Source organism: Mytilus galloprovincialis, chromosome 1 (genome assembly GCF_965363235.1).
Source record: "Mytilus galloprovincialis chromosome 1, xbMytGall1.hap1.1, whole genome shotgun sequence".
Classification (NCBI taxonomy): domain Eukaryota; kingdom Metazoa; phylum Mollusca; class Bivalvia; order Mytilida; family Mytilidae; genus Mytilus; species Mytilus galloprovincialis.
The window spans coordinates 128,862,161-129,006,339 of NC_134838.1; the positions used below are offsets into that span (position 1 = coordinate 128,862,161).

Sequence of the window (144,179 nt, forward strand, 5' to 3'; positions counted from 1 at the left end):
TTTTCTTACATTTATATCTTTTACTATATTTGAAGTATATTATATATCCAAACAGAAAACAAAACATCTTGAACCTTTTAAAATGTTGTGAAGTAGACATGCACGGTCGAATGAATTATAGATGTAAGATAGTAACAAATCCGACTTCTAGAGTCGTAGAGAAGACATGCATATAAATATGTCCATTTTCAGGGAAATGAACTTGTACGGAACAAATTCAGATACATCTGGCAGCAGGAAATTATTCCGTTTGACTTAATTCCACAAACAGGAAGACAAAAGTTGTTGATAAATTGTATGAACAAAAAAGTACGAGATGATTGGTTTTTACCACAAGGAATAAATAGCAGTCGATAGCCAAACACAGCACGAAAAGACAAATAAGCTCTGTAAATGCCAGTTTTATCTATTAGAAATTGAATAACAATCAACGTATATAGCTTTGGTCTTTCTGACTTTTGTTTTTGATCATACTTGGTTAAACTTATTCAAGAAACACTTAAAGATATCGCATGTACTGTTGATTTTGCCATCTGATTAGGGACTTTCCGATTGAATTTTCCTCGGAGTTCAGTATTATTTTTTTTTACTTTTAATCAAATCTAGTATTCAACGAAATACATTTAAAATCATGGTATTGTATAAAGGCGACAAGACTCAAGAAAATAAATATTGAGAAAATAAATAAAGAGAAAAAAGAGAGATAACCTCATGTGCGTCCGATTGTTATTATGGTTTAACCGTAGCCAAAACGATGACGGTATTATGGTTACTATATTTGGAACAAATTCGTAGTCGCCTTTGACGAGCTTTTAGCGTAATGATCAGCAAAATCAAGATGGATGGTCTGAACCTTTGTTTCACATCCATGTTGAAATTATTCTTTCCCATGCTTTTATTTTTCACTTATTTGGTAAAAAAATAAAACACATCAAAGATAATTGTGTAAACGCGTATTTTGTTTACAAAATAATGTTATTGACGCGCGAATTAAAGACTAAAAACAAGACAGATAAATTGCAAATATAAGAGTAGTCAAATACAAAAATCAGAAAGTTTTGCCAAATACAGTTAAGATTATCTATCAATTGGGTAGAAAATCCTTAGTATAACTAGCAATTCAAAAATGTGCAAACAGTTTATTTATAGATATGACCATCAATGATCTTCGTGTCAACACAGAAGCTCGAACACAAAAGTGCTGTATTCTGAGCTGGTGAACTGAGTAACGTCAATTATTTTAATTAACAACAAATTGTATATATCTAAAGTATAGTGACAGTTTGTTTTTATATATTTCTGATCGAATGAATGTTGGTTTAAAGTCAACAAGACAGAAGAAATTAATCTTCATAGAATAAAAGTTTGAATACATTTATGTATTTGCTTTTGGATCAAAACAGGTTTTGAAATATTTCAGCAGAATGTATCGAAAAGAGGTATCGTTATCAAATTCGTGTATTTGGTTTTGATGTTATATTTGTTATTCTCATCGGATTTTGTATAATGCTTAGTCCGTTTCTGTGTGTGTTACATTTTAATGTCGTGTCGTTGTTCTCCTCTTATATTTAATGCGTTACCCTCAGTTTTAGTTTGTTACCCCAATTTTGTTTTTTGTCCATAGATTTACGAGTTTTGAACAGCGGTATACTACTGTTGCCGTTATTTAACTACCTTATAAATGGTGTCCAGGAAACTGCCATGGTGTCTGGAAGGTAAGGGTTAGTGATGTCAACAATGGCTATGTCAACTGCCGAGAATTCCAACTTCTCACCAAGTTTTTTTATTTCATTTATTGCTTTTCGACAATGTCCGCAACCTGAAAAGAATGGTAATTGATTTTTTTAAAACATCAATGAAGTTCATTCCAGTGTTATAATCCTATTTTTTGGTTGACAGAGAACGGCTACGTCAGTGTTCGATATCTCGCTGCTCATTATATACTGTTATAGGCATGTTAATATGCTACAGAAAAGTGTAACAAACGTTACATGATCATGGAACTTTTAATATGTTCCTCCTCATTGTGCTATTTACAAAGACATGTGTTGGTACATTACTCAAAACTTCATGTAAAGTTACACGTAAGGAGTCAAAACGTTCAGACAATGAATTTAGAGTGTACACAAAAGACCATAAAGTGAAACCGAATGTCAAGTTAATTTAAAATTGAGAATGGAAATGGGGAATGTGTCAAAGAGACAACAACCCGACCAAATTAAAAACAACAGCAGAAGGTCTCCAACAGGTCTGCAATGTAGCGAGAAATTCCCGCACCCGGAGGCGTCCTTCAGTTGGCCCCTAAACAAACATATAAATAAAGGCAACAGTAGTATACCGCTGTTCAAAACTCATAAATCCATGGACAAAAAACAAAATCGGGGTAACAAACCAAAACCGAGCGAAACGCATTAAATATAAGAGGAGAACAACGACACAACATCGAAACGCAACACACACAGAAACAGACCAATCATCAGACAAAACACCACGAGAATAACAAATGTAACAAGAAAACCAAATACATGAATTTGGGATAGACAAGTACCGTGCCACGTCTTATCTCAATATCTCAAAAATAAGAGAAAACACAAACGACTCAACGTTAAAATGCAACACAAAGAGAAACGAACAATATATAACAATGACCATCTTCCTGACTTGGTACAGGACACTTTTAAAGGGGAATAAAAGTGGTGGGTTGAACCTGGTTTTAAGGCATGCCAAACCTCGCACTTTAATGGCAAAGTTAAATATAACATTGAAATGACAACATAATATTACAGGACTACAATACAAATAAATAGGAGAACATATTAGACACAGAAAAACATGATTAATAGATAACAAAAAGCATCAGGTTTAAAATTCAATACGCCAAAAACGCGCCTTGCCCACACAAGACTCACCAGTGACGCCCAGATATAAAAGATCGAAAGTGAAAAAAGTACAAAGTTGTACAGCACTGAAGATCAAAAGTTGAAAAGGTTTCGCAAAATACGGCATTGTGTTTATGCCCGGGATAAGAACATTCTTATTATATAGAACAATTCATGCTATTGCAAACAGTAAATTTTATCAAATGAATATGAAAGAGATATACACAAAGAAACTAAAGTATTAACTAATTACAGAAAACTAAACCTGTTATTTTGTTATTTTTGGTAATAATGCGCAAAAATGCGGCTAAAAAATATACTAGTCCAGTGATAATGAACGCCATATTAATTTCCAAATTGTACACAAGAAACTAAAATTAAAATAATACAAGACTAACAAAGGCCCGAGGCTCCTGACTTGGGACAGGCGCAAAAATGCGGCGGGGTTAAACATGTTTGTACCTTTTCTGCAAAATAACCCTAAAACTGCATTGTCAGTCTTTAATAAGTATTTGTTTATCCTTGTTTCATCATCTTCGAATCGTAAATGAATATCTGAAAAATAAGCAAACGTCAAACATTAATAAACCTTCCTGTCACATATCATAAACTAGTGCAATAAGATAAAAAAAAATATGAACTAAAGACGGAGATGAAAAGAATCTTTAAAAGAAATTATTTTTTTCGATCAGTAATGAAAGTGTCATAGTGAATTAATAATTAGTCTTTAGCAGCCAGTATGGTTCAACATTGGTAAAATAAGCTCAAAAACATCGAGGACGAATTACTAACTTCTATTTTACTCAATATTCATAAATGGATTACGCATGAATTATACGTGTTCAGTTATCAAAAGAATACGAATGTCAACATTTAAGGTGAAACAAAGGTAAAACACTTGACTGATTGATAGGATTCACAAAAACGCATTCTTATACAGGTAAAAGGGTTGTCTAACCAGTTTAAAAAGAACATTCTATTTCAGATATTAATAAATATAATTATTATTATTTTAAATTTTATTAATTGGTAAAAAAATAACAAAATCTTTGTGTCGGAAAATAATGTTGGCACTTAATGAAGAAATTTGGATAGGACAAATATGAAATTATTATAAGAGCATATGATTTACTTTTATCATGGTTTATTCATCAGCTTTTTCTGGAATACAACTTACATGTCCTCTTAACCGATTTGTTTTCTTTCTTGTGTTTTGTTGGAATCTGCATTGCCTCCTGCTGTTGAATGTCAGTTACCATTTCATCAAAACTATAAGTTTAAATTTGACACTAAGGTTTTAATTTTTCAATTTCTTTCTTTGTTTTACTGATAGAAAATTTATGATGCGATTATGGATGTTCGCTTTTTATGTTTTGATATTTTTGTCAGAGTTTCGAAATACTCTTGTTTTATCCATTTGAAACCCTTAAAAATTTGCCCATTGACCCCCATTTTTCTTTTTATAAATCTGACATGTATATCTATAAGCCATTTGTAAAAGTCTTATAAAAGCCTCTGGCCTCTGGCCTTTGTCAGTCTTGTATTATTTTAATTTTAGTTTCTTGTGTACAATTTGGAAATTAGTATGGCGTTCATTATCACTGAACTAGTATATATTTGTTTAGGGGCCAGCTGAAGGACGCCTCCGGGTGCGGGAATTTCTCGCTACATTGAAGACCTGTTGGTGACCTTCTGCTGTTGTTTTTTTATTTGGTCGGGTTGTTGTCTCTTTGACACATTCCCCATTTCCATTCTCAATTTTATTATAAAATATTATTATTTTTTTAACAGTTTTTATAGAATTATAACTTGTAAATGATAAAGCAATTATAAATCAAGAGAGAACATTTTCCCGCCAAAATTTCGATCGTTTAAATCTCAGAAACAAGCACATTGGCATCTATATTTTTTTTTTGATTTTTTTTGTTCTTTAACTTATACCTTATCAATATATTCTAGTGTGTATAGAAAGCTATTTTTTTTTAAACTGAGTACCAATTTCCTTAAGATGTACATAGATTTCTTGCTTCAACATATTTGATTTTGTTATATGTATATAAAAAAGTGTTCCATTCAATATGTAGAAGAAAAATGTACAAACAATAGTTTAATATTAATGTAAAATACCTTTTGCTAACTTTTTCGGATTTTTGAAATGGATCATCCTGTGTATTTTTCTCAGCCTTCGAATAAATATTTAGGTCTTCGTTTGGCAAAGTACAATCGTGTGAATCACAGAATTTTGTAAATTGCTTTTCTTTGGGATCATACTCTGCATCTTCATGTTTATTATCCTCTGTGTTCTCACTTGGTATTCCATTACTTGGATGTTGTCCTGCAGGAAGTGATTGCGAGGCCACTGTATTGTCATTAGAAGTAGGAGGACGCGGGTTACTGGTTGTATGTGAGGTAGGCTGTTTCTGCTGTGGACAGGTCCAAGTACTTACTTCTAATGATTCTATGATATCTTTGTAAAGCCCAGGTAGACGGACACAAATCTACAGATGTTAAGATAACATCAATCAATAATAAGGAAATGAAAGGAATGCGTACTACGATTTGTCTATCTAAATTGTGTAAAACACACAACATTCTCAATAATAACTAAAGATAAACTAGCTGTAGCAAATGGGGAAAATCATGAATATACAAATTGGTGAGTTCAAATAATGAAGATCAGTTGTTGTCGTTAGTTCATGTCTGCAATTTGTTTTTTGTAAATTGAGTTGTAATAAATCATGCTGTTAGTTTTTTCAATTGATTTGTTTTCAAATATTCCATGTTGATGACTTTTATAGCTAACTATACGGTATTTGGTTTTTTTTCATTGTTGAAGACCGCCGTATGGTTGACTTTAACTGCTTACATCCACTTCATCTGTGCATTGGGGATATTTGATTCAATGGCAATCATAGCACATATACTTATCGTTCAATTGAACATCAACAAGTTACATCAGAAAAATAGAAAATATGAGGAAAATGTAAAAGAAACGAAATTGTATATTTTTACATCTGCCAATGCCATGAAAAAGGGGTGTTGCATGATAGTTCATGTTTGAAATATCTTACAGTAACTATTATCTATACAATGTCTATCGTTTAAATTGTTTGAACCTCTCAATTTCCAATATTGAAAATCAAATGCCAACTAAAATACATATATTTTAATTTTTATAAGAGATTTAAATCGAAACTACAAGTAATCTGTACAAGACAAACCATGATTGCAACTGTCTCTGTGCTGGCAGATATATCTTGTCCAAAGCATGTAATGCCAGAAGCAGGTGAATCCGTATCATCTGATAACACAAACATAGAATTACTTGTCTTCCCTGAGTTATCAAATGAGGTTTGTTCGAGTACACCAAACTCGTATAAATGTTGAGACTGCGCATTGTAGCAAAATGATCTGGAACGTTTGATCATCCCACGTGGTCTTGTAAAGACAGTTATTTCAGTTCCAGTCTCCACAGAGTATTTGAACAAACAGTGTTCTTGTGTCTCATTCAGTGTGGCATACATGCAATTCTGTAAACATTAACCAAACTGTAAATTGTGAACGTTAATACTTTTTTCTATAATGAAATACTTTACTGTTATGAAGATATTTTTGCCTTGTCCTTTGATATATGTCGGATAGTTTTCTCATTGGCAATCACAACAGATCATCGCATCATTCTACATTATTTTTGTTATGTTTTATTTTGATTATCTCCATCTTCATCTTTATGTTTTTACTATATTTACAAATAGTTGAAATGAAAAAAACAATAGACCCATTTACTATCTACCTGTACAAAAATTTCCTCATTTCAGTTTTTCAAATCTTTGTGAACGCATGATATTCAGTATCTGTGTTTGAAAAGCATTGAATGTTTATTCAATATAATTCATGTATATGCTTCCTAAACCAGTCTTACCATAAATAGGTTTGCAGACGCGTGCAAGCTAAAGGATGAATTAAGTGGTCGTACGTCTTGTAGGTATGCTTTCATGAATGCATTTTCATTTATTTTTTGATTGAACACAAATGGGTTCCCAGCCAATATTTTCCCAAATATACTTTGAACATCTTTGTTGCTATCTGTAAAAAAAATACCATCCATCATTTAATGAATTAGTAAAATTTGTAATTGAGTTTTGGGTATATACTGCTTATAATACACATAAAAAACAAAATGAAGCGCAAGATGAAAGTGAAATTTCAAAATTCGCGTCTTGATTCAAATTTATTAAATCAAGTCGTTTGACTTAACGTTTTAAAACAAAAATGTCTAGAACTAGATGAGATTGTTATTTATCTCCTATAAACGGTTGAATTCAGTCAATTTTCATAAGAATTTTAATGGAAACATTAATAAATATATATAGATTAATAAGATGTATCTACAATATAGATGGCTATACATTAGCATGAATCAAATTAGGAGATCTTATTTCTACAGAGCAGTTACTACTAAAATAGAAAATGTCTTCCCCATACATGCCATGATAAGGAACACTTCCTCATAATAATAGTACACTTCCCCAAATTAAAAAGGATACATGACAACGAGATATTGTAAACATCTTACCCGCTGATAGTCTAACTAATACAAATATATACAGAAATTCTATCCCCTTTTTAATGAAATTTTTCCACATGATATTTAGACATCTATAATACTGATAATAAGACATCATACCTGCTGATATACAAACATAAAACAAATATATTCCACTGTCTCCAATAGTAGACGATATCCATTGTCTCGATTCTGGTGAAACTAAATTACTATCTTTTGTTGGTGGGAAAAGAAGATTATTGCTTAGTAACCAGGTACCAGATTCCCATGAGTTATCTGTGGCAAACATACCCTATAAGAAATACATGTGTATGTATTTGAGGAAAAAATTTCATGTGTATGGTATAACAGTTGAAATGGTCCCTTTATAAGTTTTTTTTTTATTATAAACATAATGTCAAAAATGAACAAAGAATCAGAGGAATACATATGGGATTAAAATATTTTTAACATTTAGAGCATGAAATTTCAATAAAATGATATCCATATTTCCATAATTCCATCAGGTAACAAGCTGCAGAATGCACCGTAACTTAATCCTATACATAGAATGAAATAAATATTATTTGACTTTATAAAAGTGTTGGTATGATAATTATACAGTTACCTAAAGTACGTGCAAAAACAAGTAACAAATAGAAAACAAATATATTCAATCTAAGAAAATATACGTACATGCATCCATTGTGATCTCATTGGAATCTGCTTGATATCTGCGATATTTTTTGCGTTAAGAAAATCGCTGAAATAAACCATATACTCTGCAGACTCATTGTTGATGATGGACAGTATCACACGCGATAAAACACTGTCCGATTTTTCTGGAAAATGAACCTGACAAAACATTATTATGTTGTGTTTATTTTTTTTTTATAATAATAGTATATTATTAAGACATTAAATAAAGACAATTTCTTCCTTTACGAATACATTTGACAGATTGAAGCAATAGGAATTCGGACTGAACTAATTGATTGGTCACTAAGTTTCAAATCAAGCTTAATCTTTGATCTAAAATGATAGCATATCAATTTAACTTTCCCTCTACATTATCATAATTGAATTATCATGCCCTATCTAGAAATAATAATAATGGTTGGTTCTCTGTGGATGTCCATACCTAACTTCTATATAAAAAAAAATCAAATCGTATACATAGATGTTGACAATATAAACTCACCGTAATGTTCTCATTGTTAGTACTATCGACATAGTAATGTATGAAAGGTTTATCTTTCTGTTGGTATAGGATCCACCATGGCACTGAACCACCAGTTATACCTGGACAGTATTGTATAGTCGATACAAGAACATTCAGAAACACGAAAACTAAAGAAAGGTACGCGCCTGTTCCTACCATTGTCACCTATTACAAACAAATAGGTAATACAAAATTTACTACTGGTATCTATGATGAGTTTATTTAATAACAACGATGAATATGATATTTGTTACCAAAAAGAAATTTTGATTTCATGTTTATATTTGTTTCAAGATTACCAAATGTGCCGCCGTAAACAACTTTACCATTTTGTTCTTCTTTTTTCCCATTTAATGTAGTTTCATTCGTTGGTTTGCTTTGAAACATCATGTACATGGAAAATATATTATGACTTCTTCAATATTAACTCGCAGCAGCAGGGGCATCAATAAGCATTGATTTGATTGAAATGCTAATCTGAATGTGACATTTTGACTGCATTGATCCTTTTGAAGGGATATGATCTCAATCATGAACAAATTAATTTGAGGGGGTGACATTCTTGGGAAAAGGGATATTTTGTAAAGTAAAATATAGTCGTCATGAAGAATTGTATATATATATATATAGGGTAGGACCTCAGTCGTTTGCAGAGTAACTTAAACGATAGATTTAAGGAGAGGAGATGACTCTCTATGGGAGTTAGTATGATATCGATAAACATTTTGTAGGGAATAATAATAATATAGATTCGCGTTCAAAAAAATTTTTATAAACGAAAAACCTTTCAATAGCTTTTGCAAATATTTGATGGAAATACGTAAATGTAATTATTGTGTGTACCGTATGTATAGTTAGCTTATTTCATCCATCTGGTAGAGTGGCATTGGCTGATGTTTTCCTTTTTAAAAAGAGGTAAGTTATGTATTGATGTATTGTACTTACATTATATCCAAAGCTTTTAACAGATGTGTAATCCCAATATTGTTTGACAATACCATATCCTGAGATCTATTTTAAGTCTCAAGGTAGTATAAAGTCGGGGTATTTCAATTGTAAAACACATATGTAATATTTCCTTGTCATTGTTCAGTGACCTCATCATTTAAATAATTTCAATAAAATCACGGGGTATATTTATTCCTATACACTGAAACAACCTACAAGCCAAATTCGTTTTAAATTTCTAATGTTTTCAATATTATAGGTTTCAAGGTAAATAGTGGTATTCACAATTAAAAGTATTAGGCAACAACGTTTAGGTTAAATTCATTTAAAAAGATTGAAAATAAGGTTAAATTGTTTTATTCTAATCAAGTACAAATTCGGATGAAAAACTTGGTTAAATTCAGGCTGACTTAATAAAGGCAACAGTAGTATACCGATGGTTTATAGTGCACAAACCGATCGAGAGTGCAACAAAAATGCAAACGACAAGGCACAGAATCGCACTATAAAATAACAATTGTCATTTTCCTGCCTTGGTACCGGACATTTAAGAAACAAATGGCGGGTTGATTCTGGTTATGTGGCTAGCAAACCTCCCGCTTTTATGGCAATGTTACATATAAAAACAAAAATGACAACATTACATGACTACAATGCAAATAAATAAAAGAACATTCAGGACAGAGTATTACACAAATGAAGAATGCAATAGAATATTACGACAAGCTAATATTTGTTACAGATACGATATTGACTCATTTGCTAATCACATCTGTAAGATTGGTTATTAATGTTTTATGAAAATAATTAGTTTCCCCAGCCTTATCTTAATCATTTTTTCCTAGTAAAAGACTTTTTCGTTCCCCTTATAAACGTCCATTCTAATGTTTGGGGTAAGGTTATGGTGTTTAAGGACGTATAAAAAAGAAGATGTGGTATGATTGCCAATGAGACAACTCTTCACACGAGACCAAACTAAACTCATTGAAAATATCATATAGAAAAGAATAACTATTCCTAATCATCCTACACTGATATCAAGAATTTTTTTCCATCTGGTGAGTTTTTCAACTGAATTTTATAATTCGTTCTCATGTTGTACTGTTACTCCGCTGTCCCAGGTTAGTGGAGGGTTTGGATCCCACTAACATGTTTAACCCTGACCATATTTTGTATGTATGTGTTTGTCCCAATTGGGGAACCTATAATTTTAGCTGTTGTACATTTTTGTTTTTCTGTCATTTTTTGTCGTTTACTAATGTGTAACGTTTTTGTTTTTCATTCATTTGTTCATTTTTGTGCATAAATTAGGCCATTAGTTTCCTTGTTTAATTTGTTTTACATTGTCATTTCGAGGCCTTTTATAGCTGATCATGCGTTGGAGAGTTGTATCATTGACAAACATACCACATCTTATTTTTTATATTGTCTAGATTTGCGATCAAAATAAATCATAATTTCTTACTATAATGTTATGTATAGTATGGCAGTTGTTATCAAATAGTCCACTTCTTTGTTTGTTGGCGTTTATTTTTACTGCAGTTCAGTGTTCCATTGTTTTTCTTGTACGGTCGATGTGTTTCCCTCTGTTTTAGTTTGTGAACCAGATTTGTTTTTAATTAATCGATTTATCACTTTTGAACAGTCATATACTTCTGTTGCCTTTAGTTGAGAAAAAAAGTTGACACACAAAATATTGAGAACAGGTAAACTAAAATAATTAGTGCAAAAAGATCTACTCAATTATCTTCTATCACATTTGTTACAAATAAAGGCAACAGTAGTATACCGCTGTTCAAAACTCGTAAATCTATGGACAAAAAACAAATCGGGGTAACAAACTAAAACTGAGGGAAAGTTTGGCTTTAGCAAAATTGTTGAGATTTCTAATTCCTATATCACTATTAACTAACTCAACGCTTAGCTACATCGGCTCAATAATTGGTACTATTTGTACCCCATAAACTGAAAATTACATATAATTTGCTTGTTGTAGATCCTGAGCAATGTCAAATTGTGATAATGAGTCAAACAAATACACCAGGACGATATCATCATAATGATAGACCTTTATAATGTAAACTCATTTTGGATGGTTGTTTTTAATAAAATTGAGAAAGGAAATGGTGAATATGTCAAAGCGACAACCACCCGACCATAGAGCAAACAACAGCCGAAGGCAACCAATGGGTCTTCAATGTAGCGAGAATTCCCGCACCCGTAGGTGTCCTTCAGCTGGCCCCTAAAATATGCATAATAGTACAGTGATAATGGACGTCATACTAAACTCCGAATTATACACAAGAAACTAAAATTTAAAATCATACAAGACTAACAAAGGCCAGAGGCTCCTGACTTGGGACAGGCGCAAAATTGCGGCGGGGTTAAACATGTTTATGAGATCTCAACCCTCCCCCTATACCTCTAGCCAATGTAGAAAAGTAAAAGAATAACAATACGCACATTAAAATTCAGTTCAAGAGAAGTCCGAGTCTGATGTCAAAAGATGTAACAAAAGAAAATAAATAAAATGACAATAATACATAAATAACAACAGACTACTAGCAGTTAACTGACATGCCAGCTCCAGACCTCAATTAAACTGATTGAAAGATTATGTCTTCATCATATGAATATCAGGTACAATCCCTCCCGTTGGGGGTTTAGTATCATACTATCATAAAATATATGAGAAGAACATAACCCGTGTCATGCCAACAACTGTTTTTTTAGAAATAAATGTGTTTAGTTCCGATGCAAAGACCCTATCAGTGAATCAATGTTAAAGCCAAAATATGCAATCTTTAATGACCTGACAACAGTATCGTAACTATATCCCCTTTTAATAAGTCTATTTAAAGGTTTTGTTAGTTTCTGAGGAGAATACTGACATTTTTGTGCTTTATAAAGAATATTTCCATAAAATTTTGGATGTGAAATACCTGAACGTATAAGATGTCTGCATGTTGAGTTATATTTACGAATTATTTCCTTATACCGGTGATAAAATTTAGTAAATGTTTTGACCAGTTTGTGATATCGAAAACCCTGGTGTAATAATTTTTCAGTAATACATAAATTTCTCTCGCTAAAATCTAATACATTGTTACATACACGAGCGAATCGTACAAGTTGAGATATATAAACACCATAAGATGGTGACAAGGGAACGTCACCATCTAAAAATGGATAATTAACAATAGGAAATGAAAAATCATCTCTTTTATCATAAATTTTTGTATTAAGCTTCCCGTTTATGATATAGATATCAAGATCGAGGAAAGGGCAGTGGTCATTGTTATCATTAGCTTTATTTAAAGTAAGTTCTACAGGATAAATTTCTTTAGTATACATACTGAAGTCGTCATTATTTAGAGCCAATATATCATCCAAATATCTAAAAGTATTGTTAAATTTTTGTATCAAATGTTGTTTTGATGGGTCTTTGCTAATTTTAGTCATAAATTGTAACTCATAACAATACAAAAACAGGTCCGCAATAAGTGGTGCACAGTTAGTCCCCATTGGAATTCCAATAACTTGACGATATACGGAATCTCCAAAGCGAACAAAAATGTTATCAAGTAAAAATTCAAGTGCATAAATAGTATCAAAGCATGTCCAATTGACATAGTTCTTTTGTTTATTGCTACTAAAAAATGATCTAAAAGAGTTTGAACATATGTACTCGCATTCCGACTTTTTAAATGCCCAGTTAATTAGGGATGTGAATTTTTTCTTAATAAGAATATGAGGCAAAGTGGTATATAGGGTAGAAAAATCAAAACTTTGAACAGATTCAAAATCACCAATATATGCATGCAATTTATCAAGTACTTCCAACGAGTTTTTGACACTCCAAAAGTAATTAATTCCACTATTTTCAAAGGCCTTATTTGAACAATTTATTATCAGGTTTTTTATTGTACCAAGTGTACTAGTAAGTAAAACAGACAATTTAGTAGTTGAACAATGGCTGGAAGATGAAATAAATCTATATTTGTAAGGTTTTTTGTGCAGCTTCGGAAGCCAATACATAGTTGGGACTTTCATTGTGTTTGGTTCTGCTTGTAAAGAAGTAGCTAAAAGTTTATGTTTGTTACAGATGTCGTTTTCTGAAAATGAAGTCAGTTGGAATGTTGGTGAATTCGTGATTTCCTTTTGCAGAACCTCTATATAAAATTTACGTCAAACAATAATGATATTATTAGCAGCTTTATCAGCCGGGACAAAAACAAATTCCTTGGCTAGTTCTGTTAGTTTATTTTTGATACGCGAAATAGGGTTTTTATAGTTTTTGTTGAGGGTAAAATGTTCTTTAAAATGTTGTATTCGAATATCAACTATCTTCATTACTGAATTAATAAAAGAGTCCAAAGATTTTTTGTCAGCTTTTTCCCGTTTTACCCATTTCAAACAGTAGGCGCGGAGTGAGTCGTTGATGATATTACGACACTCATTCCAGTTAATAGTTGACGGGGGACGATATTTAGGTCCTTTACTGAGGAATGATTTTAACTCTCGGTCGCGAACGATGTTAAGGTCTCCTGTTATAACATGGGAAATTGGTCCATAGGTGTATTCTGAATTACTGCAATTACACGACATAGGTGTATTTTCAGTGATATTTACATCTTTACACAGTTGGCTATAATTAAACACATATTTTCGGGTAGATTTCTTGTAAAGATAACAAATGAGAGGGAGTTCAGTATTATCAAAATATCCAGGAATTTGGTCTTTAACAGAATGGTCGTTAAAAATACCGGCAATATTTACAAAATCAAAACCTTTATTGAAATACTTTATTTTAATAAAATGTTTTTTATGATCTTCAGGGCGATCAATTTTTGGAAACAGTTTAGAATAACAATATGCCATTATAATTTGGACAATTTCATACTTAGGACTGTAATATGAAATTGTGTTGCAATCCTCTAAAATTTTATTTAATTTATTTATAGGTAAAGAACAAAGCTTGGTTAACAGATAATGTCTGCCGTTGTTTTTTGAAATGGAAATTAGGTCCGAAATATTTGTATGGTTGGTCCGAAATTTTCTTTGATTACGATTTTTTCTGCGTCCATGAGAACGATTTTTACGAACAGTTTTAGAAACTATATCCAAAATGTTAACAGAATCGGTTCTTGATATATTGCCAATTCCCATGATATTATCATTAAGACCGAGAGGGTAGACTGTCTGTAATTTTTTAATCCAATTTAATTCATTTATTTTTCGTGATTGTACAAACTTGGAATGAGATTCACCAGGCTGCTTATTTACTACTTCTAAAGGTTGAACTGTTAAATATTTAATAGGATGACTGTGCTTCTTAAGATGTTGATAAATGATACTTTTGAATTTATTGGGTCTTTTAAAACGATACAGGTGTTCTTGCGTGCGTTTAGATAAATATCGCCCAGTTTCACCTACGTACTGAATACCGCATCCCGGTTTGTTTCATGTGAGTAAATAAATAATACTGTTTGTTTTTCAAGTAATATCAGTTTCAAAATTTAGAGAAAATGTGCGACCATTAAATGTGGACCTTACTGTATTGTTGGTGGAAAGACGGGGACACGTAAGTCATTTTTTGGCATGACACTTATCGATAGAAGGGTAACCACGATTTTTATTGTTAAAAACGTTAGCTATGGTAGTATTTTTAGATAAGCGATTCTGAAGATTGAGACGTGTAGATACCCTTTGAACGAGTTTAGTATTTAAAATTTTTCCATTTCTAAGCTTCATATTTGTTTTTTGGTATGTAGATTTATTACAAAGGAGCAAAGACTGGCGTCCAGAATATGAACCATCACACAGTAGATTAAATTGTGTAAAAATGATAAAACTGTTCGGCTCAAGACGTCAAATGCTTATTGTCATAAGTTACCCGACAAATTTAAAAAAAGAAAGGGTATATCAAGGTAGCGACTGACGTCTGACTAAATAGATGAATGGGGCTGAAAACAAAAAATCGTATTCTGGTGGGTTCTGGTTATGCAACTCCTCTTGGTCCACTTGTTTGGTTTACTCATATGGAGCATAGTTTAAAAAAGGTTAGGGGATTTGACATATTAATTTATGTTAAAAAAACTTAAAACTTAACACTGAACTTAAAATTTGATGGTGCCCATGACAAAAGTATAATTGGTATGTTTTGCTTTCACAACAAAATTACCTGAGCAATACCTTCACACAGACATACTTTTTATTTAAACCACATTGTTTCCCTCAATACATTCAAATTCAAATTATTCAAATCATATGATGTCATAGCAATTAATAAACAACAATGTATTTGTTGTAAATACTTTTAATAGATTTCAACAATATATAAAACAAATATATTTCACATGTCTGTATAACAACTAACTTAATTTCAAATATAAAGAAAACAAAGAGGATTTCTTTTGATCAATAAGGGTTAAAGACAAAAATACTTATATGAGAAAAAACAAAGTTCAGAGATAACATGACTCAAGTATAACAAAAAACGGGATTTCTTAATTTTATATGTATCAGGACATAATTTTGAAAATAGATATTAAACAAATATAAAAACAGAAGATGTGGTATGATTGACAATGAGACAACTCTCCACAGGTTTATTAAAATTCATAAGAAATTTATGTAGAGACATGAAAACCAAAATACACATGCATATTATGTAGAAAAAAAAATATATTGCTTTTTATTTCATTGCAAATAATGATTTATCTTTAATCACCGTACCTAGTTAACAACACCATAGGTTCTTGACTTATTTCTCCTGTATAAACATAAAGGCAAATGGTCATCTTTGTATAGAACTTTGTGAATTTTGGTTACTTTATTCTCTTTAACTTAATTACAGTGTATAAAACACGCAAATCAATCCCAGCAGTATATAAAAAACTTAAAATTTAAGTATTTAGAGTAAAATTGAGAACTGAAGTATTGATACTCCTTTTTAATATTTTATTAGAAATCCTTGTTGAACAATTACTGGCCAATACAAAAACTAAACTTGTTCCTTGATATAAATTGTATGTTGTAAATTCAGCATAGAAAAAATCTTTCTTGTGTAGACAATATATATGAAGAAACTGATAAAAAAAAGTTATGTATATTATTCAGGTTTCAGACAAAATATATTGCATTATAAAAAGACATAACAAACTTTCATTTTTTAAACACAATGAAATGGGACTATGTTTAACATTAAGAGTATTACACACTATAAACAGATTATAAAATCCCCAAAAGTTGGCTTAGTTATTACAAATTTACAGAAAACTTTTAGATTGATATTATTTACACATCAATAATTGAATGAATGTCTTTGTAATATAAAAATACTCCCATTCTATAGTATCCAAACTAATATTTAAATCAAAACAAAGAAAAGTCTTGAACTGAAAAATGTATTGCAATCATATTCCTCTGCTTTCTGTGTTTTAATGCAAACATTTTTCAATTCCATTATTTAATTTTTAACAGCAAAATTTAGGAAATCGATTTTCTTAAGCACATATTGTGTGATGATTTATGAAGAAGTATTTCAATAATTTTGCTTTTAAATATTAATAAAATCTGTTTGGACTAAATGGAAGCAGAAATCATTTAACAATAAATCTTAAAAATATTCTTTCTGTGTTACAAAATGTCTAAACAAAAAGTTTTAAATCTATCACAGTATATTTGTTCAAATCTCATTACCATGATTGCATTCAAAGAAAATGTCACCATCAATTGTAAAATAAATAGAAAACAATAAACAATTGCAAAAAAAATGTTGTAGATAAGACTACAAAAAAATAATATTCAGAACTCTTTTTAAATAGCTCAAGCTCTGTTATACAAACAATGAAAATGATATAAAAACTGACAACCAATTAACAAATTGATATGAGCATAAATTATCAAAATTTACAATAGGTTATATGGAAAAACAATTTTTTTTATAAAAATAAAATGGCCATGACAATAATGAAAATTTTTATTGATATTTAATGAGGGCTTAATGGCATTTTGTAAATTGCACAGAGAAAAATAGAGGATGCACCAATGAGACATATAGATTATTACATTGAGACAAGTGGATTATTGAATTTATCCAATCGAGATAGTTAAATTATCAATTTTATAGTCTGAGCCTCGCCAAGGACTTTAAAATTTATAATTTAACTATCAAGATTGAATAAATCCGATAATCCACGCTTTACTATGTAATAATCTGTTTCTCTAATGAGTAAAAGATAAATTTTTCTTTTTTCTTAAATAAAATCCCCTTCGAGTGCCTTCCACTTTCCACGAAGTTGTCAATTTCATTAACACCTGTTAGAACATTTTGGTCATTTCAGGGAGCTGAGAAAGGTCATGACCCTTTGACTCAGCCAATCATCTTCTGAGATCACCAGCAACCACAAGTTGATTAAATTTTTTTATACAATGGGTTTCAGAAAGGGATATTTTTCCATAGAATTAGAGAAAAATTATTATCATTTACCAAAGAGTGAGGATCTCTCTCCTTGTTTTTACTCTCCATCACTGAGAATGCCTATCTCTATAATTTCATTATCCTATCCATTGAAAATTTTTCAAATCACAACTAGATATGTAAATGATAATTTCTACAGATGTGTTTGAGCAAAATTTCAGACTCTAGAAATAATGCATAAACAGAAGTATGCTAAAGTATTTCAGATTATCTCTCTGTTGTTGGTCTACATCTTGATTTTTAGTACATATTAGGGAAATATATCATAAATAGAGAATAATACATGGCAAAATCTGTATCATATGTCGTATCATCCCGAGACATCAATATCAGCCCAAGAGCTATGTATTATACGCTTTATCATATATTTCATCAGAAGAGTATTTTATTATATGAACTGTTTTCTGATCCATAGCACTGGGTTACCTTCAGTTCTACTTTTGTTTTGTTTCAAAGGCCTTAAAAGAACTGCTCAATTACTTATCCGAAGCACCTTACAATTTGTGTGCTGTTGTTTTATAAAAATATTTTGTTTATTATTGTATTTATTTGTGTGTTTTGTACTTTTTATAGTTGCATTTAGTGTGCCAAAAATATGAAAACTTGACATACTGACATACGTGACGTCACTCACCAAACAATGACGTCATTCAAAAAATTGACATATTTTGAGGAAAATTTTTCTTGGACAAAATCAAAAATAAAACTGACTTCATGTAATAAAAAAAAAAAAAAAAAAAAAAAGTAGGGGTGTTATAAAGGGAAGGGGTGCGATAAAGGGTAGGTGTGTGATAAAGGGTATGCGATAAAGGGTGCCCATCAAAGGAGCGCATTTCATTTGCGCCAATTTTTAAAAAATCAAAACCTTTCATTTGCGCCACAAGGTTATATATCATTTGCGCCAAAAAAACACCTTCATTTGTGCCATTTTACAGGTATGACAGGTAATATAACGGAAAAGTTAAAGATTATTTACGATTTATTTTGTTTTTTGTTTGTACATAACTCCCCCTGGATACATGTGTGAGTTCATACTCATTTCTAATACAAAACTGAGAGTCACTAAGGTAATAATTATATATATAGTGCTCATATGACCAGTCCAGTGTGAGGTGTCAAGATGGACATAGTCAAATCTGAGACAAACTGAGGAAATAATTCTGTTAATATTTGATGACCACATATATAGGTTATCAAATGTTTTAAAAAATGGAGACAAATCCTTCAGGTGTACCAAAAAAATCTGTAAAGCCAGGATTACGACTGATACGGACAGTAAAACAATTTTTAGCATTACTTGTATGATTTTATCGAGGTTTTAGCATAACTTATATGATTTTATTGAGGTTTTAGCATAACTTGTATGATTTTATCAAGGTTTTAGCATTACTTATATGATTTTATCGAGGTTTTAGCATAGCTTATATGATCTTATTGAGGTTTAAGCATAACTTGTATGATTTTATGATAACTGATTTCTGAGGAATAAGTTTAAAACTTTCTTTTTATTAAAAGACTTTTTAAAAAATTTAATTTTTTATACTATTATTAACTATTATTACCTGTATTTACCTGTAATATTGGGGCAAATGAAAGATTTAGTTTTTGGCTCAAATGAAATATGGTTTGTGGCGCAAATGAAATATTTTTTTGCCGCAAATGAAATGCCAATTGGCGCAAAAGCAAAGCACCGCATCAAAGTTGCGCGATATGGATTAAACAGCAGGCTATTTATCACATATGCAAAACTACAGTATTTACTACTAAACATATGATAAAATATGAATACAACCAATGATAGTAACAGTAAAACAAATAAATTGTAAAATATTTCACATTACAATAAGCACTTGTAAAAACCACAACCTTTCCCTTGAAAAAAATTGAATAGCAAAAAATATGTAAAACAAAACTGATTAAACTGTTAATTGTAATTTGTGTAAATATATTTGTAAAACATGTTTTAACTTTTCAGAAAACAACCTTTATAGTTTGAGTGATATGTAATTAAATGATAAGTAAATATAACAAAAATAAGTACAAATTATAAATTTATAAATATAGACTTGTTGAAGCAACTACTCCTCAATTCCTGTTGGTAGAGTTCCCTTGATACCTAAAGGTATGCAGGATTGTCTGTGATAATTAAATAAGCAAGTAAAATATGTAATTTCAGTTTTTGATTGTTTCAATATATACCTTTGACAAAAGAAAATTGGTAAACACAAACATCTATGATCATAGGTCAAGAACATGTGTTTTAATCATTATATTAAAAGAAGGTTAACAGAGAAGACTTTAAATTGTCAGAATTTTTAAAGAATAAGATCTTTGCTTTTTAAAAAAAAGAAGCTATCAAAGTGACAGCAGTCCATGATAAATAATTTAATAGTAAAAAGTGAAATCACAAAAACAGAAAGTACTTCCTCAAATGGCAAAATCAAACGATAAAACACATCACATGAGAGGACAACAACTTTCATATTCCTGACTTGGTACAGCAATTAAAGGAACTCCTTAACAACCAAAAGCCAAAAACCATCAACATCAAACTTCACATCATTTTTTCAGTAACAACATATCAAAATGGGAAAAGCATTAGCTAAAAGGTTCATAAATTTAAGTGCACAGAAAAGACAAAAAGAGTCATTTTCAAATAGATCAAGGACCAGAAATCTTTAACAGAAAATTGAAAATGGTCACTATCAAACCTGACCGCCATCTTGTCATCAATAAAAACATTTCTAAAATATAAAAAAAATATAATATGAACCGTTCATAGATTATTGCACATACAGGAAGGAGAGTTAGTCCCATTTAAATTTGATCAAATTGATCCAATACCATATCTTCATAACAGCAAAATGGCACAATCATCAGTATCAAACTTAACCTACAAATACGAACTAGATTACTGTCTAATTTAAACCTTAATCAATATCTGGATTTGCACCCAAATAAAAACATGGTTGCAAAATCATATAAATCAAATGTATAAATATAAACAGTTAATATAATGCAACAGGAAAGATATTCTAAATACAATTTCTTTGCAAATACAGAGAATTAAGTTACAAAAATGATGCAGGACAGTCCAATAATATAAAATAATCTTTTTGAGAAAGTTGTATCAATAAGATATAGTTTCTACAGCATGGTAACATTCCACAACAATTATATTCGTCAGGTTTCTCTGTAATCTATTATGTACTTTGATGTAAATCTGTTTTATATACAGTAAAACAACGTAAACATCTAAAACAGTGAGCCTTCATCCCAGATATTATAGATCTGAAAAGATAAATAAATAACATTAAAAATTTATTTGTGTCCAAGTTTATCCCTGTTTTATATTGTATCTACTTTAAGTACATTTCAAGAACATTTCTCTTTTTCAACACAAATGAGCATTATAACAGCACATACTTACATCAACTGAACAATCAGAATATGTTTTTAACAAACAAATGAACTTCTTATCAGTACCATATCTGTTTCTTCATGTAAACCAGATAACTTTATCAAAAGGATATTACAAGTTAAAGATGTTTTAATAAAGTAACCAGAGAACTATAGTTTTAGAGTTGGTTATTTAACAGAGGCAAGTGCAGTTGATCTGGCAAAACATAGACAATATTATTCTGTTATGTGTCAGATTCAAATTTGGATAAATTTTCATCAATGGCATATTCAAGATAGGTGTTGTTTTATTTTTCAATTATATCATTCAAATATTTGTGGATTCCAATAATTCAAAATGGATTGCCAATCCATAAAATTGTTACATAAAGATCGCATTAGAATAAAATATAGTTTCAGTATTTAATGAAATGATATACTTCTAAAATATATAATACTATGAACCAAACACTGTGAAATCGGTTCTGTAATTAGTACTTATAACTAACGAGCATTGTTAGAAATGGAGATTAAGTGAATATTTCATTAAAACAAATTAGCAATTTTGCAGTGCAGAAGCAAAGAAATGGAGAACATGTCCATAAATAAACTCATCATAGATAACAGGATTTGTTGACCAGACACGTGTTTCATCTACAAAAGACTCATCAGTGAAGCTTGAATCAAAAAAGTTAAAAAGGTCAACTAAGGTAAGAAGTTAAAGGGCATTGATGACCTATTATTCCTAAAAGTTGTGCCAAATACATCTAAGATAATATATTCCTAGGGTAGACATGATTTAGTATTGCTAAATTCTAAGTTTGTAGACAGTTAATTTATAATTATGACCCTATCAATGGAAATTGATGAAGCAGTTTATGAAGCAATACAGAGAAATGCTGACTACTAAGCTAGAGATACCCTGGGAGGGGAATAGTTATCAAAGGTACCAGGATTATAATTTAGTACGCCAGAAAACTCCACCAGCAATTGCATCAACCCACTGGTTGTAAATAAACTCATCATAAAAACTGTGTATTATAAAGGGACATTATTGAGATCGCCAAAATTCAAACTTAATCAAAGTTTCATGGTAATAAGCATTGCGTATAAGTTTCATAACATTTGGTTGAGGCAAACTGGTAAGAAAATGGAAAGGAATAAAATCAGCCATTTTTCCAATTGTAAGTGTAAAAATTCAACAGTAAAAGGTGGCGCCACCTAGATTCAAACTTGTTCTGTGTTTTGTCCTTATCTAATTCTAAAATGAAAGTCATTAAGATTTAATTCAATAACCAACCGTGCAAAACCTTTGAGTCTATTTTTTATATTAGTATTAGTTAATTATGTGATTAATATCATATCACTTAGTTAATTTATAAGCAAGCATTTTATCTGAAGCAAGCTTACCAACAACATTGACAATCAGAACAACATGGAAAGCTGTACAAATACAGAAAATAAAGTTTAAATAAAATATGCTTTTAAACCCCGAGACGTAACGGTTGCAGTTTGATTATACATGAAGTGACAGATCTAGTAATCACTTACATGCTACAACTCAACATTATAAATTTCTTGACAAAAATGTCTTTCAGAAATGTCAAATAGATAAACAAATGGACATACCAACCAATGCTGTATGAAAACTGTGATTTTAGTGTACCACCCACTCTTTAAGTAGTTGTATATCAAAATGCTGTTTATTCATAATGACTTTATAATGAAAATTTTATGCAAGATATAAGCATACAAATTAAAAAATATCCTCTCTTCCATTTATTTCATCCAATTTTAATCTCTGATGCTACATATTATTGAATAGAATATGATGATACAAGCACCTGTTCTATTACAATTCACCATTTCTAATCCCACACCCCTACTATTTACCATTCCTAATCCCTCACCCCTACTATTTACCATTTCTAATCCCACACCCCTACTATTTACCATTCCTAATCCCTCACCCCTACTATTTACCATTCCTAATCCCTCACCCCTACTATTTACCATTTCTAATCCCTCACCCCTACTATTTACCATTCCTAATCCCTCACCCCTACTATTTACCATTCCTAATCCCTCACCCCTACTATTTACCATTTCTAATCCCTCACCCCTACTATTTACCATTTCTAATCCCTCACCCCTACTATTTACCATTCCTAATCCCTCACCCCTACTATTTACCATTCCTAATCCCTCACCCCTACTATTTACCATTTCTAATCCCTCACCCCTACTATTTACCATTTCTAATCCCACACCCTTACTATTTACCATCATTAGATTTACTCCAACAGAGTTATATCAAGATCAGTGCTACTGTACATTATAGAAAAATAGAATCACACATTACAAAACAAAATTATATCTTCATTAACTGTTTGCAAACTAAATAAAATTTTAACAACTTTATACTTGGAAAGCAATTTTTAAAGGCAATATGATCTGAATTTGATCTAAGATTCAAACTAACATATTGTAAGAGGGCCATGATTTCTTCACAATGAAGGATATTCTTTTCTTCATCATATCTAATACACCTTTTCTACAGTTCATATGGTCATACGTATTTTTTCTTAAATGTTTATCAATTTATTATTCAAATTTAGAAAATGTGTATATAAAACTTAAGAGAAATGCATACCTTCACAATTTGGAATTAACCACTAGAACACTTGTGACACATCAGTAATTTGTTTGTAGTGTTTTAACATTAATCTAAAGTCATACCTTTTATTCATTTCTTCTGAGATCTGTTCCAATGATTTGCCTTTAGTCTCTGGTATAGTGGTGAATATGAATATAACTGATACTACACATACAGAACTGAAGAAAAAGAATGTTCCTGACACTCCAAATCCATCTATAATGACAAAAATAATATATTATCACACTTGTAAAATTGTTTCTAATAAGGGTTCATCTGTTTTAAAGACATAAAAGATTCCTCCCGCAAATAATAACTTGCCACAGTTTAAGTTGATGATTAGCATAGTGATAACTGTACTGTATTTGAAGTTTGGCCTAAACATAAAACTTGGTTTCAATGTCCTTATTATCCATTTACCAATTTTGCTGCATGACACTAGGTTATTTGCAACGGTAAAACCCATATTTAAAGTGGACCAAGCTTCAAATACAAAACAGATATCTCTAAGTTCACATATTCAAGTTCCACCATAGAAAACAAGAAATATTGTTTTTTATTGATGATTTCTTGTATTGTTAAAACATTATTACACTTATACATTTTTTTTAGAATAACATTCTATATGTCTTTCGAAGATTTGTTTGTGCTACTTGGTTGATGGCTGGTTGAAGTCTAACAAACATTTTCTTTTCATTGAAATCTTAGCTATAATCTTATATTTTAAATTCTTAAAATTTCAAACATTTATCTTACTTATCATATCTAGGAACACAGCAGATATAACTAAGTTGGTCCCCCAATTGAGAGTTGTTGTCAAGGCTATTGCACGTCCTCTAATGGCAGAAGGGAAGATCTCACTTAGTACCAACCAACTAACTGTCAACAAAAAAAACCATGTATTATATAAATGATGTTCTTAATAAAATCATTAAATGTATAAATATCAAATTCATAAAACTTTACTTACTGTTACTAAGCCTTTTCTTAAATTTTTTCAGTACAATGGATTGGTGAATTTTTTCAATTATATGAAGCTACTTCAAAGCAATTGAGAATGTTTGTTGCTGTATATCATATTTGAATTTTGTTCATTATTTTTTACATAAATCAGGCCATAACTAGTTTTCTTGTTTAATTTGTTTTCATTTGTAATTTAGGGGCCTTTTAAAGCTGACTATGTGGTCTGGGCTTGGCTCATTGTTGAAGGCCGTATAGTGACCTATAATTGTGAACATCTAGGTCATTTAAAGCTGTTAATGGCAATTATTCCAAATCTTCTTATCTTTATATTGAAACTATTATATTCTAATTTTAGGAATATAATCTTGTAAATATAATTGTGTGTTAACTCAAACCCTCTTTATTTATACACATATTTCCCATATTATGAATACTAAAAATGCTTACTTGGACCAAAACTAAATCCATAAGCAGCAACAAATGTAAGGAGAGCTGTGAAGGCCATAACTCTACCAGCATCATCTCCGTGTAATTTAAATGGTAAAATGGGATAAACTGTTGTGTTGGCAGTAAAGTTCGATATCACAGTAACTTCTCTCACATGGGTCTGGATTTCTAACGATGAATTTAACAATACTGACGATGAATTAAAACTCTGACAAAACATATCATCTTGACAAGGATTAGTGATTGACTCTCCTGAGTCATAATGAGTCACTAATCCTAAAACTAGTAATGATATCCCCATCAATGTAGCTCCTACTAATAAGAACTTTCTACGTCCCCATCTATCTACACAAAGTAATGCTACTATTGTCATAAGAACCTTCAAAAAAAATAAATGGAATCTTTATTGCAAACATACTCTTAGCCAGGGGGGTTCGGTTCGTGAACCCCTCCTTGAAAACAAATAAGCACTGTTAAAGTCAACGTTCTGTTTGAATTGTGACTGTTAAAGTCAAGTTCATGAGTCCAAATAACCCAAATACCCCCCCTTGAAAATTCCTGGCTACCGGCCTGGCAAATAATTTAATCTTATTTCATCATATTTTAATTAAGTGTTAAAGTGTTTACAGAAAAATGTAAATTTAAGCCTTATCAAATTGCATCAATACAATTATATTTATATTCAAGTGATATGTCTGCACATTAGTTCACATAAGATAACATTAATTCAACATATCCACAATTACTGAATGAAACAACAGAAGTACAATCTTCAAATCTTGACAATAACAGGAATGTTTATTTTCCTTACCTTTACACCACCTAATCCAACTGTGGCTAGAGTGGCGGCAGAATCCGTATGGAATCCTACAGCTTGTAATATGGTGGAGGCGTAGTATAAAACGTTGGGTTGTCCAGTAAACTGAAATAAAACAGAGGCATAGTATAAAACGTTGGGTTGTCCAGTAAACTGAAATAAAACAGAGGCATAGTATAAAGTATGGTTTTATAATTTGTACTTTTGTTTCACTGTTATACCCCCTGTCCAAGGTAAGGGGAGGGTTTTGTATCCCTGCATCCTCCTTGGATGACTGTTATACCCCCTGTCCAAGGTAAGGGGAGGGTTTTGTATCCCTGCATCCTCCTTGGATGACTGTTATACCCCTGTCCAAGGTAAGGGGAGGGTTTTGTATCCCTGTATCCTCCTTGGATGGACAAAGTCATATGCAGGTTATTTCTGACTAATTAATGTTGGCTTCTATGATTTTGATATTTACATAGATAAGTTAATTAATACATTTTAATGATTTCAAATTCAGGCATCTTCTATCTTTGAGAAGTTTAACAGCAAAAGTTAAACAGTGTGCTTTTTATTTGACAGCAAGAGTAATGATTATAACCCTTTGTGTTTGAAAGACTGGTCATATTCAAATATCAGTCTCCTTTTAATGTTTTCAAATAGACAGTCTCTTTTTCATGCCACTAACATCACATGTCTCTCTTTTATGGTAAACATCTAAACTGTTGGAAAAAGATAAGACCTGCTCTAATAAACAGTACCCAAAATCTCATTTCATAAACCCTACCTGTTGAAAAAACACAAGGCCAGCTCCAATAAACAATCTCCCTCTCATGTTATTAGATTTAGAAAATATATCACAGCAATGAGTATTCTACAAATAAATATCAATGTATAAATAAAAGTTTAAATTACAGGATATACATAGACAAAACTCCATTGAAAAGGTGAAAAACAGAATAAAATTGAGAATGGAAAGCACTGTTGATGCTGTGATCAACCTCATCTGACTATATTTTGCAACAAGCATCATAAACATACTAGAAAATTATCAAATTCAATTATTTCTTTACAAATGTTTTATTTGAATAAGTGATTCGAATCTCTCTTTTAAAGTATTCAAAGAAATGATCATGTGACTTGGTTAATAAATCTCTTACATCATTTAAAGATGCATAATCAACAGTTAAGTTATCTTGAAACATATCAACGATTTACAATTCTAACATGATGTCCTTCAAATGCTTTGAGTACAGATCGTATTCCCAAGCCATATGCTGTTTTATGAATGAGGTGCCCGACATCATAGAACGATGACGTAAGAATATAAGCATTTTACGGGAAAATATACGCTTGTGAAACTAAAAATCATCACAACAAGGAAACGTAAACAAACAATGCTAAAATGTGGTATAAATGTGATATAAGCTAAAAAAAAATTATACATATAAGACAGATAGTAAATTATAATTTAAATTCATCCAAAACTATCGAAATATGTTATGGTAAATAGTTTAAGGTAGCACAATACAAAGAATGTTCATCCCAATCAGACACCTTTAAACTGATGTAATTCCACTCATCTTTCTTTAAATTTTATAAATGAGATACCAAAAGAAAGAAGAAGGATTAATCTTTCAAATTGTGATAATATCATTATGACATAATTATTACATAATTAATTGTTATGTAATAAGTTGCCATATTGCGATGTCCATACTTGAATGAATTTAACTTCTTTGTTATTCATAGCATCCCAAAATATTTTATAGATTCTTGCACAACACAGTTTGACCTCCAAAACTGTGTCTCAGATTTTTCCTATTGTATTTCATTCTCTCATAAATCTTCAATGAAGTTTGCAAAATCAATTCATAAGAGACCACCAAATTCAATTGGGTATAAAATTTGTTCTATTGATGTTTTTGGAAATCTGAGACACAATTTTGGAGGTCAAGCTGTGTTGTACAAGAATCTATAAAATATTTTGGGATGCTATGAAGAACAAAGACGCTAAATTCATTCAAGTGTGGACATCACAATATAGCAACTAATTACATAATAATTAATTACGTAATAATTATGTCATAATGAAATTATCACAATTTGAAAGATTATTCTTTCTTCTCTCTTTTGGTACCTCATTTATAAAATATAAAGAAGGATGAAATGAATTACATCAGTTTAAAGTTGTCTGATTGGGAGTGAACAAATCTTTGTATTGTGCTACCTTAAGCATGTCACTAATTTAGTTTGCTCCTTCCTTTTACGCCTATTTGATAATGCATTTATTTATGGGAACGGCAAATATTTGCCTCCACCTAGAATGCTTCAATACAAAATAACTGCCGTATTTGTCACATTAGAATCGAAATAATTCATGGGGGCTTGAATATATTATGATTTTACCACAGGTTGTCCCTTTATGCCGATATTCAACCCCTTGCTATTGCTCAGGGTAAAATATTTGTCATAAAGGGCCCACCCGTGGTAAATCACGATATATTCAAGCCCACATGAATTATTTCTTAATTATTCATAACTGAGCTAGAATTGTCTCCCTTTGTACACTGTCTAAACAACCCTGGCAAAAAATGTTTGGACTTAATAGTATCTAATATCTGGTTCGGTGACAGACAAAGAAAATGTATCTGTTGCTTTTCATAAAACTGTTTCAAAAAAAAAAAACCAGGTCCTTAAGTAATACAATGGGGTCCATCCATGTACAAATAGACAAATATTGAGGTGTTTAAATTGACTAGTCTTGCGATCACCATGTACTTTATACAATAAAATTTTTTGGGAGGAATTATTTTTGGTGACTCTTGACAGAATGTATATTAGTCTAGAGAGATTTGACTGTAACGTGTTTTTTTATGGTACCTTTTCATGATAAACAGCTGTTCTGATGTTGTCAATTTCCTTCTCCACATTACATCCTCCTCTCAGCTTCAGTAATACAGCTTCAGCCTTAAATAAAGAGCCTGGTTTAAAAGTATATTGAAAAAAATGTATACCATCTTACCTTACAAGAGTTACAATGAACAAGGTTTTTACCAAACTCTTTATCACTTCATACCTTTTTTTTTGGTCATTGGTTAAATAAAGGGGGAAAATGCAGTTTTCTAACCTTTTTGAAATCCATTTCCTTCGTATTCACATTTAAACAATTCAAAATTAACTGTCATAAATTATCTCCCTGAAAAAGGATGACAATGATAACAATAACAAAGAAATTACATCCTACCTTAGATTCTTGTTTATGTAACATCAGGAATCTTGGACTGGGTGGTAAAAATATCATCCCAATACCTTGTATAACAGCTGGGATCACAGAAATAACAAACATATATCTCCTGAAATAACAGAAAATGTCATCTCAATACCTTGTATAACAGCTGGGATCACAGAAATAACAAACATATATCTCCTGAAATAACAGAAAATATCATCCCAATCCCATGAATAACAGCTGGGATCACAGAAATAACAAACATATATCTCCTGAAATAACAGAAAATATCATCCCAATCCCATGAATAACAGCTGGGATCACAGAAATAACAAACATATATCTCCTGAAATAACAGAAAATATTATCCCAATCCCATGAATAACAGCTGGGATCACAGAAATAACAAACCTATATCTTCTGAAATAACAGAAAATATCATCCCAATACCCTATATAACACATATTGCTGTGAGGTAACAAAGTATACCTTCTATAATGGCAAATAACTATATTTTTTTTTACCTATGGTAAAATATAACTAACAATATATCTGACAAAACAGAATTTGCTTTTATCATGAAGTAAAAACACCCCAAATATCAAATTTGTTAATAACTGAGTGAAAATCACTTAATATAAAAAAAAAGGATGTATCTGAGGACACTAATGCTCACTCTCAAGCTTTGTAATTTTCTATGTTTAAAATGGGCATAACTCATGACATTGCCTTAATTCTACCTCTGTCTGTGTGTTGTGCATTGTGTACGAGTTTCATATAATTTTGATGAGGAAAACTTAAGTTAAGAGTACGGAAAAGAAAATGGGACAGACAGAAGAATGGACAGACAACACTAAATATTTTGAATTTTTCAGTTTCAAAGGGAATACTTTGAAAAAGATAATACAAACCATCCGTTTTCAATATCTATGCATGCATAGTTAACTAAGTAAGCAATCAGTAATCCACATGTTATTCCAAGTTCATTTAACGACACCAATAAACCTCGTCTTTTCTAAAAAAAAATATAAAAATTTCAGTGAGAAATATGAGAGTACATTAAATATCAAATTATTACTTTTCATTCTTAATCCTGGATATTTATGAAATATTTGCCCCTGGTCATTATAAAACAAATAATATCAAATCAGTTCTTATAGTTATAGTAGCTTTGAATTTGTCGTGATGGGAAAGTTTCTGTTATAGGTTAAATCTTATCTTTAATATTTTGATTGTTAAAACCATACAATCTTTTAGGATGCTATTAAATTTAAATGTCAACATCTTTTTTTGAGTGTTACTAGTGTTAATATGTGTAACCTTTTCTGTATTTTTTGTTACCTGTTTGTTGAATATTTCTTCCTCTTCAAGCCAAGGTCATTTATGTTAACCTTGACCTGACTTTTCTGACTGCACTATCATAGTTATCTCCCCATCTTATGTATGAAAGAATGTACATTCATCTGAATATGTATTTTCTGATAACAGATTTACACAATAGATAAAAAAGATGTGGTATGAGTGCCAATGAGACAACTCTCTATTAAAGTCATAATTCATAAAAGTGAACCATTATAATTTATAGATCAAGGTACAGTCTTCAAAAAGGAGCCTTGGTTCACATCCAACAAGCTATAAAGGGCCCCAAAAAATTACTAGTGTAACACCAATCAAACAGGAAAACCAACGATCTAATATATATATACATAAAAAAAAAATGTTTATTTAAACAATTATAATGCATATATTTTTCACTTACAGCTGGTGCAATTTCTGAGATATAAATACATTCTGCAATGGCTGACACAGAAACAGCAAATCCTAATACAACACGACCAATTACCTGTAAGGAAAAAGAATGTTTAATCTGAAAATGACATTGAAGAATTTATAAGAAATTTCAACAAGGACAAGACAAAAGTATTCTTTAACAGATATAATAATTAATAACTTCCCTGAGTGCAGCTATATACAACGGTAGAGGTCCAACCCTGAACAGTTGGGGCAAAAACAGACACAATATTCATGCTTGATACAGGTCTGAATTTGGATTGTAATTAAATATTTGACACATAATAGGTTTCTGAAACAGAATAGCTGTAGTCAAAGAACTTAGAACTGGATATATAATTAAATTTATATTCCATTTTTGCTTTTGTGCAATACACCATGCTGTTGCAATTTGACCCCCCCCTTTTTTTGAGTGCAATACACCATGCTGTTGCATAATTACCCATTTCAATACATCCTAAAAGTCTTAAAATAGAACATGACAAAAATAATAATGGTGAAAATTAATATACCTTAATCAGCATTTTTAAAACAGAAAGTTCTAAAAATAAATTGACAGCTAATCACCTCAAGACAATACAACAATTCTTTATACATAATATAAAAGCAGCGTAAGGGAGGTAATTCAAACACAACATTGTACTGAACTAATTGTCAATTAACCAGGAAATACTTGTTTTTACCCCCTTTTTTGCCACTAATTCCTAAACGGTTTGAGCCATAACCCCTAAAAGCCAATCCTAACCATCCCTTTCTGGTATGGAAATTTATGGTATAATTTTAGAGAGATCCATACAACTTTCCACAAGTTATTGTCTGGAAACTAGAAAGATGTTAATTTGGGCCCCTTTTTGGTCCCTAATTCCTTAACTGTTGGGACCATAACCTCCAAAGTCAATCACAACCTTTCTTTTGTGGTTCTAAACCTTGTGTTTAAATTTCATAGATTTCTATTTTACTTATACCAAAGTTATTGTCTGGAAATCATATGTTTTCGGACGATGGTGACGATGACAACGAAGACATGATACCAATATATTTTTTGCGGTCGCATAAAAACAGGAAACATCCCTTTTAATTCCTCTTGGTTTCTTCTGCTTATCTTAAAAAAGTATGAAATATTTATTATATTAACCCATTAATAATCAATCCCCATAGTTTTTTTTGTAGAGCAATATCAATATCTATATACCACAACATAGAACACAGGTGCCCCAGCAGCTATAACAGCTCCAATGGTAAATATACCAGCATTTACTATAATGGTAAAACGTCTTCCAAACCAGTCTATTATCATACCTAAAGAGAAAACTATCTATGTTAGCACAAAAAAAATCAATCAAAAAACAAAATGTTGATGTCACTAACAAGATTTTACAAATGTCAGAAAATAAGTTGGACAAATACTTGTAGAAAATATGGTTACTGTGTTTACATGTAAATAGCTAGTTTAACCAAAAGTGTTATCTAAAAGTTGATTTCCAGGATATTTTTAAAGTATTATTATGAATTCTCTGCCTCTAGATTCACTTCTGTTATTTCATAGGAGCAATTCCATTGTTGGTGATTTGACAGAGGGTCAGTATTAACCCTACATTTTAAAACATATCTCAGCACCGGCCAAGACATCTATTTAGAACGATATGGGTCAATGGCTCAAACACAATGTTGACTGCTGTATTTTTGACATTTTTACCTATTATGTCTGTATGTTTTGTTCATGCGTCGAAGTCAATATAATGGAATTTGATGCGACTGTCATACAAGTGAGAGGTTTAGCTAGCTATAATATAAAACCAGGTTCAATCCAACATTTTCTACATAAGAAAATGCCTGTACCAAGTCAGGAATATGACAGTTGTTATTCAATTGTTTGACGTGTTTGAGCTTTTGATTTTGCCATTTGTTTGGGACATTTTGAATTTTCCTCTGAGTTCAGTATTTTTGTGATTTTACCTTTTTTGAGTAGCATAAATTTTTTATAAACTTTGTTATCTATTTCCCTCATGAAGAGATATTCCTCAAATCTCATTAAACAAACTGTGTTAAGAACGATAGTAAGTTATTTTATAGAAATAAGACCCCCCCCCCAATACACATATCTAATTTGTCGGATAGTAACTCTCCAATGTACTTATTTTTATTCTTTAAAACTTTTTTTTATGAATATCCTACATCAATTAGCATACAATGAAATGTTCAATATATATTTATTTCAAAAGGGCCGTCATTCCTCTAAGCTAATTTATCTCTGAACTGATATTGAAATTGTAAAAGACATAACTGATAGAAATCTTTGATATAAATTTCATTAAAATCTTGATAGAAATGAAGGCTTGATAGCACTAATTGCAATTTTCTATATAATTTATATTTTTAAGGGACATAATGACTAAAAAATATTGTGAGTGCTCATTCAACCGCACAAAGTGAGTTTATCATAGCAGAGATTTTTAACAACTTACGAGAACACATTCCCTTTATTAAAAAAAATGTTAGATACTATCTAAATGCATTGTGGACAGTGACTTGTGTACATGTCGATCAGATAGATGATAGATAAAACTGAAAAATGCCAGTGGGCAAAAGTTGTAAAATGGTTTAATTACTACAATATAATTTTTTTTCTCCGTTGAATTTCGGGAATTGAGAAAAAAAATAAGTGTCATAATGTGAAAGAATGGATTAATATCAAAATTATCCAGTATATAACACTTACCGGTGTAATCATACCACATCTTCTTTTTTATATGTCTAAAAAATCACCCACAATTCACAAAATCGTTAGACAGATTTCAGTCATAAAATCCTGTCAAAAATTTAATAACATTCACAGTACCAGGATACATAACTGACACATGTATCTACATTTTCTAAAATGACTAATGATATACTGACCTCCAAAACAAGATCCAAGTAAAGCTCCAAATAACATAGAGCTCACAACTAACTCTTGATCAAAACACGACAAGCAGAACTTAATGGCTAATGATATATACTGACCTCCAAAACAAGATCCAAGTAAAGCTCCAAATAACATAGAGCTCACAACTAACTCTTGATCAAAACACGACAGACAGAACTTAAAGACTAATGATATACTGACCTCCAAAACAAGATCCAAGTAAAGCTCCAAATAACATAGAGCTTACAACTAACTCTTGATCAAAACACGACAGACAGAACTTAATGGCTAATGATATACTGACCTCCAAAACAAGATCCAAGTAAAGCTCCAAATAACATAGAGCTTACAACTAACTCTTGATCAAAACACGACAGACAGAACTTAATGGCTAATGATATACTGACCTCCAAAACAAGATCCAAGTAAAGCTCCAAATAACATAGAGCTGACAACTAACTCTTGATCAAAACACGACAGACAGAACTTAATGACTAATGATATATACTGACCTCCAAAACAAGATCCAAGTAAAGCTCCAAATAACATAGAGCTGACAACTAACTCTTGATTAAAACATGACAGACAGAACTTAAAGACTAATGATATATACTGACCTCCAAAACAAGATCCAAGTAAAGCTCCAAATAACATAGAGCTGACAACTAACTCTTGATCGAAACATGACAGACAGAACTTAAAGACTAATGATATACTGACCTCCAAAACAAGATCCAAGTAAAGCTCCAAATAACATAGAGCTTACGACTAACTCTTGATCGAAACATGACAGACAGAACTTAATGGCTAATGATATACTGACCTCCAAAACAAGATCCAAGTAAAGCTCCAAATAACATAGAGCTTACGACTAACTCTTGATCGAAACATGACAAGCAGAACTTAATGACTAATGATATATACTGACCTCCAAAACAAGATCCAAGTAAAGCTCCAAATAACATAGAGCTTACGACTAACTCTTGATCGAAACATGACAGACAGAACTTAATGGCTAATGATATACTGACCTCCAAAACAAGATCCAAGTAAAGCTCCAAATAACATAGAGCTTACGACTAACTCTTGATCGAAACACGACAAGCAGAACTTAATGGCTAATGATATACTGACCTCCAAAACAAGATCCAAGTAAAGCTCCAAATAACATAGAGCTTACGACTAACTCTTGATCGAAACACGACAAGCAGAACTTCTCCTTTAGTTGTAATATAGCACCAGATATAATACCTGTTAAATATAAACAGTAATATAGCACCAGATATAATACCTGTTAAATATAAACAGTAATATAGCACCAGATATAATACCTGTAAAATATAAACAGTAATATAGCACCAGATATAATACCTGTAAAATATAAACAGTAATATAGCACCAGATATAATACCTGTAAAATATAAACAGTAATATAGCACCAGATATAATACCTGTAAAATATAAACAGTAATATAGCACCAGATATAATACCTGTTAAATATAAACAGTAATATAGCACCAGATATAATACCTGTTAAATATAAACAGTAATATAGCACCAGATATAATACCTGTAAAATATAAACAGTAATATAGCACCAGATATAATACCTGTAAAATATAAACAGTAATATAGCACCAGATATAATACCTGTTAAATATAAACAGTAATATAGCACCAGATATAATACCTGTTAAATATAAACACAGTAGAAATTCTTCTTTAATTGAAATATTTGTCACACTCTATCTATATAAGGAAAAGTAGTTCTTCAAGAAGTTCTATTAAAAAAAATTCTTGAGTATCATGCTTATGAAAATTTTCAAATATTTTCTTGGTATTTACAAATGATCTGAATGTTTTATCCTATAGAAAGATATACTTTGGACATAATTTACATTCTCAAAATATTCTACAATTGCCAAAACCACAATCCCGTTCTTTTTTCCTCGAATGTTACATCATGGAATGAATAATCTCTGCAAATGTCACATGTAGCTTATATCTGCTTTCAGAGCATCTGAGATCATCCCCGCCCCTTGTTTTTGGAGGGGAGTTTGTGTTGCTTAATCTTAGTTTTCTATGTGTGTTTTGCAGACTGTTGTTTTCCTATCTATAATTAATTGGACAATCAAATAATAATCTTGTCAAATTATCAGTATACCAAACATACAAACAACAAACAAACAAATATTTTATTTTTCAATCACAGTAGTGAGTACCCAAAATGATCAGAATAATTACAATATAATTTTCAAACATGATGTAGAGTAAATTAAGAATAGGTTACACAAAGTACATAATATGATTGATTTTGATTTAATTGATTGATATAAAATATTAAAGCAAATGAAGTCAGCAATTTGTCATTATAAAAATATATACCTATATCATATCCAAACAATATTCCACCCAGTGAAGCCATAACAGAGGCAGCCAGGACATACAGTGATCCACATGGTGACCTTGACTTCCTGTGGTCCACGATAAGTTTGGTGCGAGGTGATGTCTCCTTATGAACCGGTGAGTAATGAAAGGGAGATTCATCGCTGTCAGAACTTTTACTGTCATGGTGTTGTAAACAGTACTCCGACAACAGTAACTCTGAAATATTCAAGATACAAGGTGGATTAAATGCCATCATTTTGATATATATTGAAAAAATTTCATAGCTAAAACTTAAAAAAAAAATAATATCAGTGACATGCATCAAAGATAAATACAATAACATTAACAATACCAATTTTTCTCCACCAGATCAGCATTTCGACAATGAGTGTCTCTTCAGTAATGCTCTAAAATATTTGAAAATCAAAAGCTTATATTAAATAGTATGTTTAACCATTGAACAGATTTTATTAATTCTATTTTCATGATTATTTTAAAGTTAAACACACGTTATTAGTTTATTTGACTTTAAGTAGTAATTTCTATTCATTATCATTAAACAGAAATCATAAAGTAACATCTGTGTGTTGAATAAGGAAATTCAATAGTTCAATATTTCAGTACAGATCATTGTCTTATATATTGTACTGGTAATTTTTAATACTTGCACATGCAAACCAAGCCCAGGCATAATACTAAATATATTTGCTAAAACTAATTACTTTGATTTACTCTATATGTTTATCAACTGAATGCAGTATTATTTGTGAAAGACAAAAATTATTTGTTTGGTGGAAAGAGGTTGGTATAAGAGTGAATTCTAATTAAGGAATAAGGTATGGTCCTTAATAAACATTTAGAAAGAATTAAAGAATTATAAATCTTTTCATTTTTGGTGCCAACTTATAGTGCCTATCATTCCTTCTCTATTAGAGAAAGCATTTGTTTTAAACATGTTTTATCCAATTGTTTTTCTTTTACAAACAAATGTATCACCAGTTACTATTATTAAATAATCACAAAAGACTTGAATTATGCAATTTTTAGGTTAGTTAAATAAACCTTGAAAATGTGAGTATGTTAAATAAGAAAAGAGTATGTAACATAAGTTCTATACCTTCCTCAAACTCTTTGTCCTTCATTGTCGTTTAGATATTATCACAGTGAATTTATTCATTATCATTTTTACAGATCTCCTAAATGGATCGTAAACGTGGAAAACAAATTACAGGTATAAGGCTGATTACATTTCATCATCAAGTTTGTTTCCATTGTATTTTATCACAATTTTTGTCATCTTTAAAAACAAGTTTTAGTACCAATTTACACTTGTCAAATGAATATCACCCTATCTACTACCGGTTTTACTTTCAATATAATTTCCCCTCCGATTTAATTTTGGTCTTTATCTTTATTAAACATGATCTAAATGTAAATAGAATAAAATCAATAAGAACCAACAAATAAATCATTCAGGTAAAATTTGGACGAAAAGAATGTTTTATAAGAAAGCTGATATTTTCATAAAGGAAACTTAATCTGACTTAATTCTTCAATGGATACTTCAAGATTCACATGCAATCTAAACCTGTCATACACAAAATTATTAACTTTAATTCATATGAATTGATGTGATATAAAAAAAGAAGATGTGGTATGATTGCCAATAAGACAACTCTCCACAAGAGACCAAGAGATGCATGCATTATTATCTAGCTAATCACATTTTCCTTTATAGGGTTACATTCTATAGAAGATGTTTTTAAAAATAAATGATTCCATCAACAGAAAAAATATGCCAGTAAGCTATTCAGACTGTCATATTGCATATTTCCCACATTAGACAAGACTAGAAACTCTAGTTTTAATATGATTTTAAAAGAACCGATGGGGTAAAGATTTATTTTTTAATTACTAATGTAATTTGTGTGGTAATATATATATAAGCAGATATAATTTTTATCTGCACTTGAAATATAGGATGTATATATTATGTTGGTTTTTGACTGCATTATGGTGCACTAGAAAATTGTCTCTTATATCAATCGGAAATGTCATTTGCTATGCCATGAGAACTCATGGGAAAAAACATGACAACCAAAAATAAAGAATTTTTTAGTCCATTAGGCTATGAAAAATCTTTATTTGGCTTGAGAGGTGTGAATTAAATCTATGTCAACTAATAAGCTGCCAAATAAACTGGTGAACTTAATAAAAGAATATCAATTATAGACATGAGTGAACAAATGATAAACTTTTTAGTAAAGAATTAAAGCTTCGAGTAGTTTCTCTACTGGAGATTTGGCTGATTTAACTGTTGGCCAGACACATCAGATCATTTTTTAGTGAATAACAACAGTCTGGAGTATCTTACAACAATAGTAAAATACTTTCTCTCTAACACTAAATGTACATGCATATGGCCATCTCAGAATTTAAGTTTTGTCTTGTATAAATAATTGCCCTGCAGTATCCAAAGAAAGTTCAAACTTATTAGTTACTGGTCAAGATGAAGAGAAGCTAAGTTAATGTTGAACTTAATTTTATTAAGACAAATTTTCTGATCTGGACTAAGTAAAATATATTGTTCAACAAAATTTATATAAAATTTATATAAACTTATAAAAAGTAAAATTTATATGTTTTAAATCTTTTCAAAAACACTTTTAAAAATCCTTTCTTAAACCTACATGAAAATGTAGAATAAATAAAAAGATGTAGTATGATTGTCAATGAGACAACTTTCCACCAAAGCAATAATGGAGTGGATGTAAGTAATTATAGGTATCTGTACGACCTGAAAAGTTCATGTTAATAAATGAGAGGGGAGACAACTCAAATAAAATAAAGTCTGTCAGGAAATAAACAAGCAGATTGTTGCTATCTTGTCAACCTGTACATGATTAACATCATAAAAAAACATTCAAAATTAAAATATCTAAACCATACCCAAAACAAAATGTACCAAGTTTTTTATCTATGGGCCATATATTTGTATTAGCCATAAAGGGAAGAGCTACCACCAGATGCATATCTTGTAAAGCAGATGTATATTATCAATAATTCTAATTAAATCTTAAAAGTAAACGAGGAACGTAATTACATACCAGTAAACCATACTAAAAATAGTAAACATTCTAAAATACATTTCATTGTTTGTAAAACATTAGTTCAAGTGACAATGGCATGTTCATATTTTATACGACTGAAATGGGTCCTTTTATTGAACACCAAAAAGGTATTGAAACTATACCTTAATTTTTTAATATACATGTATATAAAATTGTTCTGCTTATTGCACATTTCTCTTACATTATTTTTCTCTAAACGTTTTGTAGTTAATTGGAATCCACTGTATTTTATTGCTGTGTTAATAAGATTAATGCTGATTATGCAAAGATGTTCATGCCTAATTTCCTTAGTGTTTGAATACAATTATACACTTATTAGAAAATTGTATTTTAGGTTTTAACAAGAATGTGTCCAAAGTACAGAAAACATAGTGATCCTCTACTATCTTAGGTGGGGCATAAAAACTGTACAGAAAAGAAGTATTGTTATTTTTTTTGGTTATAACATCCTGAACATGTTAATGTGATTAATGGTTAGTCAGTATGTGAGTGCTCATCTTGTACCTATCAATAGATTATCAAGCTTACCTTGTGACTCTTCTGCCATCCTTGATAGAGGTCAAGGACAACCTCTTTTTGTCCTATATCACATTGCCTAAAATATAAACATATTAAACTTATTAAACCCTGATGAAACAAGAATGTGTCCACAGTACACGGATGCCCCACTCGCACTATCATTTTCTATGTTTAGTGGACCGTGAAATTGGAATAAATTCTCTAATTTGGCATTAAAATTAGAATGATCTTATCAAAGGAAACATGTATACTAAGTTTCAAGTTGATTGGACTTCTACTTTATCAAAAACTACCTTGACCAAAAACTTTAACCTGAAGTTTGCACTATCATTTTCTATGTTCAGTGAACCGTAAAATTGGGGTCAAAACTATAACTTGGCATTTAAATTAGAAAGATCATATCATAGGGCACATGTATACTAAGTTCCAAGTTAATTGGACTTCAACTTCATCAAAAACTACCTTGACCAAAAACTTTAACCTGAAATTTGCACTATCATTTTCTATGTTCAGTGAACTGTAAAATTGGGGTCAAAACTATAATTTGGCATTTAAATTAGAAAGATCATATCATAGGGCACATGTATACTAAGTTTCAAGTTGATTGGACTTCAACTTCATCAAAAACTACCTTGACCAAAAACTTTAACCTGAAGCGGGACAGACGGACGAACGGACGAACGGACGAACGAACAGACGGACGAACGGACGCACAGACCAGAAAACATAATGCCCCTCTACTATCGTAGGTGGGGCATAAAAATGAGATTTGGGGTATTAACATAACAACTAAGCAAAAGCCCCATCCATAGATTATGTTTGTGTCAGAAAATAAATTGCAACTGATTTTTATCTCTTTATTCTGAAATCTCCTTCATTTTTCAATTCTATATAGAATTTTTGTTCAGTGACCATGGCAACCAATTTTGTAACTTTACTATCCAAGTATTTGTGTCTTGAATAAATTTCTGGAAATTTTCATAGGGGTAGGATGTAAACTACTGCTCAATGCACTATGTTTTTTGCATCTCAGAAGTAGTGGTGTATCCACGGGGGGGTTACTTCCTATTATTGGGTATACGGGGATGTGCCAAAAATATGGGTCATAATTTTGCGAGATTTTATATAAAAATGACCCTCCTTTTTAATGACATCCTATATTAAAATGCATTTATGTTTGATAACTGTATATTGATTTGGGGTATGATCTACATATCATATATAAATATGCACCAAACGATGTCAATTCATATATAAAAACTTAAGGGTAGCTGGTATATTTATGAATTATGAGTGATGATGAGTTAGTGCTTATATAAGCATGGGTCATATTTTAAATATTGTATATAAGTATAGGTCATTCTTTCTTAAATATTTATATAACTATAGGTACTGAATTTCAGTGAATGTTATATTAAAATGGGTACGTTTTTTGAGGCAAAAAATGGCACATCCCTACCAAAAAAATATCGAAGTTACCCCCCCCCCCCCCCGTGGGTGTATCAGTACAACATATGAATGAACTAAAAAATCAGTTGAAAAAAGCTTTTCTCATCACATAAGGGTTTTGATGGCACAAATTCAATTTTTACTCAAAAAAAAAACCCAAAACAGTCAATAATGACATCTAAAAGGTGCACTGAGTTGGGAATCTTAAGTATCAAAATATTACCTCCCTTGTAAAAATTGAAAACTTTATCTTTTCACCATTTGTTCTGTTTTAGCAAAGACTCTTTCAATAGTAATTTCCAAAAAAGTTCTTGCAAAAAGTTCCAACTAGATGTCATTGAGATGGGAGGCATCTCTGTGGGCCTGCTGTAAATAATGTGTGGTAATTTTTTTTTATCTTTACATTAGGACATAAGGTGTTGGCTAATATACATGTCGAGTATAAAGTATAAAATTATAACAATTCTCTAAATAAAGAAAGGACACAATTTTTTATGGACAGCCTAATTGAAGGACAGATTTATCACTATAGGGTGACCCTCAGGGCCCTAATAAAAATGACTTTAAATAAAAAAAATCCATACAATGTTATCATTTCCCTCCTAGCAAAGACAAGTAAAATTGGTTTAAATGTTGCGCTGCGAATAAATTTCAGGAGTAACATTATTTACAGGTATCAAAATTGTCTAGGGGGCATGGGGAGGGCACACACTTGAAGACATCAATATAGTGGAACTTAAAGTCAGTTAAGAATAATACTAGCACCTTTTCATTCATAGGCCAGTTCCAGGATACGGTTTTCAGACGAATCTGTCATGTAACTTCCATCACCACATGAAAAAAAAGAATGTAGGACAGAAAGTCACAGGACAAAAAGTCATGGACAAAGAGTCACGGACAAAAAGTCACAGGACAAAAAGTCACAATTCATTTTTTCTGATTATTTTCTTTGAATAAAAACCGCTTATTTCTACAAAATTATTTTTGTATTTTTCTTGAACTATTGTATATAAACCAACTTTGTTAACAAAATTTATCAAAAAAATATCAAAGATGATCAAATAATTGTTAAAAAAAACAAAATGTCAAAGTGGTTTGGCACTTAAATGGCTTCATGGTGCCAAGAAATATATCTTTTGCCTGATTAAAATTAAATAAATCTTGATTTTTCAAGTATAATGACACATTTCCTAAACTTTAATATGAATATATGTATGAAAAAGTAAATATTTAAAAATATTTCTCTTATATATTCAAACAATTGTCAACAAATTATTTGTGACTTTTTGTCCTGTGACTTTTTGTCCTATCAAATTTGTGACTTTATGTCCTGTGACTCTCTGTCCGTTTACCGAAAAAATGTATGCATCATCATTTCAAACACATATTGAGCAAACAGGTGAAAAAGTATTTGGGAAATAAAAATCTAATGAGATGGTCACTCTCTCAGGCCTCTTTCAGTCCAACAGTAATCAAAATATCGAACTTTCGGAACATAAATTATTTCTATAATACCCTACAGAAATGACAGAACTTTAGGAAGTGCTTGAAACTTTTGATAGAGCAGGGATACAGGCATGACAGGCACACCTTCTATCTGGTAAATGATGTCATAAAGGTGTGCGAAGTTGACGATTATTTTCAGTGAAAGACACGATTCCAGATATGGCGTTTTGAAAGACTATTTCTTGAATCATGTCTTTTACCAGGAAAAGATCTTCGAATTCCCACCCATTCTAAACATCATTTACCAGATAGAAAGCATACTGTATCCATATCAGTCGACTGGCAAAAATCTCACAATCAGCATAAATACATATCAGTCGACTGGCAAAAATCTCAAATGCTGTTTGTCAGTAACTTCGACATATATTCCCAGTGAAAACAATTTAAATAAACGTTTAATAAACAATAAATCAAAATTAAACTACATGGGGGGTCATTCGGGATATTCCCACTCAGGGGCACCCAAAGGGTATCCTGTCCACAAGTACCTGTGGTGCAGGGTAGTGACTACCCTGCAGAATGACGATTCTGAAAGTGCTTGAAACTTAAATAGAACAGGATACAGTATGCTTTCTATCTGGTAAATGATGTTTAGAATGGGTGGGAATTCGAAGATCTTTTCCTGGTAAAAGACATGATTCAAGAAATAGTCTTTCAATACGCCATATCTGGAATCGTGTCTTTCACTGAAAATAATCGTCAACTTCGCACACCTTTATGACATCATTTACCAGATAGAAGGTGTGCCTGTCATGCCTGTATCCCTGCTCTATCAAAAGTTTCAAGCACTTCCTAAAGTTCTGTCATTTCTGTAGGGTATTATAGAAATAATTTATGTTCCGAAAGTTCGATATTTTGATTACTGTTGGACTGAAAGAGGCCTGAGAGAGTGACCATCTCATTAGATTTTTATTTCCCAAATACTTTTTCACCTGTTTGCTCAATATGTGTTTGAAATGATGATGCATACATTTTTTCGGTAAACGGACAGAGAGTCACAGGACATAAAGTCACAAATTTGATAGGACAAAAAGTCACAGGACAAAAAGTCACAAATAATTTGTTGACAATTGTTTGAATATATAAGAGAAATATTTTTAAATATTTACTTTTTCATACATATATTCATATTAAAGTTTAGGAAATGTGTCATTATACTTGAAAAATCAAGATTTATTTAATTTTAACAAGTAAATGGGTTAACATTGTAAAACAATGCCTGTACCAAGTCAGGAATATGACAGTTCTTGTCCATTCGTTTTTGATGCGTTTTGTTATTTGATTTTGCCATGTGATTATGGACTTTCCGAATTGATTTTCCTCTGAGTTCAGTATTTTTGTGATTTTACTTTTTAATACTTTTAATTTAAAATATCACATAAATAGTATCCAACAAAGAATCTATGACCAGGCTTATCAAATTATGAATTGTTCTATCAATAAATGTGAAAAATTAAATTTCTTTTGTCATACTAAAAGAATTAGAAAAAGGCCCCCATATATTGATATATGTAAATTCAAAACCGACCGATCAGTTTTCAGTAAATTTAAACTAAGTGCGCATTCCCTAGCAATTGAAAGAGGGCGTTATACCAACATTGAAAGAAATAAACGCATTTGCTTATCCTGTAACAGACAAGAAATTGAGGATGAATACCATTTCTTCTCAATCTGTCCATGCTATAAATCATTAAGGGATACCTATATACAAAATATTAATAAAAATCTTAATTTCAATTTTATTAAATTGCAGTCCACTATAACACTAAATCATTTGACTGTACTTTTAAATAGCAGTCTACCAGTCATTATAAAAATCACCATAAAGTATATTAATGATTGTCTTTTATTAAGAACATCTGTGTAACTTTGTTTAATATGCAACCTAATTTTTGTTTGTGTTCTTTTTTATAATTGTTCATGAACATTAACAATGTGTAAACTGTTGATATTTATAGCCTTTTTCTTCTTCGCTGTGAATACCACTGTCACTCTAATATAATTATAATTAATTAACTATTGTCAGTTTATTGTTTTAATTTTGTATGCCATAACCATTTAATGTAAATGTGTTTGTGCGAATAAAATATTGTCTATTGTCTATTGTCTATTGTATGAAGTCTAGACTCATATGAATAAAGGATCAAGTGGCGAAGAAGAACACACTTGATTCCAATAGGTATGAAGATCTGTACTTTGAGAAACAACTGTTTTATGCAAATTTAACGAAATATGTTGTGAATTAAAAAAATCAATCAACCTTTTTGGACATTTTTTGTTGTTGCTTGTATAACTATTAGATTGTTTTGTACAACATATAATAAAATCTTTAAGCTAAAATAAATATACGCATAACAGAAGCAAACTTACCTATTTCGGTTACCTCTTTGACTGCTGTTGTATTTAGAGATACAAATATAGTTTGGGACGTGCAGGACGTTCTGACTCTTCTTTTCGGTCATAGGCAGTATTTTTTTAATTGCGACAATCTTCAAGTTTAAATAATATATAAATAATCAAGCTGTGTTATCTTATTCTATGGTGAATTATTGAATTTTGAAACTTTCTTTTGTATTTATATAAAAAATAGTGTCAATAATTTTCTCTACCACATTTCGATTTTGCGACAATAAAAGTGAAACTAGACTTATGTCCCTTGAAACCAGGCGCCTGGAAAAGTCCTACTAACAAATATTTTCTTTTGGTTGAAAGGTTATTTAGAGGAAAACATGAAAATTCAGACTGGTAGCTACCTTTTTATAACAATATATCCACATTTGCATCATATTCTTTCCAGTCACTTTCTTGCAAAGAAGGGGGCGGGGCAGGTGAAAAGCAAAATGTAACTTCAATAAACTTGTATCAATGATAATGGTCAAGTTGTTACAAGCCATACTATGGAGTGAGATACCTTAAATCTCTATGCAATTATATTTTTTAGTAAGGTATGAGGAAAATTTTAACACGTGTAAATATTCATATAGAATTCCATTGATGTCGAATTTCATGGCTAATAATGAAGTTTCCTATTGAAGAAACCCCCAATTTATTACAACTTATTTCAAAGCAATATCCCACAAACAAATAGTATGATTGCCTGAGTCTGAAAAAAATCACCTAATTGACACTAGAGCAATTTGATTGGGTAGAACGATTCAACAGGTTAGGAATAACCACCAATTGGTGGATTATACCTCAATTGACTATAATCCACCAATTGACATATAATGATATAGAACAATTGGTGTATAATTCTTTGTTTTTCAAAGCAAATTATTCCACCAAAATGGAGCATTGTTTTCTTAAAACCATATTATGGTATGAAAACTTGTCAAACATTCCTAGTTTAGTATAGTCACATAACATATTGCATTTACAGTGACTTGACTGTTAGTGTTGCTATTCACCAATTGCAACTCATTCAAAAGTTTGACCCAATTGCAATTTGTTTTATTAAATCAAATTGTTCAACTGGTCAAAAATTTGAACAAACTGTTCAGCCAAAATGTGAAAGTGCAAAGTGATAAAATAAATCATACTTACAATCCTATAAGTCTGTAACTCCACTGTATTGATGTAATTCCTAAATCAGTCTATCAATCTGTATAGTTATATTACAGCCATTACCATACTAAAGGTGAACTGTTTTATTTGAATTGCTATAAAAATGTCAAAACTAAGCTTTTATAGAGTTATTCTTTCGAAAAGTATTCTATATTTATAAGTATCACACATTATGTGAATAAAAACATTTCATATTCAGTAAAATATGTATGAAATAACAATATGCTTCCTTGGGGAGATAACCTTAAATACTATTCTTTTGAATAAAGACTTTTTGAAACCAAAAAGCGATTATCTCCCCTTCCTACAAACATATTGCAATTTCAAATATTTTACTGAATATGAAATGTTTTTATTCACATAGTGTGTGATTCTTATAAATATAGAATACTTTTCGAAAGAAAAACTCTATAAAAGCTTAGTTTTGACATTTTTATAGCAATTCAAAATAAAACAGTTCACCTTTAGTATGGTAATGGCAATAATATAACTATACAGATTGATAGACTGATCAATACAGTGGAGTTACAGACTCATAGGATTGTAAGTATGATTTATTTTATCACTTTGCACTTTCACATTTTGGCTGAACAGTTTGTTCAAATTTTTGACCAGTTGAACAATTTGATTTAATAAAACAAATTGCAATTGCGTCAAAATTTTGAATGAGTTGCAATTGGTGAATAGCAACACTAACAGTCAAGTCACTGTAATCAATAATTGTATTTGCAGTTTCTTCTATTGTTATCTTGTCAATTCTTGATTGGTAAATTAACCACTAATCACCTGTCAATGGGCATAAATACTGTGTGCAGTCAAGTGATCATGAGTACAACTCCACAGGTGAATGGAGCTCTTTGTTAATACCTGACTTTCATTATCAAAAGTCTATCATGGTCAAGAATACAAATGTTTCAACAAAAGAATTGTTGTACACATGCATTCTCAAGAGATGCAGCAGGCTTTGACAAAACTGAAACTTTTTGAGGACTCAATAAGGGTAATAAAATAGATTGCAAGTTGAAAAATCATGCTCCTATCTCACACTAGCATTTTATTACAAAAAAAACTGCATTATACGTCAATTGGTCTATACCCATATATGTCAATTGGTGGATTATACGTCAATTGAGGTATAATCCACCAATTGGTGGTTATTCCTGACCTGTTCAATGCATCACATGGTTTTGACGCCATTGGGAATTTTAATGTCCACATAAACAGACAGGGTCAGCAGCTTTAGTATGGAACAAAATGGTACATTCAGTGACTGAGAAACAATTGTGAGTAACCAAGCTTGACAATACACGGTAATAAAAAAAAGAAAAAAAATGTCCTTGAGGTGAACCACTAACCACCATTGCAGGATAATATAGTAACTTTTGGCAGTTTGCGATGAGCTCATTCATTTTTGTCGAGCCTGCAACTTTTGTTGCAGAAAGCTCGACAGGGATAGCGATGCGTCGGCGGCGGCGGTGGCGGCGGCGTTAGCTAACTTCTTAAAAGGTGTATATTTTAGAAGGTGAAAGACCTGGATGCTTCATACTTTGTATATAGATGCCTCATGTTACGAAGTTTCCGTCAGTCACATGTCCAATGTCCTTGACCTCATTTTCATGGTTCAGTGACCACTTGAAAAAAAAGTTCAGAATTTTTGTAATGTTGAATTCTGTCTTATTATAAGTAATAGGATAACTATATTTGGTATGTGCGTACCTTGCAAGGTCCTCATGCCCGTCAGACAGTTTTCACTTGACCTCGACCTCATTTCATGGATCAGTGAACAAGGTTAAGTTTTGGTGGTCAAGTCCATATCTCAGATACTATAAGCAATAGGGCTAGTATATTTGGTGTATGGAAGGACTGGAAGGTGTACATGTCCAACTGGCAGGTGTCATCTGACCTTGACCTCATTTTCATGGTTCAGTGGTTATAGTTAAGTTTTTGTGTTTTGGTCTGTTTTTCTCATACTTTATGCAATAGGTCTACTATATTTGTTGTATGGAATGATTGTAAGGTGTACATGTCTAGCGGGCAGATGTCATCTGACCTTGACCTCATTTTCATGGTTCAGTGGTCAAAGTTAAGTTTTTAAGTTTTGGTCTTTTTATCTAATATTATATGCCAAAGGTCAACTATATTTGGTGTATGGAAATATATTATGATCTATATGTCAGTCCCGCAGGTTTTATTTGACCATGACCTCAATTGCACGGTTCATTGCACAGTGTTAAGTTTTTGTGTTTTGGTCTATTTTTCTTAAACTATAAGTAATAGGTCTACTATATTTGTTGTATGGAAGCTTTGTTTGCTGTACATGTCTACCTGGCATGGTTCATCTGACCTTAACCTCATTTTCATGGTTCAGTGGTCTTTGTTTAGCTATCTTGGTTAATGATAAGTTTATGTGACAGTTGTTATAAAGCTTTATACTTAGGACTATCAACACAGTATCAATGATTAGTAAAGAAGGCGAGACATTTCAGTGTGTGCACTCTTGTGTTAATTCAATAATTGTTTTTTTTCCTCCCTAATTTAATCTGTTGTGGCTCATTATTAAAGTAAAGTTATAAGTCTACTGGTGTGGTGTAAGGCGACAATAGAAAGTAGAAATTTATATGCTGAGTATAAACCAATTGTCACAGTAGCATTGATATTTTGTGTCACATGAATTGTTTTTAGATTTTAGTATGTATATGCCACAGTACATTAACTTTTACAATATTGTACATAGATTAGTGCATTATTGTCATAATAACATGTGTTCCTTCAATGGTGTCCAAATGTATATAATATGGTGATGGAACAGTTCCCTGCACGTGTATAATAGTGAATTAGGCATTAGATTATTTCAAAGCTACTTGTACTTTAAATTGAGCATCTAGTTCGGAAAGCATCCTTGGCTAATAATTGGATGAGATTAGATGAGACAAACTGCCGCTGTGATAGATTTTAACTTGGTGGTGGGTAGGCCAGGCATAGTATTGTGGTGTTGCCAAATGAAACTTTTACCAACAGATCAGCCATAAGATTTTTATACGACCGCAAAATTTGAAAAATTTTTCGTCGTATATTGCCTTCACGTTGGCATCGTCGTCGTCGAATACTTTTAGTTTTCGCACTCTAACTTTAGTAAAAGTGAATGGAAATCTATGAAATTTTAACACAAGGTTTATGACCACAAAAGGAAGGTTGGTATTGATTTTGGGAGTTTTGGTCCCAACATTTTAGGAATTAGGGGCCAAAAAGGACCCAAATAAGCATTTTCTTGGTTTTCGCACTATAACTTTAGTTTAAGTTAATAGAAATCTATGAAATTTTGACACAAGGTTTATGACCACAAAAGAACGGTTGGGATTGATTTTGGGAGTTTTGGTTTCAACAGTTTAGGAATTAGGGGCCAAAAAAGGGCCCAAATAAGCATTATTCTTGGTTTTCGCACAATAACTTTAGTTTAAGTAAATAGAAATCAATGAAATTTAAACACAATGTTAATGACTACAAAAGGAAGGTTGGTATTGATTTTGGGAGTTTAGGTCCCAACAGTTTAGGAATTAGGGGCCAAAAAGGGACCCAAATAAGCATTTTTCTTGGTTTTCGCACCATAACGTTAGTATAAGTAAATAGAAATCTATGAAATTTAAACACAAGGTTTATGACCATAAAGGAAGGTTGGTATTGATTTTGGGAGTTTTGGTCCCAACAGAATAAGGGGCCCAAAGGGTCCAAAATTAAACTTTGTTTGATTTCATCCAAATTGAATAATTGGGGTTCTTTGATATGCCGAATCTAACTGTCATGACTGTGTATGTAGATTCTTAACTTTTGGTCCCGTTTTCAAATTGGTCTACATTAAGGTCCAAAGGGTCCAAAATTAAACTTAGTTTGATTTTGACAAAAAATGAATCAGTTAGGTTCTTTGATATGCTGAATCTAAAAATGTACTTAGATTCTTGATTATTGGCCCAGTTTTCAAGTTGGTCCAAATCGGGGTCCAAAATTAAACTTTGTTTGATTTCATCAAAAATTGAATAAATGGGGTTCTTTGATATACCAAATCTAACTGTGTATGTAGATTCTTCATTTTTGGTCCTGTTTTCAAATTGGTCTACACTAAAGTCCAAAGGGTCCAAAATTAAACTTAGTCTGATTTTAACAAAAATTGAAATCTTGGGGTTCTTTGATATGCTGAATCCAAAAATGTACTTAAATTTTTTATTATGGGCCCAGTTTTCAAGTTGGTCCAAATCAGGATCTAAGATTATTATATTAAGTATTGTGCAATAGCAAGTCTTTTCAATTGCACAGTATTGCACAATGGCAAGAAATATCTAATTGCACAATATTGTGAAATAGCAAATTTTTTTTTAATTAGAGTTATCTTTCTTTGTCCAGAATAGTAAGCAAGAAATATCTAATTGCAAAATATTGTGCAATAGCAAGATTTTTTTTTAATTGGAGTTATCTTTCTTTGTCCAGAATCAACTTAAATCTTTGTTATATACAATATACAATGTATATTCACTTTTTACTACCAACTGATAAATTAAAATAATCTTTACCATTCAGTGATAACAAGCAGTTTTTTTACATCTTAATATTTTATGATGTATTTAAATGAGTTAAGTTATTGTTGCAAACTCCATTAGAAATTTTAATTGAGATTAGTTTTGGAATAAGGGAAAGGGGGATGTGATTAAAAAAATTGGGTTCAATTTTTCTCATTTGAAATTTCATAAATAAAAAAGAAAATTTCTTCAAACATTTTTTTGAGAGGATTAATATTCAACAGCATAGTGAATTGCTCTAAGAGAAAACAAAAATTTTAAGTTCATTAGAACACATTCATTCTGTGTCAGAAACCTATGCTGTGTCAACTATTTAATCACAATCCAAATTTAGAGCTGAATCCAGCTTGAATGTTGTGTCCATACTTGCCCCAACCGTTCAGGGTTCAACCTCTGCGGTCGTATAAAGCTACGCCCTGTGGAGCATCTGGTTATAGACCGCAAAAATTTTAATTTTTCGTCGTCTATTGCTATCACGTTGGCGTCGTCGTCGTCCGAATACTTTTAGTTTTCGCACTCTAACTTTAGTAAAAATGAATAGAAATTGATGAAATTTTGACACAAGGTTTATGACCACAAAAGGAAGGTTGGGATTGATTTTGGGAGTTTTGGTCCCAACATTTTAGGAATTAGGGGCCAAAAAGGGCCCAAATAAGGTTTATGACCACAAAAGGAAGGTTGATATTGATTTTGGGAGTTTTGGTTCCAACAGTTTAGGAATTAGGGGCCAAAAAAGGGCCCAAATAAGCATTATTCTTGGTTTTCGCACAATAACTTTAGTATAAGTAAATAGATATCAGTTAAATTTTAACACAAGGTTTATGACCACAAAAGGAAGGTTGGGATTGATTTTGGGAGTTGAGGTCCCAACAGTTTAGGAATTAGGGGCCAAAAAGGGGCCCAAATAAGCATTATTCTTGGTTTTCGCACCATAACTTAAGTATAAGTAAATAGAAATCTATGAAATTTAAACACAAGGTTTATGACCATAAAAGGAAGGTTGTGTTTGATTTTGGGAGTTTTGATCCCAACAGTTTAGGAATAAGGGGCCCAAAGGGTCCAAAATTGAACTTTGTTTAATTTCATCAAAAATTGAATAATTGGGGTTCTTTGATATGCTAAATCTAACTGTGTATGTAGATTCTTAATTTTTGGTCCCGTTTTCAAATTGGTCTACATTAAGGTCCAAAGGGTCCAAAATTAAACTTAGTTTGATTTTAACAAAAATTGAATCCTTGGGGTTCTTTAATATGTTGAATCTAAAAATGAACTTAGATAAAAAGAAAATTTCTTCAAACATTTTTTTGAGAGGATTAATATTCAACAGCATAGTGAATTGCTCAAAGGCAAAAAAAATTTTTTAAGTTCATTAGACCACATTCATTCTGTGTCAGAAACCTATGCTGTGTCAACTATTTAATCACAATCCAAATTTAGAGCTGTATCCAGCTTGAATGCTGTGTCCATACTTGCCCCAACCGTTCAGGGTTCAACCTCTGCGGTCGTATAAAGCTGCGCCCTGCGGAGCATCTGGTTATATATTTTTAACATTAAATGTGCAAAATTGTCAATAGGCATCTTTCATTTATGTTATTTGAAAAGTCTTTAGTTGAATACTTGTACATTAATATTTAAGTACTTCCTATATATTTTGCAAATGACCATCGCATAAACTTAAATGGGATATTAGTTTTTAAGTCTTGTTTGTTTTTATTTTAGTTCTAGGACCAATAGATCCCAGCTCAGCAGGACTGGTTCTTCCACATGAACATCTCTCTATTGCTGCTGGGGTTTTAGGTGTCAAAAATAAAGATGAACGATTTAAGGATTATGAGAATGCAGCTGTTGCCATGGATACTTTGTGGTGGATAAATCAGAATCCGTATGGATATTAAGGTTTCACCCTATTATTAATCAGATGTGAACATGATGAAGGTTAGGGTAATTGGAAATGTAATAATTGCATGAATTAGAAAATGAATGTTTAATGTTTTACTGAAGTTGAAAATATTTACCTGCATTTTTTGTGTATTTTTTTTTCATATATATTTTATGCATTTCAAATTAAATTAGCAAGAATAAACCATATGAAACCACATGCAACAGTAAGACTAATATAAATGTATTATGTTTCTGATCTTCAATGAAAGAGAAAGACTTAAAAGACAGAAAATCTGCACCATAAGAACTTTTGATGAACATAATTTTTTCTGTTATAAATCTACTGCTTTTATCTTCAGTTATTAATTGGCATAATAATCTCTTAACAACCTTCATGGATTCATTTATATGGATGTTTGCTTCTGATGTTGTACAGGTTCTCTAATATTCTGTAACCACTCTACCTAAATCCTAAGCAATAATTAATCAACCTCAATATGTTTAATAATATATTTTAGAAGATTACATTTACCTTTTTTATATATAAGGTTTTGCTGAAAGTTCAGTTATAAAATCGAAAAAAAGAAATGAGGAATTTGTCAAAGAGATAACAACATGACCAAAAGGCAGAAAACAGCTGACCAATGTGTTTTCAACACAGCGAGAAAGATATATTTGGATATTTTCAATAGGATGAATACCAAGGTCAATGTTCACATGTGAAAATGTTTTAAATTTTATATGTCAAATCTTATTGAAACAAAGATAAGAAAATGTTAATGTAATTTATAATTAATTATATATGAGCTTAATAGGGCAAAATATCTCAGAGATTTTTCTTGATTAACATAAGTCATCTGTCTGATTTCTATTGTCCTGCGCCAACTTTTTCCAATACACATTCTATAATTCTATTGCAACTAAATATTCTTAGATAGTCCCAATTTCAAGTGTGCAATATTCATGCAATACAGAGCTGCTGTTGAAAAATGAGGAAAAATGTACACAAATTGGTTGCTTGCATTATATTATATGTTGTGTCTGCATTCTCTCGTGGCCATGGCCATTTAGGAAAGAATGTATGAGTATTGCACAAAAAAAGAAGTCAATGAGTGATGTATGTGAAAACTCATATTAGAATAAGGAATGCTCAAATACACACAGATACCATATTCCATGAAGCTCATATTTGGTGTCCTGAAAAAAATAGCAACAAAAATTTCATTGGTTTGACAAATTAATTTTTGTGATTGATTATACAAGCATGGTAATAAATGCTGGTCCTAATGTCTTGATTTATTTGATGTTTTATAGATACAGTAATATCCCTAATTTACAACAGTGTGAAGAACATGAAGCTGTCATAGAAGAATTAAAGTTTTTTAAGGTAAAGTACAATTACAAGGAAAGGTGGCTGTGTATCATTTCAGCCAATACTAGTCATTCCTGTCTAACAAAAAGAAAACAATAAGAAGATGTGTTAAGAATACCAATTAGACAGCTATCCACCGATGACCAAACAGAGAAAATGGAATTTTATGTCACCTCCTTCCACAATGAGCAACCTTATACAGGAAGGAAGCTAAAAAGGCCCTGGCAAACATTTCTAAAGAGAAAATAAACATCCTCATTTATGCTAAGAAAAATTAGTGTAAACAGCAAAAAACTAGTACCACTGACTTGGGACAATCACAAAAAAAAATAAACAGGTATAAACATATGTGTTATGTTGGAGTTTGCTATAAACATATTTTTCATGTTTGTGTTCACTATAAACATATTTGTCATGTTTGTGTCCGCTTTAAACATATGTGTCATGTTTGTGTCTGCTTTAAACATATGTGTCATGTTTGTGCCCGCTTTTTAAACATATTTGTTATGTTTGTGCCCGCTTTAAACATATTTGTCATGTTTGTGTCCGCTTTAAACATATTTGTCATGTTTGTGCCCGCTTTAAACATATTTGTCATGTTTGTGTCCGCTTTAAACATATTTGTCATGTCTGTGCCCGCTTTAAACATATTTGTCATGTTCGTGTCCGCTTTAAACATATTTGTCATGTTCGTGTCCGCTTTCAGAATATGTGTCATGTTCGTGTCCGCTTTAAACACATGTGTCATGTTCATGTCCGCTTTAAACATATGTGTCATGTTCGTGCCCGCTTTAAACATATGTGTCATGTTTGTGCCCGCTTTAAACATATGTGTCATGTTTGTGTCCGCTTTAAACATATGTGTCATGTTCGTGCCCGCTTTAAACAAATTTGTCATGTTCGTGTCCGCTTTAAACATATTTGTCATGTTTGTGCCCACTTTAAACATATGTGTCATGTTTGTGGTTGCTATAAACATATTTGTCATGTTTGTGCCCGCATTAAACATATTTTTTTGTCTGTGGTTGCTATAAACATATTTGCCATGTTTGTGCCCGCTTTAAACATATTTGTCATGTTTTTGGTCGCTATAAGCATATTTGTGAGTGCTCTATCCTTCCCTCAATTGGGATATTGTTGTATCAGCAGACTATAAGGATAAACTAAAACTAATTTGAAAAGATTTGATTCATCAGATTTGCACAGAGCAAAAAGCACAACTAACAAAATGACAAAACAAACAAAGTAATGATCTAAGAGTACTCACACTTTCTGGAAGACCAAATTTTCTCAGACTTAAATATCAATCGGTACAGATTTTGTATAAAAATGTCATAAACTGAGAAAAGCATGACCTAATGCAATAAAAATCGACAGGTTGCAGGTAATAGCTGTTCATAACTTTATAGCAAGCATACATAGTTATTAAGTTTGATTCATTTGAAACAACCCTCTACCCAATTTTCACTTTTCTATTGCATATTAATAACTGAAAACTGACACAGTTGAGGATGTGTTCAACTTTATTTTGCTACATTGCTGATTGATGAAATGTATTTTATTTTACAGAAGTATGGAGGTGGTACAATGGTAGACAATACTAATCTTGGTATTAGTAGAGATGTAAACTTTCTAAAACTGGCTTCAGAGAAAACAGGTGTCAACATAGTAGCTGGAACAGGTATAGTATTGACAATACTAATCTTGGTATAAGTAGAGGTATAAACTTTCTGAAACAGGCTTCAGAGAAAACAGGTGTCAACATAGTGGCTGGAACAGGTATAGTATTGACAATACTAATCTTGGTAAAAGTAGAGATATAAACTTTCTAAAACAGGCTTCGTAGAAAACAGGAGTCAATTTGGTCTTCAGAAAGTGTGAGTCAACATAGAAGCTGAAACAGGTACACTATTCATAGATAAAAAATAAGTCATTTGGCAATAGACTAATAAGATGTGAAGTTGCTCATTACAAAGCCTATTTAGATTGGTTTTTCAATAGTCCAGAATTTACATTTAAACACAAAGAATACAATATGGCCCAGACTGTCAAGTAAAAATACACTTTCTTGTTTTTAGGGTATTATGTAGAAAGTTCCAGACCAGAAACAGTAAAGTTAACAGTAGAAGAAATGGCAACACATATGAAGAGAGAGTTACAAGATGGTTGTGATGGTTCTAGTATCAAATGTGGGGTGATAGGAGAGGTTGGGTGTAGTTGGCCCCTTTTACGTAAGTTTGATGAATATTTTGTATTGGATTCCTGTATCAATGTCTTAGAGTGATCAAATGTGATTGGTTACTCTTTATAAATAACAGAGAAAAAAATAAGCCTTTAGAATTTACCCTTGATATCAACTTGAATATTGCATGCATTGTGAATAGTTGTACAGATGTGTCAGCTGGTATTTCTAATGCATTGTCCTGTGTTTCTGTTTCTTCCCAATTATGCTGATAATTTAAATAATTAATGGTATTATATAAAGCATTATTATCCAAATCAGCTCATAAATTTACTATCCAAGAAAATACTTTATGATTTTCATTTCAGCGAGTGAGAAACGTGCATTACAAGCAGCAGCACAGGTGAATGTTGATATTGGTTGTCCAGTAATTATACATCCTGGCCGTGATGACAAGGCTCCACAAGAGATTGTTAGAGTGTACCAGGAGGCTGGAGGGAAAGTAGACAAACTTATCATGTCACACCTTGACAGTACGTTCTTATTTACTTATTTAAGTTCATCACAATTTGTACCAGTTGTCAAATTAAGATTTTAAAGATTAAGACTGTTCCAAACAACTGTAAATGATCGGTCAAAAGTATTCAGAATTCTAATGATTGTCTTTCGAACATATACAATGTATCAGTGTTCTCCCCAGACTGTTTTAGCACTATCACAATTTCCCGCTGTTCTATTGCAAATGCGTCGCTATATTTTCTTCATATTTTAATTTCCCGCTTATTTTTCACTTTGGATCACATGATCGACTGGTTTACTATTTCTGAATGAATTATTTCCGTGGTATTAAGTAACTCCTCTGGACCAGTCTAATAAATTTTACAAAATGGTGACTTTGAAAGATCAAAATAAACAGAGATTTCAACATTGACATCTATTTTTCTAATTAAAAGAACTGGAACACACCTGTGATATCGCGGCTCTGTGACTGAATTAAAGTATATAACTATGAGTAAGCCTTATTTTAGTATTGGTATTGTCATCTGATAAAGTCATGCCGATTATAAGATGCACAGTTTTATCTGCTTTCAAAATCTTTCTGTTTGAACCGGTCGACCTGGAACTTATCAATTATTGGTAAAACTAATTATTTTGAAAACAAAAGTTTCTTGAATGTAGTATTTTTTAATCAACAGCATTGTCCTATATTAGTTACAAATAAAGTTGAATACTTTGATTCGCTGTTTTACGTCATGCCCGCTAACAAATAGAAAACTGTACCTATACGCCTTATTTTAAGTCCAGAATTTTAGTATTCGTACTGTCATCTTAGAGAGTCTAACTGATTAAAATATTACAGTAGTGAACAATTTGACAATGATTAAATTTAATAGTGTCAACCCTGTGAATATGACCCGTGTATATAGCAAAATCCGAAATACACCGTTTGGTGGTGTGCCTGTCAGATGCGGAACATACAGATAAGGTAATTTTTAATCTTCACCATTGTTCTATATTGGCTATAAATAAAATTGAATTCTTCGATTTGTCGTTTTTACCCCATGACGGCTGACAAATTGGACCTCGTTATTTTAGTATTATAGATATAAAGAGGCATATATGAATGAAATGAGATGAAATAAAATTACTGCATTTCCCGACGACACTCAAACTTGTTTTAGGAACTTTGAAAACGATGATTTTAAAAACGATCAAACACAGGGGTTTGTTACAATTTGCCAGGTTTACTATCAAGACGAACCCTGAAAATGAGCAAGTCTTTGAAGTATTAATTATCACCTATATATATTCCAACTATTAAATAGTCAGCAATTCTACAGCTATGAATTTTACAATTTGAAAACAATTGAGAGGATATGATTAGAAAAACAAACCCCAAGCTGATACAACTTGAAAAATTCACTTTCTCGATGTCCAGCTTGGATGAAGCCATTTGAATATAATAAAACGTTAAGGTCAGAAAAATGAGAAAAATGTCAATTCCTGTCAAACATTGTAAGGTTAGCAGTACACTGCTACAGTAGGTTACAAAACCAAACACAGAAGCTGACAATGACTTTATTGTTGGTCCTACATGTTCTGCAACATCACCTGTTACTAAATGCTAAGAAATCTTCACATAGGCCCATCATGGAAAAAGACTTCTCCTTGGGTTTTATACACAGATAATATGAGGATTATATGAATTTACAATGGAGAAAAAAAGACTCTTCTTCTATATCCAGACAATAACATTAACAAGCAAAGGGGTAACTTCCATGAGCATGATGAGGACATCATTCATTACAAGAGAAAACATCAATAGCATAATATAAGAAAAAAACATAACATATCAATTACAAACAAACCGTGCTCTGCAACAAAGTTACTGAAAATTGTCGAAAATTATGTGCTTACCACAGAGCTATCCAAAAATCCTAGGGAGAACACTGTAAAACAGTATTGTAAAGATTTGACAAGATTTTCATGCTCAAGAGGTCAAATTATTCTCTATATAGACTAATGGAAAAGAAAGGATATGGGATATCATCCATGACACAAAATTTGAAAAGTTGCTGTATTAGCTATAATATATCAACCTGAATATCAACCAATTCCCTACAATATTTTAGATTTGGTTTAAATTGCACCTTCAGTCTGCATAAGAGTTAATTATTATATGTTGATAGAAAAATGCCTGAATTTTTGAATCACTTTCAAAAAGCTAACCTCTGAGAATAATGAAACAATATCACAAAGAAAATTTATTTGAGTCAGAGCGAATAATTTGGTCATTGCATGGTAATGGTTAAAAGTTATAATATATGTAAATACAAAAAAGATATTGCTTTTTACAAATATTGCTATAATTGCATCATCTGCTTTATCTTTTTCTTTATCTAGGAACTTTTCTGAGTGAAGATAAATTAGTTGAATTTGCAGCTCTTGGTTGTTATTGTGAGTTTGATCTTTTTGGTATTGAGTTAACTCATTATCAACAAAAAGAGTCAGTGGATATGCCTGGTGATGCAATTAGAATCAAGTCAATAAAGTCCCTCATCAATAGCGGTTATGAAGACAAAATTACCATTTCTCAGGACATCCACACAAAGCATAGAATGGTAAGTTATCATTAGACAAAGTAACATTTGGAGTTAGTAGATTATATCATATATAGGGGGTCTCATTGGGGGGTTTTGATCCCGGATCCCGCTTACTGTTTTGTCAGATTCTCGTATCCTGCTTACACTATGTATGTAAGCAATTCTCATTTTTGTCGAGCCTGCAACTTTTGTTGCAGAAAGCTCAACATAGGGATTGTGATCTGGCGGCAGCCGCGGCGGTGTTAGTTAACTTTTTTAAAGCTTTATATTTTAGAAGGTGGAAGACCTGGATGCTTCATACTTTGTATATAGATGCCTCATGTTACGAAGTTTCCGTCAGTCACATGTCAAATGTCCTTGACCTCATTTTCATGGTTAAGTGACCACTTGAAAAAAAAGTTCATATTTTTTGTAATGTTGAATTCTCTCTTATTATAAGTAATAGGATAATTATACCCCCGCTTTAAAAAAGGGGGGTATACTGTTTTACCTCTGTCTGTCAGTCCGTCAGTCCGTCCGTCAGTCCGTCCATCAGTCCGTCCGTCCATCAGTCCGTCAGTCAGTCCGTCCCATGAAACTTTCGTCACATTTTTCTCAGGAACTACACATCCACCCTTTCTTTAATTTGGTATCAACATTTATATATGTTAGCCATACCGTGTGATGCGTTTTCAGATTCATCACTTGACAACTTCCTGTTTACCGAACACTTGTATGATTTTACACATGATAGCCAAGTTGAAAATTTTCGTCACATTTTTCTCAGGAACTACACATCCACCCTTTCTGTAATTTGGTATCAACATTTATATATGTTAGCCATACCGTGTGATGCGTTTTCAGATTCATCACTTGACAACTTCCTGTTTACCGAACACTTGTATGATTTTACACATGATAGCCAAGTTGAAAATTTTCGTCACATTTTTCTCAGCAACTACAATACAAGGATTTCTGAAATTTAATTTCAGGATTTATATAAGTCAGCTATACCATGTGATGCGTTTTCAGATTCATCACTCGACAACTTCCTGTTTACCGAACACTTGTATGATTTTACACTGATAGCAAAGTTGAAAATTTTCGTCACATTTTTCTCAGGAACTACAATACAAGGATTTCTGAAATTTGGTTTCAGGATTTATATAAGTCAGCTATACCGTGTGATGCGTTTTCAGATTCATCACTTGACAACTTCCTGTTTACCGAACACTTGCATATTTTTACACTATTAATATTATCCACTTGCGGCGGGGGTATCATCAGTGAGCAGTAGCTCGCAGTTTCACTTGTTATATTTGGTATGTGCGTACCTTGCAAGGTCCTCATGCCAATCAGACAGTTTTCACTTGACCTCGACCTCATTTCATGGATCAGTGAACAAGGTTAAGTTTTGGTGGTCAAGTCCATATCTCAGATACTATAAGCAATAGGGCTAGTATATTCGGTGTATGGAAGGACTGTAAGGTGTACATGTCCAACTGGCAGGTTTCATCTGACCTTGACCTCATTTTCATGGTTCAGTGGTTATAGTTAAGTTTTTGTGTTTTGGTCTGTTTTTCTCATACTTTATGTAATATATCTACTATATTTGTTGTATGGAATGATTGTAAGGTGTACATGTCCAGCGGTCAGATGTCATCTGACCTTGACCTCATTTTCATGGTTAAGTGGTCAAAGTTAAGTTTTAGAGTTTTGGTCTTTTTAACTAATACTATATGCCATAGGTCAACTATATATGGTGTATGGAAATATTTCATGATCTATATGTCAGTCGCGCAGGTTTTATTTGACATCGACCTCATTTTCACGGTTCATTGCTCAGTGTTAAGTTTTTGTGTTTTGGTCTTTTTTTCTTAAACTATAAGTAATAAGTCAACTATATTTGTTGTATGGAAGCTTTGTTAGCTGTACATGTCCGCCTTGCATGGTTCATCTGACCTTGACCTCATTTTCATAGTTCATTGGTCTTTGTTTAGTTATGTTGGTTAAAGTTAAGTTTATGTGACAGTTTTTAATAAAGCTTTATACTTAGGACTATCAACATAATATCAATGATTAGTAAAGAAGGCGAGACATTTCAGCGCATGCACTCTTGTTTTCTAATTTCCTGTGTCCCGCTAGCCTTCAAATCCCATTTTCATGGCACAATAATTTGACTTTCACGTGTCGCGCTTACAAAAAATCAGCAATCCCGCGTCATGCTTAAACCCCAATGGGACCCACTATATAGGCAAGATAGCATGTAAATCTTAGCTTGAAAATGAAGCAACCTTAATTTAACTTCTTCAAAAGTTATAAAAAATGTCAATGAATATATTGTATCCATTTGTTTGACATAATTACCAACAGCAACATATTTAAAAGTACATGTATTTGAGAAATTATACCAAAGGGGCAATGAAAATCATAAGTACAGAAAACACCATAGCCTAATAGAAAATGATGAAAAGTCATATAGACGTACAACACCAAATGTAAGGGTGTCACTCACTGATTTAGATTTTGTACTAATGGTACTTGTCTTGTAACACATTGCATGCTGAAATATGTAGATAAGTAACATCTGATAATTTCACAACTGAGAAAAAGAGGATGGTAATTCTGACGTAAAGTTTAATTTTCCACCAACCCTTCTCATTCATTACTGTATCACATAAAAATACCATCTACTGCAGATAGTTAATGATTTTTTTATTTTATCTTCTAAATGATATGTAGTATTATTTTATACCTTTTTATACGTAACATGTAGCAGGATTAACTTTCCACAAAAATAACATAGTAATGAGAATTGATTACAATTATAAGAAAAACAAATGCAGTTTTTCATTTACAAATTTTCAAGTTGTTTAATTTGCTCACGTAGTTTTTAATCTTCCTTTCAACCGATGTAGACAACAGAACTTTCATTATTATGGGTTTTTTTTTCAATGAAGATTGCCAAACAGTAAAAATTATATTACAATTAAAAAATTGGGAATATCCTATTAGTGTTATATATACTATATAGTAGCATAGGATTATACATGGAAAAAGATCTATTGTGTGAAGAGAAAACGAAACGATGGATAACATGCCTTCAGGGAATGCATAGAAAATTGAGGTTACCATACTTGTTTTTGTGTTACAAACTTTCTGAATTACCTCCCTTATTATTATAACGTAATGAAATTTGAAGGTGAAAATGTTGCCTTTCAAAATATGTAAACTTTCTGAATTACCTCCCCTATTATTATATAGTAATGAAATTTGAAGGTGAAAAGTAGATAGAGAGAAACTTTGAGTAAAAATAAGTTGAATAAGACAATATTTACAAATAGGTCAACAAGTCAGTCAACTGCTTAAAGGTATTTTTGCCCTTTAATAATGATTTTAGAGTTTAAATAAAAAATTATATGAGATAGAGAGAAGAGGGCCTGGACAGGGTATTGGGAACATGGGAGAGAGGGGGCAGGAGAAGGGAGAGCAGGGGCGGGAGAAGGGAGAGAAGGGGCGGGAGGAAGGAGAAAAGGGGCAGGAGAAAGGAGAAAAGGGTATATAAAGGAGACAAAAATGTGTATTGGAATTATTAAAATTTAGCAAAAAAACAATTATTTAATAAATGAGTGAATCAAAAGATTCAAGAAAGTGGTATTAAAAAGTAAAACAACAAAAAAAAAAAAAACGACTCCGACGAAATCTTAAAGGCACTGGCTACGGTTACATGGAAATGTAACAATAATAAAAATATTATTGTTACATTGGAGACTAATTGCCGAATGCATTGTTGGGTAGGGAACCGATTAATTACGAATGTAACAATAATTATTGAGGCTACGGTTACATGGCGTTATTGTTACATGAAAACAGCAATGTACGATGGGGCTAGTAATATGGACTTATGATAATAAAAGTTAAAGACATTTATTTTATATACAATAATAACATGTAATTTCTTGATTTTTTTTTTATTTACAATGACAGTTTCTACATATCCAGTCATTGAAGTGGTTTTTGGAGCATGTTCAAGTCCGACAAATTTTTGATGAAACAACTCAAAGCAATATTCGTGTATAGGTATATTGGTTAAAAAAAGGGGAAAAATAGGTATATTGGTTAAAAAGGAAAAACATACCTTTGGTTTGGGTGAGCTCCATCTGATTTTGAAACGAAATTACGTCCTCCATGAACGAGATTGAGGATGGATACATCATCGTAACATGAATACAAAAGTTCATAGTATTTAAGTTCACAGTTAGCAAACTTTGCTTTTGATGTATAAATGAATTTGTAGGTTTGTGTCCTGATATTGTTTCAGTTTCGTTTCAAACGCATCAAAAATTTAAATGTTTTCACCCAATACAAAATTGGTAATAGGAATCTCTTCGTCCCGATGATTGTTCAAAGTATAATAATCGACAGTTATAAAAGTAGCTGTGCAGTTAAAGACTTAGAAGGGCACACTTTTCTCAGCCCGAGTTCTCAACAACAAACCATCATGAAGTAACCGGCCACGTCCACTTTTATTTTTTGTCTATCTGATGAGTTAAGCCTTTTTTAACTGATTTTTATAGTTCGTTCTTATGATGTACTTTATACCACTGTCCCAGGTTAGGGGAGGGTTGGGATCCGGCTAACATGTTTAACCCCGCCACATTATTTATGTATGTGCCTGTCCCAAGTCAGGAGCCTGTAATTCAGTGGTTGTTGTTTGTTTATGTGTTACATATTTGTTTTTCGTTCATTTTTTTACATAAATAAGGCCGTTAGTTTTCTCGCTTGAATTGTTTTACATTGTCTTATTGGGGCCTTTTATAGCTGACTATATGCGGTATGGGCTTTGCTCATTGTTGAAGGCCGTATGGTGACCTATAATTGTTAATGTTTGTGTCATTTTGGTCTTTTGTGGATAGTTGTCTCATTGGCAATCATACCATATCTTCTTTTTTATATGAACTATATTTTCCCCCTTTGGCACTACTTATCTGAAGTAGTATATCTTTAAGAACATCAAAACCATCAATACGTAAAACCATTTAAACACCATTTGTTGAATAATGATATTTATTATTTATCATTATAACAAGATTTATTTAGTACATATAAGGCCAATTAAAATTAATTGATAGATTTTCATCCCCGCCCGCCCCTCTGAAATCTTCCCGCCCCGATTTTTTTTATTTTTGATAAAATTACGATTTCCGGATTTTGTTCATTTCCGTTACCGGTAACCGTCGATAATTTCGTTTCATGTAAAATTTCCTGTTTCAAATTTCGGTTTTCGTATTTCATAGAGTATTCTTACTGAATGATTAAGTCAATATATTCTGCTGATCTATGATGACAACATCATTTACCGAGAATAGAGATTGATTACGAGAAGGGCATGAAATATTCGGGTTACGAGTAATACGCTGTGTTCAAGAACGCTAATCACCGCAAGTCACACCTTCGATCTATTTTATTTATACAATGACTTTGTGTCAAGAAATTTGGACTGTGAATGAAACCCAAAAGCGTAAGAATCGTGGAACACATTTGACTGGAATAAAGAAATTGACACGAGCATGAACTTTTTAGATTGGTGACCGTATATTGAGTTCAGAAAATCGACAAACATACGCATTTTTAATTTATCAATTTTAGCAAGCTCTTAGATTAAGAATTAGCCATGTCTTTCGTTTTTTGTAGAAAAAACAGCAAACAATATCTTTCCCAATACCCATGATAGAGTCATTAAACAACTTTATGTTCTACATTGTAACTATATACAATACAATACAATATTTTTATTTTCCAAATTAAAGGGCCCATTAAGAGCATAACATTAATTACAACATGACATAAACATTACAGAGTGATTAAAGAAACATAAAATAATAATTGAAATTCAAATGCATGAAGAAAGGATCAGTGGTCAAGGGGAGATAATTTTGATATATTTTAGAGTATCTAACTAATTTTCTGATTTTCTTAGTTGCAGGCCTTTATCCAGGTATGCACATAAAATAGATAGAAATCTGCTATCTTCATTAATCATGATCCATGAAAAAAGATCATTTATATTTAAACTATCTAAACTGGGGTATTTTTTTATATAATCAGTGATATCTCTTCTGAGGTTATTGTAAATAGGGCATTCCAGAAGAAAGTGCATTTCATTTTCAATACAATTTGTATTACAATATAAACATATCCTCTCATGTCGAGGTAATATTTCATATTTACCACATACATTGGTAATTCGTTCATGTCTGCCAGTTTCTATTCTTAAACAGTGATTGCTAAGTCTGTATTTTGTTAATAAATGTTTTTGTGGGTGCTTTAAATCTAAATAATTTTCATAGTCAAATGACTTTTTGAATGAAAAATAAGTGTCCAATTTGCCTTGATTCTGTAAATAAAAATCTCGCATTTTCTCCCAATCATTTTGAAAATTTGATTTGAGCTGTTTTTTCAATAAGTTTTTAAATTTATTTTTTCCTAGATTTTTACATATATTTAGGTCAATACCCAATTTTTCACTGTAGAAAATGATATTAGAGAGCCATGAATTATTGGAACTGGTTTGACCTTTACTTTCTATCATTTTTAACTCAGCATAAGCATTTTTCAATAAATCAGATGGAGAATTCTCTAGTCTATGCCAATACATAAACATATGTGTTAGCAAATTTATATAAAGAGGATATCTACCCAATTCAGACAGGACTGCTACATTTGTGCACATCTTTGTAACACCAATAATATACTTACAAAATTTTAAATTTAGCTTCTCAAACTCCCAATCTTTAAATATGTCATAAAGGGACAAATTTTTCCTTTTAGAAGTAATGTTAATAACACCCCAATTTTCACAACCATAAGTTACAATTGGCTGTATACAGTGATCAAATAAATGCAAAAGAGTTTTAATAGGAGGATTAGATGATTTCAAATCTTTATAAAGTTTAAAACTGGCCTTTTGACCTTTTTGGAATAATTGTTTCCTGGCTTCATTAAAGTTTCCAGTATTTTGGATGACTATGCCAAGATATTTGTATTGTTCAACACATTCAATAGAATTATTTCCTACATTAAAATTTTCATTAAGGAGTCTACCACTCCTATTGAATATTATAATCTTGGTTTTCTTCTCATTTATTTCCATACACCAATCTTTGCAGAATGTGCACAAAGTATCAAGTCTCTTCTGAAGCCCTTCTTTTGAGTCAGATATTAATACAAGATCATCAGCATAAAGTAGACATGGTATCTTTTCATCATTTAAATTGACATCATCATAATTGTTAGATAATATATCTGGCAAATCATTAATAAACAGTTTAAACAATGTGGGACTCAAAACGTCACCTTGTCGTACACCAACATTATATCTAAAAAAATCAGTTATTTTGTCTTCTACTTTAACACACACTTTGTCGTTACTATACATAGATTTCAAAATGTTATAAAAAATACCATTATTTGTATGCTGTAATAATTTGTATAATATACCAATATGAATAACCTTGTCAAAGGCCTTGCGAAAATCTACAAAACATACATACAATTTACCTTTGCCTCTTTTAACATATTTTTCTATGAGACATTTTAGTACAAAAATGTGATCCGAAGTACGAGCTTTCTTAGAAAAACCAATTTGAGTTTTGTTTATGATATTATTATCAGATAAAAATTTATCAAGTCTGTTATACAGAATGGTATTGAAAAGTTCGCCAAGACTATTATTGATGGCAATACCTCTGTAATTTTCAGGGTTCTGCGGGTTATCAGATTTGAATATAGGAGTAATGTAGCTCTCAGACCAATTACTGGGATAAATGCCAGATAGAAGAATGGCATTAAAAAGTTTTAGTAAGCAATCTTGCATATAACTCTGTGAAACTTTTAACATTTCATTTGTAATAGTGTCTAGACCTGGACTTTTCCCAGATTTTAATTGCCTCAGGGCTTTTTGGAGTTCACCAGGGGTGATTTTAAAGTCAATCTCACTGAATCCAAAGTTTTTCTTTTCTAATAGTTCAAGTTTACTCTATCTCTTTTATCTTGGACTTTATGTGTTCATTTTCAGGAATGGATGACAAGTCAGAGAAATATTTATACCAAATGTCACCATCTATGTTGTTTTTAGTTTCTGAATTATTTTCAAGACGGAGTTGATTGACAAGGTTCCAATAATCCTTTGGATTTTCTGATTCTAGATTGCTTAAACGGTCCAAAATATTTTCTCTAAATTCTCTTTTCTTTTTCCTCCTTAGTTTGGCAAATTGTTTATTAAGTTTAAAAAAAGAGCCACGCACTATCGGATCTTTCGGAAATTTTGACATTAATATAGCTTTATCATTAACATGTTTTTTCAAACTTTTTAAATCTTGGTCAAACCATTTTTTATGATTACATGTTTTTACCCTTTTCTTCTTCTTTTTTAGTGATACTTTGCACACTTTTTCGTATATTGAATGAATACTATATGTGGCATCATTCACATTCTTTTTGTCTAAGATAATTTTGTTATTTAAAAAATATTTTAGCTCATTTTGTATGACAGGATGTGTAAATGATTCCTGGAAATTTTGAATACTTTCTGTGTCCCATTTATACCTCAAAGGAAAGTCTTTCATATGACTTTTATTTTTCTCCAATTGGAAAGATGCTAAAATCTTAAAAGTGATTTTGCAATGGCAATCAGAAAAATTTGCCTTAAAATCTGATACATTAAAATATAAAATTTGCTGGAGTAGGCTTTGAGAAACTAAAGCATAATCAACTACACTGCATCCATTAGGTTTGAAACATGTAAATTTACCCGTGCTATCACCACACATACGCCCATTCAAGATACGTAACTGATTACCTATACAAAATTCTAGCAAGTTTTTCCCTCTGGAATCAGTTATTAAATCTTTACTGACCCTTTCCTCTGTGAAACAGTCTACATCATAATTTTCATCAAATAAAGGAACATGGGAGGTGCTGTCACCATCAATATAGTCTTTTTCTGACCCAGTTCTGGCATTAAGATCCCCTACTAACAGGATGTCCCCCATAGACCCATAACTATCAGTTATATCCTTTTCTATTATCTCCAGTAGGTCTGTTTGGCTTTTGGGAGCATAGTATATCAAGCACAAATATATATCTTTGTTTAAATTGAAAAATTCTCTCTTCAATTTTAGCCATTGGTATTCTGAGGTCCCGTTATTCAAAAAATTTACACCTTTACGAATTTCTTTACGTATGAGAATCCCTAGACCACCAAAATATCTGTTATTTTTAGATTTTGGTCTGCAGAATGGATAGTACAAAAAGTTATCAAATTTCAAATGATTTTCATAACCAACATGGGTCTCAGTTAATAAAACTAAATCATTTTGTGCTAATTCTGATAAAAAATTCTTATCATTTGACTTATCATGATGTTCTGACAGCAACCCCCCAACATTCCAGCTGCATATATTTAGACTAGTTTTCATATTGTATCTTATAATAACGTATATATGTATTTGTATATTTATGTGTACACACTACACTAGCCTTTTTTTTTTAAATCTCTTATATCTGTATTTGGTTATACAATATATTTGAATATCTATTACGTTGTATATCTAGATCTATTTTTAGTTGTACACAAAAAATTGAATTTACTCGATGTGTTATATAAAAAAAAAATAGTACTAAAAAATGTTTATTGAAATAATCTCTCTACCTGAGGATTATTTAGCTGATATAATATTCAAAATAACAACACAGCTCAGTACAATTTGTTTAAAAAGAAGATATCAATGAGGTTTATACTATAGGTAATTTTAACAGTCTATCGGTATCCTCTACGGCCACGTCCATAGCCACGTCTGCCGCCTCTGCCTCCTCTACCTCTATAGGGTCGTCCTCTTCCATATCCAGTTCTTCCCTGTGTACTGCGTGGAGGCAAATTAAGGGCTTTATCGATACAGTCACGGATATTTGCAGCTAGTACAGCAGTTCCATCAGGAGTAAGATGAAATTGGTCCTGAGCTATATATCTATTCATCACTTGTCCTTTGTATGCCAAGTTGCTATTGTCGCATAGGATAACAGAGTCATCTCCCCTGAACTTGGTTTTCATTAGAATTGTTATAAGTTGTCCATCTGAGTTATAATCTTCAGAATCGCTCCTCGGTGTTGGCAAGGAGATCACGATCTTGATATTATTGAAACGTGAACGTATATCATCGCATATCCTAGTCATTCTGTCAACACAGTCATTTGGAGTTTTGTTCATTAACTCGTTCGTTAAGGAGTGTAACACAATAACGTTTGGTTCACTCTCAAGCTTTTGGAGTTCTTTTTCTGTTTCGTCAAGGGTATATGCTGTAACTTTGTGCACATTGTAGTCTGGTGAGATTCTAGGGTCTATGTTTTCAGTATTTGAGGTGCCCATGAGAATAACTGATGGTTTTGATGGTCTAGATATTGGCACAGTTTGGAATTCTCCGTCGCCACTACTGGCATGTATTTTTAAACTAAGAATCTCTTTTTCTTTGTCTTCAATGTCTTTGCGAAAAGCAGTAAATGATGATTCTAATGATTCTATTTTGTTTTTCCTTACCTGCATCTCCTTGTTAATTTCACCAAGTTCCAGGTCTAGTTTATTAATTTTGTCACTTTGTGATTTATTTTTCTGTGTAAGCATCTCACATTTAGTTTCCATTTTGGTTTTCAGTAGTTCTTTTTCAAGTGTAGTTTCATGATTTATATGCTGAATTTTGCATTTTAGTTCTCCATTTTCTCTTTCTAAATTAGCCTTTTTGTTAATCACAGATTCTACTTTGTCCATCATTAAAGTAAACCTTTCTTCATTTTGTTGAATGGTATGTTTATATGCAATGTCCATTGAAGTCATTTTCGAAACCAGCATGTCAGTTTGTTGTTGACATATTTTATCAAGAGCGTTGGTAAAATGTTTTTCCATACATGTCATAAATTTTTCCATGTTATTATTTTGATCCACTGTCTGAGACACTACATTTTTTTCGTGTTGTTCCATTGTTTGGTTCTCATTGTTTTTGTTGGATATTTCTTTAATGCCTGATGGGCTCTTTACGAAGGTGTTATGGTTAATATCTAAGGTAGCCGTATCCGTGATATCTGATTGTAATGTTTGTTTGGCATTTTTAATCTTTGTTGAGTCTTTGTCTTCACTAGTTGACAAATTATGGGCAACAACTTTCTCAACAATTTGGAGTAAGACGGGGAAGTCAATTGTAACGAATGTATCTTTGTGATTTCCTTGTATTTGAATCAGGCCAGTGTTTATGTGTAGCTGTATTTTATACAGTAATGGATTTGGCTGATCTGTCTTTGTTGATAGTTCAATACAGACTGTTTTATTTCCTGTTTTCTCTGACCAGTTGTCAGGTTCATCAAACCAGCTCACTGCATACTGGGTCGATTTACCATAGTGTTCATAATATACGAGATGTAACGCTTTGATCCAAGGGTACAGTTTATCATGGGGAATGCGAAAGGCGACCATGTGAGCAGCTTCCGCGTATAGATTTTGGTCTATGGTTTCAATTAATGTTTGTTTCCCCTTATCAGTTGTTGGCAATTTAAATTTATTTGGCATATGTTCATAAGGATAATCATCATAGATACTTGTCAGGTCTAATGAATGTTCTCTGATAATATTGTCTGTGTTCAAAAATTTTCCGCTGTCCGCCATTTTGTTTATTTTAGTTTTACACGTGGAGTGAAATCACTGCAATTTAATGTATCTGCTGCATTTTTTTAGGCGTGATGTTTCTGTTTTGATAGAAAATCATATGCATCTTGCATACTAGTATTAAGGACCAAGCCTATTATTTCAACACCGTTTGAGTTTTCATTTTATTCTGTACTTATCGTACTAGCATTGCATACCAATGCATTTGCTTCATTTTATTAGGACAACAAAACATTGCTTAGAAAGAAATACATTTGATGTAGATAGTCCAACTGAAGAGAGCATTTCTCCACATTTCTGCTGTGTTCTATAAAATAGGTTTCTAAAGCGGCAATTACATGTAGAACAGTGGTTGCCAAATCATATATATTTATGAATTTCAAAAAGCGGCACCAGCATATGGAGTATATGTGTCTCAATTGATACGTGACTCTAAATCTAGCTCAAAGTACGTTGATTTTTGTTGAACGAGGAATACTGCTTTCTCAAAAGTTGCTAAGACAGGGCTATAAATCAATCAAATTAAGGTCATCACTCAAGCAATTTTATGGTCGCCATCATGAGCTGATAGGCCATTATGACAAAAGTGTGTCAGCAATCATATATATCTCTGTGATATTCTTCCTCAGTCGTAACAACCTTCTATCATTACCGAGCTGAACAAAGAAATAACATGACGGGTGTCGTATACGGTGCAGGTAATGCTTACCCTTCAGGAACATTTGATTTCACTCCAGGAATTTAGTGGAGTTCGTGTTGTTTCCTACTTATTATTTGTAACTGTTGATGTAAATGTCTTTTGGTTTTATGAGTCTCTGGTTACTCCTTGGTTTTGATTGTTATTGTCTTATATAAAATACTTTATGGATGTATTTACATGATATAAGCTTATTATTATACTGCATATATGAATAACACGTGACAAGAAGGTTTCATATGAAATAAAATTTAAAAAATAAAATCCTCCCACCCGCCCCATTTTTTTCAAAAATTTGGATGAAAATCTACTAATTAATTTTAGTTGGCCTAAAAGAATTAAGCAACAAACTATAGAAGATTTTTAAGTTTAATAAATCTAGCGTACATTGCTGTTTTTCATGTAACAATAACACAATGTAACTGTAGCCTCAATAATTATTGTTACATTCGTAATTAATCAGTTCCTTACCCAACTTTGCATTCCGGCAATTAGTCTCCAATGTAACAATAATATTTTAATTATTGTTACATTTCTATGTAACCGTAGCCAGTGCCAATCTTAAAACGGAAAGTCCTTAATCTAACTGCAAAATCAAACAAATGGATAACAACTGTTATATTCCGAATTGGTTCTGCTAGGTTTTTTCTTATGCTGAAAATGATGGATTGGACATGGTTTTATGGGTAGCCAAACCTCTCACTTGTATGACAGTCGCAGAAAATTGTGCATAGTAACGAAAAAAATATTCCGAACCTTTCCACTAATTCATTACAATCTCTTATATATGGAGGAAGAATAAAAAACTAACAATTTCGAGGATTTTATTGTGAGTCAGTGCATGTATAGCGACACATGTCACCATCCTTATTTTTTTTGTTAGACAAATTGCTTCAAAGTTGACCGATATGCATAGAATTTGGCAGAAAAAGGATGACATTACTTAATATAGAGTAACGTGTTTTTTATTTCCCCTGTCTGGTTTCGTAAATTTCCTATTAATTCTGACTGATTTAGTTTTATTTCCAACTAACAGGGTGGAGTCTGAGATTCAGCTTTCAAAATTTCATTGGGTCAACAGTGATTTTCAAGAACAATTTGAATTGATTGATTTGAGGTTGCAAAATGTTCGGTGGCAAATATTTCAGGCATGTTCAGGACCATACGATACATTTTGAAATTGTTCAGTCTTTCGTGAAAAATGATATAATTAAAAAAAATCTGAGAACATACATGCATCATCTATAGGTAAAACACTTGGTGCATTATAAAAGTTCCACCTTGAAATTGTACACTGTAGAAGAAGACAGACTCTGTGCTCTGAATATGCGCACTTTTGGTTCATATATATATATATATATCAAAGATCATAGTTGGGAATCTCAATTGTAAATCATGTCCAACTCAACAACAAAACACACCCATTCCTGTACACCCAAGTGTAAATTAACATGAACCAAACTGATATTAAAATGTTTACGTGTTTTCAGTTTGTTTCTGCATTTGAAGAAATATGTCAAACAAACATCTCTTTTATTTTGTTTTGGCGTTCCGAGCGCTTTTCTGAAAAGCGCTCGGAACGCCAAAACAAAATAAAAGTTCTTGGTTTATTTTCGACAATTATTAAAATAATTAATTAAACGATTATTCGTTTATTGTTGTTTTATTGTTTTTAATGAATTGTGTGATTGTAAATTTCAAGAAATAATTTTTGAAATACTGAATTGAAAGAAAAAATATGTAACGGGGTCTGAGAGATATAATTTTATTTTGTTCCAACAGATGCGCATTAAGTGTTGACATCCCAAAATGACAGGTCTTTGTTAACTTTTTCCTCTTTCTGATGTTGCTGTCCTGTGTAAACTGTATTTATAAGATTACAGTATCGGCAATCTATTTTTTACAAGCTTCCGGAACCATATTTTCTGTACAGTCCAATTATATTCCAAAACTGGTTACACTTGGAACATATAGGAAAAGTTGTGTGCCAAAATAACCAAGTTTCAGGACAATTGTATTATTCTTCTTTGTTAATTCCATTCCAAAAATCATTTTCTGCCTGATTTTCAAAGACTGCTTGTACTATGTATTTTCTACAAATTATATCCGGTTTTATTTTCCAAAAGAATTTTATTTTTCTATTTTGCAAGAAGCTTTTTTTTTTTGGCAACCAATTTATTGGAAAAAAACAAAGTTTTTCCACGGGATTAAAGAAAACAAGGTTTTTACAGGAAAAAACAAAGAAAGAAAATCCCATTTATGAGTCATAGGCAATATAAACGGTATATGCATTTATTAATACTGGTTCAATAGAAATTAAGGGATGTGATAGACTAGTAGCCAATTAATGAGACGAGTTGAACTCTTAATCCAGGTTAATTTCATGTGTTAAAGGTTCACAATTATTTTAAGTCAAACTGAGTACGGCATTCAGCAAGCTATAAAAAGTGGGCACTGAAATGAATCTTTTTTTAAATACTTTTTCATGTCTAGATGATGCAACCTTAGCCTATCAATTACGCTATTTTTTGTGTAGCTGAACTTTATGTGAAATTTTTTTAAACTTATCTCGATTTTTTTTAGAAATGATGGTGAATTAGGGATGTCTCTGTCAGAATCGGCTGAAAATGTTCTATTTTCCTTTGTTTATACATTGTCACAAACATTTTCAGTATTCACCTCAAAAGCTACTTATTAAGAAGAGTAAGTTATGATACTCTTGTCAGTTCACTAAAAATTGTTTATTTTGGCTTTAATATTGATTCACTTGGACAGGGTTCTTTCTTCTCATATATCTTTACCTTTACCTATCCTGTATTTGCCATCTCTGTCAGATGAACCACTGTCATTGTTGTCCTTTGTCAGTGTGAATTAAACTATTTAAAATCCATGAATTGTCACTTCATATTGTATATACATACACGGTCACAATAACAACGGTGCACTAATAAAATCGGTTAGTTAAAAATATATTGAACCAATACTTTGTACACTGTACATATCCCACCAACAATTTATCTACACATATACAGTTCTCATTTCTAATTATCATTTATATTTCCATGTCACAGGCATTTTGTTCACTATTCTAACATTGATGAACGCTTTTGATGTAGGCTAAAGCATAGTCCAGCACTGATTTTCTCAATGTGAACGTGTTGTTGATTTGTTAAGAAATGAAACTTCGAACAGTCAATAATTAATTGTAGCAAGTTGTTATTACTCTGAAATAGTTCATCAAATAGAATTCCACTAGCAATGTCTTTAATATAACATCTTATGATGGTATACTACTAAACCCCTAACGGCAGGGATTGTGCTTGATATTCATATGGTGAAGACAATATCATTAATTAGTTTAATCCAGGTCCCGAGCTCGCAATTTTGCGCCTGTCTCAAGTCGGAAGCCTCTGGCCTTTGTTAGTCTTGTATGATTTTTAGTTTTACTCTTTTTCTTGGGAGATATTGAGGTCCCCGTAATAAAATCATCATAAGGACCATAACTTATATATAACATAAACTTCTACAGTTGAACCATATGTCTTTGACGAAAGATGTGTACAGAAGTCATCACTAGAAACCTCTCAATAAATGTCAATAAGAAATTCTAGCTTTGGATCCATCCAATCAATTTATAATAGAAATTTAATGGAGTAGAATACGGCATCAAATTTTTTTCTAACCCTTACTCTTTTTTTATATACAAGCCTCACGTCAAAAATTATTAAATTAGTGCATTTTAAACTTATTTTATGTTTTTGAGGGGAAAAAGAGGCCCTAAAAAAAATTTGCACCGCTACGCTTGGCAACAAAATATATTATACGTACCACTATGAAAAATCCCCTGTATGCCATGACACACTGAATGGCATCCGACAGAAAATTGGAAGTATAAATTTAAGCCAAGATATTGCACTTGTTGTATCCATTTGGATTGTTGACTTTTTGACACATTTCATGTTTCAAATTCTTTTCTTTTTTTTCTATATTTTGAATTTGACTTTCAAAAAAGTGAGATAACTCAAATTGTTACTAAAAAAATGAAAAGCGAAATTTAAGTGTCAGAATGCAGGATTTTGCACCATTTATCCCAAAACTCTGACCCTTTAGCGGCCCAAACCCCTGTCGAATATCTGCCTAGGGCCTCTTTTTCCTGAATGTTTTATGGATTTTAATGAAATGTATGTCGGAAAAGGTAAGGGAGAGAGAAAAGGGAGGGAGAAGGGCGGGAGAAGGGAGAAGAGGGGCGGGAGCAGGGAGAAACCTACCCCCCTGTCCAGCCCCTCAGAGAAACTGTTCAAGGTGAAAATGATCAGAAATACAAAATCAACAAAAAAGAGACTTTAGTCATGGATTATGTTCTAGTCAATAGTATTGGAGATGTGCAGTGATTCCTGTAACCAACACGTGGCCTTAAGAACCTCTAGTTTAATGAGAATCTATAAAAAGTTTTCTCAACATTTGTTGATTATCTAATAATTCTTATATGTGCTTTGCATATTAGGGAATACATTATTATGATTGGTCGAGAGGACTTCCAGTAGTTGATCTTGACGTTGGTATTTTTTTTAAATAAAAAAAAAACAGAAGACAAGAGGTGAAACATCCTTCAGTGAATAAAATGAAAGCAAACCTTTTCAGGAAAAGCCTCCATAAATTAAATGATTAAATATTTTTGCTAATTTTTTATTTTTCTATTTCAGATGAAATATGGTGGTCATGGATTTTCACACATCCTACTAAACATTATTCCAAAGATGTTAAAGAGAGGCATATCACAAGAACAGATAGATAAAATAACAAAAGTCAACCCACAAAAATGGTTGGCATATTGAGAAAAAAATGAATGGCGAGGAGTACAGTTCATAAGAAATGATTCTATAGTTAGGAGTTTTATATTACATGTAATCAGACATGGAAATAATCAAATAAAGTAATTCAAGTGAAACAAATGAATCATTGTTAAAGTCTGAGTTCTATAAATACTCAAAAATAAATATCACTTCCAGAAACATTTTCTGAAATACAAATGAAAGGTGCTCTACCATAGGAATGACCTTTTTTAGCTCACCTGACCTGAAAGGTCAAGTGAGCTTTTCTCATCACTTGGCGTCCTTCGTCGTTCTTCGTCTGTAAACTTTTACAAAAAACTTCTCCTCTAAAACTACTGGGCAATATCTAACCAAACATGGCCAAAATCATAATTAGGGTATCTAGTTTAAAAATTGTGTCCGGTGACTCGGCCAACCAAACAAGATGGCAGCCATGGCTAAAAATAGAACATAGGGGTAAAATGCAGTTTTTGGCTTATAACTCAAAGCATTTAGAGCAAATCTGACATGGGATTATATCGATAATCAAGTCAAGATCTATGTGTCCTGAAATTTTCTGATGAATAGGACAACCTGTTGTTAGGTTGCTGCCCCTGAATTGGTAATTTTAAGGAAATTTCGCTGTTTTTGGTTATTATCTTGAATATTATTAAAGATAGAGATAAACTGTAAACAGCAAAAATGTTCAGCATAGTAAGATTTTCAAATAAGTCAACAGGACCAAAATGGTCAGTTGACCCCTTTAGGAGTTATTGCCCTTTATAGTCAATTTTTAACCATTTTTCATAAATCTTAGTTATCTTTTACAAAAATCTTCTCCTCTGAAACTACTGGGCTAAATTAAACCAAACTTAATCACAATCATCATTGGGGTATCCAGTTTAAAAATTGTGTCCGGTGACCCAGCCAATCAACCAAGAATGCTGCCATGGCTAAACATAGAACATAGGGGTAAAATGCAGTTTTTGGCTTATTACTCAAAAACCAAAGCATTTAGAGAAAATCTGATAGGGGGTGATATTGTTTATCAGGTCAAGATCTATCTGCTCTAAAATTTTCAGATGATTTGGACAGCCCGTTATTGGGTTGCTGCCCTGAAATTAGTAATTTGAAGGAAATTTTGCCGTTTTTTGTTATTTTGAATATTATTATAGATAGAGATACTGTAAACAGCAATAATTTACAGCAAAGTAAGGCCTTCAAATAAGTCAACATGACCAAAATGGTCAATTGACCTCCAAATGAGTTATTGCCCTTTATAGTCAATTTTTAACAATTTTCATAAAATTTGTAAATTTTTACACATTTTTACTGAAACTACTACTATTATAACATGACGTTACCCAAATTGCACCTATTTGACAGTTTTTTCAACTACTTTTTTTTTTATGATTAAGACAAAAATTTCCATTTTGTGTTTATTTTGTAGCCCTATCGTATCCTTCTTTATTATATAGGTACACCAATTTGATTTTTTAATTCATTTTGAATCATAGAAAAATTGGTCTGAACTTACCTCCAAACCATCAATGATTCTGTAATGAGGAGTACCTAAATTGCATCTATGCTTAAATTTGCATCGTCAAAAGTCGAATAACAGAGCTTTTGTTTATTTTTTTCAAATATTTTGAACAATTGGATATTTGTCCATGCGTACTCTTTTTAATAGATACTTTAAACATATTGTATTTGCTAATTTTAAAAAGATGATGTTTTGATGACGTCGCATAAAAATATTGTGAACATTTTGTGTATATCTAAATATATTTACCTATTTTGAAAGACATGCATAGTATCAAATCATAAAAATACAAATTGTTTAGTCTCTAGGAAATCTTGTAAGATTTCCGCTCATATTTTTGCTAAATAGGTGAAATTTGGGTACTCGTTGCAATTTGGGTACCGTTACGTTAGATAGAGATAATTGTAAGCAGCAAGAATGTTCAGTAAAGTAAGATCTACAAAGACATCACCATCACCAAAACACAATTTTGTCATGAATCCATCTGTGTCCTTTGTTGAATATTCACATAGACCAAGGTGAGCGACACAGGCTCTTTAGAGCCTCTAGTTAAATTTCCTATCATAGAATTCTTTTAGGATTATTTTTCATTCTATTCACATCATTATGTTTTATTTACCTTGATAAACATTTTGATACGACCAAAAAAAAAAAAATTTAATTTTTTTATAATGCTATCATGTCGTTGTTGTCTGCATATTCGTCGTCCGAAGAAGCTTTTGATTTCCGGACAATTTCTTTAGATTTAGTAAATGGATCTCTATAAATTTTTACCAGAAGGTTCAATATCACTAAAGGAAGGTTGGGATTAATTTTGGTGGTTATGGTCCCAAAAGTTAAGTAATTAGGGGCCAAAAAGGGGGCCCAAAATGAGCATTTTTGCAGTTTTCAAACAATAGCTTGTGTTTTTAAAGTGTATGAATCTCTTTGAAATTATTCCACAAGTTTCCATACCATGAAGTGATGGTTAGTATTGACCTAGGGGGATTATGGCTCAAAATGTTTTGGAATTAGGGGCCAAAAAAGGGGTCCAACCTTACACTTCTTGTAAATTATATATAAAGGAATGTCAGGTTTTGGACTAATTGCAAAAAAAGGGGGGTGGTAGTAGTTTTCATATTTTTTCCCCCAAATTTCTCAAATTCCAATTTTTTGAAAAGTTTGAAGAAGAAATCTTTAATTGCACAATATTGCGCAATAGATTTGTAAGATCTTGATATTTGTTTTGTGTCAGAAACTCATATAAGGTCAAAAATTTTATCACAATCCAAATTCAGAGCTGTATCAAGCTTGAATGTTGTGTCCATACTTGACCCATTGTTCAGGGTACAACATCTGCGGTTGTATAAAGCTGCACCCTGCGCAGCACCTGGTTTTATAATTTGACCTAATTGACAACTATTTAATTGTAAAAAGTTTGGATTGCAAATCAATTGTAAAGATATCTTTTGTTATAAAAATGTTAAATACTCTACAAAATAGAATTACACCTAAAAAACATGCTATAATTCTTATTTTTGAAAAAAAAAAATTTTAAAGATGTGAAGAACTCAAACAGTTTAAAAAAAAATGATTGAAATAAAATTGAGAATGGAATGGGGAATGTGTCAAAGAGACAACAACCCGACCAAATAAAAAACAACAGCAGAGGGTCACCAACAGGTCTTCAATGTTGCGAGAAATTCCCGCACCCGGAGGCGTCCTTCAGCTTTTTATGCTGAAAAAGATTAAACTGTTTGTTATATGGGTTTTGTATGAAAATTTGTCTATAAAATTTTCAGAACTATTGAGATAAAATGTTTTGTCAGTTTCTTTATTTATGAATAAAAGGAGATGTTGGTAAATGAGACAGCAACACACTGACAAATAAACAACAGAGATAAGATTTTCCACTTTAGACATATTTCAACACTAAACCTATAAATATTTAACACTAAACTTCTTCATATAGGTGGGACATATTTATAATAAACATGATTAAAAATACTTTGTTATATGAAGAATAAAAAGATGAGGTATTATTGTCAAAGAGACAACACTCTACAAAAAATTAAATGACAAAACAAAATATTATTTACAGCAAAAAATGACAAACAGCAAAAAAATGACAACCACTGAACTAGAGGCTTCTAACCAGGGACAGACACATACATAATGTGGTGGGGTTTAACTATTTTTATGGTGTGCCATCCCTCCTCCTAACATGGGACAGAGGTGCAATAGTACAACATAAGAATAAACTATAAAAATCAGTTGGAAAGGACTTAACTCATTAGATCGAAACAAAGCAGAAATACATGTGACAAAAACATAAAGTGGACGTGACCAGATACTTGTACATCCCTGCAACAACAAAAAAAACAACACTATATGTACAGATCTGAGAGTACTCACAGTTACATACAGCAGGTTGAAGCCAATAACAGGTAATAAAAAAATCCTTCATCTAAGACTAAAATATCAATCAGTAGATATCCAACATCCAATGGATTTAGTGTAAAGATGTCATTAACAGGAAATACTTTGTTATTAACAAGTTTTATCATACAAGCATATTACAGTACCAGTTTAAAGTTGATGTCCATTTAAAAGTAGAAAGAGAATGATGAAAATGACTGTTGTAAGAATATTTTTGAAGGGAGTACATTTTTTAGGCAATATCTAATTGATATTGTATAGACACCATGCATAAGGGTAAACAATATATTATTAAATGTAAGTGAAGAAAATAATCAGAATAAGAGAGGAGAGAGACTGAAAGAGAAAATGAGAATAGCTAATGCCACAAGGAAGCTGTTTTGTAATTACAAAGATCTTGTATGTTGTATTGTTTTTCTGCTGAGAAATTCCGTACTTTTTGGAAAATCTTGATTTCCAAGGGATGTTGCACTGTAGTACCATAGGGGCCATGTAAAGTTGACACTAGAGCATTCTTTCTTCACATTAGTTTATTCCTTGTTACTTCCAAAAACTTGTTAGCTGATATAGACAAATCACTTTGAAACTCAACATATACCCTCACAACACTTATTAAAAAGGAAATCCTAGGTCTGTTATATGTCATTGGAATTTCAACCAAAGATGACGAACTGGATCTTCCATAACTGTATTAGATACATAAACTAAAGTATTCTTACAAACAACGGTATATTGCTGGGTCTTCCAAGTGCTCCACGAATTATTATCATCTATTTTATCAGCTATCAAAGCGGGGCTTCAAAGTTACTGTGAAACTGTTTATCTAGAGGTGGCGTGAATCAGATGTGGATACTAAAAAAATCTAAATATCTTTTAAGAGTACATACAATCTAAGACTCTTTCTTCTTGCAATAGTATTAAAAACATTTGACCTTTCTACACTTTACACAAGTATTCCCCATTCCAAACTAAAAGACAAATTGAAAGAGTTGGTATTGCTTTGTTTCATAAAAAATGAATGGCCAATATACAAGTACCCTGTCTTGGGAATGGTAGGGATAAATCTTACTTTGTAAAGAATACCTCTTATTCAAACAAAAAATTCTCTGAAACTGACATTAGCTAGATGCTTGATATCTTGATTGACAACATATTTGTTACGTTTGGAGGTCGTGTTTCTCAACAAACATTCGGCATTCCTATGGGCACCAATTGTGCCCATCTTCTTGCCGACTTGTTTCTTTTTTATAATGAGGCTGACTTCATACAGGAACTTATTGGGAAGAAATAAAAGAAGTTAGCAATATCCTTTCACTTTACTTTCCGCTAAATAGATAATGTTCTCTCACTAAATAATTCAAAATTTTGTGACAATGATGAACGCATCTATCCCATCGAAATAAAGATAAATGATACAACCAGATACAGCTAAGTTTTCCTCATATCTTGACTTGCATCTAGAAATTTAAAACAATTAGGGTCGGTTGAAAACAAAACTTTACGACAAAAGAGATGATTTCAGCTTTCCATTTATGTAGCAACATACAAGCAACGCCTGCATACGGAGTATATATCTTCCAATTGATACGGTATTCCCGGGCCTATATTTCATATCATGATTTCCTTGATAGAGGGTTGCTGCTCACAAGGAAGCTATAGATAAAACCAAGAGTTTTCAACGGTGGAGTTGAAATCATCCCTGTGTAAATTTTAAGGACGCCATCACGAGTTGGTTGACCGTTTCACAAATGTTATCGGATATGTTTCTTATGTTGTAACTACAATCCCGTTTCCATTTCACGAATGTGACCTACCCAATTATACTATTTACCGGTTTTACATGAGCAACATGACGGGTGCCAGATTTGGAGCTGGATCTGCTTACCCTTCCGGAGCACCTGAGATCCCAGGTTTTGGTGGAGTTTGTGTTGCTTAGTCTTTAGTTTTCTATATTGTGTCTAGTGTACCAATATTTTTTCTGTTTTTCTTTCTTTTAGTCATGACATTCTTAGTTTATTTTCGATTTATGAGTTTCACTGTCCCTCTGGTATCTTTCGCCCCTCTTTCCAAATATCGGAAATAAAATCCCATCCCCTTTCCCCAAAATGTTACCTTTCGAAGTAGACTTATTACCGGGTTTGTACTAACATGAGAGTCACGATTGTGCCACATGTTGAGCAGGATCTGCTTAATTATCTTTCCGGGACACCTGTTATCAGTTTTTGGTGGATCCGAGTGTGTGTTGCCCAGTCTTTAGTTTTCTATGTTGTGTTGTGTTTTGTTTAATATTGTTTGTCCGTTTTTCATAATCTTTTTGGCAATGACGTTGTCAGTTTATTGTTGACGTATGAGTTTGAATGTCCCTTTGGTATCTTTCGCCTCTCTTGTCAGAGTATAAAACACCAAAATTCGTTGTAATGATAGTCGAATGCTTCAGGTCTGTTTATTGTTCTTCTAGAATTGGAAGAATTTACAGCCCATACTGAAGAAATTAACAACACATTATCCTCTATGTAAGTTGATAACACGAACTCAGCGAAGTCTCCTACCTTTATATCACTATGCATATCGAAAATCATATCTTCAGTAAAGCGATTATGGTCCCGAAAACATAGATCTGAATAAAAATAAAAAGAATAGATTACTCTAGATCGCGAATTAAGCTTTTAAAACTTGTCGTGTGTGTTCATGTGACATTATGCCACAGATTATATGTCTGGTATTACAATACACAGATTTTTAAACAGAATTCTAGAGCTTCAAAGAAAGGGAATATTGAAAATTTAATAGTAAATTACTACAGTAAAATAATTTTGAAAAAATTATAACCGAGTATAAAAAAAATATTTTTACTTTATATATATATATAAAGCATAAAAGATCGAGAATTAAAATATCATACATATGCACCACGTTTTCATTAAATAATACAAATAAGACATTTATCAACTAAAATACATAAGTTACCTTTTCGTTGTTGTTGTTGGTGGTGTGTATATGTATTATAATCAAACAGCCACCCGGAAATTTTCAATCTTTAGTAGCTTTTTTTCGTCAAGCTCTTTACTGGAAACCGAAAACAAAAATAAAGGGGCATCATGACGTTTATATGGTTATAACATTTACTCATTTTATATTCTATATTTGAACTGTTTCTTTTGTATTACCTATATATTTTTATCTAATTGTTTAGATATAATGAATTATTTTGCCCATAATGGTTCCTCTACTGGAAATAAAAATAATGTTTCTCTATGTAAGTAAAACTGCTGTTATTGGCATATCATTTGGATTAGCAAGAACACACTTAGTGAAAATAAGTTAAAATATTAAAGAATAGTTGCTTAAAAATTAAAACTCAAAACAAAATATCTAAAAAAGAGATAAGGAATCCGTTGTATCTTTCCGCGTCACTACGGTATAACTGAGGTCATTTCTAGTTATCACATAATCATATATTATAAAAATGCTATATTAAGGTATTTAAGGTATATATAGGAAAGCAAATTTCTGAGACAAGCCGCGGTGTCGGTGGTTGAAACATGAGAAAACTTGAAGAGCTAGTTTAAACACATTTTATTGTTAAAAAGGGACAGTGAAATGGATAAGACTCAAGTTTTATTCAACTTATTAACATCTACTCCAAGAAAAAGAGCTGGTAGGCTATAAAAGAATTCAAACTTTAATCATCAATAAAAATTATGCACTCAAGTTATTATTATGTTTTTGGTTTTCTGTATGGGGTTTTCATGCTAGTGGACTGTTTGTCGTTTTGTCATAATATGAGTTTTCCACATGATAATAATACTTTATTCAGAAGCAATACAGCTTATAGAATATACAATTTTACAATATTTTTTTAATGCATCAGTGAAATATAAATACAATAATTATACACAATACATGTATGGCGGAGAATGAAAATAAATTCATATGATAAATAAATAATACAACTACATATTACGATTTTTTTCAATATTAAACAAAAATTTACCTAAATTATTAAGTTCTTTCACATTGTGAACTGATAACACCTGTATAAGTTTAAAAGTGGATGGATATTGCCAATAATATTTCTTAATGTATAGTTTTCTTACATCACTATATCTATTACATTCTAGAATAACATGGTTTTCATCTTCTACAATATTGTTAGTGCACATAGTACATAATCTATTTTCTCTATCATACATTGTAATATCTGCCTGTTTCTATATTGAGGCTATGGGCGGAGATACAATATTTACATATAAAAGGTTTATATATTTGATTAACAGGTCTATCTAAATAAAATTGCAGTATATCTGTGTCATATATATATCTATAAAGTATATATTTTGATGAAAAAAAAAAGCATTAATTAACATCAGCAATAAAGGTATCTTTCATTCTTTGTTTTAACTCATGTATGAATATATCAACATTATTTACGCTTTGTTTTAGCCATACATCATGAAAACCATAACTACATAAAATATCTTTGACTGAACAAGCCCATATTGATATGGCGTTGTCGGTTTACCCTTCGACATAGCGAATTTTGAATGTCCCGATGATTTTCGTGTATACATATGGTCACAAAGTTCAGAGATAAACGCCTGTGTCACACTGGCGTAGAAGTAAAACACGAATTTCTGTCGATTCAGTTCCGTCATGTATGAAATTTTATTCTAATTGTGCGCATGCGTGTAAAGTTTTTACAGCGGTACATTTGAATGACAGTTGTTTACAAATATTCTGATTGTTATTGTGGAAAAGGGTGCGTATTTGTGTCAGGAATACACTCATGCTTTACAAATGAAGATACATTTATGTCTTCCTTTAAACTGACTGTAGCTTAAAATCAAAAATAGGCTACAATTTCAAGGTTTTACATCTTCTGCAGAATTTTACCCAAAATCTAGATGGCAAAAGTCGTTCATTTGCATTAGACATTACTTCTTTTCTCTTCGAGAGAAGCTCTTCTGTGATTGTCGACTTTGGTATATTTTTACCCCCTTATTGATAGAATTTTAAACTCCTGTGCACCGAGGCATTATCCATTACACTTATATAGTCAATATAGGCAACTCGTACCAAATGCCTTCTTCTTTTAACCTCTCAAATGTTATAAGATCCAGTGGCGGATTACTTTTCTTAAAAAGGGTGCGTTGACTGACCTAAAAGGGGGTGGGGGCTCCAATATGACAGTTGTTATCAATGCGTTTGATGTGTTTTATCATTTGATTTTGCCATTTGATTAGGGATTTTCAGTTTAATTTTTCTTCGGAGTTTAGTCATTTTTGTGATTTTACTTTTTCCCTATATGATCCTATATAATCAAACAAAAGGTCTAGAATCACATATGAGATCTGTTCTTCAGTGTCTTCAAAAGTCAAAACGTGACAGAGCTGTTAATAGACGTAAAGAAACGTAAAAAAAAAGATATTGGCTATTATAAAAAAAAGTCATATATATATGTTTCATGTTGTGTTTAGCACTTTGTAAGATTTTTGATATGATGGAGTAAACCGGTCCGATATTACTCTACCAGAGATCAAAATGATGTAGAAGTCAGCAACTTGGGTCAGCGTACTGCCCTCAACAATGAACAAAACCGCACCTTGAGCAATACTCAAAATGATCAAAGAAGATATCGGTTAATTTCGGTTGAAGGAGTTAAATCGCAAAATGTAAAAATGAATTGGGTACGAAGGTATTCATCCCAAGAAAGAATAATTTATCTTAATTGCATGGCATTGATTGAAAATGAATGACGGTGTGAAATAAGATCATCTCACTCTCAGTCTCTGGTCCACGTTTATTCTCCAATCGTATCAAAATCTTTGTAGCATCGGAAATTTTGAGGGTTTCAAATTGTCAAACAAAGATTTTCTATGTCTATATTTATATCAAAATCCTTTAAATGTTCGTTTAACCTAAGGAAAACTGGATGCTAAATTCAATCTGAACTGAACAGAAAACGTTTGCAGTGAAAAAAGCAAATAGAAAATCGACAAAAAGGCGCTTTTTACTCTGTGAGAATCTGCCAACGAGTTTTATTAATGTGTCGATGTCTACGCATATTAAAGCATAACATATATATTTAAAGTCGGTTATACATATTTATAACTTACTGATGTGCCAAAGCAATCCACCGCTAGCTAAGAAAGGAAATAAATAAAAAAAAAATAAAAAATGCTAAAATTGGTGTGTGCAGCCAGCATTTTAGTCTTTACTAAACAATTTCGCCTTATTTGGTTTCTTTTTATTGCTGCGTGGATATTCATCCATTTAAATTTATCTAACTTATGAATTGAAAGGTGTATGTTCGAAAAAGAATTTAATAAAATCACAAAAACAATTATTCATTAGACGTTATATTTACTTAGGTTGGCAAAGGTTTGGTTAAAACATCTATTCCAGTAAAATCGATGAAGAACTTTATATATTAATAGTAATTATAGCCAATAATTATGACTGCTGAGATTTGATTTGATCGCACTTTATGATCAGGTAATAAGAGCTGTAATGAAATATTACCACTTTTCATCTTTTTTTCCCTGACATAACGACAGAATGGTATAACAAACACATAGGAAATCGGCTTTTTATACCAGATAACATTTCTTTCAAAGAGCTGATAATTACAGAAAGTTAATTATGCCACTTTTAACTTGTTTCTTCAATTGACTGTTCTCAAATTGCTTTTACTGATTTGATGGCTAAATAATGCTTCTTATGTGAACAATCGATAAACAAAAGGACGAGCAATCTGGTCATGAATTGAGGCGTTAATCAATGTACAATTACTTGTACATAAATAATTTCATTGTAGATAGCGTGACCTAACACTATACAATTATCACCCAGCATCATCATCATTGTTATTGTTTGGTTGACAGGTGTACAACATGGCAGGACTAACTGCTCAGGGAAGAGATTTGGGAACTAGGGTCTCTAGTTTATTTGAAATACCCGATAAAAGATTGACAGCCATTGGTTCTAGTATAACTTCTTATGCCTGTGATCCAAGACTCTCGGAGGATACAGGAAGACCCGCGAAGAAGGTATGTATGATTCACATTACTCATTTGATTATAGTCTTCTATATTTGACTGGGAAATAAATACTGTTGGGTAGGATAGTGAAAAAAGGGATTTATGTCTTATAAGTATAACATGCTTGTGGTATTCATAAGACGTCTGTTAATTAATTATTTTTTTTTATCTTTGAAACATATATATTTGATGTAGATCTTCAATTTTCATACACGTGTAAGAACAGGAAAGAAAAATGGCCATTCACTTATTTGAATTATCTTGTAGTCACCGTCTACATTTAAGGAATCACTGCAAAAATCTTAATGTGATGGTTTATTGTCGCCGCTTTGTAGAAATGAGTAACGACATCAACACAAACATGCATATATATATATATATATATATATATATATATAGCAACAAATTGTCGTATACTAACTAACATGTAAATGGGATTAGGTTGTTGCTCATACGTGATTTTCCTAAAAGCCTTGTAAAAAAGGAGATGTGGGGTGAACGTCCATGAGACGACAACCCAACGATAAAAAAAAAAAACCTCCGTCAAAAATATTTTGAACACATACAACAGAGACTTTCAAAAGGTCTGTCAACTACCATATCATCTTTAGGTTAAAAGGTTATAGTAAAGTATACAATATGACAGGAGACAAAACTATGGACTTGGTCAGTGGAATACCAGAAGATGAACTTAGTCTAGTTTTGTTAACACTCGATCAGTGGAATAACAAAGATTGAACTAGTTTTGTGAGCACTCGATCAGTAACAAAGATTGAACTAGTTTTGTGATCACTCGATCAGTGGAATAACAAAGAATGAACTAGTTTTGTGATCACTCGATCAGTGGAATAACAAAGAATAAACTATTTTTGTGAGCACTCGATCAGTGGAATAACAAAGAATGAACTAGTTTTGTGATCACTCAATCAGTGGAGTAACAAAGAATGAACTAGTTTTTGTGATCACTCGATCAGTGGAATAACAAAGAATGAACTAGTTTTGTGATCACTCGATCAGTGGAATAACAAAGAATGAACTAGTTTTGTGATCACTCAATCAGTGGAATAACACAAGGTGAACTAGTTTTGTGGGCACTCAATCAGAAGAATTACATAGTCATAGAATGAACTGGTTTTGTGAGCACTCGATAAGTATAATAACATAGGATGAACTGGTTTTATGAGCATTCAATCAGAAGAAGAATATAGAATGAACTGGTTTTGTGAGCACTCGACAATAACATAAGATGAACTGGTTTTGTGAGCACTCGATCAGTAGAATAACAAAAACCTGAAAAGGTGAACTAGTTTTGTGAGCACTCGATCAGTAGAATAACAAAAAAATGAACTAGTTTTTTGTGAACACTTGAACAGTTTAATCATAAAAGATGAACTAGTTTTTTTAAGCACTCCATCAGTGGAATAACAAAATGTGAACTAGTTTTATGGCCACTCGATCAGAAGAATAACAGAGAATGAACTAGTTTTGTGAGCACTCGATCAGTGGAATAACAAAATGTGAACTAGTTTTGTTAGCACTCGATCAGTGGAATATCAAAAGATGAACTAGTTTTGTTAGCACTCGATCAGTGGAATAAAAAAAGTGATGAACTAGTTTTGTTGGCACTCGATCAGTGGAATTGCAAAACATGGAACTAGTTTTGTGAGGACTTGGTCAGTAGAATATCAAAAAATTAACTAGTATTGTTAGCACTCGATAAGTGGAATAACAAAAGATGAACTTGTGTTCAGCTAGAAAAAAGTAAAATCACAAAAATACTGAACTCAGAGGAAAATCAATTCGGAAAGTCCATAATCACATGGCAAAATCAAATAACAAAACGCATCAAAAACGAATGGACAAGAACTGTCATATTCCTGACTTGGTACAGGCATTTTCAAATGTAGAAAATGGTGGATTGAACCTGGTTTTATAGCTAGCTAAACCTCTCACTTGTATGACAGTCGCAAATTCCATTATATTGTCACCGATGCGTGAACAAAACAAACAGACATAATAGGTAAAAATGTCAAAAATAGGGGTACAGCAGTCAACATTGTGTTATCATCTTAATCACTATCTCAAAGAATTTGCATTAAAATCAGTATAGTAAATGGTACTTGTTAAAAACGTTATAATGTATACCCGTACAGAATGACAATTCATTAGAAAGGTTACATTGTATTCTTAATCCAGACCTTTAAATAAACTTATTGACATTGATGCATTGGTGCAATTATTGAATAGCAGCAATAATATAAACACCAATTAAGTCTGTAAATCCAAAAGCAAATATTTCAAGGAAAGGTCCTTAAGAATAAAATTGCCCTTTTTAAAAGGTTGGTATAAACATATTACTTTTTATAAAGTTCCTGTGAGTGTTATCGTGTTTCCTAATAAGTACATACATTTGTGAAAATATTGAGTTCAAAGTTAAACAATGTAAAAAAAAACCAGCTCTGACACTAACGTAAAATTTGTATTGTCTTTACTGACTGTCCTCCCAAACCCATACATGTTCCTATCAGAGAACAAATCGACAGTATGGTGGAGGCCAATAAACAGTTCATATTAGTTGCTGTCTAGAATACATTTGTATTAGTGTTGTTAGTCATTGGAATGAATCTGAAGCTTTTGAGTTCTTGTTTCAGGTATATTATGAGAATACCTTTAAATTAGAACCAGACTCAAAGTTTAGAGCAGACAAGGTTAAACCTATAATAGACGACATTTTTGCCAAAAATCTAGAAGGTAAGAACTTGAAGTTACTAGTAGGTCAATTATAAATCATAAACACAAGACCAAATAAGTTGTGGGTTAATACTTACTCATATAAACACTATTATAAACACTAGACCAAAATAAGTTATGGGTTAATACTTACACATACAAACACTATTATAAACACTAGACCAAAATAAGTTATGGGTTAATACTTACACATACAAACACTAGACCAAAATAAGTTGTGGGTTAATACTTACACATATAAACACTATTATAAACACTAGACCAAAATAAGTTATGGGTTAATACTTACACATATAAACACTATTATAAACACTAGACCAAAATAAGTTATGGGTTAATACTTACACATACAAACACTAGACCAAAATAAGTTGTGGGTTAATACTTACACATATAAACACTATTATAAACACTAGACCAAAATAAGTTATGGGTTAATACTTACACATATAAACACTATTATAAACACTAGACCAAAATAAGTTATGGGTTAATACTTACACATACAAACACTAGACCAAAATAAGTTGTGGGTTAATACTTACACATATAAACACTATTATAAACACTAGACCAAAATAAGTTATGGGTTAATACTTACACATATAAACACTATTATAAACACTAGACCAAAATAAGTTATGGGTTAATACTTACACATATAAACACTATTATAAACACTAGACCAAAAAAAGTAATTGGGCAATGTTAACATATAAACACAAGACAAAATAAGTAATGGTTCAATTATAGCATATAAACACAAGACAAAATAAGGAATTGTTCAATTATAACACATAAACACACGACCAAATAAGGAATGGTTCAATTATAACATACAAACACAAGAACAAATAAGAAATGGGCCAATAATTATTTTTCAGGAAGGAAATACGATCCAATCGAGTGTTCTATATTGTCCAAGTCACTAGCAGAGGAATTAAAGCTGAAAGTAAAGGAACTCAATTTTAAGAGGTGAGTAAAGATTATGTACTCGCCATTCTGTTTCAACAGTTGACATAATAAAAGAAGATTGCTGCAAAAAAAAATAGATGTAAGGATACAACAGTAAAGGTTGAGGATTATGAATAATTATAATATTGTATATTAGATCTTAATTGATTGGTAAGTGTCATGGCAACCAAAACGTTTATAGAAGTATTTTAAAAACAATGACGCCACACTAGTACTGTAAAATTCGTACACGGGCAAATTAGTTTTGTATAATTGAATCATATTTTTTTTTATCAGGACATAATGTTTGGGCATTGAATGATGATTATGAATAATATAAGCAATATAAATATTTAAGAATTGCTTATGATATCTTATAAACTATTGAAAAGTGGAAATGACCCACAAAATGTATCATAATGATTGTTACTGAAAAATGACGAATTAGTATACCTACATTGGTGGCCTTCGGCTGTTGTCTGCTCTTTGACATATTCCCCATTATTATTCTCAATTTTATGAATGACAAATTTAGAAATGTAAATAGTGCAGTATAATGATACTAAAAACTTTGTCGTGTATTCCCTCCTATGTGAAAACTGGAGAAAATGCTTGTCCGAAGTCAGATATCTGGAAAATTAAGGATTTTGTTGTTCTTTGGGACATTCTTTGGTCTCTGTTGATTTCCCTTTTAGTGGGAGAAATAATTTGTTATGTACAATTGATCTAATTGCAGGTCTTACCCATTACTTAAAGACCTTAAATAGCAGATTTTACAATTATCCTGTATATGTATAGAAAAATAATCACTATTATCAACCAATGTCCAATCCGTGTTGTTCTTTGGGATATTCTTTGGTCTCTGTTGATTTCCCTTTTAGTGGGAGAAATAATTTTTTATGTACAATTGATCTAATTTCAGGTCTTACCCATTACTTAAATAGCAGATTTTACAATTATCCTGTATATGTATAGAAAAAGAATCACTATTATCAACCAATGTCCAATCCGTTTACAACATAATTCAGTCGCAACATCGGCTTTTAAAAAAAAAATTGTATGCCCCACCTAGGGGCAATATTTTTTGTCTGTACGTCTATCATCGTCTCTCACTCCGTCCGTCCTGCTTTTAAAGCTTTTGGTCATGGTAGTTTTTCATGAAGTTGGAAGTCCAATCAACTTGAAACTTAGTATACATGTTCCCTATATATGATATGATCTTTCCAATTCTGGTGCCAAATTAGAGTTTTTATGATAATTTTACGGTCCACGGAAAATAGGAAATGATAATGCGAGTTGGGCATCCGTGTGCTATGGACACATTCTTGTTTGTATATGAAATTATTGCATGGGTCTTAGGAGAATCATTATGTATTTAATTTTGCAATACATTGTCTGGATCATATCTCTGTACATACCGTGGTTATAGAGCTAAAATAAACATCATCCATCATGTTGATCATCCTAATATTGTGACAAACTGTTTGTTTTGATTTCATTTGGAATTGCCAGTTGTTTAGATTGTTTCAATTTCATAGAAATGATATGCGTGTATAAATACCAGCATTTCTAAATAAAACCTATATCGATTAAACATTAGAAGAAAAAAAATTTAATTATGAATTAATATTTTAAGCCGATTGCATTACCGTAATTATTTTGTGTGACGGAGTAGTCTTATCTGTGGAAATCATGCTGCTATCGACGAGACATTGTCGCTACTAAACCTGGGGACATTAATTACCGAACAAATTTTGTATAAGAAACTGTACATTGAATATATTTAAAATCTGTTAACGAACTTTTTTTCTGAAAATAAATCAGTTCCCAAGAAAAACATGTATCGTAGTGAAGTATGTTTAATGTTGCGATGTTCAAACAAAAAAGACAATTATGTCCATTTCTAATAACTACCATATTATATTCACATTGTCTGGAGTGCACTGCATTAAAACTGTGTTGCCTTGATATAAGGGGAGGGTGTAATACTAAAAACAAATCAAATCAATTCAAAACTTTAAAATTCATCGTAACTGCCTTTGATATTTTTATGGCAATGTTGAGGTATAGACGAAACCAGTAACACTTTCGTTCTTTAATCGTGAATAGGGGGGAAAACAGTGTAAAAACACTTCATTTAATTGATTTTTTTATATATATATATTATCATCTTCTCACTGTGTTGAAGAACCATTGATGTCTTTGGGCTGTTTTTACATTTTTTTCGGGTTGTTGTCTCTTTAACAAATTCCCTGTTTCCGTTCTTAATTCTATTTATTGACGACGTGATTTATCTTACAGATATAAAATAATAAGTCTGGTGACCATTGGACAACAGAATGACCAAGGAGTAAGGATTGGGAGTAGATATCTCTGGGACCACGAGAGAGACAGTTTTGCATGCTCTTCATTCCACAACAAATATGTGTATGCTGTAGGCACTGTTTATGCTCTATATTACGAATAGACATTTGTGGAGTCAGCAATTTTCAGCATGGGTTTTATTTTCGTTACATTTATCTTTATTTATTAAGTGACTGATGAAAGTAATAAATGATTAAGAGTTTTTACGTCTATATACGTATAAGGGCCTACTTGACTTACCCACTGTGTATTCACCAGATGTTATCGCTAATATAAACGCATAGGGGCATGGGATGCATTTTTTAAAGACCCCGACCACCCATCATTTTACTCTTACTGTTAATGATTGTGAAAAATTACAAGTCACCGTACGACGTCAACAATTCGCAAAATTGATATTATATTGTAATAAGCTTTAATAGGAACACATGCAGTTAGCACAACGTGAAACAATTTTTACAAATGAACAAACTGGTTGATTATTATTTAAAAAATAAAATAAACGGAAACTAATTATAGCAGACTTCTCGCTCGAATATCTTATGTTTTGTGAACGCTCAATCAGCACTTACTTCGTGTAGTGATGTAATAAAACTATAAGAAAACAAGACTGAACACGCGGAAATGTCTCGCCTGTGTTACTGACCAATAAAATACCTTAGTCATTCCATCCACCAAATTAAATTGCTTATAGTACTTGTAAACCCTTTTCAAAGAACACAAAACACAACATTGAACCAATAATCAGGAAAATGAGGTCAAGGTCAGATGAAACCTACCAGACTGACCATGTTCCCCTTACAATCATTCCATACACCTCATATAGTTTCAGAGAAACGGACTCAATAAAATGACTTTAACCCTGATCACTGATTCATGAAATGAGTCGGGTGAACCCTGTCAGAAAGACATGTAGACATTGCAAGACATACCTAAATACCAAATATAGTTATCGCATAAGTGAGTTTTTCACCTTACACAGTTCAGTTCAGTTTCAGTTTCTTGTATATTCCTCCATTAAATGTGGAGCACTACCCAAAGGGTATAGTTTGAGCAACTATTTACACCTTAAAACATAGGGAAACAATTTATTAAATTATATACAGATGACTGAATTTGGTTATAATGATCACTAAATAATAGATATCATAATTAATTCATAGGATTGTCATCATAAAGTTTTTAAAAATATATAATGATTTATATGTGCTAGGGTGTAGGAAAATGTTAAAAAACAACTGCATATACATGTATTTACAAGAATTAAAATGGTCAAAAGTTTAAAATTACTTATAATCATAGCTGAGGGTGCTATACATATATCAGGAATAATAATGAAAATTTCCTGTAAGACTTATGTAAAGTTGTTGGGGTTTGGACATAAATTTAAGGTATAATATATACAAAAATTTTCTTTACAGTTTCATTTCTATATGGAGATCTTGTCATTACTCTTTTTAAATTATAACTGATATCTTACAATTTTAAAGGGAAGATTTATTTTTAAAAACTTATAAGCCGTAAAATAGTTGGATGGTATACTATTTGTAAGTAACAATTTTAAGAAGTTTACTTATACTGTACTTGTGATCAGGTTTTTTATCCTTTTTGTGCGCAGCAAGTGCATCTCATAACACATATTTCTAGCCAGAGTTTCAATGTTTTCATACACAGTTGGGTAACAGTTTATGTCCTTGCTAGTACAGTCTATTATGAGCTGCAGTAAATTCCCTTGTTGTTTGATCTTCTTGTATTTTGACGTATCAATTTCATCCATTGTCTGTTCGATTTTTGAGCAGTATTTAGATCTTATTTGCTCTAGTTCTTTGCAGTGTAGAATAAAATGTTCTAGATCTTCATTTTCCTGTTCGCAAATTGTACACAAAGGGTTAACTTTTGGATCGAACTTAGCTCTTTTGGCTTGGAATATGTACGTTTGAGTACTTATTCTTGCTTTTATTTCTCCTGCCTTTACATCTTTACTATTGTTTTTTACACTTTTCCATATATTGTGAGCTTCATTTAATGGATTGTTCTGTATCTCTATGTATTTAAGTGATGTTTTTTCCATTTTTTCATTATGACATTCATTTTTCCAGTATTCCTTGATCTTTATTCCTACTAGTCTTTTCCATTCCATTTTATTCAGTGGATTTTCTATGTAGTAGCTACTGGATTTCAAATTGTATTTTTATAGAGTTTTTTCTACTCTGTTGATTAAGTCTTTTCCTCTTTGGTCTGAGAATACTATTTGTCGGCGCAGAATTTCACATTCTATGGTTCCTGGATTTCGAACAATATTCATGAAGAAGGTAAGTACATTTTTGTCTAATGTGATGGCAATAGGTTCTGCTCATACCAGGGTATATACAGCCATATTTGCTGTATTATTTGGAAGTCCTTGAATTTGTCGGAGGATTTTTCTCTCTGCCAGTTCTAGCATATCCTTTTCTTTTGCAAGTAAGTTCATCACCTCAAGTAAACTTACAAACTTACAACCTTACAAAAAACTGTTTTTTCGAAGTCTCGGAGTCATGAAAATGAGGTAAAAGACACACGACAGACAGAAACCCGTAAAATTCGATCCAATCTAATTAAAAACCGATCTCTCATCGCTCCCGTTTTCTGGTATGTCGCGTGGGACCCGACATATCAGAAAACGGGAGCGATGAGACCGGTTTTTAATTAGATTGAAGTCGATCTGCATACAAGAGAAATCCAGGTCTTCGACCTTCTAAAAAACACTTTAAAAACTAATAGTTTATGCCACCGCTGGATATTAACCATAGTTTTAATATGCCAACGCTGGATAGTAACCAATGTCTTGCATCCCCGGGCTTTCGTCACAGGCGAGACGAAAAAGGAACTCTGTAGATTGTTACTGAGGACACACATAAAGGGAATAAACCCTCATTCCTGATCTAAGAATACTCAGTTAATGAAAGCCAATTCATATCTCGATTTCGAATTCTCAACAAAATATTTGTACTTTTGAATGAAATTAATATAGCCGGGTGTTTGAACAATTCATTATTATTTTTTTACGAGTGTTGGTGCGACAATATTTGGTACATATATCAGCATACGATATGCATGTGCGCCAGACATAAGACAAGCTTCCTTTATTTCGACTTTAGTAATCAACGAAGGATAGGCCCGTTTCTCAAATTCTTAAAGCAATTCCATGATTTGAAAGTGTTAATGTCCGTCCAACCTTTATCTCATTTTCTGTCCATTAGCTTTTAGGAAATTGCAAACATTTTATATTCTGAAATTTTTACTAGATATGGAGCTTGTCGATATTTGGTATCTGATAGACATGCAAGTAATCTAGGCAAGCTTGTCAATCTTTTATGCAAAATGTTCAATGTTACCCAACATTTCACCAGTTCATATCATCCGCAAAGTAATGTAGCTTGTGAAAGAACAAATTCTACTCTAGCTCAATCTTTAAGAGCGTATTGCTCTGAACAACAAACAAATTGGCCGCAAGTGTTACCGAGTATTATGATGGCTTTTAGAATGAGTCCGTGTACGCAATCTACGGGTTTTTCACCTTATTATATGATATTTGGAAGGGAAATGCCTTTACCAATAGATATAGCCTTAATTCCTGAAGAATTAATTACTCAATCTCCAGAAAAATATATAGATCAATTAATAAATAAAGTTAAAATTATTCATGATCTAGCTAAAACAAATTTGGAAGATGCTCAACTTAAAAGCAAAACATATTATGATAAATCTACTAAAATACCAAATTTTAAGGTAGGTGATCATGTTTTACTTAAACAAGAAAAAGTCCAAATAGGAAAAAAAAAGAAATTAGAACCTAAATGGACAGGACCATTTTCTATACTTGAAAATCGACATGATTTAATTTATAAACTTCTTAATTTAAAAACCCTTAGGCCAGTTAAATCATTCATTCATGCAAACAGACTTAAAGCTTTTAAAGATCCAAGTGATTTTAGACCACCTCCGAATCTTTTAACAGATAAGGAAGCTTTACCTAATGAGCCTGCTAATATAAATCAACCAAATCCTGATAATTTAAATGAAGATTTAAATCAAGCAGAAAATAAAGAAGACAACTCTCAAAGTGATGTTGATGAATCAACATCAAATAACGGTCAAAACAAAAATGACCAATGGTACGAGGCTATTAAGTTATTAAAATTAAAATGGATATCCGGAAAGAAACATTATTTAGTTCAATGGAAAGATAACTCAAACCCAACATGGGAACCGCAAGAAAATGTTAGTCAAGCTTTAAAGGTAGCATTTCATTCAGAAAAAGCGCACAAAAGATTAAAAAAAAAGACGTTAATAAATACTTAACTATTTTACAAGAGTGGCAAGCAAACGACAATCACATTCTTCTACTTGATTACCTATATCTAAATTGTCCTTCATTTAGACCTCTGAAAAAAAATTTTACCCCAATCTTTTGGATCATCAGAAATCAAATTAATTCCTTTTTTTTTATATATATTGTAGGCATGACAAGATTTGGATTTGTGATTTTGCCGTTTTTGCTTTTTGCCTTACTTTTGTCAACGTCAAAAGCAGATGAACAGAGAATAAATTATGGAGTTATATTCCAAAATCAGCCTAATATTGACTTCGCTACAGATTATTGGACACATATTTATGAAATACCAATGTATTTGAACTTACAACATAAATTGGTCACTAAATGTCCACAGAGAGCAGGTCGTGTATGTCAATCGTATGACAAAATTGTTGCACAAGTAAATTACATGAAAGAATATATGAATGCGCAAATTCAAGACACAAAATCATTAATAGACAAATTGGTACCGAAACTAAATAGGACCGTAATTGGCAAATCTAAAAGAGCACTGATTCCCTTTGTAGGATCGATTATGGGGGGTTTGTTTGGTCTTATAACGGAGGATTCTATGAAAAAAATTGTAACCCATATTAATTCCTTAACATCTGAAAACAATAAAATCTCGAATGCGTTAAAACAATATGGCGGTAGTTTAGCGTCTTTTGTTTCGCAAACAGAGAAAAGACTTGATAATGCTATGCAAGGTATTGAAAATAATTATCAGGGTTTAATATTTTTAAATGCCCTTATTCAAAGAGATTTTAAAAACTTAGAAGACCATTATACAGACTATTTTCAAATTTTAACTAATCAAAGTCAAGACTCTATTACTCTACAGAATTATATAATTGATTTGAAAACAGCTATAATAAATTTAATAGAAGGAAAATTATCTCCTATTCTTCTAAAACCGGATGTAATCCAACAAACTGTATCGGATATTCAAATTATTTTAAATGCTAACTACACAGGATTCAAAATTTTAACTTCAAATCCACATTATTATTATAATTATGCTAAATATATTGTTCTACAAAATAATACGAAATTGTATTTAGTTGTTCAATTCCCTTTGACAACACATGGAAAACTATTTGAAGTATATAAAATAAAATCTTTTCCGGTTGCAGTTACTACTAATAATTCTCATGCAACTCAACTTTTTGATTTACCGAAATATATGTTAATTACACATGATCGGAAATTTTTCACAACTCTTACTTTTGAACAAATGAATATGTGCCAAGGTATAACTCCAAAACATTGTAATTTCAATCCGGTATTTGAATCTTCCAATACTACAGAATGTGCTTTTCATATTTTCAGTAATGACAAACAGAAAATTAAAACCTTTTGCGATTTTAAATTTTTGCCTAATGCCATTTCTCCTCAAATTGTTCAAATATCAGATGATTCAGTTCTAATTTATAAATATGATAATTTAAACTTAATGTGTAATGATAAAAACATAACAGTACTTAGCAGGTTGTTCCTTTTGTATTTTCAAAATCCCTTGTCACTGTATTTTATTTTCTAAACTTTCACACTTTGCAACGAAATTATCACTGTGTGTAAATGGAACAAATGATTTTACTAAACTTCATCCAGTCAATTTAGCAATTTTACAACACTTCTTTGATGATACAAAAATTGCAAATATCCTTGCTAATACAACTTTTCCTAATCCAGTTTCTATCTCTTTACCGAATTTCACGATATACAAAAATAAAATGAGTCATATTTTTGCAAAAGATGAAAAATATCACCTCAATTTAAAAAAATTGGTCACCAGAGTCAAGAAACAGAATACTATATATTCCACTTTAGCCGATTCTATGGTTGATGGACAAATTGATCTAAACTTCGAAAGTTGGCCTACTACAAATGATATACTATCATTAATAGCAATTATTATTACTTCACTGAACACAGTTGTTCTTATCTGGTTATTCTATAAATTCAAAGTCATTGCTGCCGCAATAGCTATATATCAACCTGTTCAATCGTCTGCCACTACGCTCCCAAATTTTAAATTTCAGCCTGCAACAACTCAAGCACCTTCTACTTGGATTAACGTATTAAATTCCAATATAACTTGGGATCATGCTGTTTTTACATTAGCTTTCATTTCCTTTTTAATGACGATCTTTTTGGTAATTAAATCCTTCAAAAGAACAAATATGAATACTAAACTATGCTTAGAAATAACAACAGGGTTCAATTGTGTTTGCATTCCAATTTTTTCAATGCCTTTATGCCCAACATATTGGGATGTTCAATATCCAAACATTATTGACAATTTAACAGTTGTAAATTACTTCCGGCCTAAATTACACATTTCGTATCCAAATTTTACAGTTAGAAACAAAAATACTTCCCAATTCATTTCTGTACCTGAAATCATCGATCTAAACATTTTTCAGGCATGCACACTACGATCAATACTTAAACAACCATTTTCTGCCTATATTATATTACTTCATCAAAATATTAAATGTCCAATTAACAATGTTAACATGCTAGCGACAAATAGTGATACCTCAGAACAAACAAACAAACGCAAGACTATTGTATACCCTTCTACTTTATACTAATATGTTCTTTTCTATTCCTCAGAGTTACCAGATATGGATCTATTTAAACTTTCGCCACATTAAGTATGGAACAAATTAATAAACAATCATGATGACATAGATTATTTAGATGCGATTAATTATTTACTTTCCTACGGGTTTGATCCCTTTTCTTATTCAACTCTACAGTCATCCTGTTTAAATACTCTTCTTAACAATCCAGAAATAGAAATTCCACATAATGATTTACCCCCTTTTATTAGTTTATATATCGATTATTTTGAAAGATTGCAAAAATCCTATCAGAGACAAGTCAGAAACTATTTTCGTTAAATAGAAAATTTACATTTACCATTTATTTATCATTTAATAAAATTTTAATTTCCACAATTTTGCCAAAGATGACCCATTCAAGTTAGACTTCCTTCTTATATTATCAGATAATCCCCAAATCGCCTAACTTAGATTCAAGTGCGCGTATAAACGCGAAAAACTTGTATTAGCTCAAAGCCAAAGGTTAATTGTAATGTATTTATAAAATATAAAAGAATTTTAATGAAAAAGGACCCACTACTTCTGTCCATTGAGGAAGATTAAGTACCGTGGGAAAATCGTTAACGTAAATAAAAGTTTACTGCATTTTAATGATATTTACATTACGACGTGTATAATCTCAGAATAATCATTAGAATCAGTATCTTTATGTACATCTGTAAATAATTAAAGGCCTTTAGATCATTAGATATATGATATTCATTTTTATATATACCAATATTTAAATTGTACTATATATATGTTTTATTATTCATTGTGTATTTTATGATTCTTGAAAAAAAAAAAAAGAAAAAAAAAGGTGTTTTTATTGAGTGTTTTTCTTTGTGTTTATATATTTTGATTGGTGGAACAATCTCTTTTTCAAAGGGAGAGCGATTATTGTAATAGAAGAATGTAGTTTATTTTATTTCATATGGTTTATTAGTTAATGTATGCGGGTTCTACTTTGTAAACTATTTTACATAGAATTATTGTTTAAATGTTCTGTACATTTTTCAAGCGTTGAATATTTCAAATATGTCAAACAAGCATTTTTATAAACTATTCAATTTGTCTGGACAATGAGACTGCAGCAGTTACCAAATTATATGAATGTCTAGTAAAGTTATAAAGAGCATCTTAAAAGTTCGGACAACGGTCAAGCGACGTCTGCAACTTTATTTGTGTATTATACATGTTGTCGATAACTCATAAATCATACATTCTTTTGTTTGTTACTTGCTAGGACATTCAAAACTTAGTATATAAACGTGTCAAGTCATTATGAAATCAATAGCGAGTTTCTTGATATTCTAGTTTGGTTTTCTTTCTCGTTGCTGATTCCGGCCTCCTACCGTGAGCCTCCCCCTAGATTGTGCCATAGCGCTTTACAATTGTTGGGACACCAAAACACCACAAAACATCAACACAATATAAACCCTCATTCCTGATCTAAGAATACTCAGTTAATGAAAGCCAATTCATATCTCGATTTCGAATTCTCAACAAAATATTTGTACTTTTGAATGAAATTAATATAGCCGGGTGTTTGAACAATTCATTATTATTTTTTTACGAGTGTTGGTGCGACAATATTTGGTACATATATCAGCATACGATATGCATGTGCGCCAGACATAAGACAAGCTTCCTTTATTTCGACTTTAGTAATCAACGAAGGATAGGCCCGTTTCTCAAATTCTTAAAGCAATTCCATGATTTGAAAGTGTTAATGTCCGTCCAACCTTTATCTCATTTTCTGTCCATTAGCTTTTAGGAAAATGTGACTATGATACGAAACAAGGCCAGGTTCTGCATAATGAAAACAGCACGGTGAAATGTTTCGCCTGCTGCATCTTGATAGTTAATTATCACAAACATTATCAAAGTGATGTGAAAGTCAAGATTTACCAAAGCAAACAGCCTTGTAAACCATGCAATTATTCCATACACCAATTACTGCTTTAAATGTAGAAGAAACCGACAAAATCCTGAAACCTTAATAATAAGAAATGAGGTCATGGTAAGATGAATCCTGCTAGTAGACATTAAAATTCATTCCATAGATATAGGAAGATGTGGTATGAGTGCCAATGAGACAACTCTTCATCCAAAAAGTAAACCAATATAGGTCAATGTACGGACTTCAGCACGGAGCCTTGGCACACACCGAACACCAAGCTATAAAGGACCCCAAAATTACTAGTGTAAAACCATTCAAACGGGAAAACCAACGGTCTAATCTATATAAAAAAGCATGCATATAATTAGTTCACATTATTACTCGTTATAGTATCTTCGAAAGAATTAACCAGGTATGTAAAGGTCACGAGGACATTGAAATGAACCCTTATACCAGATGTGTCATATAATTATTCACAAATGCGAAATACACGACAAAAGTGTTTTTAATCAAGTCCCCTAAAACAAGACAAAGAGTGCACACGCTGAAATGCCTCGCCTTCTTTACAAAGTGTCACAAAAAGGTATCATAATTCAAGAAAATGATGTCAAGGTAAGATAAACCAAAGAAAAATACATGTACACCTTTAATACCATCATTCAATACACCAAACATAGTTGAATTATTGCAGTTTCTAAGAAATAAAACCAATCCATGAAAATGAAGAAAAGGTCAGCTGAACAATGCCAGACAGACATGCACGACTTAAGCTCAATCTATGCATTAAATATAGTCGACCTATTGCTTAGAGGAGTAGAAACAAACTAAAACATTGAACAATGCCAATGGACAAAGGAAAATGGGGTCGAGGTCAGACGATACTTGCAAGATAGACATACACTTTTATACAATCCTTCCATACAACAGATGCAGTTGATCTATTGCTTGTAGTTTAAGATAAGACAAAAAAATCAAAAAAAAAAATCTGAGCAATGAACCGTGAAAATGAAGTAAAGGTGAAATAAATCCTACGAGATTGACATGTACATCATAAAATATTTCCATACACCAAATATAGTTGACCTATTGCATATAGTATTAGAAATAAAGACCAAAACTCAAAACCCAATTTTGACCACTTAACCATGAAAATGAGGTCAAGGTCCGATGACGCCTTTTAATCATTCCTTCCACGGACCATATCCAAAACACCTACTGCTTTAAGTATCCGATATATGGACTTTATCACAAACATTTAACTTATTCATGAAATAAGGTTGAGGTAAAATGAACATTTATCTGATGGGCACAAGGACCTTGAAAGGTACATTCTAAATATAGTTATCCCATTTCTCAAAACAAATTGACATGAATATTTACTCACTGCCCTACACACAGTAGTAACTAAACCACGAGACAATGGAAATGACAGATGGAAACTTCGTAGCACAATGCATCTGTATACAAAGTATTAAGCATCCAAGTTGTCGCACCTTTTTTATTATAGAGCTAAGTTACCCAACGCCATCGACGGATCATCCCAATGTCGAGCTGTTAGCGTCATAAACGAGAGGTTATGTACACAAGACAAGACGTCTCTAGTTCTACTTCCATCTGAAATATTAACCTGGATAGAAATTGTTGCGTCAACCATCGCTGGAAAGTAATCTGCTTACAGGGTCCTACTGTTGAGCAAATCCTTTCCTTCAATGCGAAGGTCTTTTGCAATGTGTATGTACATTTTTTCCATCTATGTAGCTTAAAGAGAAATTTAGTCTGATCAGTCCTATGGCCTATTGCTTGTACATGTAGTATCCGAGATGCCCAACTGGACCTTTATTCAATAGACATAAAATTGAGAATGGAAATGGATCGTACATTTGGATGTGCTACCTCAAGTTGCGCACTTGTAATCTTGTTACATCCCATTTGAATACATTTCAAGATCCCCATTTAAACGCAACAAGTATGTCAAGAAAATGTGACCTGTAATACTGTTGCTTAATCTTCCAAAACATATGGTTCGTTGTTTAGTTTTCAAATAACAGGAGAGGCTCGCAAGTGCCTTGTGTACAAGTTTGTGTTTTGTGGTAATATGCATTGTGTATAATTAACATTTTGGTTGAGGCAAACTGAGTTAGAACAGAAACTAAAATAACATGTACCGGTATATAGACGCTAAGATTCAACTTGTCGCAACCTTCAGTGAGCATGGGCAAACAAATACTTTTAGGGTAACAACTCTGAAGTCATCCAATAGTTTCCAATATAAATCTTGCATGGTTATAAGTTTTTACCAATCTACATCACATTTTCAGGTAGTATGCATCAACTCAAAGGGCAGTTATTCACAAGTCAGCTAATGGTTTCTGCAATATTGCAAATCATGGATCTTTTTCATGTTCATAGCATCTTTCTACCCAAATATAAAAGTTTCTGCAAAATACATAAATAAATATCTTGCAAGGGCATTCACTTCTTCAAGATTGATGTTCTAATTTTTCAGAAAATTTCATGCTGGATAACATTGATTTGTTGATCAGATTTACCCAATGTTCTATTTTCAACAACAACCATGTTTGTTGATCAAATTTTCGAATACTTTTAACCACAATCTCCTAAGGATCAATTCAGGCTAAGTTCAGAACAGTTGACCAAATTGACCGTTTCAGAAATGAGGGTAATTTTATTGTTCGTACCCCAAAATAAAAATAACATCACGTCATTGGTTGAATTTCCATTGTTTAGGACATTTCTAACCAATCACGATGCTTTGGTGTACACTTTTGGAAATATTATCCAGAATGCATTAGATTCTGAAACGGCGAATTGTTCCAGTGGGTTTTTTCTTCAAGATTATACCAACAAACGCCACATGATGGCAATGTCATACAATACTTGCAACCATATGCAATAGATTCAAAAACATTCCATTCAAGGGCAACAACTCCCCATTCTTGTATCGACATTAACCTGATATTTCTATGTCCCCTGCAACATCATACGGGTACAACAATGACTGAGGCAGTTAAATAACAAGTCTTGTTGTCAATAAGAGGTTTATTCCCCTTTTAAATACAAGTGATAATATATTACACAGCAGGATCTTATAAATAGGTGATATGGAGGAGAGGTAACTATTGGCAGATTAAAAATTACAGCTGACCTATTACTAAAAATTTTATAGTCTGTTCATTAACTTTTAACCTTTGACACATTTAGCACTTAACCTTTTAAACACATGTATAAGTAACATCTTCACAGAAAACGTCTTCTTTATACTTATGAAGCATGTATTAAAGACTTTGAAAAACACAAACAGGATTCCACAAACTGTCTGTATAATAATCTGCTGCATATTTTTTGAGACATAATCATACAATTCATTATTTCTCAAAATACTTATACTTGCTCATCTGTTTTGATTTCAAATAGTTATAGTCAAATCTTAATCTAAACAGGCTTTATTTAGACCATTGTGTTCTAATGTTCAAAGGTGTTTATATAACAGGTGTCAAGTCATTTTCTGAATTTCCTGATCAACGTTTGATATTGAGGCTTTCAAACTCCATTCTGTCAAAAGCAAGAAACACAAATGAACAATAAATTAGTTTAGAGATCAAACATTTAACTGCTGAAAGGAATGATAACATCGGGTAAAGGGAGATAAACATGTTCAATGTGAATCAACTTGAAAGACGGTTAACTAATCAATGTAACATGATGCTTTATAATGACAAACATGATTTCATTACTATACATAGGTGGTCTACATATGATGTAGTACCCATTGAACAGTCAATGTCTACAAAGTGATGCAGATCCAAATTAAATAATATTTTTTTTTTATAAATTTACATTTTTTCATATATAGAACATGAAAATTTCAGTAAAAACATACAAACTACCATGCTACCATCTTTCAGTCAAAATTCACTTTTGCTACAGCCATTAAAATTAGCAGCACTATTAACAAGTACATGGTTAAACTAACAAGAGTTAACCAACATACTTTAAACATATTTGTCAGTAATAATCAAGCAATAGATATCTCAAAAACAATGTAAGTATAAAAGAAAATAATGCACTTTTAAAGTTTTAGGTGCACTATTATAATCCTCAGAAATGCAGGTTGTTAATGAGAACTTAATGAAATCATTTTGCACTTGAAGTGTCCAAATGGGGAAATATTCTCCTATTTAGGATGCACTATGCAGCAGATTTGACCAGACTTGGAAAGTCTGCTTCATCGTCAAATCTTGGAGCAGTATCCCGAGAATTTCCTCTTCGGTCTCCACGACCCATAGATCCCCTGGGACCTCTTCCTCCACGCGGCCTTCTACCACCCCTTCCTCCTCTTCTGGGAGAATCATTGAAGGTAATCCTAATTGGAAGTTGACTCTTCGATTTGTGGTCATCCTCCTAAAAATTGAAAAAAAAAGACAATGCATTATTTATAAATATAAAATTTGTAATCAAACTATGTTAGCTTGAACTTTTGGATGATAGGAAAACTCCTGCTTATTATTATATGGCTCACCAAAGAGTTGTTTTTGTTTTCTCAAGTGAATTCTGCTGATATTGAAAACAAAACCATATATCTTCTATTGCTCATGGCCCTCATAGCTTAGAACAAACTGTAAATTACTTTAGAGAAATGAACTCTTCTTGAAAGGCCAAATAAAAATATATGTGTGGTTCCAGTAACCCGACCGACCCTAGTTAAAACCCCCAGACCCTAGAACTTTTTTTCATTTCTTAAAAATAAATTTTCAAACGATCAAATTTTGAGGATTATGAATTAAAATAATTAAATTCATAGATTTCTCTCATCTGAATTTCCATCACAAGTATCTGTTATGGCTAAAATGCAAGAATTCATAACAGAATGCAACAAAATTAACTAAAAACGTATCATGGCTGTTTATTTTATAACCACACACATGTAAAAATGTCGGACTTCCGGTTGGGGCGTATATAATAAGGGAAACAATTTCGGTAAACACGATCCTTTTCCGGATTTTGTCATTAAAAAAAAAAAAAAAAAAAAAAAAAAATTGCCGACCTACCGACCCTATTTTTTAGAAGTATGTAACTGGAACCACACATATATTTTTATTTGGCCAAAGTTCTTTTTATCAAATTAAGGTTGGTAAGATTTGTCAAGGCTTTCAAGATTAAAACTATAGATATTATTAAAGTCTCCTTGGGGACATTATTAAGAATTGAACGCAGGACAGTCTGAAACTGAATGCTTCTTACTACCTGATTGGAAGATATTAGGAGATGTGAATACTCAAAGTTTGTTGATTGGTTAGGACAATCCAAACCTAGTATATGTCTTTAAATCCCATAGAGTATTGGATTTGTTCTCGCTATTTAAGCAATTAGATTTTGCCTAGTCATTAACCATGCATATTGGTACACAGGTAAAATAAAAAAAATTCAGTCGAATAAAAATATGTTTGTTTCCCCTCCACTCACTTGGGTCAAAAATAAGCTCCCTGGTCTAAAAATTCTATTTCACCAAAAAATTGGATTGATTTTTATTCCTGAAAATAATTTGTTTCCAGTTTTGAAAAGTGCTTGAAAGCAAAAGGATTGACAATCTAAATAAATACACTCAAATTGAGCACAAACAACTGATATGTGTTCTCTACTGGACAAGTTAAACCATACATGTGACCAGACTATGACATCCAGTTAAAGTAACCTGCCTTCCTGGTCTGTTTTCAAAGGGTAGACCCAGGGGAGGGGAAAGACATTCTTTTAAATGTGGCCTGAGAATATGCCGCTATAAACATTTCACATTAAAATATCGATGGGATTTAAATTCGAGACTCAGACATAACATTGATTGATAGTTGGTTGCTTTACGCCGCATAACAAGCTATAACAAGATTTGAACCTCTAGACATTCAACTGCAAGCTATCAACTAGATTTGAATCTCTAGACATTCATCTGCAAACTATCAACAAGATTTGAACCTGTAGACATTCATCTGCAAGCTATCAACAAGATTTGAACCTATAGACATGTATCTGCAAGCTATCAACAAGATTTGAACCTATTTACATTCATCTGCAAGCTATCAACAAGATTTGAACCTCGACATTTATCTGCAAGCTATCAACAAGATATGAACCTTTAGACATTTATCGGCAAGCTATCAAGGCCAAATAAAAATATATGTGTGGTTCCAATTACATACTTTTAAAAAATAGGGTCGGTAGGTCGGCAAATTTTTTATTATTTTTTAATTTTTATTTTTGAATGTCAAAATCTGGAAAAAAATCGCGTGTTTACCGAAATTGTTTTCGGTATTATACACGCCCCAACCGGAAGTCCGCCATTTTTACATGTGTTTGGTTGTAAAATAAACAGTCATGATACGTTTTTAGTTAATTTTGTTGCATTCTGTTATGAATTGTTGCATTTTAGCCATAACAGATACTAGTGATGGAAATTCAGATGACAGAAATCTACAAATATAATTATTTTAATTCACAAACCTCAAAATTTGATCGTTTGAAAATTTATTTTTCAGATATGAAAAAAAAAGTTCTAGGGTCAGGGGGTTTTAACTAGGGTCGGTCGGTCGGGTTACTGGAACCACACATATATTTTTATTTTGCCCAACAAGATTTGAACATATTTACATTCATCCGCAAGCTATCAACAAGATTTGAACCTATAGACATTCATCTGCAAGCTATCAACAAGATTTGAACCTATAGACATTCATCCGCAAGCTATCAACAAGATTTGAACCTATAGACATTCATCTGCAAGCTATCAACAAGATTTGAACCTCTATGCATATCAGTACAAGCTGTCAACAAGATTTGAACCTTAAAACATTGATTTGCAAGCTATCAAAAAGATATGAATCTTGAGACATTTATCTGCAAGCTATCAACAAGACATTGCACTTCCAACTTTGAAAAAGATTTTAACCTCTAAAAAAATAATGTCAAGCTATTAATCAGATTTCAACCTCAACATTGAAGTGTAAGGTATTAATAAGATTTTAACCTCTTCATATTCCTCCTCATCGTCCTCCTCTTCCTCATCATCACTGGTATTTCTCTGTTTCTTGTAGGCAGTACCCTTTAACTGGGACGAATCCGATCCTTCATTAGGCTTCCTCAGATTGAAGTCGGTCTTTAATCTCTTTTTCTCTTCCTGGGCTTTCCATTCATCAAGTGTCAGTTGTTTTGGGGTCTTCTCACCTTCTGCAACGGTCTGTTCAGTTGATTCTGTGCTTTCACTGCAATTATTTTAAAACAATTATGAATATTTAGTTTATGCTCTCTTTAAAGTTTCAATATAAATAATATACATAAATCAAGCCGTTAGTTTTCTCCTTTGAAATGTCATTTCGCTGCCATTTGTAGCTGACTATGCTGTATGGGCTTTGCTCATTATTGAAAGCTGTACAGTGACCTGTATTTGTTATTTTAAGTGTCATTTTGGTCTCTTGTAAAGATTTGTCTCATAGGCAATCATACCACATCTTCTTTTTTATACTTACAACATTCACATTATATTTCATAAAATAAAGTTTTCCTTCATTATCCAAAATAAACAGATTCCTTTTGTAACATTACGTGATTTATGGTGATGACCTCCACTCCACATTTCATTTTGTTTTCATCATTGAACTCATCCCAGGTATTGAATCTTGACAAATTGAGAAAACATATCTTTGTATTGGTTTTTTAAATTGGTTTTGTTAAAACAACATTTCTAAGTCAGTTTTGATCTTGACACGAAAACACTTCTGATTATTGTAAGAGTTTAGTCTTTTTAGAACACAGTGTGTAATTGTTTTTGACAATTTTCTGGGAAATCATGCTGCCCATATTTTTTTATTTTTTTATAACATTTCAAGGATAATTTTGTTTTGTGTGGTCAGTGGGGAAAATGTTAAGTTATTTTTTCTTATCCGAAAAATAATAAATTCGTTTGCAGATCAGTCAACCCACAAATGAAAAGAAATCTCTGGTTTTTCCTTAATAGAATCTCTTGTTTTTACTTTAAAAGACATTTGTGGACATCAGATAAATCAAATCTGCATCAGTTAAACTTTTGAATTGCAAATGATTTTCTTACTGATCTTATTATTCAATAAGGAAAGTTTATATTTTTTTTCAGGACAAAGTGTAGGAAAAAACAAGATTGTCCTATTATAACAATGCTTATCAATATAAGATATTCAGATTTTTTTTTATATATTTAAGTCATTCATAGTTATGTGTAGAAATGTTAGAAGGCACTGTTCTGGCTACAACACAGTGATGATGAATGGATAGTTCCAAATCATACAACTTTATTATGTGGATTATAATTAATATTCAAAGTAATAATAAAAAAAGAATGTATTGGGAGGATACAATTGCCTCCACTCAAGCTTTGAAATTAAGCAATTAAAACAAAGCATAACTCTAGAACCTTTAATGACTAAAAAACCAAATTCAAACTTTTGTGTGTTGTGGTTTTAAAGATTTTGTACAATTGCATTCAATTTGAACTAGACAAACTTGTCGAGTTTGAAACTGAAAAAAGTTTCAAGCTATGAAGTGACACAACTGCCCAAATTTGAACGGTCTGCTAGTTTTGATTCTTAGCATTGTGTATGTTTTATTAAATTTGGACAGGTAAAACTTAAGTTAGTGCAGAACCAGGTGCTCCGCAGGGCGCAGCTTTATACGACCGCAGAGGTCGAACCCTGAACAGTTGGGGCAAGTATGGACAAAACATTCAAGCATGATACAGCTCTGAATTTGGATTGTGATCAAATTTTTGACATTACATGGTTTTTTTTTACACAAAACAAATGCCAAGATTTTACAAATCAATTAAAGATTTCTTCTTCAAACTTTTTAAATCTAAAATTAAATAGTTGACACAGCATAGGTTTCTGACACAGAATGAATGTGGTCTAATGAACTTAAAAGGTTTTTTTTGCCTTTGAGCAAATCACTGTGCTGTTGAATATTAATCCTCTCAAAAAAATGTTTGAAGAAATTTTCTTTTTATTTATGAAATCTGAAATGAGAAAAATTTAACCCCCCCCCCCCCCCCCCCCCCCCCCACTTTTTTTCACATCCCCGTTTCCCTTTTTCAAAACTGATATCAATTCAAATTTCTAATGGAGTTTGCAACAATAACTACTCATTTAAATACATCATAAAATATTAAGATGTAAAAAAACTGCTTGTTATCACTGAATGGTAAAGATTATTTAAATTTATCAGTTGGTAGTAAAAAGTGTATATACATTGTATATTGTATATAACAAAGATTTAAGTTGATTCTGGACAAAGAAAGATAACTCCAATTAAAAAAAATTCTTGCTATTGCACAAATAGGATATTTCTTGCTTACTATTCTGGACAAAGAAAGATAACTCTAATTAAAAAAAAAATTTGCTATTTCACAATATTGTGCAATTAGATATTTCTTGCCATTGCACAATACTGTGCAATTGAAAAGACTTGCTATTGCACAATACTTAATATAATAATTTTAGATCCTGATTTGGACCAACTTGAAAACTGGGCCCATAATCAAAAATCTAAGTACATGTTTAGATTCAGCATATCAAAGAGGCCCAAGAATTCAATTTTTGTTAAAATCAAACTTAGTTTAATTTTGGACCCTTTGGACTTTAATGTAGAATTTGAAATTTGAAAACAGGACCAAAAATGAAGAATCTACATACACAGTTAGATTTGGCATATCAAAGAACCCCAAGGATTCAATTTTTGATGAAATCAAACAAAGTTTAATTTTGGACCCTTTGGACCTTAACCCTTTCCTCCATGGAAATATTTTTTTGACGTACTTGATTTGCATGGGAATTTTTCAATAAAAAAAAATTATCAGGTTTAAAGTATTAATGCATTGCTAAAACAAAAATTTCATGAGTGAAATTCCAATCAGATATTCTTATGAATATCCTTTTTATATTAGATACAATTTTCTTAAAGTCTGATAAAGTTTTTTCATAGGCAATACCTTTCAACTGAGGCACTACACAGGCGTCGAAAGGCGTCATTATGGAGTTAAGGGGGTGGCGTCAAAAGGCGTCATTATGGAGGAAAGGGTTAATGTAGACCAATTTGAAAACTGGACCAAAAAAACTTCAATAATGAAGAATCTAAGTACATTTTTAGATTCAACATATCAAAGAACCCAACCGATTCATTTTTTGTCAAAATCAAACTTAAGTTTAATTTTGGACCCTTTGGACCTTAATGTAGACCAATTTGAAAACGGGACCAAAAGTTGAGAATCTACATATACAGTTAGATTCGGCATATCAAAGAACCCCAATTATTCAATTTTGATGAAATCAAACAAAGTTTAATTTTGGACCCTTTGGGCCCCTTTTTCCTAAACTGTTGGGACCAAAACTCCCAAAATCAATACCAACCTTCCTTTTATGGTCATAAGCCTTGTGTTTAAATTTCATAGATTTGTATTTACTTATACTAACATTATAGGGCGAAAACCAAGAAAAATGCTTATTTGGGTCCCTTTTTGGCCCCTAATTCCTAATCTGTTGGGTCCTAAACTCCCAAAATAAATACCAACCTTCCTTTTGTGGTCATAAACATTGTGTTTAAATTTCATAGATTTCCATTTACTTAACCTAAGGTTATTGTGCAAAAACCAAGAAAAATGCTTATTTGGGCCCTTTATTGGCCCCTTATTCCTAAACTATTGAAACCAAAACTCCCAAAATCAATCCCAATCTTTCTTTTGTGGTCATAAACCTTGTGTCAAAATTTCATAGATTTCTATTAACTTAAACTAAAGTTATGGTGCGAAAACCAAGAAAATGCTTATTTGGGCCCTTTTTGGCCCCTTATTCCTAAAATGTTGGGACCAAAACTCCCAAAATCAATACCAACCTTCCTTTTATGGTCATAAACCTTGTGTTAAAATTTCATAGATTTCTATTCACTTTTACTAAAGTTAGAGTGCGAAAACTAAAAGTATTCGGACGCCGGACGACGACGACGACGACGACGACGCAGACGCCAACGTGATAGCAATATACGACGAAAATTTTTTCAAAATTTGCGGTCGTATAAAAAACTAAAAATGCTCTAAAATTGTGGTCATGTAGGCAAACAATCCCCCCCCCCCTGACTATTATTAGAACTTTATTTTTGTTCAATCATTTAGACTAGTTTAAGAAACTGAAAAGTTGCCTTTAACATTTACAAGAACAAGTTCTTGTTCTGAATGATAGAATATTGCTTAGTGATGACAATCGTCCCCATGGGTAGATTTTGTAAATTACTTTAATTGGCGCTCATTTAGTCATACTTAGGGTCTTGGTTTTCTGCATCTTCTCCTTGGTTCCATGATTCTTTGGGTTCTTCATTTTCTTTGCTTGCCTCTCTAATAAAATATAATTCAATTCACAAAAATTAAAGTTGGTTCTGTGTAAATGATTTTTACATATCGAATCAATGATGAATTGGATGGAAAAAGGTAAAGAAATTTCCAACTATTGTAGAGAACTAAAAAATAGCCACCTAGTTCTCTCCCCCCCCCTTTGCTTCAAGAGCAAAACGAGATGTAACCATTACTATCACTGTATTAAGACTGTTGTTAAAATATAAAGCAGATGACAATATGTGAAAGTGGAGAGGTCAGAGGATTGACATATCTAAGTTTTTCAAACTTTGAATATGAAAATGAGGTTGCTGAAATGAAAATCAGCTCTACAATATTAACAACCACATACAAATCCTCAGATTCAAAGTTTTCAAACCTCGTGTACAAGTATCGAGGGAGAGTTGATGAGAACTTGCATATTGCTCTATCCATTATCCAGATGAATATTTAATGTAGGTTTGAATGCAATTGAAATACTACCCTTTATCATTCCAAATTAAAAAGAAGTATGACTGTATAAAACTTCCAAGTTCTGGTTTAATTTCAGTACAATAAAACCATAGATAAATGAACTCAACCAACTTAAGTGTTAAAAGTATTCTAATTCTGGTTTACTGCATTTCCCCCTGGATACCACCTGCATAAACATGCCTTCATCATATGATTGACCCTTACAGTATGGTCATCAAGGTTTATAAAATTATCAATTGACATACCAGTCAGCTTATCAATATACACTATGTCCTATCATAAATCAAATTTATATATTCCAAATTCTATACAAAATCAAGTATCAAAAGCCTGACTTTAATGCCCAGGAGAAATAGTTCGTGAACAGAGAAAAGCCCCTGCTTTGTTTCCATTGTCCTCGACTTACTCATCCAGATCATCTTTAAAGGTTCCCCAGTTGTGTGCTCCACTTCCTTCTCTCTTCTCCATGGACTTCACACCACTGCTATGTCAAAACATGGAAGAAAAAAGGTTTTATTTGCAAACTAGTACAAAAACTCTTCAGTACAACAGTACAAAAATAAATGCAATGCAATGTGTTGCAGAAGGCTGTTCAGAGTCGCAATAAAATAAATCAAAATTTAAAATACTGGTAAATGCTATTGGTATATAGAGAATGTGATATGTTTCCACCAATAAATCAAGATAATTTCCTCTTTCTGCAATATTCCTGTCTTTGAACCGCAGAAAATGCTGCCAATTGTTGTGTGATGATTGAGTTACCCGATTGATCAATACAAGGAAATTAAAACAATATTGAGATGTTGATGAGACAACCCAAATTTTTTGCACGTCATGGATACAAAATTAACTCTTAACCGTAAATTTGTTTTGGCCTTGGAAGTATTAAATACAGGTATAATCTGTATGTGATAATGTAAAAAATTAAGGAACTTCAAACGCTGGAATACTAATAATATTGCAGATTACCAAGTTACTGATACTAATATAATTACTCCAAACAGAAAGATATATCAATTCTTACGTTCTATCACTTCCACTGTGTCTTTCAAATTCACGTTTTCCACCAAATCCTCCTCTATCAAAACCACCTCGCCCCCGGCCTCTAGGACCACCTCGTCCTCTTGGTCGGCCAGAAAATCCTCCTCTAGATTCCATCCTGTTACCAAACCCACCTTCTGGCTTGTCTCTAAAATCAAAGAAACATAATTGTTATACAAAATGTTTCCTATGTGTAGTTTTAGCATGAGCATACATAACAGTTATCTCATATTAGCACAGTAAAATAATGAAATCTTTCAGTATCGGCCGTGAGTATTCTTTGATAATACTGTTTATTTAAGAATTATACAATTTTTTTGGAACAATCCATGGAGGTTGTCATGTTTTTGTGGTCTTAACATGCAAGTGCTTTTTCTGGCAATAATTTACTTAAATCTTTTGTTTGTCTGCTGATCGAAATTGAAAGTGGAGAGTTTGAGATTTCAAAATCTAGTTTGTCAATGTCTCATTCTGATGTCTATAACTTATCAAGAAACATTAAGTCAATCTTGAGCCTCGTCTGTGGATGCCTTATCAAACTCTTTGGAAAACAAACCGACTACGCAAAAGGCAAAAAAAATAAAAATATAAGACTAACAAGTCTACAATACACTTGGGAAACTAAAAGACTGCACAACATGAATCCCAGCAAAAAACAGGGGTGATATCGGGTCTCAGGATGGGTAAGTAAAACTAGCTCCACATGTGGCATATCAGAAGAAAAAAAAAAGGACAGAATTGCTGATTGGTACAATTGAAATATATATGTCCCAAATCAGGAAACTTGTAAAAATATTGTTCTCGGATACAACAGTGGGCATCGTGTCAAGAAATATTTCCCGAGTGTTTACATCATCTTACATGTTGGTATTTTGTCAAATATTTGATCATCAGTCAATGATTAATGTGAAAAATGATATTTATTCTGTCTGGATGATTTTTATCCCCATTTGAATTTATAATAAAATTGATTATTGCTATTTTATAGGGTTATTGCATGAATAATGGGGAATATTGTCCCGAGTAGAATTTTATATTGCACGAGCTTGCGAGATTGTAATATATGTTCAACGAGGGACGATATTCCCCAATATTCATGCAATAACCCTTTTATTGTATAGCAATATAATATTTAAAGTAAAAATTGGTTTAAACTAAGATTTTGTCATTGATGACGTCACAAATTTTGAAGATTTATTGCCCTAAGGCAATATTAGAATTTATTGCACGCTAACTTTTGGTTACTTTCTGTGGGAAATATTATATTGCTATACAATAATACTAAATATTCTTTTATCTTACTGACTGATAATTTCCTTCCAATGAGTCGAGCGATATGAAAAATTATGGCTAGAATTTAAGGGAGTATATATGCCTGTTGTCAACGAAATTAACAACATCCTCTGACCTCATAGGTTAAATAGCGACTAACAGATTATAATTGGTCATCTCAACTCGATTGATTTTCTAAATTTCGCTATACAGACTTAAGTGAGAAAATCAATCTCGATGATGAGATGATCAACGATAATAATCTATATTTCTTATACCTTGGTTCATTAGTCATAGATGAGTTTTCTTCAGGTCTTCTTGGCCGTCTGTCTTCCCTTGGTTCTCTATTTTCTCTGTTCTGTCTAGCACTCCTTGGAGGCCTTTCATTTTGCTGAGTCCTCGCTTGGGATGGGACCACCTTTTCTGTAATTGTAATAAATACTGTCTTATAAAACATAAAATGATAAATTCTGAAATTCCAAAATGAACAATCCCAAGAATAGGGGATCTTGTAAATTTTTTCCATTATAAGGCTCAATTTTTTTTATTAGGCCTGGTTGAAATGAATTATCTATTAAAGGTATTCCTACATATTTACTTTCTTTTGTTTATGTGCCCACCAATACCATAAAAAAAGTTGGCTTTTTTTAGCCATGGCGTTGTCAGTTTTAGATTTATGAGTTTGACTGTCCCTTTGGTATCTTTCGTCCCTCTTTCATAACTATGGGTCTAAAGCTCAAATTCAAATCAACAAAAAACTTCCTCTTAGCTTACACATTGCATGAATAGTACTGGATACATGTGTGGTAGAGTGGAAACAAAATTACTAAAATTCTTCCTTAAACTGTCCCCAGTACACGGATCGCACCATCATTTTCTATGTTCAGTGGACCGTGAAAATGGGAATCCCCATTTAGGCATTAAAATTAGAAAGATAATATCATAGGGAACATGTGTACTAAGTTTCAAGTTGATTTCTCTTCAACTTCATCAAAAACTACCTCGACCAAAAAACTTAACCTGAAACGTGACAAACGGACGCAGACCAGAAAACATAATGCCCATAAATGAGGCATAAAAATGCAATTTGGAAAAGAATTGTTTTTTTTTTACTTTACTCTCATTTTTGTTTTTAAACAGTTTAGCCCACAACTATAATGGTTTTGTTGTAGTATAATGCAAATTTACTTACAAATGTATATGCTCTCAAGTATATTTATACTGGATATCATGTGCAACAAATTATAATTTGATCTCACTCAACTAATTTTTGTTTGTGTGACTGAAAAGCTGGTAATGTAAGTGCAGTTTTCTGGCAGTTCTTATAAAAATTTCATTTTTTTTGTTGTCTTTCGCACAAGCTGGTTTCTTGTCCATCAGTTCATTTAACAGTGATTTAGCAATTTAGACAATCAAAAATAGCTAAATTTATAAAATCTATATCTGCATCAGAAGCAGCTGATCAGAAGAGTTGCATGTTTAATCAATAATAACCAATTGCAATATTTTTTTACCATGTTGCGTCACAGTATTTACAACCAAAAACTACAAAAACCTTCATTTGTTTTGTACCCCACCTTAAGTTGCATACAACCGTATTTCCCTGCAAGACTGTCCTTAATATAATAGAAGTAGGTTCAGGATCAGAAAACATGGTGGAACATAACTAGTAAACTACATAACCAAACATGGTCAAGACCACATGATAAACATAACTTCAACATCATTGCAAAATATATATTTATCATCTGGTACAGATGGTAACCAGTTTTCATACATATACACGTGAATGTGGAGGGGGGAAACAAATATAACGAAGTATTTTGGACTTCAAGCGTGTTATCTGTGAACAAATGTCAAACGGGTTACCTAATAAACAATCAAGACAATGCAAATAATCATTTCTGCACGATAGAATTATTACCTTCTTTCTTTTGTGTGTTTTGCTCTGTCAATTTAGTCTTGTTATCAGTTTGTGGTGCTGTCTTTTTTGTCTTTTTAGTTGGTTTGGACTTGTCAGCTTTCTCCTTCGCTAAAGCCTCGGTTCTCTTCTGTTCCTCTTGCTTCAGGATTTCATATGGATCGACATCATCATCGTCGTCAAAAAGACAGAACTTATTAGTCACTGCTATGCCGTATTGCGAGTCCATTGTTCCTCTTGATGCTGAGGATGGCAATGGATTTTTACGGCCTTACTTTTTAAGGTGCTACAAAATGGCGTGTTTCTCTCCAGACAGTATGAGCATGCTTTGGAATTAGAATATTCGGAGGAAAAATCCTTCCTTAGTTGTAACATAAAAACCCGAGAGTCTCGACAGTTCAAGGTTGTTTTCAAGTTCCATATTTAGAAATTTGGCGGGAGTAAGTCATAGAAATTTTATAGCCTCTGTTTTGCCACTAGTTTTCTCGCAGTTTAAACATTTAAGAGTACATTGAATAACTAAAGTCTTCATGCATATTATAATTCAGCCTATAACTAAAGTGTTTTTAAGAAATTGTAATTTATATCCCACAATGCATAGCAACGACGGGGAAACCACGAAATCCTTTTTTTAAATCTATTTTTATACCACATACCCGATTGGTGGAGTTCAGTTGGCACGATAACGGGTTTATACAGGTAAGAATTAAATACCTATGAACAAGGGTGACACAACGAAAGGTAAAGAAGTGATTTAACCATGCCGTCGTGGGGATTTAAAGATGAAAGTAAACCAGAATCTATAATTGAACCAGCATCAAATATGGATAGGAATTCCCCTGATGAAGATTCAGCTGATTTGGAAGATTATATGAAGAGAGGACGTCCGAGGGCCGAGCTAATCACTTCATTGATCTTCAAAGGTGCAGTGTCCCATAGTGGAATACGTTGTCATGTGTGTAATCGGGTTTTTCCTCGAGAAAAATCTCTCCAAGCTCATATGAGAACGCATACAGGTCAGTATTTATTTTATTTTACTCATTGAAAAAAAAATTTGTATCCTATATGTTGATAATTGACTATTTATATACTAACCAAAAAGTGTCAAACTTTTGAAATCAGAAAAAATCTTGACTTTCAAAGCAACTATTTGACAGTTTCATGGAATTTAAATTTATTGTTACCATAAACATCAATGTTTTCAGAAGAGGGTACTGATTGGAAATTATTCAATTGCTACAGTTGGAATAGTTACGGTACATTGATCGACCATTTAAGTATAAACATGTACAGTTGAAGTTATGTAACAAATGTAATTTAATACGGTAAAAGGTTGACAGGTAATGAAATGAAAAGTAGAATCAGGAATATAATATTTGTGAAGTGCAAACCACGTTGTAATGTTATTAATATTAATCTTTGTTTACATCTATATTTGTTGCAGACATTTAAACCTCCAATTTAAATCTACTACATGTACGAATATTTCCAATCAAAATTTAATTGGGGTGATATTTAAATGGCCGATCGATCAATCGTTGATCCACTGTGTCGTCAAGCAGACAGGTAATAGGAGATCAAACAGTACACCATTATCTTCAAGCTTTAACATGCTACCTGGCTTTTTAACAAAGTCCCGCCCCTTTCTTTTCGTCATGGTCGAGGTCCCGTTACACGCATGTTAAACCACTAAAGAGCACTTTGTCTCAATCCATTTGTAACGGGTTTCTTTAGCAACAACGAAATAAACAAACACAACACAAAATACCTATTTACAAAGACAAGAGATGTGTTTGAACGCGTCCCAGTATTACACCTATATTGATCACGGATTTTACCTGTGTAAATCGTCTTACCTGATTTTAGTGGTGTTATTTTTCACTCCCGTACTTAGTCTTTCTTTCACCAAATTCTACCCAACAAATGTTAGAAATTTTCAATATTTCAAGCCTTTAAATTCATCATTTGGGACATTTAAATTTATCACCGTATGTTTTGAGGTACAAATAAAAATTTAAATGCTCAATATCTTTTTAAACCGAAAGTTGCACTTTCAGAGACATTTAAATTTTAGAGCACGTGTAAAGACATTTAAATCCTATTATTATACCTTTTAATTTTGTTTTCAGCAGCCGAGAAGGTCCATTTAAAAGTTTTTATTGGAGTAAAAGGGTATTCCCTCATCAAGCTATTTATAAATTCTACATCATATATACCCGGAAGGCTGGTCACAGACCAATACACAAATAAGATCCGTATGTTGTCAGCATATTTTAAACATACCGAGCATGTTATACTTTTTGATTGTCAAAACTTGTTCCATTTCGTCAGTTTTAACCCGTGATCACTAGTCCCACACGATGTTTTATACTATATACTATATATAAAATAACAGATGTCGACGGGAAAGGGGGAGGGGTGAACATTTTTATACTATGTGTTTTCCTCATCTGACCGTCTGTTTTATTTATTGCCGATGAAAAACGAATTTGAAAGTGGGCAATACTAGGACCTTGTTATTTTTTATTGTAACTTTCAAAAGTTTGATCCAGTGAAGAAAAAAAAATTACATTACCCTAAATAATTAAACAGAACAAAATCAGCATATGACAATGCCTTCGATATTTGCCTCTTGTGTTATTGAGACCCATTAGGCATTTTGAAAGACTAATAACTTGATATAAGAAACCGTAGGTACACTGTACATGTATCTTTAGTCTTTGAGGTTGCCCAAACTACAAAACATTGTCTCTTTAATAGGTACAAAATGTCATATGAAATGTCCATTTATTATACTTTAGACAGTCGAACATTTTCAAGATACATTTTATTTTCATTCAAGAGATGTGAAAAAAACCACCACGAAAGCTTACATTGTATCCCTGCTCTCCCTTTGGGATTCTAAAGTATATTTTTGCATCCATTAACCATTTCAGTGTATTCTGGTTTTGATGCTTTAGGTAGCAAAACGTCTTAAACGTATATAAAACGGACACCTAAAACACCGGACTAAGACGAAGACAACATAAGTTTGTATTCTTGTGTTGTTGGTTTTTAAAAACTATTTTCATGTATTCGGAGTCGTGGACTTTCTATCTTTCCCCCCTAAATAGATAGCTTATGTGTATAGCCCCGAAGCTCTTTATAATAGCGTATAATTGTACTCTTAACGGGATACATGATTTTACTGTTAGCAATCAATTAAAATGTGTCTATACTGTTACAACACTAATAGGTAAATAAAGTATGAAAATAATTTTAATTTCATCAGGGCTATTGTATGAGCCATTTCTTCTTGCGAAATGAACCGTAATTTCGTGGAAATGTTTTACAGGTGACGTAGTTTCGTGGAATATAACTACCTGTATTACAGAATTTGTTCTCGACAAGATGTTATGCAATACTGTTGGTCAATATTTATTGAAGTTTGAAAAGTTGGATTGTTTAATAAACCAATTTATAAATAGGTCGTAGCCCAGTCAACTGGAAAGCAAACAAAACTCCGTTATTTTGTTGAACTGATATTACTGCAATTTCACATTCTGTTTAGTTTTTCGGCTTTCTTTTTAGTTTACCTTTTTATTTGATCTTTTTATATTTATAATTGTGCAGATTTAGTTCAATTCTAATGACTCATGGTTCGGTAAACAGAATCTTAAAGTTAGTTGGTTTACTGGATGTTCGTATAAAAAGTTGAAATGGAAGAACATTGAATTGATTTTAGGCTGGAGGTTTATGATATTTTACTAACTAAAATATTGAAGTAAAATATCAAGTAATATTTGTGTATTTTTGAATGGCCTTTGTATGACTAAGTAAGGTTTACGAGTGATTAAGCAGGATAGGCCAAGGACAATGGAAGATATAGTTAGCTGAACCGTTATTGTTCTGGAGTTTTTTGTCAAGTGTGTGGTGTACATTTATTCCTTTGAACACGCAGTTCGCAGGGTATCTGTTCGGATTACTAACAAAAGATTACAAAATTCTGAAATGTTAACAATTACATGCCCGTTATTGCACACACACAAACATTAGGCTCACTAAAATTATTTTTAGCATCACGATTACACAATATACATGCTTGCATTAAAAAAGGATATAAAACTTACAACACCACCTTTCATAGGGCTTCATAGGATCCGATCAGAAAAGCTAAAAATAAATACCAAAGAAAATATTTTTTCGTTTATTAGTTTGGTTATAAATCTGTTCGTTTTCCCCCCGTTTGAAATTATTCACATTTTGTCATGTCGGGGCCTTTTATAGCAGACTTTACAACATGGTTTTGAAGGTCGCATCAACTATGGTGACCTACATATTCATATTTGAATGCATGCTTAAATACACTTTGTTGTACTCTGTTGGATATAGTTGTCACATAGGCCATCCTACCACTTCTCCTGTTTGTATATCACACCACCTTCCTTAATTTCATATTAAACCACATCTCCTTTTTTTTTTTATATAACACCACACAGTCTTATATCAGAAACATATTAAAACCGTTAAACAAATGATTATAGGGTAGGTCAGTGTTTTTTTGTTATCCTCATTTTTTGGGACTAATACATTGATCGAATGTAGTACCAAGTCGTTTTGTACTTGGAACATTTGTGCCAGTTTATACCTTGAACATTTGTTCCAGTCGTTTTGTACACCGAGCATTTGTCCAAGTCGTGTTGTACCTTCAGCAATTGTACATAAAGTATTGGTTCTAGTCTTAAATTTATGTACCTTGACCATTCGTTCCAGTCGTTTTGTACCCTGAGCTTTTGTCCTAGTTGTTTTGTACCTTGAATATTTGTCCCAGTCATGCTTGCTTTGAGCATTTGTTCCATGCAGTCGTTTTGTACCTTTAGCATTTGTCCCAGTCGTTTTGTTCCATAAGCATTTGTGACATTTGGTTTGTACCCTGAACATTGTGACATTCGGTCTGTATCCTGAACATTTGTCCCAGTCGTTTTGTACCTTGAATGTACCTCGAACATTTGTCCCAGTCATGCTGTGCTTTGAGCCTTTGTTTCATGCAGTTGGTTTGTACCCTGAGCATTTGTGACATTCGGTTTGAACCCTGAATTTTGTGCCCGAGGGTATCACAGTCCAGTAGTCAGCACGTCGATGTTGACATGAATATCAATCACTTGGTCATTTTTATAAATTTCCTGTTTACAAAACTTTGATTTTTTTTGAAAACTAAGGATTTTTTTTTATCCAAAGCATATATTACCTTAGCCGTATTGGGCACAACTTTTTGGAATTTTGGATCCTTAATGCTCTTCAATTTTGTACTTGTTTGGCTTTATAACTATTTTATATTTATTCCTGAAAACTTTGATAACTATTGTGACATTTGGTTTGTACCCTAAGCATTTGTCCACGGCGTTTTGTACCTTGAACAGTTGTCCCAGTCGTTTTGTACCTTGAATATTTGTCCCAGTCATGCTGTGCTTTGGGCATTTGTTCCATGCAGTCGTGTTGTACCTTGAGCATTTGTCCCAGTCGTTTTGTACCTTGAGCATTCGGTGATAATTATAATTTTGTAAGGATTCACTATCAAAACTAAAAGGAAGTGATTGTTTGGCTTAAATAAGGTGGGTAGGTTTATACTTTTTGGCTTGAAACATCGTGAAATATGTTCACTCAAAGTATTGACAATGATTGCATGCATTTTTTTATTTGGAAAAACTCGGATTGTTGAATAAACACAACAGTGTGTGAAGAGGTCATAGCCCAGTCAACTGGAAAGCAAACAAAACTCCGTTATTTTGTTGTACTGATAATACTGAACAATTTCACATTCTGTTCAGTTTTTCGGCTTTCTTTTCATTTTACCTTTTTGAGCTTTTCGTATCTGTGCGAAGTTAGTTCGATACAACTGACTCATGCATGGTTCGGTTAACATAATCTCAAAGTTAGATGGTTACTGGATGTTCGTATACAAAGATGAAATGTAAATACATTCTAGATTCGAGGTTAATATTATTTTACTGACAATTTCTCCTTTTTTAAACTGGACATAGTCAGAAATTCAGGGAAAAAAATAATCGCTTTTTTTTCAATTTAACTCAATTTAAAAAAACTAAAACCTTAAAGTAAAAATACAGGCTTTCCCAGTAAAATAGACAGATCATTACAAAAAATAGTAAAAAGTTTTTATTCAAAAAATAGTTTGATACAAATAAAGACCAGACAAATTTAAGGTACACAGGTCTTATTATTTGTACACCTGTCTTTTTGGTTTTTGATTTTTCTAGTGATCGAGAAAAGTAAAATAAATAATGAGAATGTTTAATTATACATATTGGTAAATTGTGTGATTATTTTTTTAGGTGAGCGTCCATACTTGTGTGATTATCCAGGATGCAACAAATCCTTCTGTCAAAGTGGACAACTTAAAACCCACCAGAGGCTCCATACAGGAGAAAAACCATTTCTGTGTACGGGAGAAGGTAAGTGGTATTCTAAGCTCCATGATCGAGGGTTTGGATAGGGGGTGGGGTCCCTTATTCTGTAAACATTTAATTTTCACCCCTTTTTTCTCTAATCTTAAAAAAATGAACCCCTTTTTTTTCTTTAATCTTCATTTATTTGTTATTCTCTACTTTTCATTTTTTAAGGGCATTATTTATTATTCATTTAACCCCATCCAAACCCTCATGATCTAGAATCAGTTAACAGTAATTCTAAAACTGACACACAGTTTGATTGAAATCAGCACATTGTTTTTTCTTATATATACATTGTTTTAAATTTTTATTTATTTGCTTATTATTTTTTTACTTTTTTGAAAGTTATTATTAAACGATAAACAATGAAGTTGAGCAATATGATTTTTTTTTATAAATTTGCTAATTTGAGTCTGAGGACTACAAAAGTACTAGTCAACACTTTTCACAATGTTATTTGCTTATTTGGGTCTTTAGGGTGAACAATGAAGTTGAACAATATAGAATTCTTTTATTAATTTGCTAATTTGAGTCTGAGGACTTCCAAAGTAGCCAGCACTTTTCACAATGTCTTGTTGTATTGCAGGATGTCTAATGAGATTTACACATGCCAACAGACACTGTCCTGATCACCCTCATGCCTCACTACAGAGAATCTCAGCCAAAATAGCTATAGAAGACCTTGAGAAAATGAGGGATGCTGAAGCTAACTGTGACATCAGAGATTGGCTAGACAGGTATGTACAAAGATAATCTTGTTACCTGCATGTCAATCATGTGGTTATATAAAGATCAAACCATATTGACAAATACTTGGTTTTTTTAATTGACAACTTTTTTTTTATTATTGTCAAGTCCATTAGAACAAATAGTGGTCCTCTACTGACCAACACAGTATACCTAGATATCTACCATACTAAAATGACAAATAAAAAAAGACAGACAATGAAATGGCCAAAAGAAAAAGAAAGATACAAGCAACAATCTACAAGCACTGCATACAAAACTAAATTCAACACAAATGGAACCAAAATTATTTGTAAACATACAAGATATATTTTATTTCCAATAGTGGACCCATTACGGGCATAATCAGTACATTGATTTTTTTATCACACATTTGCAATAGACAATAAACAAAAATAAAAATAGAAATACGTTTGACAAAAAACATGAAATATAAATTGAGTTAATAATACATGTAGTCACATATCAAAACCTGTATGTTTAGTGATTACATACATGTATGGGCTCCTGAAACAAACAATAAGGACAACAATTAGATCTCAAAGTTTTATTATTATATCATTGGTCCAACTGGTCTTGATAACCTTCCAGCTAAAAACTTGTCTAGCAGGATACATCAGGTTTATAACTATTTTTTAAAAGGCTTTAAGTATTATGAGTTAACTGCTGGTGGATATTTAAGCACAATTGATTTATAGCTTAGTTTTAGCAGAGCAATTATGTTCCAATATTGTTGCTGTTTATATGTGTGATATAGAAATATAGAGAGATATGGCACATTATATGATAGACAATGAAACAAACATCCACCAATGACCATAGGATTAAGGTTCAAGGGTCTGGAAACAGTCATATTTACCAGTCATGTCCTAAACTGATTGCTATATGTCCTAAACAAGTAATTGGGATTTAGGACAAATTTTATTTTTGAACAGAAATGATTTCGCTCATTTCATTGACTCAATGTTTGAAATCTGAATTTTAACCCTACATATCAAGAAAATCGTGATATAAAACACAAGCTCTGGAATGCCGTTCCAAATGGAATATATATACTCCTAATGCAGGCGCTGTTTTAATCAGCATTTTGCACTAGTGATCACTTGTTTTTGTTAATAAACATTTTGATAATGATGAGGATGATAATAGTATGATGATTAGTTTACAAGGTTTAAATGTTTAATTTCAGGCAAATAGGCATTCGACAAGACAGAGGAAGTTACCGCTCACGTTTACAGAAACGATTCCGTCCAAATCCTAATGAAAACAGTAACTCCCCTGAACCATCGTTAGACGATAGCAATACTTCACCTGAACCAAGCATAGATACACAAATTTACCCACAAGCCTATCCACATCCTGTCTATCTATATCATAACAACAATAATACTGAATTCTCTAAAGATTATACTCAGAAAGACTATAGTCCACCAATGGAAAATCCTCATATCATGAAAGACACTTACAGATATCAACAAATGGAGGAGAATTACTATAACCTACAACAGCACTATGATCCTTATAATGGATACAGTATGTTCAATGGTGTTCAACCAATAGAAGACTGTAGTACACATCAACCAATCAGTGACTTTGTTACATACCAACCTGTGATGGATACAGATTATGGCCTCCATGTTCCTGAAGAAGAAATCAAATGTGAACCAAGAGAACTGACTCTTAGTGAACAAACGGACAAATGGATATCGGCTTTAGCGTTGGTAGAATTATCTCATGGCATGGAGTCATAAAGTGTAAAGACTTAACTCATGGATATTTGTTGTAGCCTTAGTAAAGTAATCTCATGGAATCTTAAAGACAATCAAAAGAGGGGAAGGCTATACTAGAGAGAGTTTTATAGATCTTTTATACTATGACATTCAGATACAATTTTATATTAACACTTTTGCATAAATGCATGATTGAAAAGAAATGATGGCTATAAGCTCAAAATGAACAAAAATACAGTTGCATTGTTTTCAATTATTAGGGCATGCTATATAAATTTATTTGTTTTGGATGAACTGTTTGAAATTTAAAAATTGAATGTAAACCAAAGAAACCTTTACTTCTTCTAATGACATTTGATCATTATTTCAGACTTGAGTGACAAAGCAGTCACTCATAGTTGAAAAGAATTTCATTCCCTCAAGAAAATTGTTATATTTTTTCTATATTTCTCACTAAACAGCTATACACTGAATAGATTATTTTTTAAAATGATATGTACAACCGTTCCTTCAATCAAATATAAAAGATTAGCTATCTGAAAAGTTTCTATGCAAAAGACAGATTTTTATACTATATTTTTACCTAATAGATCTGAATTTTTTTATTTCAAAGTTTATTCAATATTATTATATTTGACAATTAGATGTTTGTACAGTTTTCTAGACATTTTATACATATAGCGTTTATTCTAACTGCTGTAGAACTTAATATGGTGATAATGTGATATGTATACACAACACAGTTCATGCTTTTGTGATATTGAAATCCATGATCAATCTATTAATATCCTGCATTTATTTATATATAAAAGTTTGCATTTACTAACCCTATATATGTGAGTTACTCTCAGTTGGGAGTGAAACTGTTGTTGATTTTTGTTAACATTTTGAAGACCAAGAAGTCCCACAACATTTGTTATCTACAGATATCCATATTGTTACTATTTGAAATCCATTATTTTATATACACATACCATTTTATTAAAATTTAAACATTCCAGGATCAACTGCTGTTTTTTATACTTTAAAATTTGTTTAAGATGTAATATAGAAAGTTTCAAGAAGATTAAAAAAATAACATAAAAGGGGAGATAACCCATGAAAATTTCCACTGGAGAAAATTAACTATTTATTGTTTTATTTTGTTGCTGTTATTTTTTTCTTTTTCTAATTGTTTTGAAATGACTAATCTTAATTGGTATAAGAAATTATACATATCTCAAAGTTGATAATGAACAAATAATAAGTATTGTTTTTGAACAAATTATAATTACAAATTCCAAGCGAACAAATTTGATACCAAATATTGCTTACTACCAAGATGTGATCTTTACATGAATTATATTCAATATACATTTTGAATAGAAATTTATAATGAAATCCAATAAATATATTATAGAATTTCCACATTCCTTATGTATTTTATACTCAAACTATGTTTTACATATTTATATTTCTTTTAGTTATAATTTGTATAAATATATATTTGTGAGTACTTGTTTATCTGAATAGCTTTGTTACCATAGAAATCCAATTGTAAATATTTACTCTTGTTAAAAGTTGTTTATTATTGAAAATTTATGAGTCAACAATTCTGACTGCCGTCCATTCATTCTGTTGATCTTATATAATATTAGTCACAAATTCTGCATTTTACTCTAATATCAATGTGTTCAATATTGTCATCAATTTCATCATCATTATAACCCATAAAATATTTAGCTTGAGTCTTATAATAGCAAACTATATATTTTGTATACTTTTTGAATTGTTTTTCAGTAAATAATCAAGTAAAACGATAAAGGGTTAGGCTGTTAAAAAAATCCCCCAAAATCATCAAACTTTTATTTAAATGTGGTTGATTTGCAATTTCTTATAAATTTATTTGGTCATATTTTGTGAAAATGAAGCAAATTTTAGAAAATAGCATTTAATCAAAATAGAAGGTTTTTTTTTTTGTCTTGAATATTGGTGGTACAGGAGATGAGAATCTTTGTATTATGGCTTTAAAGTGGGTAACAAAGCTTTGTATTTATATATTTAGAGGTATTTATAGGTTGACATTCAACTTGTTGCAATGAAATGTAGCATTCCTCATGTAAAAAGTATCTCTATGCAACATTTTATAAAGAAGTTTGAACATCTTTCAACAGATAAGTAAGAAATGTTATACTGACCAGATAGTCAGACACACTTTTTTTATTTGATTTTTTGGCTTGTAGCTTGTACAATTGTACATTAAAATTTCATAATTATGAGTAAAAAATCAAGATGTGTCTTTTTTACTTCTACTTTACCACTGCATACAGTTTTGGTGAGTTTAAGGATGTACTTAGGTGAGGTTAGGTGAAAATTAATAAATTAAGAAGTTAAAATTGATACTATAAGCTGGTAGAGCATCAATTAAGGATAAAAAAAAGCTAAAAATATGGATAGGTCATGGACCTCCATTTCGAGATATTTGAGATTTAAAATATGGCGGGAAAAGGCTGACTCGGACTTTTACCTTATATTTGCATTGGTATTATTAGGTCTCAAAACAAAAGAAAGAAAATTAAGAATCTTCTAAAATTTTGGTAAATGACCTTTCATAAGCTATTAAGACTTATATGAAAAAATAGATGGGTGTTATGGGGCAAAATATTTTACATTGTATTGTATGGAAAAACACCAAGGAGTCCGAACATTTGACACAAACCTAAGTACATCCTTAAAGTGATGTTTTTATTGTTATAAGATTTATAAAAGGTTAGGGTATCACATAGCATGATATCACTACTTGTTCAAACTGTTTTGCACAGGGTAAAAACTGTTTAACAACTTTATTAAATTGACTGTACCTTTAAAATAAAATATGCTGGGTTTAATGAATTATGCAAGGTTTTATTTCTTCAATCAAATATATGCCAAGTTTAACCTTAAAATGATATGCAATGCTTGAACCTTTTTAATACAATATGCCAAGTTAAACCTTTGTACAGTAATAAAATATGAAAAGTTTAACCTTGAACAAAATATGCAAATATTAACCTTTCATGAAATAAGCAAAGTTTAACCTTTAATAAAATAAGAGAAGTTTAACCTTTGATAAAATATGTCAAGTTTAACTTTCAATAAAATATGCAAAGTTTAACCTTTAATACATTTGCAAGTTTTAAAATATCAGACTCATATTTCATCTTAATGCAATATTCCTCTCCCAAAAAAGGCTTGTCATTTTATCCTTATCACCCAAACCCACAAGGTTTGTAAGAATTATCTTACATTGTGACATTTCATTCAGTGCAAATAGGTATGATGAATTCTGTAAATGTTATGCATAATCAAATCATTGAAATGGTGCTTTGAATGACTTGTTTTCTGTTTCACATCAGTGCCCTGAACTTTTGTAATCAAAAATATTAATCAAATAACCTTTCATATTAAACATAGGGAAATAAGTGTTCATATATCTGTTCTCTTTTGTGTACTAAATAACTATATATTTTCAGTGTTTTTGGAAGATACAATTGTACATTAGGTCAATTAATAAAACAAGGTTTGTTACTTGAATTTTTTGGGATCATGGGAAGGAATGTACTAACATCAACTGTCTATTAATTGATTGAGATCTAGTACAGAAAACTAGAGATTCAGTAACACAACCCCATTAACTATGCTATCATGAATTATGTGTTTAAAGGCAACCTCAGTGTTTCAAATTTATTGTACAGGCTTATATTTTTTCAGTCTTATTCATTTTCCAGTTATATATTGTACCTTAAAAGTATTGACAATTTTGAACGAAAGAACAATTCACCAAAAACAGCCTTAAAATAGACAAAGTGATGGTTACTGTTGGTAGTCCCAGATTTAATGTTAAAATTGTTATTTGAAATAAGACAATCAATAAGTTACCAGTTCAGATTATGTTATTGTCATGTTATTGTCATGTGACTTGTCATGTTATTGTCATGTTATTGTCACATGACTTGTCATGTGATTTGTTATGATTGAGAATGGTTAAATAAAAGGTGGCAGTATGTGTGATACTGTATTGTTTGTTATATATCTTATAAGTTTATGAGTAGTGTTTTCATCTTTTAGAATATTTTAGTTTTTGCATTTAACTAACACTTTGTAATATAGTGTTTCTTTGGTGATATTATAATGTATTAATCATTAGATCTCGGGGTGAAATAGAGATTTTTGTACTAAACTGAACGTTTTTATACATATTAATTTTTAGATTGAATTTATATGATACAGAAGATGATCTGACTTTATTATTAATATTGTTTAAAAAGCTACATCTTTTGTAAAAATGCTACTTTTCTAAATGGATGTAAAGAGTATTTTCACAAAAAAGTTCAGTGTATATGACCCGAGGTCTAAGTAATCATAGTGTGTTTTCTACTAAGTCATGTGACAGATCTGACAAATCATGATGTGTGTTTCATTTCTGTAGTGCTAATGAGCAGTGTTCAGACATTAACATTAATATGCTCTTTATACTTTTGACATGTTTATACAGAGACTATTTTGCAAATAAAATCTTGAGAAAATATCCTGAGCTTACCTTTTTATTGCCAATTTGTTCCAGTCAGTCTTATATTGATGTAAAAGAAACTGTTCCTATGTCTAGTGACCTCTCTAGTGGGAACCAAGGGGGAGTAACTTAAAGAGAATATGTACCTGAATTTCCTGTTTTATGTCCCATTGATTGACATTTTGTTTTTGGAAAATGACCCAGTCATTGTTCCATTACTGGCGACCTGAACTTCATTACATTTCTCTGCCTACCGCGCTTGGTTTCGTATTTACTATTTTCTATACAAACTGGAATTTGCTTGTGTTCCATCATTATGCATGAGAGGTCATTGTGTAGTAATCAGCCAGGAACCAGTTTACAACTAACTGGTTTCTGCTTGTATATCACTACACTCGAACAAAGTGTTGTAGTTTGATGGGAACCAGTTTAGAATTTGTAAACTACAAAACGTAATCGGTTATTGTTCATTCCGTTTTGGTGTTTCATACCGACTTTTATGGTTTGAATAAGCTTAAGACCCTTCAAACATTAATGTGATAGGTATATTAAAGACTGTTTTACAAAAGGATGGAACTGTTTTGCTTTCAAAGTCGTACTATAGTGATATCTGTTATGTACGGATTTCCACTCTCACCGGTTAATTTCTTCTTTTACACGTGCTTTTTAAAACTTCCTGTTAAAACATCGCAAGTTTTAAAATTATTTTTGAGTGAATTTAACTTATTTTAACAATCATGAAGCGTTCCAGCATTATTTTCAAGCAGTTTCTTCTTCTCTTTGATGATGGAAAATAGTTTTTTCTCAAGAAAATACCGCAAACGATCGCAGAGGAATTGAATTGTACAAGTCAAGTCGGCACCTGATTAAATTGGCATCTAGTCAAATCGGCACCTATTTGACGTCAATTCGTCATCCAATAATATTTGTTATAATGTTTTCTATTCAATTAATTAATAACTGTTACCAAGTACATAGTGAATATGTTGTTGTGTATTTAGGTAAACAACGAAACCAAAGTGAAATTATGTTGTTGTGTATAAAGGTAAACAACGAGGCCCTTACCCAAGCTGTTGTTTTAACAATTAGACAATTATTAGTCCCTTTCAATAAATCAAACTTTCATGCCAAATAATAAGCAAATTTAAGGTGTTTTTTTTTTCAGTAAAGTTTAAAAAGCATTAAACAAACAATCCTGTAAAATGCTCTACTGGTTTAAATAATGCATAAAAATATCCAATATCTCATGTATTAGTCCAAATAATTATGACGTCTGGCAAGGCTATTTTATTTTTTTTCTGTGATGTCTTCCTACGAAGTTCGTAGGAAGGCTTTCTATGAAGGCGTTCCAGAAAAAAATTAACATAGCCTTGCGGTCATAGAAAGGTGTCCCAGAATAAAATTAAAAAAGCCTTGCCAGACGTAATAATTATTTTGCTACTCATACATATATCATTAAAAAAACACAAAAAAAGTCATTAAGTTGAGAAAAATAAATATATACAAAATGTACATGAACACCCAAAAATGTGAAAGTTAGTATTTAACTCTTTTTGCTTAAATACTGAAAAAAATTCTGGCAACCCCTTACTTATTTTTACTCTTTTTGCTTAAAATACTGTTAAAATTTATATATAACATGGGTGACGAATTGCCTATATCAGGTGTCGATTTAACCAGGAGCTGATTTGACCAGGTGCCAATATAACCAGGTGCCGGTTTGACTAGAATTCTTTGACAAAGGTTTGAAATTACCTGAGTTTCATTAGACCTTTGATAACAGTAACAAAAAGATTATTTACCTAATATTTTGTGGGAGAAGGGGGTTCAGACTATGTGGTATCAGGTCTGTTCGCGCCCAATACACTTTCGCACCCTACACGTACGCACCTCGCACGTTCGCACCCAAGGTCCGTTTGCACTCTACTCATTCGAGCCCAATTTTAATTCAAATTCAAGTTGAATAATTGGAAAATCATGATTGTTGTTTTAAATTGCTTTGGTGTAAATACTGAATGTATTTATAGCTTGGTATGAGTAAAACATTGAAGATTTTAAAGGAAAAACACAAAAGATAATTGTTTTTAACAGCTTGGTCCCTTTGATCTGAAACAACGAAACAATAAAATATAGGAACCAAAATATAGCAATCCACTATTATAACCAAAACATGATAAAATCTATTCAACACACAGAAAAAAACATAGTCAGAATCTCACTTCATTTTGAAAGAAGTCAATGAAACAAAGTTATAGCAATACACTAACCAAAACATGATTAAGAGATATTCAACACAAAATAAAACGTTGACAAAATACCACTTTATTTAGAAAGAATTATTATAATTTTTAACAATACGCTATCTAAAACATGATTAAGATTTATTCAACACAAAAAAAAAGGCTGTCTCACTTTATTTTGAGACAATGACAACAATTATACTTATAAGAAAACACTTGCTTACAGAGTTATTAAACACAAAACCAATTAAGATTGGGTGCGAACATGTAGGGTGTGAAAGTGAAAGGGGCGAACGGACCCGGATTCAGACTATGTACCAGTGAGAAATATACAAGCCTTTCTACGGTATTTATTTGTACAATTCAGGTAGTCTTGACCTATTCATTTGTCTTTAAAAACAGCCAGTTGTCACCTTCACTTCACACACACACACATATACGAATATCAATTATATGCTTACGAGACATGTTGCATTGTTAAACTAATTACGGTATGTGAAAATCAAGACTTGCATAAAAACTATCCCAATATTAGAGACAGTGGCGTCATTTTTTTCAGAGCTTTCAGCTCTTTGATTTGGTCTGAGTGTTTGTTCCTTTGTCTGTATGTCTGTCCTGCCTCAGGTTAAAGATTTTTGATAAAGTTGAAGTCTGACTTCATACTTAGTTCCTATTAGATGATCTTTCTAATTTTAAATTTTTAAGTTCATGTGGGGCATCTGTGTACTATGGACAGGAGAAATTCTTGTTTTTAATGATTTTAAAAGTATTTAATGAGAGTTCTTATGAAAATCATAGAAAAGAAATGAATTTATTAAAAGAAAATAGATGTAAACTGAATGTGAAATACAATGAATGGCAATCTATTTGTAATGATTGCAAAGGCTTTATCAAATCCTTAAGCTGTATGACGTCACTTCACCAATAACAGTCATGGTTGTACAGGCTTTATAAGATCCCTTAGTTGTAACTTATTACATCATCCTGCTGAAAACATATGCTAGAGGTATATAATGAAGTATATGTGACAGCACTTATTCATTATCACACCCTGTATTAATCCTCAATCCATTTGTTCTCTCGGCCTTTTCAATATTACACCCCACATCAAACCAGAGCCTATGGTATTATATTAGTGTCTCTGGTTTATATGGATGTCATTTGAAAAAAGCCAAATGATATTCTCAATTTATACAAGTTTTAAATTATATACATGTATTTTAATAATATGTTAAAAGCAATATAACTTATGTAATATACACATGTGGTGATCGAAGAATGACAATAATTATATGATAATAGTTATCAAAGGTACCAGTATTATAATTAACGAAAATCCTTAGTTTTTCGAAAAATTCAAAGTTTTGGAAACAGGAAATTTATAAAAATGACCCCATTATAGATAAATTAGGAAACAAGAGTGCACACGCTGAAATGTCTCGCCTTCTTTACTTAACATTGATATTATGTTGATAGTCCTAAATATAAAGCTTTATTACAACTGTCACATAAACCTAACATAAACCAAGAAAACTAAATATTGACCAATGAACTATGAAAATGAGGTCAAGGTCAGATGAACCATGCTAGGCAGACATGTACAGCTAACAATTTTTCCATACAACAAATATAGTTGACCTGTTGCTTATAAATTAAGAAAAACAGACCAAAATACAAATACTTAATTAGCAATGAAATGTGAAAATGAGATCAAGGTCAAATAAAACCTGTGCGACTGACATATAGATCATACAATCATTCCATACACCAAATATAGTTCACCTATTGCATATAGTATAAGAAAAACGGACCAAAACTCAAAAACTTAACTATAACCACTGTACCATGAAAATGAGGTCATGGTCATATGACACCTGCCAGTTGGGCATGTACACCTAACAGTCCTTCCATACACCAAATATACTAGACCTATTGCTTATAGTATCTGAGATATTGACTTGACTACCAAAAACTTAACCTTTTTCACTGATCCATGAAATGAGGTCGAGGTCAAGTGAAAACTGTCTTACAGCCATGAGGACCTTGCAAGGTATGTACATACATATACAGATATAGTTATCCTAATACTTATAATAAGGGAGAATTTAACATTACAAAAAATCTTTTCTTTTCAAGTAGTCACTAAATCATGTAAATGAGGTCAAGGACATTGTCATTGGACATGTGACTGACGGAAAGTTCGATACATGAGGCATCTATTTATAAAGTTTGAAGCATCCATGTCTTGCTGGCAGTTGTCATCTGACCTTGACCTCACTTTCATGGTGCAATAGGTCAACTTTATTTGGTGTATGGAAATATTTTATGATCTTTATGTCAGTAGCGCAGGTTTTATTTGACCTTAATCTCATTTTCATGGTTCATTACTAGGTGTTAGGTTTTTGTGTTTTGGTGGATTTTTCTTAAACTAAAAGCAATATGTCAACTATATTTGTTGTATGGACGAATTGTTAGCTGTACATGTTCATCTGAATTTGACATCTTTTTCATGGTTCATTGGTCAATGTTAAGATTTCTTGGTTGATGTTAAGTTTATGCAACAGTTGTAATAAAAGCTTTATATTTGGGACTATCAACATAATATCAATGATTAGTAAAGAAGGCGAGACATTTCAATGTGTGCACTCTAGTCTTATAAATGGGTCTGTGTTGCTCTTGTCTTAGGTTTAAATGTTGCTTTTTTGTATTTATAATTTTTGAAATTTTTGTATTGTTTTACCAGTAACTATTTTGTGTATTCTAGTTAAATAAAACGCTTTAAATTTCCAAAGGAGTAGGTCCGGTAAGGGCTGATTTTGGCCGCACATTTCCTCAAATTTCAGGTTCATTTAACGAAATATTTTGGACACATTTCAATTGGTTCAATTAGTTTATGTGAAAGATTTTAACTGATTAAGTCATTAAAAACGCTCCGATTCAAGCTTCAAAATGAAAAATCTATCAAATATGCAAACAATCGTCACTTTTCAGATGGTTTTTGTCAAAAATGAAAGTGGCCGCATCCGTGTTCATCCTCAACCTTTATATAGGTTCATATGCATTATCATCAAATACAACTTGCATTTCAATATTAGGATTGAACACGAATACGGCCACTTTCATTTAAGACGGAAACCTTCTAAAATTTAACTAAAATGCTAAAATTGTGAAGATTTCAGTAATTTAGCATGACTTAATGATAAAAGTACCCGATATGTGTGCATTTTATTGTCAAAAACAGCCCATATTTGTGTAGCAGAAGCATTCTGCTTTCCAATAAATAGCTAAATGATTACATTTTCACAATTTTGTAAAACTGCTATGTTTTGGGACCAAAAGGGCTCTTACTGAACCTACTACCTACTTCACTCTCGATCATGTTGTGCATGGTTAATAGAAAATAGAAAAGATCTAGGGCCATTAAGATCTTCTCTAGAATGTGCACACACTAGACAAGTGTAGGTCATTATCAGACATGTTACATTTTAAAAGTTTAACTTTAGTTAACAAAGTTCTATGAAGTACTTGAAAATTTAGTTCCCTGCATTCACCAGGCAAGCTATATAAATTTGAAAAAATATAACATTTTGAAAGTTCTAATTCTGGATACTTTTCGATTCAATAAGATTCTGAAACAGGCGATTTTCCAACAAGTTGTATTAAGAGATTATAAATAGTTCGAGTACTTTGAGGCATAGAAACTTCTTTATCTTCAACATAAAAAGAAAAATAATCTGCATTTATCTCAAAATTCTTTGAAACTGGAGGCAGACTGACGAGCACATTTTTATAAAATTTGCAGACATCATCATATTTTAGATCAGCATCTTTCTCATTTCATGGACCACGACGATGACTGTACATGATTCTGTTATTAATGAGCTATATAGGTACAAATAAGCGATTTCCCACTTTTTCATAAGAAAGTTGGTTTTTTTAGGTATTAAGGACACACTGAACCAATTTAATTTTTGAGGGAAAAAGTTGTATAAATTACAACAATAACAAACAAGAATGTGTCCACAGTACACGGATGCCCCACTCGCACTATCATTTTCTATGTTTAGTGGACCGTGAAATTGGAATAAATTCTCTAATTTGGCATTAAAATTAGAAAGATCATATCATAGGGCACATGTATACTAAGTTTCAAGTTGATTGGACTTCAACTTCATCAAAAACTACCTTGACCAACAAAACTTTAACCTGAAGCGGGACAGACGGACGAACGAACGGACAGACAGACAGACAGACGGACGAACGGACGCACAGACCAGAACAGACTCGGAGGATTCCCTGTTTTTCACACCTAAAAAGACCCTAAATTCCGCAAATTGGACTGTCATACTTTTTGAATAGGTGCTTGAGGACAGGATCCGTTGTCAAATCCTATCCCAGCACCCCAACTCCATAGATCATAAGGTGTTCCGAAAATCTGTTTAGAGACAAATTAGAATAAACCAAGGATTTATATCCAACTAATCCTTGAATAAACTAATTCACCATGTCTATGTCAATTGTCGAAAACCAAAACGAATATTTGCTCATAAAATTATAATGTATTTTCATTAAATCAAAATATGTGTTCATGAAATGTAAATAGAGATTCTTAAAATCTAAAATAGTCATTCATAAAATCAAAATATGTATTCAGTTAAAATCTTTCACATAATTGGATTGCTACGGATGATTTCGATAAAACCATGTATTTTTCTGTACAATTTTGTTGCTTATTTTTTCACCAATAAGAACGAAATATCTGGACTGAAAATGGAAATCCATGTGTCCACCAGTTCAACCTATCGGCTAATGTTAACATCAGTGTTCTTCAGCTATACTAAGCTGGGTTACCGGTATTGAAATCGGAGGTGAACATAAAATCAGCAATGGACGGTGATGAAATCATATCAAAAGACAACATGAAACAACGTCACATCTCACATCATGCTTCCAACTAAAAGATAGAACGAAATATAAACATTGTTAGATTTAAAAAAAATTTCACCTGAAGCATGGCATACATTGAAAGTTTCTTTAATTTCGAATAGGAATAGTGCAGACTACATTGAATGGTACAGTATGCAATACAGACGAGCACATTGCTGCATCACTAGCTCGTTTGTGATGGCTGCTTAGAGCGGTTTCACCAAAATGCGTCAACTAAAACATACCCCTAAAACAACTACTACCTACCTAGTCCTTATTATGCCCGGGGCACATAGGGCAAGGACTAGTTCTTTCCACTCATCTCTTTTCTGTGCTTTCCTTTCTATTACACCCTAGCTGATTCCGTGTTCTTTCATTTTATAGCTTAAACTGTTCTTCTCCAAGTTGTTTTCAGTCAGGACTCTACTTCGTCAAAATTATCTCCCCATTACGCCAGTTCATTTTCACAATCGTAGAAATGGAAGCCATTGTAGGGATGACGCGCTACCAATTTTGCTCTTGGAAAACGATAAATTTATCCACATTGCACCATTACGATTCTTATATGTCAGTTGTATTTTAAAAGACAAATGTATCAACTATCTAGTGAGCATCAGTTAATGATCTTGTCTGCATTGATTCAACTTAAAACTATTGTCTGATCGGTTCAAGTCAGATGGAATTTTCGAAAATTCATAAACATTTAAAAAAAATCTAATTAAATATTTCGTGGAAGGGCAGACTAAATTTTTTTAGTGTATGGAGACTATAAACCCTAGTTATCACACACAAAAAAATATAATTTTTCGAAGATATGCATTTTCATCATCCAACTTGAAAGACTGTCGTCAAGTACTTTCAGTAAAAAAATAGCTATTCGAACACACCTTCTATGTTTTTGTGACTCATTGATAAGGTATTTCACTTGACCCATACGTTTAATCTTTTAGTACTGTGATCTTTTAGTGTTATAAAGTCAACCTTGCTATCTAATTGTTCTGCTTAACTATGTACTAGATAAATCAAAAACTTATGCAAATGGTGTTTTTAAAACAAAACACCTCGTAATTGAGAAGAAAATTGTAATTTTGTTTGATTCTATTAACTTTTAAATTTTTGTCACTATAGTAAACAATACAGTCAACATTTATCGCCTTCCCTTACAAAGAGCATCAAATAATTTACATGACAAATTAGTGGTAACAAAATTTGAATTTGAAATATATTTTCTCAATATAAATAGTTTTTGTAAAATTTCCCCTATAGTTAATAATATTTCCTAGAAATTTAAAGTCCTTAACTTCAGTAAAAAATTTATCATTGAACAAGATGGGTGTGGAGTGTTTATAAATGTTCTGAAAAACTAGAACTTTAGTCTTGTTTGTATTTACACTCAACTGCCATTTAATGCAATATTTATTTACTTTGTCAACTGCATTTTGAAACCATTGGTGTGTCTAAGACATTAACACTAAATCATCTGCGTAACTGAGAGTTTGGACACTTGAAGTATCAAGAACTGGAGGGTTACAAGTTTCATCAAAAGTTGAATGTAAATCATTAATATAACAATTAAACAAGTTAGGACTTAAGCTGTCCCCTTGTCTTAAACCTCTAATAATTGGGAAAAAAACAAAGAGTGTCCATTACCAATCTTCAGTGCAGGCTTGGATAAGCTATACAATATTATGGATACATTATATCTTACCAAGAACGAAAATGTTTCATAGAAAAGGTAAGCGATTAAACAATTACTGAAATTATAATACATTATATTCCTCATCACATTAGCACTGGTTGTTACTGGACGACATACAAGGTCTATTCAGAGACAGCAACACGCCCCCCCCCCCCCCCCCATATTACTAGTGGTTGAAAGAGGCCAAGTTAAGAAATTAAAGATAAATACTAGTATATAAGAAACGATGCATCTTCTAATATCCACGGGTAAACTTTCAACGATACCCATTAGTCACTACATAGAGTTCGTGACAATTACTTGTATACTATCATTATACAAGTAATAACTTGTACAAAATAATAACATGCATACGGCATATATAAATATAGTCAATTAATATTTTTTCCAACATTTTATTGATTATAAATTCATTTTCTCAGCATATGTAGCAAGTGTTACCAGATATCTCATACAGAGAGAAGATTTTCTGCCTTTTGGTATAAATTGCATAAAATACAAAAACAAAGACATATTTTTTTGGAAAAATTTGACCCTTTTTTTAAGATGTGGGCTTTTCCTGGATTCCTTTTCAATATATACAATAAAATGTTGTATTTTCCTTTGCAACTCTGCATAAGACATTGGCATATTATAGTATTTCATAAACATCATGTAAACAAAACATTCTTTTTCCAACAAATAAACATCAACAACACTACATACTACGGGGATATTTTCGACAAAATCTTCTTTATTTTTACAATGTTTGCAAATTTTATTTCGCTTATCAACATATACCTCTGACTCAAACTCAAATATTTTGCGTTTTTCATCCAACTTACTTTTAAGTTCAGGCAGCATAATATTTAAATTCAACCACGACACTATTTTGTATTCATACTGAAAGTAAATACTTGAACTTACGTCTTTTTTCCCTTCTAGGACTTTCATAAAATTATCTAACCATTGACTATAAAGGGAACTTTTTTGTCGAAGTGGTTCTAAATAACGGAGGCGAAAACTGACAATGGAGTTATATGATAACTCTCTCAAATATTTCCGTTCCGGCTCATTGAATATATAACGTAATGTTCTCTGATATAAAAACATGTGATCATGATCATTGAATTTCATCCATTTTCTTAAATGTATATATGCTTGTTTTTGTAATATTTTTAACTGACGTAATCTTAAATTGTTTATGTCAACTGCAATAGTACAAATATGAATTGCATCATTGAAATCGCAGATATCCATATTCTGTTTAATCTGAAAGTTGAACATGGCATTTATTACCGAATGGAAAACTTTTAAATTGGTGTCTATAAATACGTTTTTATATAATATGAAGTTATCCTGATCTCTAACTACACGTCTACATCTCGAAACTTGTGTTTGTATAAGACCAGAATGTTTAGAACTATACTGAAGGCGGCATGTCCAATCAAATACATATGGTCTATTGTAATTAAACAGCATATTATATATCAACAAACTTTCAATTTCCAAGTTTGGTTTGGTTCGGGGAACACGAATGCTAATCATCCATTTCATTACACTTTCTTGTTTGTATATTCTTGCTAAATAATAAGGCGTTATCTTGTTAAAATCCGAACAGTCCAAGATCTTCATAATGGTATCGGAATCAAACAACAAAACACATTTCTTTAGAAAACCTATAAAACCCTTGGCTGCTGCTAAATGTACAAGACTAAGATGTCGTTTATTGGGTCTACACAAAAGAGCTTCAATTTTTCGCCGTCTTGATGGTCCAGATCTATATGCATTTTCTAATAAAAATACCGCTGTTACGTCAAACTGTAGAGCGCTACTATAATCAATAATCAATTCTTCAGTACTGTTCTTCGAAACAAATTGTAGTACTTGATATGGAGAGCTATCACTGTATCGTAAAGGCATGACACCATTTTCTAGAAAAGGAGCTTTATCAAATAAAATTTGTAAAGCTGAATGTCCATGACGAGATGAGTGTAATAATTTCATTCCTTTAATCATCAAGAATTGTGTCCCTAGCAAGTTTCCACCCATGACGGCTCTGTGAAGTAAATTATACCCATCCTTATCAAAACACCTATCTAACATTGTGCACGAATAATCCGTCAAGTATTTGTTTAGAATGTCATGATTATAATACATTGACTGGGTATTTCGATCGTTCATTATGATCTCGTGAAGAGGGCTAAAACTGCCATCACATTTGAGTGCATTATCTTTAGTCAAAAGCAGTTCAGCAATATGCGGGCCCTGATATTCTGTAATGAAGTAAAGCAATTGTGGATTATTCTGCACAACATATTGGAATTGTTGTTTAGCATAAACTTTAAGCATTAAGATTGGGTAAATCCTAGATTTTATGATTGCTACTGATAGCAGTTCTGAAACATTAAATTTTTCAAACCCTTCTTTTTGATAAAGATAAAATAGTGTTTTTAAAATACACATCTCGTGATTCGTCAAAATAGTTTCAAATTTTTTTGGACATTTCGTGTAGAAAACATCTGTAATCTCACACCCTTCAGGAATTCGTATAGGGTCAAAGGTTTTGCGTTTTTGCATTGCCTGGAATATTTCGTCAACAGGCGTTTTCCCAGTAATATCCCTTTGAGTCAAAATACTCATAACATCATGTCTAGATAAAGTATTATATGCATGTTCAAATCCAAAGT

The 144,179-nt window shown here is 31.8% G+C and overlaps 6 protein-coding genes across 9 annotated transcripts; 3 read left to right on the forward strand and 3 right to left on the reverse strand.

The window, feature by feature from the left end:
- Positions 1–1,670: 1,670 nt before the first annotated feature.
- LOC143058948 (uncharacterized) lies at positions 1,671–8,806 on the reverse strand. Its single transcript, XM_076232426.1, has 9 exons — positions 8,627–8,806; positions 8,122–8,280; positions 7,567–7,738; positions 6,802–6,965; positions 6,101–6,409; positions 5,007–5,377; positions 4,057–4,148; positions 3,342–3,434; positions 1,671–1,819 (listed from the first exon to the last, which is right to left on the reverse strand). Exons 1-9 carry the CDS (start codon positions 8,804–8,806, stop codon positions 1,671–1,673), a joined length of 1,689 nt encoding a protein of 562 aa, XP_076088541.1.
- Positions 8,807–15,900: 7,094 nt separating this feature from the next.
- Positions 15,901–45,725, reverse strand: LOC143058956 (solute carrier family 2, facilitated glucose transporter member 10-like). 2 transcript variants are annotated; one of them, XM_076232437.1, is made up of 16 exons: positions 45,637–45,725; positions 40,321–40,387; positions 36,659–36,877; positions 35,407–35,523; positions 32,560–32,666; positions 31,336–31,419; positions 30,488–30,591; positions 29,592–29,700; positions 29,228–29,314; positions 27,132–27,218; positions 26,357–26,467; positions 25,546–25,924; positions 24,892–25,014; positions 24,219–24,351; positions 19,643–21,371; positions 15,901–19,577 (listed from the first exon to the last, which is right to left on the reverse strand). In XM_076232437.1, the coding sequence occupies exons 2-15, from the start codon at positions 40,337–40,339 to the stop codon at positions 21,284–21,286; spliced, it is 1,767 nt and encodes a 588-aa protein (XP_076088552.1). In that variant the 5' UTR covers positions 40,340–40,387; positions 45,637–45,725; the 3' UTR covers positions 15,901–19,577; positions 19,643–21,283. The 2 variants fall into 2 exon arrangements, with proteins under 2 accessions (XP_076088552.1, XP_076088558.1); XM_076232443.1 differs by lacking the exons at positions 15,901–19,577; positions 19,643–21,371; positions 40,321–40,387; positions 45,637–45,725 and adding exons at positions 23,753–23,807; positions 37,779–37,982.
- A 177-nt stretch (positions 45,726–45,902) lies between these two features.
- On the forward strand, positions 45,903–80,261 carry LOC143058970 (N-acetyltaurine hydrolase-like). Its single transcript, XM_076232457.1, has 8 exons — positions 45,903–46,011; positions 53,118–53,280; positions 54,594–54,666; positions 56,221–56,332; positions 56,730–56,882; positions 57,202–57,366; positions 59,738–59,955; positions 77,027–80,261. The coding sequence occupies exons 1-8, from the start codon at positions 45,996–45,998 to the stop codon at positions 77,156–77,158; spliced, it is 1,032 nt and encodes a 343-aa protein (XP_076088572.1). The 5' UTR covers positions 45,903–45,995; the 3' UTR covers positions 77,159–80,261.
- A 5,515-nt stretch (positions 80,262–85,776) lies between these two features.
- On the forward strand, positions 85,777–94,406 carry LOC143059014 (dynein light chain Tctex-type 5-B-like). Of its 2 annotated transcripts, none has more exons than XM_076232478.1 (5): positions 85,777–85,854; positions 87,980–88,144; positions 90,787–90,886; positions 91,771–91,861; positions 94,142–94,406. In XM_076232478.1, the coding sequence occupies exons 2-5, from the start codon at positions 87,989–87,991 to the stop codon at positions 94,305–94,307; spliced, it is 513 nt and encodes a 170-aa protein (XP_076088593.1). In that variant the 5' UTR covers positions 85,777–85,854; positions 87,980–87,988; the 3' UTR covers positions 94,308–94,406. The 2 variants fall into 2 exon arrangements, with proteins under 2 accessions (XP_076088593.1, XP_076088600.1); XM_076232485.1 differs by having other exon boundaries at positions 85,791–85,854; positions 87,913–88,144.
- Positions 94,407–106,784: 12,378 nt separating this feature from the next.
- Positions 106,785–119,527, reverse strand: LOC143059027 (intracellular hyaluronan-binding protein 4-like). 2 transcript variants are annotated; one of them, XM_076232505.1, is made up of 7 exons: positions 119,198–119,527; positions 117,552–117,696; positions 115,985–116,149; positions 115,367–115,441; positions 114,415–114,489; positions 110,107–110,341; positions 106,785–107,492 (listed from the first exon to the last, which is right to left on the reverse strand). In XM_076232505.1, the coding sequence occupies exons 1-7, from the start codon at positions 119,421–119,423 to the stop codon at positions 107,280–107,282; spliced, it is 1,134 nt and encodes a 377-aa protein (XP_076088620.1). In that variant the 5' UTR covers positions 119,424–119,527; the 3' UTR covers positions 106,785–107,279. The 2 variants fall into 2 exon arrangements, with proteins under 2 accessions (XP_076088620.1, XP_076088612.1); XM_076232497.1 differs by having other exon boundaries at positions 115,367–115,444.
- Positions 119,528–119,891: 364 nt separating this feature from the next.
- Positions 119,892–128,325, forward strand: LOC143059035 (uncharacterized). The gene is made up of 4 exons (XM_076232517.1): positions 119,892–120,210; positions 125,524–125,643; positions 126,227–126,377; positions 127,577–128,325. Exons 1-4 carry the CDS (start codon positions 119,955–119,957, stop codon positions 128,136–128,138), a joined length of 1,089 nt encoding a protein of 362 aa, XP_076088632.1. The 5' UTR covers positions 119,892–119,954; the 3' UTR covers positions 128,139–128,325.
- Positions 128,326–144,179: the final 15,854 nt, after the last annotated feature.

Bases quoted from the DNA above. Each gene is read 5' to 3' on its own strand.
- LOC143058948 (XM_076232426.1), bottom strand. From the start codon at position 8,806: ATGGTAGGAACAGGCGCGTACCTTTCTTTAGTTTTCGTGTTTCTGAAT. The intron at 7,739-8,121 runs GTACGTATATTT...TATTTCTTATAG, and splicing joins TGAGATCACAATGGATGCAT to GGTATGTTTGCCACAGATAA. The intron at 5,378-6,100 runs GTTTGTCTTGTA...TAACATCTGTAG, and splicing joins CAGAGACAGTTGCAATCATG to ATTTGTGTCCGTCTACCTGG.
- LOC143058956 (XM_076232437.1), bottom strand. The intron at 30,592-31,335 runs GTAAGTGAAAAA...ATTTTTTTTTAG, and splicing joins TCTCAGAAATTGCACCAGCT to AAAAGACGAGGTTTATTGGT. The intron at 24,352-24,891 runs GTAAGATAAATG...TTGTCATTATAG, and splicing joins TGTGTTCCTAGATATGATAA to ATGGATTTGGAGTGTCAGGA.
- LOC143058970 (XM_076232457.1), top strand. The intron at 53,281-54,593 runs GTATGGATATTA...GATGTTTTATAG, and splicing joins TGGTGGATAAATCAGAATCC to ATACAGTAATATCCCTAATT. The intron at 56,883-57,201 runs GTAAGTTTGATG...TTTTCATTTCAG, and splicing joins GTGTAGTTGGCCCCTTTTAC to CGAGTGAGAAACGTGCATTA.
- LOC143059014 (XM_076232478.1), top strand. From the start codon at position 87,989: ATGGCAGGACTAACTGCTCAGGGAAGAGATTTGGGAACTAGGGTCTCT. The intron at 88,145-90,786 runs GTATGTATGATT...TTCTTGTTTCAG, and splicing joins CAGGAAGACCCGCGAAGAAG to GTATATTATGAGAATACCTT. The intron at 90,887-91,770 runs GTAAGAACTTGA...ATTATTTTTCAG, and splicing joins TTTTGCCAAAAATCTAGAAG to GAAGGAAATACGATCCAATC.
- LOC143059027 (XM_076232497.1), bottom strand. From the start codon at position 119,423: ATGGACTCGCAATACGGCATAGCAGTGACTAATAAGTTCTGTCTTTTT. The intron at 117,697-119,197 runs GTAATAATTCTA...TTACAATTACAG, and splicing joins AAACACACAAAAGAAAGAAG to AAAAGGTGGTCCCATCCCAA. The intron at 115,445-115,984 runs GTAAGAATTGAT...GTTTTGACATAG, and splicing joins CACAGTGGAAGTGATAGAAC to CAGTGGTGTGAAGTCCATGG.
- LOC143059035 (XM_076232517.1), top strand. From the start codon at position 119,955: ATGCCGTCGTGGGGATTTAAAGATGAAAGTAAACCAGAATCTATAATT. The intron at 120,211-125,523 runs GTCAGTATTTAT...TTATTTTTTTAG, and splicing joins TCATATGAGAACGCATACAG to GTGAGCGTCCATACTTGTGT. The intron at 126,378-127,576 runs GTATGTACAAAG...GTTTAATTTCAG, and splicing joins ATCAGAGATTGGCTAGACAG to GCAAATAGGCATTCGACAAG.